At 42.5% G+C, this 144,179-nt stretch overlaps 1 pseudogene; it reads left to right on the forward strand.

Annotated features, from left to right (window-relative positions):
• Positions 1-110,699: 110,699 nt before the first annotated feature.
• On the forward strand, positions 110,700-113,119 carry LOC101942839 (zinc finger BED domain-containing protein 5-like; annotated as a pseudogene).
• The last annotated feature ends 31,060 nt before the right edge of the window (positions 113,120-144,179 follow it).

Genomic DNA, 144,179 nt, shown 5'->3' on the forward strand with positions numbered 1-144,179 from the left:
CTCCTGACTCATCTTAGTTCTTTAGCCACTATTATTTGTTCCGTGTCTCAGGAATAACTTTGTCCCACTCATCTGTACCGTAGTTATGACGGATTCCTGACCAAACCCAGCACTCTAACCAGTAAGTCCACTTCATGTAATTCGTGTCAGTTTAATACCGGCACTGGGGGCAATGGAGTTGCATTACAGAGTTGTACCATGAATTCCTTTAGCAGTTAGGACTTGGCTATATGGATTAGTTCATGGCAAACAGGGGGGTGAATCTATTCTGCACTCCCACAGACTAACTGTCCATATGGACCCTGCTGACGTGCATTAACCATTCTTAAATGTGCTTTGATCTAGTCCTCTTTGATATGGGATGAACTGCTAATGCACATCTGCAGGGTCCACCTGGGCAATTAATCCATGGCAATTAATCAATTGATTCACACCCCAGCTTGCTGTGAACTAAATGTTTGTGTACATAACCCCTTAATCTCAGGCTTTGGTTCTCCATATGTTTTGCCAGAATACACTCCACTGCCACCTGGACCTCTTGAAATGCTTGGCAACAAATTTATAGGACTGAGTCAGAAAATCATAAGATAAGAATGAGGTTTTTATTGTTCAGCCTGGCCTCCATTTTGTATGTATGTTGCAGAAATGACTACATTTCCCAGGAGGTCATGGAGATTTGACTCTTTATTTTCCTCAAAATTATCTTGGGCTTCAAAAAACTCATCCAAGATTTGATTTAACCTATCAATTTTCAAACATAGACTTACCATCTAGCTTCTGACTTCTGATATTCTACAGTCCTTCTACAGCTTTTCCTCCCTATGACTGACAAAGAAAGACTCCAGTCCTGCAATTCAATCTGCTACTGTGGTTCCTTATACCCTTGTGAAGACACATTGACTTCATGTAGTCACAGCGGTCTTTGCTAACAGATCACAATGCAGGTAGAGCTAGTCGGGATCTTTTCAACAAAACTTTTTTTTTTATGGAAAATTTTGGTTTGTTGAAACTTGTGGAAACGTACCAGTTTTCATGGAAGTATTGCTGAGAGAGTTTCTCAGGTCCAGACTGGAATATCTGGTCAGAGAGAGAGAGAGAGTGCGAGCCCAGCAGAGCCAATAGTTCAGTAGTTGGGGCATTCATGTGGGATGTGGCAGACTCAGCTTCAAGTCTGTGTTCTGCCTGATTCAGATAACCGACTTGATTGAGGTGTGTAGTCAGTCTCTCTTCTCCTGCTCTGGCCCAATGAATATTTAAATATTTATACACCATGGAACAATTCCAACAGGAGAGAATGAGAGAGAGACCGATTCTGCAGCCTGGTGGTTGGGGCACTCACTTGGGTTCTGGGAGCCAATGTTCAAATCTCTGGTCTGAAGTGGGCAAAGTGGGACTTGAAACTGACTTTTCCACATTCCGGGTGACTGCCCTAACCCTTGGGCTATTACTGTTCTGAGGCATGTGTGCTCTAGGGTTTTTTTTTTTTTTTCCTTCACAAAATTTTTCAAAATAAATGTTGAAACCTTGAAATTTTTGGCTAAATAAAATTCTTGTTTTCTGGCAAACCCTAGCTGCAGGATTGGACCTACACTTGTCTTAATTATAGAGCTACTTTATTAATACAGAGAAGCACATCTCTAAATGAGAATTTGTATAGGTTGTTTGCATTCTGGGAAATCCTTTAATGCTTTGAGGGATTGTACAGGTTAAACTATTACCTTTCCTAATGGAATTAGAAAATGCCATGCTGGGGAAAATCAAAATATTGGGTATTTATTATTTTAAAAGTATCATCTAAAGTTTTAAGCTTCTTGTCTATGTTTAATGAAGCTTGTAAATAATGAGTAGCAATAGTCAATTAGTATTTAAAACAGAAGCTCAGTAGGTGCACTGCAATCTGGTAATGGAATGCTTAGTTAGAAAAATACTTTTGTAGTCACATTCTTGTGAAGCAATGGCTAAATCCACGAAGAAGTTTGTTTTTTTGCAAGTTTGTATTCTCTAAGGATGTTCCAAAGGCTCTTCATAATTGTTTTTCCAATTAAGTGTCAGTTTGCATTTGCATAGGTATCAATATAACTTGTGTATGGAGACACTATGGATAAATTATGAGAAAATGACTGAGAAATTATGAGAGGCAGTGAGGAGGAATTATGAAAAGTTGGCTTGCGGAAAAATGAAGTTTCTTTTTAGCAGTTTTAGGCTTATTAAAACATGAAAAGTAAATGGATCTAAGTTTAATGTAGACTAGATTTTAAAGATGTTTTTCTAAGTTCCGCTACTAGTTATTAACCCCTTTTATTTGATATGCTGATGAAGTCATAAAGTTAGGCACATTATGATGATGGGTAAGTGTAAAGAGAAACACGACACCAGTAACTTTCTTGGCAACAGAATAAAGTGTTGTAAACCCCAGATTATGACCATAGTCCAGTGCATTATACAATTCCATGATCACAGAAAAAGCTAGTATGTTTTGCTCAGCAGAAACAGCAACCAGATAACGTCAGTGTGAAATTATTTTATTTTAGTATGAAGGAAATAGCAAAAGTAAAGTCTGCATGTGTGACCTTAACTTTAGCAATTCTTGATTTTGCAGTGCTTGATTTATGCAACCTTAATGTTTGCTTAAAGTAGCTTTTAGTGTGGAATGCACTATTTTTGTAATAGTTTTACATTAGACTGTGAACTCCTTGAGCCAGATGTTCAACCAGAGTAAATCAGCACAGCTGTAACAGTTTCAACACAATTATGCCAATTTACAGTTGCTAAGAATCTCGCCCCATGTCGTCTTCTAATAGTGGTAAGCATGCTATTAACACTCAAATATCATAATATCCACCACATTTTCTAGCTGTTCAAACAGCCTCTGGTCTTAGTGGTTGCTCAACATTATGTATAAGGAAACTATCATATACTACTTAAAGAAATGTGCATCCTTTGCAATTCTTACTTGAGTTAAGGTCAAGATCATTTAATTGTCCTCTGTTGAGCACTGTATCCATTCTGCAGTTAGAAAATGAAAAATAATGAATTATAATGATAATCAGTTATTTGTATTGGTGATTGTATACACATAGTTGCATATTCTGTTAAGATATAGAACTGTCTTTCTCACTGCATAGTTCTACAACAGGGGTAGGCAACCTCTGGCACACATGCCAAAGGTGGCAGACAAGCTGATTTTCAGTGGCACTCACACTACTCAGGTCCTGGCCACCGGTCCGGGGGCTCTGCATTTTAATTTAATTTTAAATTAAGCTTCTTAAACATTTTAAAAATCTTATTTACTTTACATACAACAATAGTTTAGTTATATATTATAGACTTATAGAAAGAAACCTTCTAAAAACGTTAAAATATATTATTGGCATGCAAAAGCTTAAATTAGAATGAATAAATGAAGCCTCGGCACACCACTTCTGAAAGGTTGCCGACCCCTGTTCTACAATGTATAATTACAATAAATGGGTGATTTCATTACTTCACCCATCATCAGCCATTGTTTATTTCAGTACTTTGAATGTCATTAGAGATTTGACTGGATGAGGCTAAGAATGGCTTATATGTATGCGCAGCAACTATGACCTCACCACTGTACAACCTACCTGTCAAGGAAGAGTGCAGATAGATCTAACCTTGGAAAAACTGTCCAAACCCAGGAGTTAAGAGCTTATTTTTTTTCATGGCTCAAAATAGAAAGTAGTCTATTAGTTTTGTTTTTTAAATAGTATTATGAGACCACATCCCTCACTTCAACTTGACTTGCATAACTATAAAATCGTATTTTAGAAAACGTTATTTCTCGCTTGTAACTTCCTATGAAATCTGACTCTCCTCATACTTCTCACACTAAAGATGTCTGTTTAGCCATGGAATACAGGTATCAAATGAGCAGAAGCAGTGCAATTATTCCACACGCTGCCCAACCAAATGTGTGACAATGCTACCCCTGTGAGGGTTGGTTTGTTTCTCTCTCTCCATATTCAATTCTTAGTCTGAGAAACTGCCAACAAGAATTTGGTCTAGCACCAAATGTCAATGACTAAACTATCCAAGGCTAAAGTGCCTGGCTAAACTGCTTCCAAAAATTAGATGGATCACAAATAGTTTGTACCTTGTGATGCTTTGTATCGTTGTGGCTCTTGCAACGAACTATTGTGACTTTGTAGGCACCGTGCTGTCTAATTCTTGTTAGCAGCTGGAACTGCATTCTGGCACACTTTAACATCTGGTAACATCTTCTGGTTTCTCCCATCATGGGTTGCATTCACTCCATTGAGCTATATATGCAAGACTCTGTAATATATTACTATTACAAGATTTTTTTGGATGCCTATCCAAACCAAACCAAACCTCCAGGTCTTGCCTATCACGGCTAGGAATTTGCCATGGATTGTAAAAGAAAGCTGGAATTAATTTTCTGATTTTCTACACATCATAGAATCATAGAATATCAGGGTTGGAAGGGACCTCAGGAGGTCATCTAGTCCAACCCCCTGCTCAAAGCAGGACCAATTCCCAACTAAATCATCCCAGCCAGGGCTTTGTCAAGCCGGGCCTTAAAAACCTCCAAGGAAGGAGATTCCACCACCTCCCTAGGTAACACATTCCAGTGCTTCACCACCCTCCTAGTGAAATAGTGTTTCCTAATATCCAACCTAGACCTCCCCCACTGCAACTTGAGACCACTGCTCCTTGTTCCGTCATCTGCCACCACTGAGAACAGCCTAGCTCCATCCTCTTTGGAACCCCCCTTCAGGTAGTTGAAAGCAGCTATCAAATCCCCCCTCATTCTTCTCTTCTGCAGACTAAATAAGCCCAGTTCCCTCAGCCTCTCCTCATAAGTCATGTGCTTCAGACCCCTCATATATAGAGTGAGTGAATAGAATTATTTTCAATTCCTCTGCACTATCCCATATACCCTCCAGACAAAGAACTAAGATAACAACGAAGATAGTTGTTCCCAAATATCACTGTTCACTTGTTTTCGGACTCTCCAGTACTTACGGACACTGACTCACTGTAAATGACTTTGTACTTAGAGATACTAGGTCATGTTCACTCTTTGCTCCAGAAGAAAGTTGTAATATCCTTGAGTACCATCTTGATTCAGCACAACCCCAGCCAACCTAATTACACTGTCTCCCCAGTCAGCAGCACTGCTTGTTTTTTTGGTGACATAAGATGACTGCAATCCTTTCCGGCAAGGGGAAGTTGCAGCTGTTTTGTGAACATCAGGTTTCCTCCTTGGAGCCCTGTGTCATGTTTTGGGGTGCAATTTAGAGCAGTGAGAGGTTGTCATTACCTGCCCGGTAATCCTGGGTACTGTAAATGCTCTTCTGCTGTGGCTTACAGCCTGGACACCATCAGCCAGAAGACAAGCATGTGGTTCTCTGAGTGTCTGTGTGCTGTGCAGCTCTGGTTCAGCACTCTGACCCATGCAACCTGCCTACAGCACAACAGCTCCACCCTGGTCTCCACCAGCCTTGGTTACTACTTGTAGGGTGATCCCACAATGCTGCCAGTACCAAATTTCCCCAAAACCATCTGCCCTGAAGTGTCCAGCCCTGTCCTGCAGTGCTCAGGGAATTAATAAAGTGTATTGTACATTAGAGAGAAAAAAAATTATTACTTTATCTGGAATTAATAATCTCTTCAATTCAAACACGGCACTGGGTTTGTTTAGATTAAAAGTAATACAAATTTATTAACAAGAAGAGAGTTTTAAATGAGTTCAAATAGTAGGGATCAAGACAAAATGGTGATGAGCAAATAAAAGTAAATATGCTTTCCAGTTTATAAGCCTTAAGAAGCTACAGCCTTGGTTCAAGGTAGACTTCTTTCCAGCTATTTCTGACTTTCTCTCAATCAAGACCTTTCACAGAAGTACAAGATGCTGGCCTCCCTTGTCTTCCTAGGTGAAAGATCTTTATCTAAGCAGGTTTCTTACCTATATTCAGTTCCCAGAGGCTTCAACTCTTGGTTGCAGAATCCATCTTTCTTGGCTTACAAGAGCTCTGGCCCCTTCTATCTATCCAATGAAGAATGTCAAAATGGCTTCTTATCTCTCTAATCTCTTCTCAAACTCATTGTTTTGTCCCCAGACTCAAGATAACCTCATACTGTTCTTCCCTTCCTGTGGATTTCCCATCCCCCTGCTGATTCATATATAAATGGGGCTTATCTTGTTTTTGACCACACCTTGCTTAATTTCATTGGATACAGGTAGATAGATGTCTTCCCTTCTGTCTGAAAGAAAACCTGTTTCTCCCTTTGTTTGGTCACAGACTTTAAAGCATAATGTCAGTGAGTATTCATAATTCCTCATGTAGTGTTAATACATATGTATTACAATTATACTAATCACCAGTGTGTCATTAGCTTTCATAAAAGACCTTACTTGATGCACTTTTATAATATAGTAATATTGTATACAATCAACTGACTCATTTACTTATCATTTGAGTTTCAGACCCTTTGTATTTATAGTCCAATAAACCATTGAAATAAATTCTCAGCTAAAGTTCCTTTTCATCTTCTAAGAAGAGATGCCATAGATCTGGTGGCAACTTCATGCTGGTCCTTCCTGCCCTGGAGATAATAACATTTTAGTTGTGACGGGTTCCCCCTGGGGTGCCACCTGGAACTGGGGTACCACTGAGCCCTCTGCCCCACTAGCCTGGGTCCCCTCTCACACTGTGCTGCTGTGACAAGCTGCAAAGCCCTCCAAGCTTGCACTTTCACCAGCATTCACACAGGTAGGGACACACCCAGCTGCAGTTACACACAGGCTCTCTAACCACCAGCTTCCCATCTTAGGACCCCAGAGCAATACCGTCCTGCCCTGGTCAAATCTGGCCAGTATATGGGTTTAGTACCTGGTCTGCCTCTCCCTCAATGTGAAGAGAACAATGCACACTTCTGGTAACCAAGCAGAGATTTTCCCCAAGCACTACAGTCAAAGCTCACTGGTTTGGATTAAAACATAAAATAAGTTTATTAACTAAAAAAGATAGATTTTAAGTGATTATAAATTATAGCAAACAGATCAACGGAGATTACCTAGTAAATAAACAAAATACAAAGGAAGTCTAAGATACTAGAAAGATAGGATATGAACTAGCAAATTCTCACCCTGGCTGATGAGACAGGCGGGCTGCAGATTCTTATGGGAAAAGCTGCATTTGCTTTACAGCTTGGAAATCCCCAGGTGTTTCATACACAGGCTAGAAATCCCTTTAGCCTGGGTCCAGCACTTCCCCCAGTTCTGTCTTTGTTCCTCAGGTGTTTCCAAATGTCTTCTTGTGTGGGGATTGAAGAACCACAGATGATGTCACTACCTGCCTTATATAGCTTTAGCATATGGCGGGAACCCTTTGTTTCAAAGCTTGGTTCCCAGACCAGTTTTTGGAAAAATACTGACATTCCAAGATGGAGTTCAGAATCATGTGGCCTGGTCACATGTCCTTGTAGAGTCATTACTTACAGGCAGTCTCCAGTGTTCTCAGGAAGGCTCACCAAGTGGGAGATAAGCTTCTCCTAAGCTATTGTTTTCCCTAATGGTTCATTGCCCTGAATAGGCCCTTCCCAACCAGCTATCTAGACTAAAAGCATCTTGTCCAGTGGGCGTTACCCAGGTGTAACTACATTTGAAGTACAGATACATAGTCAGTATTTATAACTTCAGATACAAAAATGATATATGCATACCAATAGGAAAATCATATTCAGCAAATCATAACTTTTTCAATTACACCTCACATGACTTATCTTGTACAAAATGCATCATAATTATGCCATAATCATATCATCATAATATTACTATGATGAATATGGGATGAAGTGTTAGTTATCTCCTCCCCTTGTTAGCTTGATGGCTTTGTTTATCTTTTATGTAAATGAACCTCCATTGTCTCTGCCTGATGACCAGACCAGTCAGACAAACAAGTACAGGTTCCTTTGTCTCAACAGACTGTGCTTATGCATTTTAAAAACATAATTATATCACATATCCATAACTCTTTGTAAGCACCTGTACATACAATTGTGCAAGAATATTTAATGATCGGTGAGTTTTTAGTTTTCCAATTATACATTACATGCCATCTTTTGGGTCTATATCATGACAACAGTGTTAGGTGTTGTGAATATTTCAGACCTGACAAGAATTGCTGACACAGCATAGTGAACAACCAATGGGCCAATGTGTCACACCCTGCACTTGTGACTATGCCACCTTCTTTTCTCCCTCTGTCCAAGAAGACAGTGGTGCTACTTGGCATTTCTATAGCACTTTTAATCTTTAAAAATATTTTAGACACTAATTAATCCTAATATGTTATGTAAGTAAGTCAATGAAATGATTGCTGGGCATTTACAGTTCTGAAACGCTTGTGAGGTGCTGAATTGACTTGCACTTCATTCACTAACATGAGCCTAAAATCTTTGTAGAGCTGGGCAAATAATGGATTTTTTGTTTTACTGGCAATTCCGAAAAATTGGAAAACAATTGGTTCAGGTTGGCCAAAACATTTCAACAAAATTGACCAAATGTTTTTTGTTTTGACTGTGACCATTTGTAAATATTCTTGATTTTTTTTTTTTACAAATAAAATTAAAGTCATTTTCAACAGAAAAATATAAATGTTTTACTTTGAAAATGTCAAAATGAAATGTGGTGATTTAAAAAAAAAATCGTTTTACCGAAACAATTTGTTGAAACTAGCATGAATTCATAAAACTTTTTGGTGTCACTGAAATCTGAATTTGTTGCTGAAAAAGTTTTGGCCCAAAAATTTAGCCTAGCTCTATTTCTTTTATGGCTTGGTTTTCCTTCCGCTGTTTTGGAGAGTTTATATGCAGAAAGGCATCTGTTGCCTGATGAATCTGTTAAAACACTTGCAAATTAGACACAGGCTTGAGTGAACCAAGTGGCATCATTGAATTGTTAAAGCAGGGGATTGTGAATCAGGAATCACAGGTTGTGTTCCTGAACTGCCAGGGAGTCATTGAAACCTTTTATGAGGCTCTTAGGGATAGATCTTCCACCCAGCCTTAACAGTGCCTCTGTTTCATGTCCACAATATATGTGCAGGCACAATTAAAGATACTTAGACAATTATCACTTTGATTGTGCCTATAATGTCAAGTGCAGAAATAGATGCCTTTGTTTACCAATCTCTTCTTTAAACTCTTTTTTTAACCCGTTCATACTCTGTCTCAATTTCTCCACACATAAGAGGAATATTGCAGTATGGCTAATGTTTTGTAACTACAGAAAACTATAGTACTTTTATTTAAAATTATGTGTATGGTGTGGGACAATGCCAACAATTCCCCTGCTCACTCATCCCACTTTGAGCACTGACCTCACATGGGTGCTGTTAGTTTTAATTTATCAACCTGAGGTCCTGCGATGAAGATGTTGAATAAGGCAAGTTTTATTTTCTTCTGAAAAGCCAACAGGCAGCATTTGCAGCAGTTACAAGCTATTGTGTTATGATTAAAATAGTATAAGGATTACGGCAATTAAATTCAAAGCCAGCCCACATAAAGTTATATTTATGTTCAGAAAATAAGAGTGGGAAAACACTTAAATTATGCTTCACATAATCTTTGTCATTCTTGGAAATATGACCTTCCAAAGGGTCTGGCAGTGCCTGCCGTACTCAGGTAAAACTATTAACTTCCAACAACTGAGTAAGAATGGCGGGACTGAGTCCTATGTCCAAGAATGATGTTACAACAATTGGTATTGCTTGATGATATTTCTGGAAGTACCAGATTGAGTCCTGGTGGCTTAAGAGATGGAGAACTCCTATCTGTGCAAAATAGTCAGGTAATCAGAGTGCTAGGGATGGGAGAACAGGTGCAGATAAAATAAGCAGTAAGAACTGAGATTAATCTTTGTGCTGAATTTGAGCTAAACTACATTTTATTTTTTTTTAGTATGAAAACATGGTCTGTGGGATTTTTAAAATTATGTTTCTACTCCCCATTTTCATGTGGCTTTTTAATAGGTGGTAATTGACAAAATAGAACAGGCCCCAAACAGGAACACAAATGGGTCAGAAAACTCCCTCCCAACCATTGTTGGCCAGATTATACCACCTTTCTCAGTACGTATTACAAGGAGTGATTAAGTCACAGAATCTGGCTCTGTGTTTTGTAGGTAGAATCCATTCAGCCAACTCTACCAAATGTCTATTGTTAAATTATGAAACAGCAACCTACGTCTACAAGTTTTGACTATCTGATAATTGGGAAATGTTTACTTTCAGTGCACATATGAATACTTAATTTTATGTACTTATGAAATTCTATTACAGTAGATTGCAACACAACAAAGCAACCATATGCTACAGAAAATAACTACCACCCCTCAATTAACATTAATTTATTGCAGACACATTAACCATTGCTGTGTTTAATTTTGAGTTGGGTAATGTAATATTCACAAATTGCACAGTTTGACATTTTTTATGAGTTCATATTGCTTCTAATGTGTTTTTATGGTTTAATGTGAATTTTAACTGCATGAAATTAGAAATGTATTCACATAGTTAACCCAAATGATCCAAGAGTAGATTTTTTTAAAAAGTTAAATAATGAATATGGTTGATAGCTAAAGCCCTGCCTGTAGTTCTGATGTATTGGTAACTTGTGTAGATCATTACAATTTTCATGGGTCATCAGTCTCAGAAATCTGGAGAATCAATCTGTGTTGACTTAATGTTGATCCTTCCAGTTTTACATTTATAAGAAACTCTGCTTAATGCTGTTTCTAATTTGATACTTCTTTGGTGTATTTTGACTGGATATGGAGCGAACACTGGCATTAGCAGAAATTGGGAAGTCTTTCATATAAAGTTAGAAAAGAGTGGTACCAAAAGTTAGTTCTTATCCTTTTAACTTTATGAATAGTAGAACAAGTGTCCTGGTAACAGTTTCCTATCAAATGTCTAGATATTTCAGGCACATTGCACTGAAGATACATATTCAGAGGATTTACCTGGTATATTAAATAATGTGAAAACTAATTAAAGAGGCAAATCCCTTGCATGCCAAACCTAAATTATTTGATTAGTCAGCCTTTTTTATTTACTGTCCCCTTATCCATATTCACTACTAGATAGCAATATGGCAACATACACTGTTGCAGTGTCTACTTATGCACATCTGAAGCACTGTATACATAATTTACTCTTGCCTTCTTAATTCAAAGGACAAACTGTTCACCAAAGTGACTAAGTTTGTTCTGTCTTTATCATGTTTACACTCTATGCATTTGACATTTAACATAATCTTTAAATATGGCTATAGCTACACTGTACAGTGGAATTATACTAGGGATAAAGTTGTGGCACAACAGTTGGACACCATGTTCTGAACAATTATTCAAGCAAAACATAGCACTTGCATTGCTGAGCCATTTATTAACAAAGTTTTTGAACCATAGACTGGTATTATTAGTGTTTAAAATGTTTATATTGTATTTATTGTGAGAAAGTAGTAAACTAGAATGTATTACCTTCCAACACCATATTATAGGTGACCAAGACTGAATAATTCAAATACTTACAGCAGAATTCTATTTCAGGACTTTCTCTTCCCCCCCCGGAATATATTTACAGCACTTATCTTCACTTGAACTATGCCCCAGCTTCATAATCTTGTATGGCTTTACTACTTTCTAGAATTCAGCACAGTGTTCATTACTAACCTTCAGTGGAGCTGTGCTTTCATCCAGCTTTCATCTCAGAATCTGTGCTATATCTGATTCGCCCTCTCCCCCCACCAGGTATTATATTATAATGAATGAAACTGCGGCCTTTATTGGTTGATAAATTACTCACTTGACCTGATCCTTAAGACTTTTCTCCTCTTTGTTCCCATTCACATTGAAGTCAATGGGAATTTTCCTTTCAACTTCAATAGTATCAGAATCATGCCCATAACATGGTGGGGTTATGAAAAGGGATGACACTTTTATTGCCATCTTGCTAAAATTTTACTTATTTACTAGATGGCTCTGAGCATTTGATGGTGGTGTGTAGCCACAATTGTGCATTGGGAGCAGTGTGGAAGCATGCTGACCAGTGGGAGCTCCAGAAGGCACTGCATATGGCATTGGAGCTACCATACTGGGGATTCAAAGAGGCATGTGTCAGCTTGCTGTACCCTTGAAGAAGATGGAACATCTATTCCTCTGTTCTGTTCTGAGGAGGGGAGAGGGCCATAGCCCAACATCTTGTCCTCCCCCCCTTCCTAAAATCTAAAGCTGACAGCTTCAGTAATCCTATTTGTGAACTTCAATGCCCTGTTCCTTCTCCCTTCATTACACAAACATGTAGAGGCCAGGACCAATAGGTCCCTTAACTTCTGTGCTGAATCACATACTCGACACCTCTAAACTCACACCTCCAGCAATGCCAGGCTTACCTTGCTATGTGCTGCTACTTAATTTATTTGGACTCCTGCTGGGATATATGCATATATAATAGCTGTGGAAGAATATAATACTCTTTTCCCCTGTAATTTATCTATGGTATATTATTTTTTACGGATGCATTCTTGTGTCACCATCTCTAAACCAACTTGTAGTGTTTGTTTTCTGTCCTTTAATAAACTCAAGACCATATGTGACATGTTGAAACACTTTTTGTTGTAGCACAAGTTATAAAATAGTCTATTAAATCAGAAAGGCAATTTTCATTGCCTTCTGAATAATCCTGAAACATGAGGGGAAACAATTCAAACTATTCAATTGAACTGCTTTTTACTGTAGAGCTCTCAGTGTTTGACAATAATAGAGCATTCTGAAGAGATGTAGATTACTTTAGAAGGGATTTTCAAAAGAGCAATCAATAGGAATTGTGTGCTGAATTCCCTGAAGTTCTTTTGAAATCCCAGCCTATTGTTATTTTCTCTTATGGTGGTGGAGTCAGATAGCTGAGTATTAGATGAAATGTAAAGTATGGTGGACTCACACCTTCCAGACAAGGAATTCGTAATCTTAGACAATCTGGAAGGAATTCATAGAGTTTTGTCATCTATTCCTTTCTTCCTGGGCTGTTATATTCCTCTCACATGTAGGTTGTAATGGGTCGGCTATCTAGTTACAGATATCTACTTTCCTGTTCAAGGTTATAAATTTGTGATTCAGTAGTTTTGAGGCATGTTGGTAACCATAAGAACCGAATGGTATCAAGGGTAATGATGTATAATGTTGGGGATCTGTGTTACTACTTTTTAAATAATTGTACCTGCTAAGATAGATGTTGAAAGGACAGTACAGTAAAGCTGTAGTCCTAGTTGTTGATTTTAGAATGCAGACTGATATCAGACTGTCAAATCAGCAGTATTGGCAGAAAAGAACATTCTAGAGCTTGCTAGGCTTAGGCAAACTCAGTAGCAGCTTGGCTGACTCTTGAATGGCATTGTAAAATATAGCTGATTAGTAGGGCTGCTGAGTTTCGGTTTTATTTAACAAACAGATAAAATGTCCCCTTTAACAGGGTTTGCGCCCCCTCTGGTTGGATGTGTCCACAGTCTTGAAATCAGTCCCAGCACTTCCATCGGGCCATACCCCCAGGGCTTCCTCCCTGGAGGCAATGGTTTTCCCCTCTTAGTCTGTTTTGGCCCTAGTCTTCAGCTGGGCCTTCTGACAGTTCAGTCCCCTTCTGGGGGTTTACTTATGTCCAATTGTAGGCCCCTTCCCAGTGGCCTATGGGGGGGACCCAGGCCTTCCCACTACTCAGGGTCCTAGCCCTGGAACCCTATGAATAGCAGCCATGCGCCACTATGTCCCTTTAGTAATACTGCCTTCAATTCCCTGGGCCACTTCCCCGAGGACCCAGCCTTCACCGCTGCCTTACCCTTAGCTCAGGGCTCTTCTAATCTCAGGCCCAGTAGCCAGCCAAGTCATTAATTGTCTTCCCCATTAAACTTTTTATTTAGGTTTAAAACTTCAGCAGCTGTTTATTGTTTTGGAGTGCTGAGAAATGTGCTCCATAGAGTTAGTCTACTGGTGTGAGTGAAGCTTGGTCCAGCTGAATATTTTCCAAGAACCAGGAAAGTATCAAAAACCTTTGAGATCCATGGAGACACTTTGTACTCAGCAAGTAACCATGGATATCAGCAGCAGAGTGGTAACATTAAATTATTCCTTGTGCATAATTCTGCAAAACCCTGGACTGGTATTTAGTCTTTTTTAATGCAAAGCAGAAAGATTGAATTGGAGGATAAATGTTAGTGGTCTACAGTTGTAATCATTATTGCGACAGTGTTCTGGTTCTGGTGCTAGTTACAGTAAACAGGAAAAACAACACCACAACTTCATGTAGCTTGTTTGAAAAAAAGAGAGTTTCCTTTATCTAAGTCTTAGGCTAATTGGGTATCAGCAAGGCCATTTTTTTTTATGGAAAATAAACAGATGCTGCAGTTGTGTAGTAAGGAGAGAGGGTAAGATTATATATTCCTGTTTTGATAGCAAGTCACTTTATGACCAAAATTCTAAGGGCTCATCTACATGGCAAATTAATCAAATTAACTAAAGGTGAGAATTAGTTAAAACACATTTAAACCCCTGTGTGGATGCTCTCATTCAGAAATAAAGGGGGCTTAGTGTGATGCTATGTATAAGAAAGGTGACCATTTATATCATAAATATAAATCCATAAATCTTATACAAAAATGTCATGTAAGTTGTCAATGGAAAAGTTATGTTTGCTAAGCATGATTATCCTGTTTATATCCATGTATCATCTTTGTGTTTGAAGTTATGAATATTGGTTATGTGCTTGTATCTTAAACCTGTGATCTAAATCTATGTGTTGATGGCCCATCAAGGGCACTCTAATTTCACAACAGGCCATAGAAGAAATTCATTCTGCCCAGATAGCAATTCCTGAGGATGCCTCATACAGCAAGAAGCCAGTGGCCACCCCCTGTGATTCAGCAAACCTGAGGCATGTTGCACATACACCGAATTTGCCTTCACTGAATTTGGTCTGCTGGTTGGATCATTAGCTTTCTCAACCTGGACTGGGTATAAGGACATGTGACATGCTCATGTGACCCTGGGCTCCATCTTGGGGTGGTAATTTTCCATGCATCTGGGCTGTGGGCTTTGTTTGAGACAGTAAATTTCCAGGCATATGTCAAAGGACATAAAAGACCCCAGAGATATCTCCATTTTGTTTCTTTCCTGCTCTGATTATCTGGACTGTGGATTTACAACTACAAGGAGCATCTTCAACTATGGACAGAGGACCTTCCAATCTTTTGGAAGTTACCAGAGAGACTTTACAAGCCAGCAGTCTATTCCACTATTGCTACAAACCTGATATAAGAATTTTGCAAGCATTTGTATGTATATCAGGGCCGGCTCTGGCTTTTTTGCCGCCGTAGGCAGAAAAGCCACCCGTCGCCGCCCCCCCCCCCAATGCGGCCGGGGCTCTCCGCTCTCCCTGGCGGCCAGAGCGCCGGGAGCAGGGCGGAGAACCCGGCCGGGGCTCTCCGCTCTCCCCGGCGGCCAGAGCGCTGGGGGGTAGGGCGGACAGCCCCCGGCGGCCAGAGCACCGGGAGCAGGGCGGAGAACCCGGCCGGGGCTCTCCGCTCTCCCCGGCGGCCAGAGCGCCAGGGGGAGGGCGGCGAGCCCCCGGCGGCTAGAGCACTGGGGGGAGGGTGGCAAGCCTGGCCGGGGCCCGCTCTCCCCGACCGGCCGGAGCGCCCGGGGGAGGGCGGCAAGCCCGCTGCGGCTCCGCTCTCCCCAGCGGCAGGAGCGCCGCGGGGAGGGCGGCGAGCCCAGTCGCGGCCCCGCTCTCGGGCCGGAGCGCCCCGCCGCGCCGCCTCCCTCCAGGCACTGCCCCAAGCACATGCTTGGTGGGCTGGTGCCTGGAGCCGGCCCTGATGTATATGATCTGTTAACCATTTATAACTATCTTCTTTTCTTTTATTAATAAATCTTTAGTTAGTTTTCTAAGGATTGGCTGACAATGCAGTATTTGGGTAAAATCCGAGATTCATATTGACCTGGGGATATGTTTCTGATCCTTTGGGATTAGAAAGAACTTCACATATGGTGAAATGGGTTTTCAATAACCTCTCACTGTATTAGATTGGGATACCTGGATGGAAACCAAGAGCTGGAATGCCTAAAGGAGACTGTGTTCAACTTCTAGTTAACCAGTGTGGTGCTGCAGAAACTCTTTTGTTACTGGTTTGGTGAATTTAATTATAGAGTATCCCCAGCTTTGGGGATTGCCTGCCCTGTTTCTTGAAGCCTGCCCTGAGTGTGGCATTATCAGTGTGGTCTATCTCAGGCACCTGGTCACACTTAGTTTGAGTTAGCTTAAATTCTGAGTGAAGGGAAGAAAGGATTAAGTGTAATTAAACTCTCAAGCAAATGATGTACAGGCTGCATTGCCCCTATAAAGGAGCAAAGTTTAAGAGTCTAAATTCTGGGTCAATAGGATGGTTCATCAGGAATTAGAGAATTGGAGCTTGTGGAGACAGACCAGATCATGGGAACATCATGAGGCCAAAGCTGTAATCCTTAGGGCAACCCCTGAGAACTGTCTAGTGGTCAGCTTTAGATCTTGTCTACATAGGAAGTTAAACCGCATTAACTCAAGATGTAAATTTAAAGTGCTTAAGCTAAAGCAAACTTTCACTTTGCTTCTGAATGAGAGTGTCCACACAGTGGTTTAATGCACTTTAAATTCACACCTTCTGTTAATTTGCTTAACTTCTCTAAGGAACTTCAGTGTAAATATATTCCCAAAAATCTGTTATAAACAACACCAGAAGTCAGAGAAACCCACAAGAGCCAGAGGTTCTGAGATATGAGAACTGCTTAAACTCACTTTGTTGTCAAGAGGCTTTGCAGTTCATGCAAGGTGAAATCAATCCCTGAGCAGAGTCTGTGCAATAGCTAAGGGCTGATTTTACATGACCAATTATTCCAGAATAGCTATGTGGATGTTCTTATTCTGGAATAAAAGTGCTTTATTCTGAATTTACATAATCCACTTCAAAGTGGATTAAACTAATTGAGTATAACAACGTCCATACTGGGAGTTCATCCAGAATAGCTATTCCACTTTAAATCACACCCTTCCTTCAATTGAATTAATTCCCCTATGTAAACAAGCCGTGTAAAACCCTTCTACTGGCTATCTACTGGGGTAATAACACTCACGGCTCTCTGTCAGGATTCCATCTTGCATAGTACACTATGTACTGTGCTAAAATAGTACAGGTAACTGTATGTGCAACATAGTGGTGACTTGAGATATTTTTGCTGTTATCACCTAATAATGCAACATAAATAATACATTTAATTTGGGTCAACACAGTTGTCATTTCCAACTGAAATAAGGCACTTGATATCATTATCTAGTACTATATCTCACATTGTATGATCAGTTTCTTGTATTACCACCACTGAATGTTGAAATGCTAACGCAGTGATGAGTCAAAGATGCCATGGGAACTGTAACATTATTTTATTGTTCAGGCATTATGTCTCAATGTTGTGTTACTGCCTTTTAAAAAAATATTTTATTTCCTCAGAGTTTCTTTACTGCTTCATAGAGCTGTCTTGCTGAAGCTTTTTGGCACAGTAATATACAGAAATATAGATACTTTAATAAGTGGAAGCAGCAGTTGGTGGCATGAGTAATTTTAGTGGTTTTAGCAAGTAATGTGTCTAAACAATTTAGATTTTTAAAGACATGGATTGTCAAGTCCTTGTCTAGTGAAGTTTCAGTCTGGAATGGGATCCATTGGCCGATAAGGCCAGAAGCCACCACTAAAGTGGAATTTTAGAAGTAGAAGTGTAGGACTGGAAGGGACCTCAAGAGGTCTTCCGGTCCAGTCCCCTGTACTCCAGGCAGGACTAAGTATTATCTAGACCTTCGCTGACAGGTGTTTGTCCAGCCTGCTCTTAAAAATCTCCAATGATGGAGCTTCCATAACCTCCTTAGTCAATTTAATGCAGTGCTTAACTACCATGACAGTTAGGAAGTTTTTCCTAATGTCCACCCTAAACCATCCTTGTTGCAATTTAAGCCCATTGCTTTTTGTCCCATCTTCAGAGTTTGAGAATAATTTTTCTTCCTCCTCCTTGTAACAACCTTTTATGTACTTGAAAACTGTTATCATGTCCCCTCTCAGTCTTCTCTTCTCCAGACTAAACAAACCCAATTTTTTTAATCTTCCGTTAGAGCTCATGTTTTCTAGACCTTCTTTAATCATTTTTGTTGCTCTTCTCTGGACTTTCTTGAATTCATCCACCTTTCCCAAAATGTGGTGCCCGGAACTGGACACAATACTCCAGTTAAGGCCTAATCAGTGCGGAGTAGAGGGGAAGAATTACTTCTCATGTCTTGCTTCCTCTATTGATCACTGCAGGGAAAAACAAAGTGCATTTTGAAGCATCTATAAAATACTAGAACAACCCAGTCCTCAGGCAGATGATTAAACAAGAGGTCATGGGGAGCCATTCTGTGCTGTGCTGGCAAGGTGGCTCATAGATCCTCCATTTGACAGCTGCTAGTCTATACTCTCATACCCAATACAACGCAGAGCAACAAAGGCTGGATTTTGTCCTTAATTGGGTAGTAGTTAGATGTAAACAAGGAGCACAGGGTACATGTTAGGGGAATACTAAAGGAAAGAACAGTGTGAATGCTCAGCACTGTAACCCTAAATGAAGAAGCAGCCTGACTTTACTTGTTTTTGTTTCTGTCTTTGTTACTTCCTGTTTGGAATACATGGTTTGTTAAAATAAACAATAGCTTAGAATGCTAAGAATGGGAGAAGGAGGGAGCCTATCCTGAATAACTAGCATATCAATTAGCATTAAAAAACAACAATACCAAAATGGATATTTAAAATATAACATGCTATGTCTTGTGGCCATTTAACCTGATACTAACCTTTTCCCCCTTCTTTGTTTTCCATCCTTCTCTTTCCCAACTCTTACCTCTGACTAGATCCTTGATTTTGATCCTATTAATTTACTCATCTCATCTTCCCCTTGATCTAGACTTCGTGTCACAAATTGGCTGGCCTTTTTAAGGATAGGTGGGCTCAGCCACACCTGTGCCAGATTAACTCTCCCAATAGTCCTGATCAGCTGGGTGATTTCTTTAAAAGAGCCAAGGAAGTTTAGTTTGAGAGAGGAAACACAGGGAGCAAGATGGGCTCATATTGGAAGGCCCTGAAGCAGGGTTTGGGAGGACTTCAGGGAGGCAGCCTGGAAGTCAGCGTTCTATCCTGGAGCGGAGAAACTCACAGGAAGTCCAGAAAGGGCTGGGACTGAGCCCAGAGAGTGGGCTGAAGAGTCCAAGTCCAGCAGAATAATCTTTTGTTTGTTTGGGACTTTCCTTTGGGCTTGTTACTCTGAAAGGGGATCAAACTTTGAGAGTGACTCGGCCGGAGGGCTGAGTCATGTGAAACCCCCAGGGGAGACAGAAAACCTTAAGGAGGAGGAAACAGTCAGGGAGTGCTTGCAGTGCTACATATGGCCATTGGGGGTGTGACAGAGCAGGCACCTTCTGTAACACTCAGCCATAGTATAAAACCCATATTCTGAACATATTAGCAAAACCAAAAGGTCTTTTTTTCCCCTCTCCTCCACTCAGCTAGCTGAGATATGGAAAGTAGAATATCCATATTATCCATGATTTTGAGGATTTGTCCTCTTTTACAGGTACTTTTATTAAAATACATCATTGAAAAAATAAGCCTGCTTAATTTTTCTATTCCTAAGTAAAGTCTGAGGAATTTTTTCAACTTTCTTTTTTACCTCAGATTACCTTTTATTTTGTAATATTGCAGAAAATTCTTTCTAACCACTAAATGTTTGATATTTTTTCCTCTTAATTTCTAAATAAAGGACAGTTCATGGCCTAGTACAGCAGAGAAATTAACTTTGGATCACTGGACTTCTTTCTCGCACGTCTGGATCAAAGAGTATTGAGAAGCAACTAGAAACTTAGACACACACAGATAAAACAGATTTATGTCAGCTTACCTACAAATTCCCTACCAAGTGTAACTGTTAATATAGTGACTGCTTTTGCTGGAATTTAACAGATTGTGGTAACTGATTGCATTCCTCCCAAAAGGAAACTCTGTGTCTTCTTTGTTAAATTAGAGAGGGAAAGGCAATGATGCTCAAGAATCGGTCAGTGACCTAATCGCCAGCTGCCAGGTGTGCTTTGTATAGTTGCAGAGCAATTTGTAACACACAGTGCCAACATATTTCCTTAGTGGTTTACCTTTATGCTATAAGTTCTGGTATTAAACAGTAATGTTGTGGAAAAACTTAGCTATTCCAGAAGAACAAAGATCAACTCAGTGGTGTTTTTGTTTGTTTGGGAGGGAAGGAAGCAGGAAGTGGGTGTGTGATTATATGGTTTTTCTGACTTTTTTTCCCCTTTTGATCTTTTGCATTACTCTACAATGTAACATTTTAATTTTTTTTTTAAATTAGAAACAGTAGGCTCTAATTTAAATCTGTGAATGGAAACAAACTATTCCAAAACATTAAAAGTAACATCAAGGGATTAGGAAATCAAAACTCTTCTTATACCCGTTATATTTATTAGGAAACAACAAAAGCTGTTCAGATGCCTAGAGAGAAAGGGAAGGGGTGGAATCATTGGTGACTGGAGAGCAGAGTGTGGCTAGTAAGTGGAATTGACTGACCCTGGATGTTGAAGAGAGGACAATGTGCGCAACCATGGACTATGGTGGGGTCATGGTGTGATGGGTTGGAAATCCCTGTGCTGGGATCCCACTGAGCCCACCTGTCCCAGCAACTCTCTGTGGGAGGACTCAGCTAGGGGATTGCCCAGCACTCACATGCTCACTTCCTTTGGGGTGTAAACCCAAAATAATATTGTCTTGCACTGTATATAGAGAGCTGCACAGCGCAAGCTCATAAAAATTGCCCCCTCCCTCAAGTGTAGGGAGATATGCACAGCTCTTTGTCTGGTTACCAATAGAAATTTCTCACCCTAAATGTTGTTTTAGGCAGGTTGCAGAGTTTCTGCAGCTTAGAGTTCCAGTTATTTCTCTTCGCAGGCTAGACCCCTGTACCAGCCTGGACTCAGCCCTTGCCTTTCCCCAGCTTAGTTCCTTTATTTCTTCAGGTGCTTTCAGCAGTCTTCCTTCTTGGGTGGGGAGACAATGGAGAAGAGCCCTGATTGATGCACTTCCCAGGCTTAAGTAGGATTTACATAAGGTGGGAATCCTTTGTTTCCAGTGGGAATATACCAGCAGTGTCCAAGGTGGTACTCCGTACCAGGTCAAAGCAACATCCCAGGAAGCTCCTCAGGAAGGTGGGAGATTAGTATCCTCAAAGTTTTATTGTCCTTAATTGGCTCATTCAGGCTGATTGCCTACTGTCTGGTGAGCGTTCCTCCAAGTACACACACAATTGTAATTGATACATAGTCAACAGTCCTAACTTCAGATACAGAAATGATAAATGTATACAAATTGGATAATCACATTCAGCAAATCATAACCTTTCCAATGATATCTTACATGACCCATCTTGCATAAAATATATCTTAGTTATGCCATATTCGTATCATAACAATATTTCTATGAAGAATATGGGGTGTAGCGTCACACATGGTTTACTAAAATCTAGAAACTTCTGGAAGGTTGGCAGAGCATCCAGTAATGTGGCTCTATATGAAGCTACCTAGCTTATCTGATTTATATGATTCTGGTCTTTATTTTGTCTAAAATTCCCTGGGAATTTTCATGTGTTCATTACAAAAATTAAAAATGGGAGAAAATCAGTGCAAAGACTTAATTTCACAGTTTTCTGGGTAAATATTGGGGGACAGGAGGACAGAAGAAAAGTAACAACTAGAAAAAAGGAAGAGTTTATGAAACCATTATCTCTAAATCCCCATTATAAAAATAAAACCTTTCTTTTTAAAAGTTCACTGTTGGTGACTTATGCTTTATATAACGGGTGGCAGTGCCCACTTTTCACAGAGGTGCAGAAAGTGTGCTGATCAATACTCAGATGGGTGATTTAAATGAGTGATTACCAAATATCAGTTTGTGAATGTAAATGATTCAACATGTCTAAAAGTTGAACAAATTGGCAGGCAAGAGGTGATTGAATAGACCAAAATAACGAAAACTACTTTTTCTAAAAAAAAATGTAAATATTGTCTAGATTTGTTAACAAGGTAGGAAGGATTGGTTTTCATTTCAGATTGCAGAAAAATCATTCTTTTTAAAACTCAAATGTACCACTGAATGAACCTTTCATTATTGAAATGTAAGAGTTGGTTATTGCTGAGTTTGATCTTGAAAGTCTCATATTTTGAGTGCCCAGTTCCCTGTTTCAGGCCTTTCAACATCAGTTTCATTAAGGAGCAATATCCATTCATCTTCCATACCCTAAAATGCCAAAGATCAGTCAGTGACTATGGCATAAAAACAACTGAAAGGCAAAGACTTGAAATTTAGTAGGAAAGCTGCAACATTCTTTTCTGCTACCATCACGTTTAATGTAGCACAAAATGAACAATGTAATGAAATGTCTGAAACACTCTGTCCTGGATATGCTCTTCCAGCCAGATCTAAATGCACAAGTCAGCTACTTGATACTCCAAATGAAAAATTAGAGTGAGAACCAATAGATTCAACACAGACACCAGTGCAGGAAGATTTGTCAGACCTGAAAGATGACACAATAATGGCTACAAATTTTCCTATAGGGAAATATGCATTCCTACTTCATTTTATTGATTCTACATCTGAAAATAAAATGCTATTGACAGTGTTCCAAATGAGACCAGACAAGGAGTTTTATATGGTGGAATCACCATCTTCCACAGTTTATAACCAGTTCTCTATTTGAGAATTATATTTACTGGGTACAGTACAAACACCTAGTAAGTTCCAGTCCAAAAGAATTTACAGTCTAAACTAAGATCCAGAGTACCAATTGATTTGGGATTGGGAATAACCCTAATGTGATGTGATTTTTTGTTTATGTAATCTTTTATCACAAAGTCCAGTTTGTCTGCGTGGCAAGATGGGCTGAGAGCCTCAGGGAACTGTCTGTGACTCCATGGCAGTACTGGTACAATGATCCAGGACTGCACATTTGTTACTGGCTTGGTGAAGTCTAATTATAGAATATGCCATCAGTTTGGGGTGTCTGCCCTATTTTCTGACAATCTGAGAATGGCACTCATAGTTGTGAACCACTCCAGACAGTGTGATACATAGATTCACTGCAAAAAATGTACACCTTAGTTCCAGTGTGAATTTGTCAACTTCCGACCATTGGATCTTGTTACACTCTTGTTTGCTAAAATGAAGGGCTCATTATCAAATATTTGTTCCCCATGTAGATAGTTATAGACTGTAATTAAGTCACCTTTAAACCTTCTCTTAATTAAGATAAATAAATTGATATAGGGAACTCATTAACCATAAGACAGACATGTTTTCTAATCCTTTAATCATTTTCCTGGATCTTCTCAGAACCCTCTCAAATTTACCAACATCCTTCTTGAATTGTGCACTCCAAAACTGGATCCAGTATTCCAGCAGCTGTTGCACCAATACCAAATACAGAGATAAAATAATCTCTCTACTCCTATTTGTGATTCCCCTATTTATACATCTCAGGATCACATTAAATCTTTTGGCCACAGTGTCACACTGGGAGCTCATGTTTAACTGATTATCCATCCATATTGACCCTCAAATCTTTTTCAGAATCACTTTTTCCCAGGATAGGGCCCCCCATCTTGTATGTATGACCTACATTCTTTGTTTCTAGATGTATGCATTTACATTTGACTGTATTAAAGTGCATATTGTTTGCTTGCACTCATTTTACCATGCAATCCAGATTGCTGTGTATCAGTGACCTGTACTCTTCATTATTTATCACCTGCCCAATCTTTCTCATCTGAAAATTTTATCAGTGATGATTTTATGTTTTTCTTCCAGGTCACTGATGATAATGTTAAATAGCATAGGGCCAAGAACTGATCCCACTAGAAACACCCCTGCTCAATGGTTATTTCCATGTTTACAGTTATATTTTGAGACCTATCAGTTAGCTAGTTTTTTAAATCCATTTAATGTGCACCCGGATGTGTTTATTTTGTATCGTTCTAGTTTTTTAATCAAAATGTGGTGAAGTACCAAGTCACAAGCCTTACAGAAGTCTAAGTATGTAACATCCACATTATTACCTTTATCATCCAAACTTGTAATCTCATCAAAAAAGGCATTGTTAGTTTAACAATAACTATTTTTTATGAACCTGTATTGATTGGCATTAATTGTATTACCCTCCTTAACTTCTTTAGTAATCCAGTTCCGGATCAACCACTACATTATCTTGCCTGGGATGGATGTCAAGCTGACAGGTCTATAATTACCCAGGTTGTCTTGATAATTACCTGGGTTAGTGAGGGGAAGGAAAGGCATGCCCAAAGAGCCTCTGAAGAGTCCTGAAGGGAGTGGATAAGAACACAGGAGAGAGATTCTTGAGGTGGTGGGATCTCTCCAAAATATGTTTGCCTCTTTGCTTCGTCTTACGAGTGTGGGTCTTCTTTGTCTCTCACACTGCACCAGCACTTGGGAAGAGAAGAGCTAGGAACCTTTTCTTTCCCCCATCAGGAGAAAATGTGTTTCTAGGAACACCATTGCATTCCTAGCTTGGGACTATTGCAGACACCACAAGCAACGAAACACAACATAAACTCTGTAGTGCATGTATTTACTGCATGCTTTCAAAACCACATTTTGAAAGGGTTCAAAACTGGAGAAAACTAGTGTGTCCATCCCTAATAATAATTGGATATTTAATGTATTTAATTCAGGATGAAGATTTGTTATGTAAAACATTATTAAAAGCAATAAGATCTAAGTACTTCAAATGACCTTTTTCAGTTCTCTACTTTCATCCTCACAAAGAATTTTCTGGTTATATCTGCTTCTCATAAACTTTTCCTGGCTACTGCTCCACCTACTTTGTGTAACTGAGAAGCTAAATGGTTCATTTAGAACAAGTGGTTCTAAAACTTTTCCTGGCACAGATGCTAGACTTACAAAGCCTATAGTTTTCTGCAGAAGTTCTGTTTTCCTTATTGAAACTGGCAAAGTATCGGCCTTCTTCCAGCATCATCCTAGTATGCAGTGCCAATTCTTACATATTTTGCTTAGTTTTCTAGAGATGTATTCTATGTGGTCTTGCTAATTTCTTTTCAGTCAAAATTAAATCTCTCTTAAAATGCTGTACAGCCAAAGACAGAGATGAAGCAAAGCTTTTCTAGACAAACATATCTAGTGAATTCAGTTATCCTGTCAAGGCATATTGCTTTAAATGAACATTTAAACAAAGTTGAAAATCCCTTATTTTTGTCTGTGAATCACTTTAGAGGTTAATTCTGATTTCATTGTTCAGCATATGAAGCACCAGAAATTGACATAATCTTTGCATTGGCAAGATCAGCTACAAATTCCATGTATGCATTTTCCACGGAGGTACTGTAGTTCCTCAAAAGCTTTCAGTTGGATATGTCTGGAATGCCCTGAAGATCCTGAAAATGGTGTGAGGTACAACCAAAATTTGTTAGCCGTACAAAATCAATCTTTTTTATAATCATTTCTGAAGATAGCATTTCATTTCATGCATATTTAAAAAACACAATGGACCAGATCCTGAAGTCCATGACGATATGCCAGTTTGCACAAGCTAAGGATGTGGCTGAATATTTTCCATATCCTTGCTGGAATAAACAAGACATAACAGCCTCTTAAATTGCATTATTTCAAATAGCAGTTAAATGTTGTCTGCCTACATGTGATTAAATGCCTGGCCCCCTCAGATATTCAAGTGCAAAATCCTTCACTTATAAGAATGTAACATATATTTGACACTTTCTGGGTTGGTAACTAAAGGTCTATAAAGCAGTAATTGGATTACACCAATCCATTTGTAGTTTTCTCACCTTGACAAATACTTTTTAAAGGAGTGATATAAAAACAAATACACGGTACTAATAACAGTTTAATGTATTTTGGTCAGCTGTTTCAGAACAGTGTGTATCAGAGCACAGCAGAAGGAAAATTGCTTATATAAAAAGTGAGACAGGCCTGCTGCATTTTGTGGCATCCTTCCCAGTGAAGTGAAAGACGTGTTACACTGTTCTTTTTGATTGAGTCATGCTCGCGTCTAGTGACATATCAGAGCCAAAAAGCCAGCTTGTGAGATGATTTTTATTTCATGAAGAGGCATGCTACAAAATATTTTAACTCTAATTGCAGAATACAGCAGTTCATACTAGAGGAATATATAATATTGCTGGGCTACAGGTAACTTTTGTTTGTGGCAATCACAAATAGGGTATAAATGTATTATCTCTGTTTCTTGTTATTTATATATATGAATTGCAGATGCACCGAGCAGGAACACAAACACATCTGGGACTAAAATTGTTTTATTTTTAAGAGATTCTCAAACATAGAGTCAGCAAACACTAGATAAGATCCATTATGAGATACTCATAATATAAATATGTCCGTTAAAGGCTAAGGGCTAGAATTCTGTCCTCATTTAACGCAGTTGAGGTAAATGAGATTGCACATGTGTAACTGAGGGGAGAAATTGGCTTAGGGGTTCCATTAACCACTTGAATAACTATAATTAGTGGCCCAAAGCAACAGAGATCCTGAGTCATTTGCTAGAGTAGTAAAAGAGCTCTCTGAACCCACTTGCAGCATTTCACTCATCCAGCCTCTAAAACATCTTGGCACTTAGCATTTTAAAAGAGCACCACTGTCACGACCCCAGATTTTCCTATGCCCTGGGCTCAGGCAACTGCTGCCACCACCAGGCTTTTCACTTGGAAATTTTGTGTCATCTCACCCTTCACTCTGCTCCCTTATTCCAGTGACCCTATCCCCTGGAGCAGGATCCTTGCTGAAAAATATGGTAGTTGCTTTTCAAAGGCACTGCAAACCCAGCCACCATTGCTCCACTCCAGAATTGCTTAGCAAATTCTTACTTTATAACTTACAAGAAAACCCATGAATGAACTCAGTTACTGTTCACCTAGACCGGGGTGGGCAAAATTTTTGGCCCAAGGGCCACATCTGGTTATGGAAATTGTATGGCGGGCCATGAATGCTCACGAAATTGAGGGTTGGGGTGCGGGACGGGGTGAGGGCTTGGGCTCTAGGGTGAGGCCAGAAATGAGGAGTCCAGGTTGTGGGAGGGGGCTCCAGGCTGGGGCAGGGGTTTGGGGTGTGTGGGACGGTGAAGTATCAGAGGGGTAGCCATGTTAGTCTGGATCTGTAAAAAGCGACAAAGAATCCTGTAGCCCCTTATAGACTAACAGACGTATTGGAGCATAAGCTTTCGTGGGTGAATACCCACTTTGTCAAAGGGCTCTGGCTGCGGCTGGGGATGAGGTGTTGGGGGTGCAGGAGGGTGCTTCGGGCTGGGACCGAGGGGTTCGGAGAGTGGGAGGGTGATCAGGGCTGGGTCAGGGGGTTGGGGTGCAGGAGGGGATCAGGGGTACAGGCTCCAGGCGGCGCTTACCTCAAGCAGCTCCCAGAAGCAGTGGCATGTCCCCCCCAGCTCCTACATGGAGGCACGGCCAGGTGGCTCTGCACACTGCCCTGTCCGCAGGCGCCGCCCGCACAGGTCCCATTGGCCGTGGTTCCCAGCCAATGGGAGCTGTGGGGCGGTGCTTGGTGTGGGGGCAGTTTGTGGAGCCCCTTGGCTGCCCCATGCATAGGAGCCAGAGGGGGGACATGCCTGACACTGCTTCTGGGAGCCGTGAGAAGCGGGGCAAGCCCCGATCCTGCTCCCGCCCCCCGGCTGAAATGCCGGAGTGGGGCAATCCCTGGACTCCACTCCCAAACAGGAGCTTGAGGACCAGATTAAAATATTTGGAGGGCCGGATGCAGCTCCCAGGCTGTAGTTTGCCCACCCCAATCTAGACTCTCAGCTTTACCCTCTCAACCACGGGAAAGTCTTATTACAGATCCCAGATCAGACTTCTTTCTCAGAAGGTGCTGGGTCCTATAACTTCCAAACTTGGTCTCGATGCCACCTTCCCAATAGCCCAGACTCCAACAGATCCTCATGGACTAGTCTCTGGTGTCCTGAGAGTACATTTCTGGCACCTTCACCCACATTCCAGAAAATTCCACCTCCAGCTGGCAAACTTCAACTCCATCAGTCCTTACCCAGGAGCTGGCATTTGAACAAACATTCCATGGTAGCTCCTAGCAACCAAATGGGCCTTCATACAGTCTTCAGATATCAAATCACTGTCTCACCTCCAACCACAGGTTTTACTCCCCACAATAAGTGACTCACCACATCACCTATCATTATCTACAACTACCACTACTGCATATTCTGAATGAGTGCAATCACAGTAAATCCTGGGAATGGGCACAAGGAGCCTTTCACAGTCTCTCCCTAAGACCCAATGGTAGAGAGAGCCATTTCCCCCCCCAATTAGGCTTACAAATGGACTTTCACAAAAAGTGTCCTGAAAGAGAGCAGTATCCGGCACTACTCCCAGCTCCACACTGAAATGCAGCCACAAACTTCGATTTATCTTGCATAAAAAGAGCCTGTTCTGAAGGTAAATCTGAAGGCTGTCCCAGAGCTTATGCCATTCTCATGTCATTAGTATCACAGTAGACTGTATCATATGCTATAGGGTTTGGTAACTTACATGGCTGTTAGGTCACGGCATAATATGTTTGCTATACTAATTTCCTCCATCCCCTCTGCTGTTTCTGCTCCAAATTAATTGTTTATTTCTGAATTCATTTGTACTAGCTGAGAAGATCTCCTATAACTTGATCGATCAATCGGTCCTTCAGCCCTCATATAGATTGCGCCGATCACAACACGTCTTCCATTCTTCTCGTATCCTGGCCTTCCTTCTCCATGTATGGTCATGTCTTTTCACGATAACATCTTCCCATCTCTTTGGAGGTCGGCTGAGTGGTCATTTTAGTTCCCGTTTTAGTTCACCACTCAGTGACAGCTGCAGTTCATCTATTATCAGTGAGCCGTGCTATATACTCGGCCCATCGCATTTTACTATGCCTGCTCTCAACAACAACGTCCTGCACTCCACTCTGCTGTCTGTCTCCTATAACTACCATGGGAAAACTAGGGTGTTGCAGGCACTGGTCGCTCAATATTGATTCAGTGCCCCCTGAATCAATAATGAACCAATTCCTCAGCATCGCAATGCTATGCTGGTGGGTGTGGTACCTTTTGGCTGCGATTTAACTGTTTAGAGGCAATCAGAATCTCTTGGCATTTTTTCCCAGTTTGTTACCCTTGGACTGTGCATAACCTCTCAGTTTCAGTCTGCATGACTTTTGGTGAAATCTACTGGCCAGCTCATTTGGTACTATTTTGTGATCCTTGAGTTTTGCTGTTTGTTTGATGCTGTGAGGTAGTTGGATGCTGCTTCAGTAATAAAACTCTCCTTTCCTGCTCTCTGCCTTCTTGGCTCACCTGTCATGGCCATAGCCTGGTCAGGCAATGATAAAGCAGCTGCACTGACCAACACCTCAGTGCAGATGCCTAGTGCTGGAAACAGATAGCTGTTTAGAGATTCACAGCAGCTGCAGCACCTGCTAACCACCTGGCAAAAGCTCAGCATGCCAAAGAAGGCCATAATAATGACATGCTTTGCAGGCCACTCTTTGTTTTCAGAAGTCCATCAAAAGGCACAGCCTGGGCTGTTACAAAAAAGTATAAATATACACTGATATCTAGGCACAGATTATATATTGACCATATTTATTAAAAGCACAGGTCTGAAAATTTTCTCACGCAGGTCTACAACAGAAATACATCAAAATGGAAGTTGTTTAACAGCACCCAGAAAAAAAACTACTTTGGTGAATAATTTGAGGATTGGATTCAAAGAAAGTTCAAAATCGAGTCCTAAGTGAAACTAATAGTTATGTAGACCCGTTATTTACAGAATGCTAGAGGTAAAGTACCTATTGCCAGAAAGGTTAACCCATTTGAATGTACATCCACATTTAAAAAAAAAAAGCTTTACCTTGCCTCTGGCCACAACAATATATGTCATGCTGCCTAAAGGATACGAAAGTAACTTTTTGACTCTGGTAAAATTATAGCCCTTCAAAAAGCTGTGCTGCTTGAATGTTGTCAAGTACATTCACATCTAACTAACTGACATGAACCTGGCAACAAGTTTTGAATCACTGCCTGTGTTCTCTGAAAAATGAAGTTTTAAAGCCATTTTTGTTAGAAAAGCAAATTGGACCTTCTGTTTAAAGTAACATATGAGGCAGTGGGAAAGAGGCAATGGTCATGACTTTTTTTAAACAATCTGCAGTTGCTAGTGGGCAGCAGTCTAAGAACCAGACCTCTTTATAAGCAGGAAGAAGCTCGGCTGTGCATCCTACTACCAAGTTTCTCAAAAGCTCTGAGTACCTGGTTGACATTCCTTCTACCAGGGCTGGCCTTAACCATGAGGCGGACTGAGGCGGACTGGTGCCAGACTGTGGGGGGTGGGGAGGCACAAGTAGGACCCAGAATGTAGAAAATTGTGTCTCCTGCTGGTGCATATGTATTCTCTCTGCTCTAGATGCACAGAGATGGTGGAGTGCTGTGCTGGAGGAAGGAGGGCACAAGAGACATAACAGGCAGGCAGGAGAAAAGGTGAGAGGGAATAACAAAAAGCAGCAGGAGCTGCAGGGAGAGAGGAGGAGGAGGAGCCTCTTATGTACCTCTCTAGCACCCCCAGGAGCCTGGACTGATTAACACCAGCTTCTCAGGGAGCTTCCTGTTTCCTGCTGCTTCCCTGAACCCACTTGAGGAGAACAGGCAGTCAACTGAAATAGTAGGAGCCAGCTAGGCCCTTAAGACGCTGATATCTTCCCTCACTCAAGCCCTGCTACCAGCCTGCTTATTTATTCCCTTCAATTGAGTGTTGAGAGTCACTATAGCTGGCACAGAACAGCAGTCATGAGTGAAAGAAGAAAACACCCCTCTGGGGCAGCATTCAGAAAAAGAAAGAAAGCAAAGGAAGCTTTTCTATCTAAGCAGGAAGGAGCTCTCCTGAGATACATAGACACAAATGTTCAAGGTGAGCCTTCCAGCCCCAATGAGGATGTGAGTGATGAGGAGATGCCTGATCTTCCAGTTAGAGTGCAGGTGATGTGGCAGCTACTGCAGCATCCATATCTCCATCTCAGATGGATGTAATCATGTACATTCCTGAAGAAAAGTGTAGATCAGAGACGAGTGTGGTGGAGGCACAAGAAACAGCTGCTGCTGAGTTTAGTTTCTTAAGTCTAGATGATCCAGGACTATGGACCCACTTGAACAGTAGCCTGAGGGACTTCCTTGTACTGCATGGGCCACAGCAAGTGAAAAATGTCATGTTCCCCAAAGACAATGAAAATAGAAGTTTCCATCCAACACATTACTGGCATGAAATCCCCAATGGCGACAAAGTGGAGATGCCATGGCTTATGTACTCAAAAACCCAGAATGCTGCATACTGTTTTTGTTGCAAACTTTTCCAGTCTAATGTTCCAGCCACATTGGGTTCTACAGCAACAAAGGACTGGAACAATCTGGCTAGAAATCTGGCATGCCATGAGAAGGCAACAAATCAACAGAGAGCATTCCATAAGTGGAAAAAGCTTGAGCTGAGATTAAAGTTAAAGGCTGCCATAGATGATTAGCATCAAGAGAAGATTGCATTAGAGTCTCTTTACTGGCAAAAACAACAAGGAGTCTGGTGGCACCTTAAAGACTAACAGATTTATTTGGGCATAAGCTTTCGTGAGTAAAAACCTCACTTTACTGGCAAAATGTTCTGAAAAGGCTTGTTGCCATTGTAGAATGTTTGCTACCCAAAACCTAACACTGCATGGCACTTCAGATCAGCTGTATGTGCCAAACAATGGAAACTTCCTTAAAATTGTGGAGCTGATGGCTGAGTTTGATGATGTACTCCAGGAGCATCTAAGAACAGTCACCATCCAAGAAATGTACACACACCACTAACTTAGAAAAACAATTCAAAATGAGATCATACAGTTACTGGCAACAAAAGTCAAACAGAAGATTGTGGCAGATCTGAAGTCAGCAAGATATTACTTTGTTATTCTGGACTGCATACCTGACATCAGCCATACAGAACAAATGACTTTAATGGTGCGTTTTGTAACAACAACAGAACCTAGTGAAAATTTCCCTGCAATGGTGACTGTCAGAGAGCATTTTCTAGAATTTATTGACATTGATGGTACTACAGGAGCTGGTATGACAAATGTGCTGCTTAAAAAGCTGGAAGATACAGGATTTGCGATAGCTGACATCAGAGGTCAGGGCTACGATAATGGTGCCAACATGAGAGGAAAGAACAGAGGAGTGCAGACATGGATCCGAGAGTTAAACCCTCGAGCTTTTTTTGTCTCATGCAGTTCTCATTCATTGAACTTGGTGGTCAGTGATGCAGCATCAGCTTCTAGTGAGGCTGCTGAATTTTTTAATGTAATTCAAAGCATTTATGTATTTTTCTCTGCATCAACTCATCAATGGCAAGTTTTGAAGCAACATCTGTGAACATCCTCTCTGACACTGAAACCACTGAGTGCCACACGATGGGAAAGTCGAGTGGAGGCAATAAAGCCTATCAAACACCAACTTGGGAAGATAGATGATGCCATAGTTGCCATTATGGAGGATAATGCTATGACAGGAACTGTTCATGGGAGAACAGTGGCAGAGGGAGATGGAATCACCAGAAACATACATAACTTCAAATTTCTGTATGGCTTAATGTTGTGGCATGACATAGTGTTTGAAATAAATGTTGTAAGCAAGTGATTCCAAGGTGTTGACCTTGATATATCTGGAGCAGTGGAACAACTGGATAAAGCAAAATCATACCTACAGTCTTACCGGTCAGATGAGGGATTTCAAAACCTTCTGAATGGTGCACAGAAGTTGGCAGAGGAAATTCACACTGAAGCTATTTTCCCACCCATTCAAGAATACAAGAGTCACCGAAGAAGAAGACATTTTGATTACGAGGCACGGGATAATCCCATAAGAGACCCCAAACAATAATTCAAAGTTGAATTCTTTAACCAGGTGCTCGATTGTGCAATAGAGTCAGTCAAAGAATGTTTCATGCAGCTCAAGGAACACAGCAGTATATTTGGGATGTTGTATGATATTCCCAAACTCCTCACTATACCTGAAGAAGACCTACACCAGCAATGCAGGGCACTAGAGATAGTGTTGACACATGATGACATGCGCGATATTGATGCGAGTGATTTAGGTGATGAACTGAAAGCCCTTTCAAGATACATTTCAGCAGGATCAACTCCAAAGGCTGTTCTGGAATATATGTTCACAAATAAGATGACAACCCTCTTTCCAAATGCTTTTGTTGCTCTGTGCATACTTCTAACACTTCCTGTAACAGTTGCCGGTGGAGAATGCAGCTTCTCCAAACTGAAGTTAATAAAAACACATCTACACTCCACAATGACACAGGAGAGGCTGGTTGGCCTTGCAACCATCTCAATAGAGCATGATCTGGCCCAGACTGTGGACCTTCAGGAAGCAGTTCAAATCTTTGCAACCAAGAAGGCACGGAAAGCACCACTTTGATTATTCAAACAGATAAAAATGCCAGTGTTTACTATGCAGACAAGAAAAGTTACATTTGCTGTTCAGGCATTTGAAAGTTAAGTGTTACTTAAAATTTTTGAACAAGACATTTTAAGTTGTTAGTTCTCCTTTATTGGGGTAGGTAGCAGAGCAGTACCATGAGAGGAGTAGAACAGGAAGAAGGCAAAATTGAAACCTTTCAAAGTTTTGGCCCAAGCGAGAGGACATGGGGGCGTCATTTGAGCTCCCCACCTCAGGTTTCAAAATTTTGTGGGCCGGCCCTGCCTTCTACTGATTAGATGTACTGGAGCCAGGAGCCCACTGTGATTTCAAGAGGGTTTGAGATTATAGTAACATTGTTCGTATGTCTGAGCTGGAATCAAGCCAGTGATTTATATATAAAAATGTCACTGTCCTAATCCCCTAAGCCATACAGTCTCTCTCGTGTAATTTTTAATGGTAGCATTAATGATCATGTATTTTAGTACAAATAAATTTGAGGCACACAAGAGATCATTAATAGTGGACTTGTAGAATATAGTGTAAGTGTCAATAAAATGTAAGCATAAATTTAGTGCAGAAGCCTGGTGTCAGATCATAGTCTCAACTGCTTAGAAAGAAATAAGAATCCATGGTCAGAGAAACAGAATCTTTTCATGTCTGTTATTCAGTTGATTTACTCTATAAATGAATGACCATAGGTGTTGGTGGTATTTTTCATTTGGAGACTAAAGATGGTGAATTCTACCAAACTCTGACTCCCTCTACTTCTATAGCTGTTCCTTGTTACATTTTCCATGTGTAAAGAGCAAATGTATTTTTCAGTCTGGTGACTTATTTCACATTAAGGAATACAAGGTATTTTTAGTTATATACTTTTAAAATGTGAAGTCTCTATGAGAGAGAAAAATCACAGTGACTAATTCTGTAATAGTCTCCACCTGAACCAAGAAACAAAATGTCAGCTGCCTCACAGCTGCCTCTGTACCAGGCAGGTAGACACCTCTGCATTTAAATGTGTGGAATATAGAGAACAGAATAACATCTCCTTGTTTACATAATTACATACTCCATAACACTCCTTCCTCCCCCATAACTCAGGTCCTCCCACCATGTATACATCACCACTAAGGTAAGAATTGCCATACTGGCTGAGACCAGTGGTCTATGTCATCCACTATCCTGTCTCCAGCAGTGACCAATTCCTACTACCTCATAAGAAGGTGCAAGAAATCTTGCAGTTGGCAGTTATGTAGTTGCCTGCTTTAAGGCAAATTTCTTTCAGAGGCCCTTATGGATGCTCTATTTCCTATTCCAACCATCACCCTGCCTGGGGACAGTCTGTATATTTATCTAACTTCCATGGGGTCTTCATTGGGATGCCAATAGGCACGTCTCACCTACAGATTCTTCAGGGAGCTATGCCCGGTAATGTGACTACCTCCTCTAATTCTAGAAAGGGTCTTTAGGAGGTCAGGTGGTTTAACACTTTCTTCAGTGGAAGTGAGAGCCAGGATGTAGTTCTCGTTGCCAGTGGGTGAGTAATGAACCAATGGTAGGCAGCACTTTGTTGTTCTTTATGTGGGGTACGGTGTGTTGGTCACAATATCATAGTTATCTGGTCATGGCTGGAATTTACCCTAAAATCAGGTAAAACTCAGTGGTTGGTTCTAAACTTTGTTGTGAGGTTTCAGTTCCTCTAATTTTGATTCTGGGAGCTTAATAAAGCTTTTCTGCATTTCATATACACAGGGTTGGATCCTTAAGTTTTGCTTCGAGTTTCAATCAAGTCTACTTAGCAATCATGATTATAGGTTCTTTTGGGCCAGCCACTAGAAAACAACATAATTAAACACACGAGTAAGAGTGAATTTATTTATTAGAGGGAAATGGTATACAGTACATACACTTGAACCAGTACATTAGACCGTGGAGTGGAAGTACAGTATTTCAGGTCAAATGGAGGCATTTAGGATCAGGCACCATATTCTGCTATATTTTGCTATGGCTGTTGAAAAATAGAATGTTATATGCCTTGTCTCTAGAAGCTGCTCTTACTATTCATCAAGTGACACGAGTAAGGTGCCTGTGGTATTTTATGTGGTATTCATGTATGTAAATATTGTTCTTCAATTACTTTTTAGGTAGAATTTTCAGTGATTGGTTGGGAAATAATATTAAAGAATTAAAAGTAGCAAATGATCATAAATTTATATAGATGGATTATTTGCCTGGTGCCTCTGAATCAAAATTAATAGCAAATTAAAATATTGCTTACTTTAATACCTTGATATGACAGTTTTGTTGCCATTTGGTCAATTGATGTTATATGTAATGTATTAGCTGGACTATGTAAGGAAGTGCAAAACAGCTAACTGTCCTGCAGCTATCAATATCAGCTCATTAAACTATTTTTATATTGATTTTTTCCTCTCTGATCTTGCTAATGCTTCTTGGCATACTTTTATGATGAAAGTCAGCAGTTTTAGAAAAATTATGAATTCCTGACCATATGTAGTCATCCAACGGAAACAGATTGTTTAAGTTCCATGGGTTCCAAGTACTAACAAATCAAGGCAAACAGGGTTTGGTCTGGATCTGGATTACATTGAAGTTAGATCTTAGAGTTTGGGTTTGAGGGTGAATAAGGGATAATGTATAAGTTTGGATCTGAGTGCCAGAGTGCCAAAACCTAATGTGATTTTGGGGGGGTGGGGGGAGATTGGTTCAAATGACGGAGAACTTATTAGGTATGTTCTCATGAGATTTCCAAAAATATTACCTAAATTCTTTAAAATGTACTTGAGATGCCAGTCAAGTCATAATGAGAAAATAAGCCTCTTCCCCATTTGGATGTGACAATAACCAAAACCAAAGTGGTGGGGTTAAACTTGGGTATTCTAATTTGTCTCTCTTCTCTTATCTCTGAAATCTGAAGGTGTTCAAATTCCGGTCTGTGTCTTTGGTTAATCTTGGTCTCAATCAGTCTGACTGAATTCTACTTAAGAGATTATAAAATACCCCCAAAGTGGCTGCTCCTATAATAGGAGGTATTGGTTGCTCTTCACCCAAGTATACTGGAGTATATCAAATGGAAAGAGAGTAGACTTAACATGCTAATAATAGAGCCATCTAATCATTTCTAATCTTAAAGTCAATAGCAAAACTGTTTCACGATGTACTGTTTAGGCACTTAAGCTTTAAACCTAACAAATGACACATTGTTTTCAGATCATTGCTGTTGCTGTAATAAAAGCTGAATACATTTAGTCTACTAGAGATCAAAGTTGTCTCAAGAGTTATATTCAGTGACCTACCAAATGAATTTGGCATTGTTCCTATTTGGTTCTCCAATGAAACTTAATTTAAACTTGTTAAATAAAAGTGTGGATGACTGGTTTCATTTATATCTGTGTATGTTATATGGTATGGATAAAGTGGAGGGCATCTCTATTGTTTATTACTGAAAGAGTAAATTGTACCCATAGGAGTATTTTATCATTGGATTTATTTACTATCATATTAATACACATGGTAGTACAAGAGTTCACTTTTATGTGGATAATTATATATGCATGTACAAAGTACATTTGAGAAACGGAAATCAGATTTTGATAAGGTGATAAACTAGCTTTTAAAAATCATCTTCCTATAAACATAACAAAAGTAATTATGTAAATATTGTATGTATATATAACACCTGGGCATTATAATGATAATACCTTTGAAATATCTTAGTCAGATTGTCCTTTATACCTTGAAAGAAACACTGACAATAATTTATAGGTGGAATCATTAACAAATCTATGTTTACTTCAAAGAACTTGAACTCCCATATAGTCTTCCCAACTACTGAGGTCACCTCCCCTCTGAGGAAGAGATCTGTGTAGCTCAAAAGCTTGTCTCTTTCACCAATAAAAGTTGGTCCAATAAAAGATATTGCCTCACCCACTTTGACTATCTGATTGTTAGTTGATCAACAACCTTGAGGTTCTTTTGGACTCCTTAGTGCTATTGGGTGTCCAACTAGTTATGGTGGCAAAAAACAAACAAACAACAATTTCTATCTTTGACTGATACTCCCACATACTGCAGTGACGGGGATCAAGATAGACTAATAGAAAATAGATGTTTGGACAAAATCATAAATATCCACTTTTGTTGTCTCAGATTGAATTTGGCAATGGACTGTAGCTGCAGACTCTCTCACTATAACAAAGTATGCATTTTTTTTCATTTGCAATTTATTTGGTCTATCATGAATTGTACACTATGTACACTGGCTTGGGATGCAGAATTTGCAACAACTCATTCATATTTTAAAAAAATTATCAATTACTTGGGAAAAACATCAAATTGTCACTGATAAAGTTTGCAGATGACACAAAGATTGGGGGAGTGGTAAATAATGAAGAGGATAGGTCACTGATTCAGAGTGATCTGGATATCTTGGTAAACTGAGCATAAACAAACAATATGCATTTTAATATGGCTAAATTCAAATGTATGCATCTAGGAACAAAGAATGTAGGCTATATTTTGCAGGATGGGGGACTTTATTCTGGAAAGCAGTGAGTCTGAAAAAAAATTGGGAGTCATGGTGGATAATCAGCTGAACATGAGCTCCCAGTGTGAGGCTGTGGCGAAAAGACCTACTGCAATCCTGGAATGCATAAACAGGGGAATCTTGAGCAGGAGTAGAGAGTTTATTTTATTTGGCACTGGTGGTAATACTATTCAGGGCATGATAATTGACACAGAGGCACAGTGCCCCATCTTTCTGTTTAAAAAACAGGATGCCCCCCTCCCCATCCCAAGGGATTTGGAGGGACGAATGAAGCCCTTGGCCAAATTCTCATGCAGGTAATCCCATAGGGCCTTGAGCTCAGGTTTTGGTATGACTGCTTCTGGAATACTATATCCTGTTCTGAAGCTGTCAAGGCTGTATCCCCACTTTGGACTTTAGGGTACAAATGTAGGGGCCTGCATGAAAACTTCTAAGCTTAACTACCAGCTTAGCTCTGGTCCGCTGCCACCATTTCCCAATGGATTCCCTCCCTGGGAAGCCTTGAGAAACCTTCACCAATTCCCTGGTGAATACAGATCCAAACCCCTTGGATCTTAAAACAAGGAGAAATTAATCATCCTCCCTTCTTTCTCCCACCAACTCCTGGTGAATACAGATCCAACCCCCTTGGATCTAAAACAAGGAGAAATTAACCATTCCCCCTCCTTCCTTTCACCAACTCCTGGTGAATACAGATCCAACCCCCTTGGATCTAAAACAAGGAGAAATTAACCATTCCCCTTCCTTCCTTTCACCAACTCCTGGTGAATCAAGATCCAAACCCCTTGGATCTTAAAACAAGGAAAAATCAATCAGGTTCTTAAAAAGAAGGCTTTTAATTACAGAAAAAGGTAAAAATCATCTCTGTAAAATCAGTATGGAAATTAACCTTACAGGGTAATCAAACTTAAAGAGCTCAGAGGACTCCGCTCTAGTCTTAGGTTCAAAGTACAGCAAACAAAGATAAACACTCTAGTAAAAGGTACATTTACAAGTTGAGAAAACAAAGGAAAACTAACACGCCTTGCCTGGCTTTTTACTTACAAGTTTGAAATAGGAGAGACTTGTTTAGAAAGATGTGGAGAACCTGGATTGATGTCTGGTCCCTTTCAGTCCCAAGAGTGAACGCCAAACCCAAACAAAGAACACAAACAAAAGCCTCCCCCCCCCAAGATTTGAAAGTATCTTGTCCCCTTATTGGTCCTTTAGGTCAGATGCCAGCCAGGTTACCTGAGCTTCTTAACCCTTTACAGGGAAAAGGATTTTGGAGTCTCTGGCCAGGAGGGATTTTATAGTACTGTACACAGGACAGCTGTTACCCTTCCCTTTATAGTTATGACAGGAGCCCACAATTCAAAAAGGATGTTGATAAATTGGAGAGAGTTCAGACAAGGGAATAATTAAAGGTTTAGAAAGACAAGTTAGGTAAAGTAATACCTTTTATGGAACCAAGCACTGTTGGTGGAAGGTACAGACATTCAAACTACACAAAGTTTTCTTCAGGTCTGGGGAAAGAAATCAGCGCATCTGAGGCAAACAGAAGTTTGTACAGACAGTTAAGCATAAGAGTTAACACGTTGTAGGAGGTCGTTTGAGATGGAGTGAACAGTAAGAGTTAGATAGCTATGCACAAGGGATTTGAAGTCGGCCATTAAGCGTTAGCAGGCAGGTGTATGTTACAGATTGTTGTAATGAGCCATGATACCAGTGTCCCTGTTAAATCAGTGATCCTTAGTGGCTAGCAGCATTATGAATTTACGTTCCCAGGTTTGACTTTTGAAGGTGTTGTGCAGGTTTCCCTTGAGGATGAATATTGACAGATGAGACATGGAGTGACCACTTTGTGAAAAGTGTTTACCCAATGGTGTGATGGTGTTTTAGTTTTTTATCATTTTTCTGTGAGAGTTCATTTGCGGATAGGAAAACATGCCGTATAGTGATAGACCTGAGGAGCTCAATCTATTTAGTTTAACAAACAGAAGAGTAAGGGATGACTTGATTAGATTCTACAACTATCTACACGGGGAACAAATATTTAGCAATGGGCTTCTCAATCTAGCAGAGAAAGGTATAACATGTTTCAATGTCTGGAAGTTAAAGCTAGACAAATTCACACTGGATATAAGGTGTAATTTTTTAACAATGAGAGTAATTAAGTATTGGAACAATTTACCAAGGATTCTGGTAGATGCTTCATCACTTACAATTTTTAAATCAAGATCAGGTGTTTTTCTAAAGGATTTGCTCTATGAATTCTTTTGGGGAAGTTCTGTGACCTGTATAATACAGGTATTGAACTAGATGATCACAATAGTTCCTTCTGGCTTTGGAATCTATGAATATTTTACTAAAATACCTGACTTGAAATTTCTTTAGAAATCCTCATTAATTTATTCTTTGAGGGAATCAGTTTTTTTTTAAATTCCAATACTTAAAGTTATTTCTGAAAGCTGTTTTTGTACATTGTGGCTCTAAAAGCTGGAACAAGCTCTCTCTCTCTCTCAATGGAAATGCTTACTTAACACTTTATATTTTCAAAGTACTATGCAAATATTCATAAATTAATCTTCATAACATCTCTGTGATTTTAATACATAGGGAAAACAGGCAAAGACATCAAGGTCTAAGACAAAGATTTTCAAAAATGTAATGGGAGCTGCAAAGTGCTTAGCTCTTTTGAAAATCAGGGAACTTTTTAAGTGCCTAAATAAGGATCTGGTCTTTGGTGGCAGACCCAAGATTAATGCTGAGGAGTTCTTGACTCCTAGCCCTGAGCTCAATTCACTAGTTTTAAAAGTTTGAATGAAATTATAAAATTGTTTAAAATATGTGCTGTATGCATAAGAATGTTACTATAATGTATAATTTCTGTTTGCCTTATAGTATGATTAACTGTTCTTTGTCTGAAAAATATTTTCTTTATTCTTGGTGTAATATTGACAAAGGATGATGGAATGTTCTATAGCTATGTTGTTTGGTTCTGGAATTTACTTCTCAGGGCAGGTCTACATGGGCACGCACAGGAAAGTTAAGGCAAATCAACTAACGATACAAGGTCACTGTGCACAAATTAAAGCATGTTAAGTTTTTAATAAAAAAATGGAGTTTCTGCAAATTAAATTTTTCACAAAAATTGCTTGACAAGAGTATTCAGGTTTTCATAGGAAAAAATAAAAAATAGAGGGTTTCTAAAAATAAATCTGCATTTTTTTGCAGAAAATTGGACAAAAGAGAATTTTCATTGTCATCAATTTTTCATGGAGGAGGGGGGAAATTCCAACCAGCTCTATCTCTAGCTTTACTGGGAAGGATGCTATATTGATGCATGTTGTTCTCAACTACCCAGGGACACTCCTTGTACAGAGATATTTGATATAACTCATGGTGAGTTCCTCATTCTTGCTCCAGCCCATTTACTCTGAGGAAGAAGGCTGGAACAGTGTAAAGGTACCCTAAAAATGATTTGGGTGCAAGAGATTCCTGTGGTGCAGGCTCTGTATAAGACAGGTAAATCTGTCCTCCAAGGACCCCTGGAAAGCTCTGGGGTACAGGGAGGGAGAAGCCCATCAAGGGTTGGGCCACAGCATGCAGCACTTCAGATTCCAGGCAGCACTGAGGCCCATAGAGCAACCTGAGGATACAGTACTGTAATTTAGGCCTGATCTACACTACAGCATTAGGTCGACATAAAGCAGCTTATGTCGACCTAATTATGTCAGTGTACACACTACAGCCTTGCTCCAGCCGATGTAATTGCCCCACTGCACCGACATAATAACTCCACCTCCACAAGAGGTGTAAGGCTTATATAGGTGTAGTTAGGGTGACGCAGTGTCCCTGTGGACACTGTTACTTACAGCTACTGTCTGTCATTCTTATTAATTTCATGGCTCCACTGTCGTGCTCCTGGTGGGGAGGGGGGAGCTGAGAATCCAGTGGGGCAGCTGGGCTCCCGGCAGGGAGCTATGTGTGGAGCTGAGAACCCTGGCTCTCAGCCCCCCCAGACTGTCCCTTTTAAGTCGGTGGAAGCGCTCTTGGTTAGGACGCGCACCACCAACAGAAGAAGGGCAGTGTGTTGGCTGTAGGTCAACTTAAGTTTGTAGTATAGACATGCCTTTAGACAGCCCCCCAGGGGTGTCTGTGTTACACTGGAGACCTCTGAGCTATGCCAGCCCTGTCTTTGCCTTGCAGGTTAACATATATAACATATATCTCCTTCCTTAGAGGTTTTTAAGGTCAGGATTGCCAAAGCCCTGGCTGGGATGATTTAGTTGGGGATTGATCCTGCTTTTTGAGCAGGGGGTTGGACTAGATGACCTCCTGAGGTCCCTTCCAACCCTGATATTCTATGATTCTATGAAGAGGTGCACCCTGACCCCAGCCCCTGACACTGGCTACTCACAGAAATCCCAGAAAGCAGCAGTATACCCCATTTTACCAGTTTTATCTTGACCCGTCTCTCCCGTATAAAGCACAACACCAGTAATGAAACAAAAGAAGGTTTATTTAAGAAAAAATAGAGATTCCACTAGAAAGAAGAGAGTGTGCTGGAAACAAACGGATACAATAAAAACCAAAATCATAAAACACAACTGTAGGGCCTACATTTATTAATAGTTACCTTTCCCATCTAATAAAGTAGATTTCCCATATCCCGAAAGTTCAGTCCGTGGCTTCACAGGAAACAGGATCCAATTTTTCATGAAATAGCTCTGCTCAACAAGATTTCTCCTGTGAAAGGATCCAGAGTGACTCTCTCCACTTCACAGACAGAGCGATCCCTTTTCTGGTATAATGGTCCCTTTTTACCTCCAAGTGGTTTTGATTGTTTGCAATTGTCTTTCAGAATTTTCCAGACTGTTCTGTGGTGGGGCAGTGGAAGACAATTGAACCTTGCATTACATCACCAGCTAGCCAGGGAAAGATGGCAACTCCCTCCTGCATGAATAGGTTGTCACTGAGTAATATTATTCCCTAGTGACTCTTTTGAACTTTAAGACCATACGGGCACAAACTTAAGAATAGTTATGTTATTCCTTCAATATTACCTGTACACACATCATGCTATAATTATAAACATCAGTAAACTGCAAGTTATCAGCAGAGACCTTACATGTTACCCTTTATAGACAAATGCCCTTTAAGCAATCTATTTGATATAGTGAGTTTGTCAGGTCTGAGATGAGAGTTATTTGCAAAGAACAGGGAGCCCAGTTGCCAAGGGGAAAACTGCTATTTATCACAGCTGTCCGCCTGTCAATTTTCAAGTCCTTGCTCCAATGCATGGGGAATGCTAATACTTTTCAAGACCTTTGAAATGAAGCCTCTTTGGAAATAACTCAACTTTTTTGGCTGAAACTTTCCAGGAACAGTCAGCCTGAGGCTGAAAATGTTCATAGAAAATTTCAGCCCAAATGGTAAAAGTTAAGCAACTTCTTCTTAGCGTATGCACAATGTGCCTCAGGTGGCACATGACCCGGATTCATCACCGAATTTGGTCTGCTAGTTGGATCATTAGCTTCCCAAGCTTGGAAGTACAAGAAGAACGCTGATCCATGCCCCCCTGTTCACTGAAAAAGAGTCTTTAATGGGAAGTGTTGGGCAGCCTTAATAATAAGCAGTGCTACCAGCCTTCCTATACTATGTATAGGGCAATTGACAATGACAGTTTCAATCTGGCTGCTTTGTGCTGCTTCAGTGATGCAAAGCAGCCATAAGCTCATTTTAACCATCTACTTGGCCAGTTTACAGTGGCCACAGCATGCAAATACACAAGGAGTCCTGCAGGAAATAGAGTAGATACTATTTTGATAAGCACTATATGAATGCTAACAAAAAATCAGTAAGTTTATACTATAATGTATCTGGACATGATGCAGATACATCACAGTATAAGATTTCAGGAAATACGTTTTCACAATTTCCTGCACTGTTTGAACACTGTGACAGGAAACAAACCATGGCAAAAAAGTGTCTTAATGAAAACCTTCAAGCTGCCAGGACATATTGTAATAGAAAATGGGGCATAAAAAATAGATCTGTACTGCAGGTCCCAGGCAAATGAGGACATCAGTGTGGCTGGAGCATATCAAGTGAAACAGCTGTTTTTGTTGTAATTAAGACGTAGGGCTTGTCAGCGTAGCCCAGCAGTTCAGACTATATGGGTGTAAATTGTAGCAGGTGCTGGGCATGCTGCGCTGTAACTCCCCTTCGTGGACATTGCAGGCGTGAACAAAAAGGGGAGTTACAGCACAGCATGCTAGCACATGTTGCAATTTACACCCCTATAGTCTGAACTGCTGGGCTATGTTGACAAGCCCTAGGTCTTAATTACAACTAATTATTCCTAGAGCAGAGCTTTCAGAAAAAATCCAATCTTGATTTAAAAATTGTCAGAGATGGAGAATTGACCATGACCCTTGGTACCGTAGAGAAGCCTCAGTATATTAGATCAATACTATTATCTTTATCAACTAAATTTGTAATCTCATCAAAAAAAGATGTCATTAATTTGGCAGGATCTATTTTTCACAAACCCACATTGATTATCATTAATTATATTACCTTCCTTTAATGCTTTATTAATCAAGTCCTATATCGGCCATTCCATTCTCTTGACCAGGATCAATGTCAGGCTGACAGGCCAATGATCATCCTGGTTGATCTGTTTACCCTTTTTAAAAATTGGCAAGCAGTTAGTTTTCTTCCAGCCTTCTGGAACTTCCCCTTTCCTCCAAGACTTATTGAAAATTAAAATTAATGGTCCAACCAGCTCATCAGCCAGCCCCTATAAAACTCTTAGATGCGAATTATCTGAACCTGCTGATTTAAAAATATCTAACTTTAGTAGCTTCTGTTTAACATCTTCCAGAGTTACCAGTGGAATGGAAAGAGTGTTATCATTATCATGACTTCATCATCTGTTTTTTTTCCCCAACTGTTGAACAGAAGTATTTATTGAACACTTCCGTCTTTTCTCCATTATTATTAATAAGTCTACCACTTCCATCTAGTAATGGATCAATACGGTTGTCAGGATTCTTTTTGTTCCTAATATATTTTAAAATCTCTTATTGTTCTTAACTCTGTGGGCCATAGATTTCTCCTTGTGTCCTTTGCTTCCTTTATCAATTTTCTACAATTCCTAACTTCTCATTTATATTCATTACTATCAGTTTCCCCTTTCTTCCATTTATTATATATAATTTTTAAAAATTTTATAACCGCCTTTACTTCCCCTCTAAACCAGGTCAGTATTTTAACCAATATGGCCTTCTTCCTTGATTGTTGGATTGTGACTTTTTGGGCATCTAGTAAGTTGTCCTTACATGATTCCCAATTATCATTCACATTTTTCTGTTTAAATTCTTCATCCCAGCTGATTTAGCTCATCATTGTTTTCAGCTTTGTGAAACTGGCCCTATTAAAACAGCAAGTTACTGGTCTGGACTTTATTCTACTTGTATGTTACAAATGTAATCAAGTCACAATCACTTGTACCTAAGCTACCATTAATTTTTTGTTCTGTGATCAGTTCCTATTTATCTCTTAGACAAGGTCTAATAAATTGGCTGCAACACTTTCTGAATTAGGAAATTGTCATCTGTAATATTTAGAAATGCCACGTATGTTTTAGTACTGGGAGCATGAGACCTCCAGCATATCTGAGAGACAAGTTGGGTGAGGTAATATCTTTTACAAGAACAACTTGGTCCAGTAAAAGATATTACCTCACCCATCTTGTCTCTCTAATATCCTGAGAGAATCATTGGCCACAACAACACTGCAAATCTGCGTCATATGTCACTCAAATTGAAGTCCCCCATGCTCATGCAGGTTTTTTCCACTACACGTTATAGACAGGTGCATAAGAAGTCATCCTGTTCCCTGTTGTGATTTGGTGGTTTCTAGCAGTGTGACGTTACCCAGGATACAATCTGGATGGATGGACGGACAGCTGTTCCCCCTCAATTCTCCAACCTAAGGTGCCTTTTACACTGCTTCGCTGTGACAGCAACCACTCCTGGTCTGCTCACACAAAGCCTCCAGCACGTAAATCACTCTGTTATACTGTATGAGTGCTCTAGACAGCCACTCACGAATTACACTGCAGGGCAGCACTAGCAAACTCCTAGTCCCAGCTTTTCCCCCAGAAATGTGCATCTTGTACTGCCCAGCACCTTTGTGACTGCCCTCCAGAACAAGGTGGAACATGCCTTGGAAATATTATACCTTTTATATCTTTACATACAATGTGGCCACATGTATTTTACCAGGACAATAATGATCAGCAAATCGTAAGTGTTCAAATGAACAGTAAGATTTGTCCAAAATTTAACATAGACTTGTAAAAGAGATGAACGTAGGGGTACAGACAATCACTAGTAGACACCAGATAATAAGTCCTCTTGTGCTTTATCTGTTAGGACATTGATCCATAAGCTTTCAATATAATTTTTTTCTGAGTTATCAATGACTCATAAACAGGTAATGTCTTTTTTGACATAGAGTGCCACCCCCCCCCCCCGCCCTCTCAATCCTTCCTAAATAGATTATAACCATTGATTTTAACATTCCAGTTGTGCAAATCATCCCACCAGGTTTCAGTAATATCAATTAGATGGAATTGCTTATTTATGAATATAAATTCAAACTCCTCTTGTTTGTTACCCAGGCTCCTACCATAGGTCTATAAACAGTTCAAGATCTTTTCTCTTTCTGTACTTTGGTTCCTTGATTAATTTTGTTCTCAACATGTCAATTTTGTGCTGAGTGTGCATATCTTCCATCTTTTTACCCCTTCACCTTTTGCTATTAGTTTAACCTCCTTCTGGCCACTTTAGCTAGCCTGTCCCCAAGGAGATTGGGGAGAGGCCATCCAAACGATACGCCCCCCTTTCCCCATAGAATGTGGACCAGTATTCCACAAAACAAAAACCAAACCCTACATCACTTATCTTGCCAGCGGTTTATTTCAAGAATCTTCAGCCTTCTGTCTTCCTTTACTCGTGGTACAGGAAACATCTCAGAGCAGATTGCATGGACATTCTTCTTCAGAATACTTCTGAGTTCCATGAAGTCGTATAGTGTCAGAATTCTGTTTCTGACTCTGCAGGTGATTTGATGGATGCACAGCAACTATGGTTCTGGACTGAATGCCCTACTATCCCATAGGCAGGGCTGGCCTGAGGGAAAATGGTACCCTGGGCAAACTTGCAATTTGGCATCCTTGGGCCCTGTGGGCATGGTGCCCCCCCATTGCCTCTGGCCCCCATGGGCTCCCCACCCCCCCTTACCCTGCACCTCCCTCCTGCACCCACAACCCCTGCACCTTCCTCCTGCACCACCAACCCCCACCCTTTCCCCCTGCCCCTCTTCTGTGTCCCTAACCCTTCCCCTCTCCAGCGCCCCTAGCCACTGCACTGTGTCCCCTGCACCCCAAACCCCTGCACTGTGCCCCCTTCACCCATAACCCCTGCATGCCCTCCTGCACCCGCATGGGAAAACTGACCTGGATGCATGGAGCATCTGGCATTGCTACTCACTCCTCTCTCAAAAGCTGCTCCTCTGAGCTGAAGGGGGGAGCCAGGAGCAAAGTCAGGGCTTCTTGCATCCAGGTCATTTTCCCTCACAGCACAACACAGGTGGGGAAAGTGACCTAGCTATGCAAGGGTCAAATGTCAGATGCGGCATGGGTCACCTCCCTTTGGAGGTGTGACAGCCCACTGCCTTTGGAGCATTGGAAGCTCCCTAGAAGTGGGGGGGGGGCTCTGATGCCTGGCCCATGCCCTGCCTGTACTCTGACCCTGCTCCGCCCTGAGGCACCACGCCCACTCGGCCTCTTCTCCTGAGGCTCTGCCCTTGCTCCACCTCTTCCTGCTCCCGCTCGGTCTCTTCCCTTGACGCCCCTGCTGCTGACTCTTCTCTACCTCTTCCCCGCGTTGCTCACACTTAAGGCAGGAAAAAGGTGACGGAGCCATGGTTTCCTGTCCCTCAACCCCTGTTCTGGCACCCCTGACAAGGAAGTATTGTCTCTGTGAGTCGAGAACATGGATATTCGGGGGCGGGGGAATTGACACAAGCTCTAGAAAACCCAGTTTGGAGAAATTTGTTTGTAGAAATTATACTTACATTGGAAATAAATGTAAAGATTACAATGATATTCCAGGCAAGGAAATAAGTGATTGAGATTCAGTCTTCATTGGCTGCCTGCAGTGACATACTGAGCCCTGATCGGTGGGAAGAGCGCTTGTTAAAGCAACCTAAGAGTACTGTGGTTTCTGACAGCAACAGTCTTACTAAATCTCCTGTTCCAGACCTTGGTACAACTGCAAGAGGACCGTTACAACCTCATATACCTGAGTTGCCAAAAGCTGCTTTTGGTAAGCAAAATTGTTCATTTACAAGGGAATATTACAAGACATTTTCATTTTTAGAGTACAGTAAGCAGGCAGATGCAGTTTTCTGTTTTCCTTGCAGACAGTTTCCCAGTGGTTCAAAAGACCCAGCATTCATTGAAAACGGAGTAAGGGACTGGAAAAGTATAGGACAAAAGCTTCAGAAACATGTACAATCTGCCATACACAAGCAGTGTTCTGAAAAGTGACATTTTTTCAAAGTTGAAAGAAGTAGGCTCTGTGAGTGGCACAGCAATCAAATTCTCACAAGATGGCGTTACATGAAATCACAGAGTATGCTGCAAAAATCACCAATTTAGTGTTTTACCTGTGTGTGTGTGTGGGGGGGGGGAATCTTCTTCCAGTCCTTGATACACACCACAGTGCTGCTGCTGTTGCTTTCCCTAACCCATGGTCTCCAGTGATTTCCTCCTCTCTTGCGCCACCACCATCTTCTGACTCTTCACATCAATTACTGTTAAGCAAATTGTTGTTCTCTCTTTTATTTTAGGGCACGGGTGACAGCATTTTGTAGAACCATGTTGGTCAAACAACTCGTTTTGCATAGTCACACCTTTTCTGTCTTCTGGTACTTCTGTGAGACAGATGATGAGCTGCAGTGACTGTAACAGGATAAAACTCCATGGAGGAAAGGGGGACTGCATTAGAGATCTCAGGTGTTTGCTGGTCTGTTCCCCAGTGCTGGGGGTTTTGTCTTTTGCACTTCTTTCAATTATTTGAATGCACATTTTCAAAGGAATTTGTGTGTTTCTTGGGGAAATGGACACTCAGAGAAAGAGAGAATGTGTGTGGAAAGGGAGGGGGAGGGTTAGGAGAATAAACATGTAAGAAGAAGTAATAGATTTATTTCTGAATAGGGACTTGTCACTTGCTGCTTAGTGATTGTTAAAATGTAGTGTCACCTACCTGGGTAAGTAAGAAATTAACTTATTAAGAAAGACCGAGACACAACTTTGCTTATTCTGCCATCCCTAGTTCACTTTCTCCTTCTTTTGACTTTCTGTCACTTAATCACCCATGGAATTTGCATGCCTCTGCTCTTTTGGTTCATGTCTGGCTTCTGTACCTGTCCTTTCCATTCACATTCAACAGAACAGCGAGGAAGACTCAGAGTCAGGCTGGTGGGAGAGGACAGATCAGGGCATGAATCAGGCTGAGGGGAATCCTGTTTTCTCAGTCACTCTGACCTGCACACGTGCTCAGGAGAACAAACCCCGGAGGGTTTTATTTTTAAATAAAAACACAAAGACAAATATGCCTGAGTGTCTTTCTTTATACTGATGACACATTTGTGCTAAAGCAGCCGGATGTGCTCAGATGATTCAGACCGCTGATCACAATGAGTCTGAGTTGGCTGCCTGTTTCATTGGGGAGGAGGTGAGAAGGAGAGGTTTCCACCTCTTTGCTGCAGGAACTGTAGACACACACAGGGGGGCAGTATGTGTATATGTGGAGAGTGTGGGCTAGGGAATGAGCGACTGAGTGTTCCCCAGTCCCGCCTTGACAGGGCTAGAGAGGACTCTTTCTCCTGTGGTGGTAGATGCTACAGATTCTACTTCTCACTTGCTGGCACAGCTGTGGGACGACTCCGCCTGCTATGCTGATGCCAGAGCAACTCAGCTAAGGGGTGCCAGAACGGGGGGGCCAACGGGCCATGGCCCCTTCACTTTTCCCTGCCTTAAGAGAGAGTGATGAGGGGGAGGGGACAGAGAGGAGCAAATAGCGGGTGGCGGGAAGGCTCAGGGATATAGGCAGAATGGGGGCGGAAAGAGGTGGAGCGAGGATGGGACCTCAGGGGGGAAAAGACCAAGCATGGGTGGAGCACAGGTGGGACCACCGTCTGGGTGTTGATGCCCCCCTCACTTCTAGGGAACTTCTGGCACTCGCATGGCCTCCCCAAACGAAAGACTTACATGCCGCCTATGGATTTATATTCTTTTAAAACCTAAACCTTAGAGCATTTTCAATCCAAAATTGAAAATATATAGATGGAGACAAAGTTAAACTGTGAGAGTATGAGTGTCTCAACTCTGGAAGACTGTGTTTGAATATTTTATTTATGATCTAATTCAAACTCAGCTGTCTCAGATGAGTTATTGCTCATCACTAACCCTGTTTCGCCATGATTTGTGGTTTCAACCCACAAAAGCTCCAAGTCTGGAATATTAGCAGTTTTGCAGATCAGCACAGAGATTTATAGACAAAACTTCGTAGAAGAATTTGTGTAGTACATAGCTACACCATAGAGTACTTAGCTTTAGCTGGTATTATCAGCTCGCTTTTATAATCAGTAACCTTCACCCCATAACGCTAGAAAAAGTGGACAAAAGTAGTGACCCTCCAGAATATATTAATTTTACACTCTACCCGTGTAATCAGGGTTACTAGAACTGCTTGTGAAAAATATATCTTCTTGATTCTTTTTTTAACTTATTTTTAGACTCCTGTATTGCTAGGAAACTGAAGATGGTAATATCAGGTTCTGTCTGATAACCTTGATAGCTTTGGACTCCAGATGGATCAGCTGTCTTATCTCAGTCATTCTTTCTTTTTCACAGACTATTAACTTGTTGTTTCAGGACCAGAAATCTGTAGCTAAATGAATAGATAACCACATGTGCCAGGATTTGGATTTTATCCCTCGGGTTCAACATAATATTTACCATCCCTTGGGAAATATTTCCTCTTTAAAGTGTATCTGATTTTTGATGGGAGTTTGTGACTGAAAGCACCCCTGAAAACACACACTATTGTAATAATCTTTGTACAAAATATGCCTTGTGAGGAAACATTTGAAAACTAATAACTTGCTGGTCAATAATAGCATGGTGAAATGCATGTAGCAACATTATATGTAAAGTTATGAATTCCCACAGTAGGATGATGTTAGTATGTTCAAACCCACCCAGCCCTGCCTAGACAAAAGTTGTTAAACAGATCTATCCTAAACAAAGAAATGTGTGTTTCCCTCAACTTACATATAAGTAGTAAACAGGGTCCTTGAGACAGCAAGAGGGGGAAATGGCAGGAGATGAGGCAAATCTGCATTTCAGCATGCACGGGGAGAAGAGAGAACAGAGCCACCTTCACCACCAGACTCCATGTTGCCACCTTTACTGTTTGACTAAACTTTGTTTTGAGTGGTAATCCTCACAAGAATCCATTTCACAGGGTGATTGGCACTATAAAAGTGAGGGGCAAAAACACCCAAGCTATCTCTCTCCCTATCTATCTCTCTCCTCTTTTCTCTCAAAAGACAAAAGAAACAGTCCTGTGACTTTGGGGAAGATCATGACCTGAGAATTTGGTCAGCAATGTTGCTGGGAACCTGTGGATTTTACCTTGAACAAAGTCTACCTTAAGTTTTAGCTAGAAAGTGTTTTATCTTTATTTTTCTTGTAACCATTTCTGACTTCAATGCCTTATACTTGTACTATTTAAAATCGATCTCTGTAGATAAATAAACTTGTTTTATTTTAATCTAAACGAATCCAGTATTCAGTTTAAACTGAACTGTTGGATAACTCCAGTAAAAGTAGCAAACTGTTGAATAATAATCCCTTAGAGGGGCAATGGACTTCTAATATCTCAACTGCCCCAGAGAGGGCTGGACAGTGCAGAAGTCAAGTTTTGGGGAAAATTTGGGAATGGGAGTGTGTTGGGGTCACCCTACAGGTAGTATCCGAGCCAGAGTGTGGCTGGCGTGTTGCTGACAGACTGCTGGGGTCAGACTTGCTGGACCAGGAGTGTAGCTATACACTGACACTCACAGTGTGACTTGCATGTTGTTTGGCTGTTTGTGAGCAGCCCAGGTTGGGACCTCCAACAGCAAAGCGTTGTAAGGCACCCTAGTTTGCAAGGCAAGTGGTGACACAACTCCTCCCTAGTCTGAATTTCACTCTGAAATGTGACAGAGTGGGATTTCATGGGTTTAATATCAAGTTTTTCATTATGAACCTTGGTTCTTCTAAGGTTATGCTTTGTTTCCTTCCATTTATTGGCTTGCTCTGAACGCAAAATCTTACTTTATTTCTTTCTGTGCCTTTCCTAGCTGTCACTGTTTAAATTAATTTAGCTTTCAGTTATTTAAGATAGTGTAATTAACTATGCAGTTGCACTCTAAGACAGAACAAAAAGTCAATACACATATAGCTCCTATTCATTTTATTATGCTATATCTGTATGAGGAACGCACATTATGGAAGCAGAAATGACAGGATATGAGAAGTAAAACTGCAAACTTTGTGCTTATTCTGGTGCATATCGAATCACAGGTACCAGAAATCTCAGAGGAGGCAATTTCTGTGTGGTTGATTCTTGTATGATTTCCAGCCTGTAACATAACCAGTGGAACTAAAGTCAGAGAGCCCATGGTCCCTGGAGAGACTGTTATGGACTGGAAAGAAGAGGAACAGGGAATGCTGGTACTTAGGCTGGAAGCAACTCAGCCACATGGAGAGAACAGTGCAGAGGGTTTAATAAAATTCCACTTATGCATTCAGCTTCACTCTTTGCTAATGAAACTGTCCAGTTTTTATAGGTTCAAAAAGTGTTCTAATAATTGGATACAATCCAAATAAGTATCAAGTCTGCTAAGTATTAACTGAACAATTCTGACCAGCTTGAGGTTCATCCATTATTAACATTCTGAAGCTCTTTGTAAACGGTATTCTACCATTATAAGTAACAAAACACTTTAGTAATACTGGACCAAATCCTGCAATTTTTATTCAAGCAAAACTCCCATTGACTTGAATGGGAACCTTCCTAAAGAGAAGTGAAGGATTTGACCAACAACACACTTTCAGTTTATACATTCAAGGTAATGGAATTAGAAGCACATTATTTTTAGTCTTTTCAAATGCTGGTGCAAACCTGGCACCAAAAAGCTTATTTAAATAAAGCCTTGTTGGCTTATAATACAACATTGGGAAAATGTTTTATTCTTGAATTCTTAATTCCTGTCTGAATCCATCACTAGCATGCTTTGAAATTAAAACTACAGGGAGTCAGTCTGTTTGGAAAGTCATTTAATAACACCAGTGTTTGTCTTCAGTTAAAGTATTTTGGTTGAAAAGATTTCTTTGACGATCAGATATCTCCCTGGTATAAGTAATAGATATTCTGTGTGGGAAGGAAGCCTGTCTCTATTGATACTCTGCTTTATTTGGCTTTTGATGCACATCTGAAAGGTAATGAAATTGTATGGAAATAATTAAATGTTACAGTATTAGTTAATGTATTCACTCTATCCTGAAGGACTCAAAGCTGAAATATCTATTCCCTTTTATATTTAATGCAGAAAGGTTTATCAGTTCTTATAGTCATAATGATTTGAGGCACAACATGTAAACAATGTTTTGAAAGGTAGCACTTATCACATCATTAATAAAACATACAACAGGAGGCTTGGGACTCCTTTAAAGTGATATCCTAGGATTTTGCTAAACGTGAACTCCAGTTAGCCTTAGTGGGAGTTGTGCAATTAAATCTCCCTTCACTACTTTGAAGATATATTGCTAACTATTAAAGAGCTCAAAATCAAATGTTTTCTTAAATGCAATGCAACCATTTTGAGGCTAAAATGTGAATAGTGGAAGTGATCAAGGATTCACAAAGGGCCTGATTCAAAGCCTGTGGAAGTCAATGGGAATCTGTCTGACTTCCATAGGCTTTGGATCAGGCCAAGGGTAATGTAAGGGAAATTGATGATTGAATTCAAAGCCTGATCCTAGTCCCATTTAAAACAGTGACATTACTCCTACTGACCTCTGTGTGGCAGGATTATGCCCAATTTGTGTGAAAGTAGAAATCCTGATTTCTAATAGAAATATTATCCATTTAGGGCTATTAGACACACCAAAATCCCACTTGTCCAAAATCTGTTAGTGTCATCAAAAATAAGTGGATAAATGGGGCTTCATATAATCTTGCACCCGCCTGCATCTGTTGCTTTCTCTCTCTGTCTGCCCCTACTTTTCCTTTCATTGCCTTTTCCTACCCTCTACTTTGTAGTGTTGCAGTAAGTATTGACAAAAAGGATTTAAGAATAAGTACATCATTACACAAGCACTTATAAATACAACTATAAGTATTCCATGGAAATAGAACTTATTTATTTGTATTTATAAGTACAAATGCAAGTACTTTCAACTCCCATATTTCCTGCAATTGTCTGATCAATACATGGACAACTAACTAAATAATATAAGCACATGGTGGAAGAGAAAGAAGAGAAAGGAAAAGAGCAACAATGAAATTTTAGTCATATACACAAATTAGCATGGAATAGCAATGAATGTATCGCCTATAAATGTAATAGATTTATAATTTTTCTTTCCATTATATATATATAGTGTGTGTGTGTGTGTGTGTGTGTGTGTGTGTGTGTGTGTGTGTGATGATGATAGATAATTTAGAGTGCAGGGAACTGGACAAGATGACGTCTCAAGGTCCCTTCCAGTTCTATGATTATGTACAGGCAGAATATCATTCCATGAAATTGGCATTTTTCTTTAGAATATGTTCAAGGTTATGCTGTTATTAAAGATGGTTCCTTCTTGGCAATAGAATTTGTCCAGCACTATTGAACAGACTTTCCACAGTAGCGGGGCTTGGCAGTGTGATATTAAATTTGATAGAAAGCTTAGCAACAGGTGGATATCTTTTCAGCTGATCCAGTTCATGTGCTGGCTCATAGAGGAATTGCATCCCAGAGTCAGATGCAGATGCCCCCTAACATAAAAAGCCATAGAAATTAGTAGCAGCTTTGGATATTGTAGATTGATCTATAGGCTTTGGCAGGGCATCACAACAACCAGATCTTAAAAAAAAAAAAGTTCCTCTCCAATTTTTCTCTGATCCTGATTCTACAGCCAGTGCAACTTAGGCTTAGGTCTACACTACCCGCCTGAATCGGATTCTACCCTGAATCGGCGGGTAGAAATCGATCTCTCGGGGATCGAATTATTGCGTCTCGTCAGGACGCAACAATCGATCCCCGAATCGACGCTCTTACTCCACCAGCGGAGGTGGAAGTAAGTGCCGTCGACGGGGAGCCGCGGAGGTCGATTTTGCCGCCATCCTCATAGCGGGGTAAGTTGGCTCCGATAGGTCGAATTTAGCTACGCTATTTGCGTAGCTGAATTTGCGTATATTAAATTGACCCCCCCCCGTAGTGAAGACCTGCCCTTAAAAGGGTTTGACACAGAAGCAACAACAAATGACTGCATTTTTGTTACTCAGAGCAGCCTCAAATGTCAAAATATGCCCCAAACATTTTCTAAGTCCCTCCTTCAAATTATCTACTAAGCAAGAATTGTATTTTGGAGAAAATGAGTCAAGTCTGAATTTTAGCACAAGCACAGTAGGTAGAATTGCACCACAGAAACACTCTATTTTCTCCTCCTCATGAAGTATGTCAAGTGCAGTGGCAATTGGGAACATCAGTTACAACCACTCACCTAGAAATTCCAGCATCCTGAAAATGCTCCAACACAATATTGATCCTATCACGCGTATTGTAAATGCAGCAAAAGAAATCGAACTCTGAATTCCATCTCATAGAGGCAGATTCAGGGATTGTTTTTCCAAGTGTGTCATTGACTATCTCAGCACTCTTTTACCTTTGGTGTGCAATGTTGCTTAAAGCAGAGCAGTAGGTGCGCCCAAATTCAGTGTGTGTGAAAAACAGGTCATATGTGGCGGCAAGTAAAATATACACAGTCAGTCAGCAGTATCACTTGACAAAACTTCAGCAATACTCACATGGCTGCATCTATGAATCTGGCATGTCCATTTGCTTACCAGCATCACCCTCCACTTGCTTACTAGCATCATCCTCCAGCATTTCAGTCCTGAGAACAGCTGGAAGGCTTTGACAAAATTGCTACCATTGTCTATAACCACATGTTATTTTTGTTGAGTCCAATCAAACTGTGGCTGGACAGAGAAGCAATCTTGTTGTACAAATGTGTTCCAACAAAGTATCGGAAGCCTAAAGACTGCTGACTCTTTCGTTAGGTTAGCTGAGTCAATCCACTGATAGGTAACACCCATGTAGCTTCTTGCTTGACTTGTGCAGACATATGGCACAGATGCCAATTTGTTTTTAACTCTTTCAAGAACCAAGTTGTGCTGTCCCACAAATGGATTTTTTTACATTTCTGTACACATAACAGTGGCATTGGGAATAATTCCATTGGGTAAAGTGTGAAAGCCACTCCCTTCAATAATCCACAGGGGTAGCATGTCACTAACAGTAAAAACTGAGCATTAGTTTATCTATTTTTAAGATGGTCACTGGTTCATCAGAGTCATTGCTGCAGAAAAGTATCCAAGCAGGGGGCCTTATACTTTGGGTAATCCCAGACGCTGTGAACAAGTCATCACCAACTTGCATCCCAAATCCTTCCTTTGATGCATAATCTTCAAATATTTTTCTCCACTGCTTCTCTAAAAAACAAAGAAAAACTATTTTAGTCAGAACTATGTGTATATATTAATTTTTAATTCTTGTTCTGATAAAATCCAAAAGAAAAAACAAATGCTAAAGTCATGTATCAGACATACCTAGGGTTGCCAACTTTCTAGTCGCACAAAACCGAACATCCTAGCCCTGCCCCTTCCCGAGGCCCTGTCCCTTCCCCAAAGACCCCGCTCACTACATTCCCCCTCCTTCAGTGGCTCGATCTCCCCACCCTGACTCACTTTCACTGGGATGGGGCAGGAGGTGGGGGTGAGGGCTCTAACTGGGGATGCGGGCTCCAGAGTGGGGTCAGAAATGAGGGGTTCAGGATGCTGGAGGGGGCTCTGGGATGGGGCAGGGAGTTGGAGTGTGGGAGGTGGTGAGGGCTCCAGCTGGGGGCACAGACTCTGGGGTGGGGCTGGGGATGAGGGGTTTGGGATGCAGGTTGAGGGGGCTCCAGGTTGAGGCAGGGGGTTGGGGTGCAGGAGGGAGTCAGGGCTCTGGGATGCGGAAGCAGGCTTTGGGGTGGGCCTGGGGATGAGGGGTTTGGGGCTCGGTTGTAGGGCACGGGCTTACCTCCGGCGGCTCCCGGTTACCGGTGCAGCGGAGGAGCTAAGGCAGGCTATTTGCCTGTTCTGGCACCATGCTGCGCGCGCCTGGAAACAACCAGAAGCAGGTCCGACTCCTAGGCGGGGGGTCAGGAGGCTCCACCCACCATTCTCATTGGTCAATTCCTTGCCAATGGGAGTGCTGAACCAATGCTCAGGGTGGGGGCAGCACGTGGAGCCCAATGGCCCCCCTGCCTAGGAGATGGACCTGCTGGCCACTTTCGGGGTGCAGCACGGTGCCATCCACGACAGGTAGGGACTAGCCTGCCTTTGCATCGCAGCACCACCGACCGGACTTTTAACGGCCCGGTTGGCGGTGCTGACTGGAGACACCAGGGTCCCTATTCGACTGGGTGTTCTGGTCAAAAACCGGACACCTGGTCACCCTAAACATACCTTAATACTAGTTTTGTCAGTGTTTTACAAACTGAATTAGAGTAAATGAGACATTTTTAGCCTTTTCCAGCCTAGTAGACCCCAATTTCAGCAAGCATATCAAAACAGCTTTTGAAGAAATAATAAATATGTCCAATTGAGGGGAAAATATAGCTATCAAATAACTGAATGAACCATCTTTAATTAATAATACATAATTATTTACCTTCACATGTTTGGTGAAATTTGATGGCACTCTATGTTGGCTGTGAATTGTCTTCCTTTTTTGGTTTGCACGAGCTACAAACTTTTTCAATAAAATTCACATCCTTTTCAACAACATCTGAGAAGTAAGTTCTCACTACAATTGGCAACATTTTATTTTCAGACTCCATTACTGACTGAAGAGATATTACAGGATTAAAGACGGCCAATAAACTATTTACAACTCAACCGGAAATGAAACAGGAAATACAATCAATGATATAAGGACTGCAGTGGTGACGGTAGACAGACATAGACTAAGCAATTGTTTAGGCTCTTGTTTCCCAACAGCCCCTTCAGCATTGGCACGTGCCCAGTGGCTGGTAGGTGTTTCCTATCCCGTCCTGCAGAGGATGCACTACTGGGTTCATTCTCTCAATGCAGGACACTGAGAGATATGTATCTGCTTGCTCTGCACTCCTCAAACTCCCCTCCCCCATTGACTTATCCCTCCACAGGGCTGGGCCGGGGAGTGAGTTTCCCCTTACCGGTTGCAGTGACCATTCAGAAATGAAGGGGACAGGACCTTCTTGGTTGATCCAACAGCAGGCCAACAGAAAAAAACCCATGGCAGTCAGAACTCAGGGCCTAAAACACCCAGGATGGGAGAGTGGGCTCTGGGGGCCAGCCAGAATCCAGGACAGTTGGGAGGGATGTGATTGTTTAATAAAACTATTTTGAAAAAGTACTTGCAGATAAAAAACTTACTTAAACTTTGAGTACCTTTAAAATGTACTTAAATACACCTGCTAAGTACAAAATATTTAAGGCATTTAATACAAGCACACAGAGTACTTCAAAATACTTAGATATGTACTTAAGTACATGGGAACACTGCTACTTTGCGGCCTCTTCATGCTCCCCATGTTTGAACAATGCAGATCTGGAGATCCCTCCTTGAACTATATCTGTATTGCAGGTTGTGAAGAGTTGCTTTCTACTGGCCCAATCACAAGAAGCGAACCATAGTCAAGCATGTGAATATCAGATTATAAAAAAACCCATGCTGTCCAAAAGGACTCAAATAAAGGCTTTAATTAGGGTTAAATAATTAAGATTGTCTCTTCGGAATTAACAATAAATAACTGCTAATTTGGACTACTGTGAAATTGTGAATGATTTTGAGGAAGATTCCAAGGTTTATGACAGACCGTATTTTGTGGTAAAATATAAGAAAAATACAGCAGACATGTAATGTGACTACCTAAAGTTTGCACTGTTTTCTTAAATACTTGTAGTGTAAATAAGTAACCTTTGGAAGCTGAATGTACCCTCTCCAAGACATTCATATGTCAAACCAGCCCCTGTGCCATTGTTCTCGTGATTTATTTTATTATTATTCCTTTATGGTGTCAAATTAATAGCCGAAGTTCTTTATTTATCCACAGAGCAAGTACAGACACAATCAATGCCAGAATGAATTCCCTATACTTCTCCACTATTTGTCTTAACTTAAACTTGACTGGAATAGCCAGCTCTAGGGGTCCGAGAAAAATTTAGGCTCCATGCCCATACACTTCTTGGCATCTCTGTTGAGAATACCAGTATGCCTGTTAGTGCCAAGTGTGATGGTGAGTTGTAATTAAGCCACCAATATATTCCACTGTACAGCTGTTAGACTGCTGCTCAGGGCTCTACTAGATCTCAGGTTGATGAGTCCATTGTCCCATTACCAATTATTTCACCCATCCAGTTGCCCAAAACATTGTCAGTATTTGTAGGGTCAACCAAAAGGAATAATTGAGAAACCTTTAATATTTTAATATGCAACTCTCATCCCTTTTCCTTCCCAGCCTATTCCCTCATCTCTTTCTCCAGCTTTCTTCCTATGTCTCTTTTTCTTAATTCCTTCAGTGTGTCAGTTTCAGAACAGACCCAGTATATCTCTGTAGAAATAACTGAACTTGGGAAATTTCGCCTCTGGAGTTTTAAGAGCATCTATTAAGTTTTATATGTGGGATATTATAGATATACAAAGGATTTATACAGAACTCAATAGGTATCCAGCAAATATTCTGTTTAAACTGTGGCTTTTATGAAGTCAGAAATATGCAGTACACAAGGGCTGAAATCCTGGCCCTACGGGAATCAATGCCAAAGCTCCGATTGATTTTGTGCAGCTAGGATTTCATCCAAGGCATACCTACATTTACAGATTAATGATACTGTGTCAAAAATTAGGTATAAAAAATGCAAAAGATTAACCAAGATGTCTGTTATAGAATTTCAAGTCCTGAAGGTGAACCTCAAAAATTTGAGTCTGGTTTACAAAATCAACCAACATTTCTGATGCATTATTCAAACTTCACCAAATTCTAGACCCTGCAAAAGTGGACTGGAGAGCTCATGGGCAAAAGCTTTTGTATAACCCTGTACTCTGTAGGGTATATCTGTTCATATGGCCCTGTAGCGAGGCGGTGGGATACCCCACAGCCCCGCTGAGGGATGAATCTCCCCTAACACCAACATGGGCAGAGCCACTGGGTCCTGCACCCACCCCTCAGAGGTCACGGCGCAGACCCGGAAGTATAAAAGCCTGTCTGCAGAGCTCAGTTGAGAACCAGCCGCCGGAGAGACCAGACGTCTGTGACCGAGCTCCCTCTTGGGAGATGGCAGCAGGCCGCGGCCGGCCTGAGGTCGCACTGGGCCAGCTGAGCCTACCCCGAGGACTGGCCGAGCCTGCCCCTTTCCAGCTACCCCGAGGAGGAGTCGAGCCTGCCCTTTTCCAGCTACCCCGATGAGGAGCCGAGCCTGCCCCTTGCTGACTACCCCGAGGAGCAGCCCAGCCTACCCTTCGCTGCCTACCTGGAGGAACCGATGCTGTTCGAGACCACCGAGGACACTAGCACGACCCAGGTACCCTACGAGGGGGAGTGTGGAAGTAGCCCGGGAGTAGCCGACCCCAGTCTGGCTGCAGCACTGCCAGAGCCTATGTCGGTGTGTTGCGGCCAGGATCCCCACTGACAACAGCGAGTTTCCGCCGCTGCTGGGCCCCGGGCTGGGACACAGTGGAGTGGGAGGGCCTGCATCTAGGGTGACCAGACGTCCCGATTTTATCGGAACTGTCCCGATATTTCCTTGTTTGTCCCGCATCCCGACCGACGTGCGGTCGGGACACTGGACAAGCAAGGAAATGCGCCGGAGCCTGGAGCCCGGAAGTGCTCGCACCCGCCCCCCGCCCCGACTCCACCCCCTCCTCACCCGATTGGCTCCCTCCCCGAATCCCCGCCTCTTCCCCGGGCTCACCATTCCCCCTCCCTCCACAAGCGCTGGAAGGAGGCCCGGGAGACTCAGGGGAAGCGCGGGGCCAGGGGCCGGGGTGAGTAAGAGTCCGGCCTGGCCCAGTGCAGGCAGGACTCAGTTGGGTGGTAGGGAGAGGAGGGGGGCAGCCCATGGGGCCAGGCGGCAGCTGTTGTTCTCCCCCCCGGGCAGCGGGACACGGGAGCAGCCGCTGCTGCAGCTCCCACTGCCGCGGGGGAGGAAGCGGCCATGGCGCTCCGCGGCTGCGGCGCCTCCGAACCCCCCCGAGCCAGGGCCTGCTGCGGGGACCCAGCAGCGCGCACGCTGCGCCCAGCCCCTGGCCAGTCGCGTCTGGGCTGCTGCCCAGCTGGTGCTATCCCGCGGCGGCCCCGGGGCGGAGGCATCGGCAGCCCAGCCCCGTTCGTTCCCCTGCGGGACCCGAGCGGGACGGGGGGGCTGGGGCCTGCTGCCCCCACTCCGGGGCCGCCGCGGGATAGCACCAGCTGGGCAGCAGCCCAGACGCGACTGGCCAGGGGCTGGGCCCAGCGTGCGCGCTGCTGGGTCCCCGCAGCAGGCCCCGGCTCGGGGGGTTCGGGCCTGAGTGCCAGAGCCACAGCCGCCGAGCACCATGGCCGCTTCCTCCCCCCGCGGCAGTGGGAGCTGCAGCAGCGGCTGCTCCCGAGTCCCGCTGCCCGGGGGTGAGAACAGCCGCCGCCTGGCCCGTGGGCCGCCCCCCTCCTCGCCCTACCACCCAACTGAGTCCTGCCTGCTCGGGGCCAGGCCGGACTCTTACTCACCCCGGCCCCGCGCTTCCCCTGAGTCTCCCGGGCCTCCCTCCAGCGCTTGCGGAGGAAGGGTTGGTTTTTTTTTTTTTTTTGCCCCCCCCGCCACGCCCCCACCCCCCGCGTCACCCTCCCCCCGTGTCCCGATATTTGTCTTGGGTGATCTGATCACCCTACCTGCATCCCCCCTGCCACCCACTCCTTGGGTGGCAGACTCCCCCTTTCCCTGGCCTGGAGAGGCTAGGACCTCTTGCATATTGACTCAGCCCCTGCTTAAGGGCCTGCGTCCCTGACTGTTTGGCTGTTGCCCCGCCCTAACCTTGGGCCTGGGTGTCTGTATAGAACTATTGGCTCAGCCCTGGCCTAAACGGCCTGAGCCCCTAACAGAGTGTTTGCTGTCCCACACTACCGCAGGGCCAGGACTGACAGCGAACTAGAGCGAGGCGGTGGGATACCCCACAGCCCTGCTGAGGGACAAACCTCGGCCAAGCCCCTTTACAGGCCCCTAACACTGCAATATCAGAATTACTCCCATGTATTTATCTTCACAATATCCATATGAGATAGGAAGGTGTTATCTCCATTTACCTTTGAGAAACTGAAGGACAGAGAGATTGTGACTTGTCCAGTGCTAAACAGGATGTTTGTGACAGACCTAGGAACTGAGCCCAGCTCTTCTTAGTCCAACTGCAACCCCTTGACCACAAGATCACCTCACGCCTCCCACCCAGAAATATGACGAACACCTCCTTTTCCATAGCATTTCAGCACTTTTGATTAGAGACCCATCTGGAAGCTGAGGTGCAAAGGTATTTAAAAATATTTCAAGCGAAAGAAGCAACAGAGGGTCCCGTGGCACCTTTGAGACTAACAGAAGTACTGGGAGCATAAGCTTTCGTGGGTAAGAACCTCACTTCTTCAGATGCAAGCGAAAGAGTACATCTGAACCTTAAAGTTTTGGTTGTATTTTGATTCTAGAAATGGACAAAATGTTAGAGACATTCTTTTTTCTATCAATTGTTTCATCCCTAATTTCCATATCTATTCATTTCTTAGCTAAACAGCTACACCGCTTCAGTTAAATAGGGTAGAAACAATTTTCCCTGTCATAATAATCTCTATTTAGATTTAGTAGGAAACCTTGAAGACCTCAGTTGGTGACAGTTGAATTGCCAGCAGCTAAATTCCACTTAATGAATTTTCTCTGGCATAAACAGCTAAATTTCTTCCTCCTTTTGACCTGGAGATTTCTTTTTTCATTGTTATATGAAGATAGAAATACTTACTGTGTACAGTAAGTGGAATCAAAGGCAAGACTCAATTTTGAAATTTACTGGACTTAAAGTAGAGTTAAAACAAATTAATAATACAAAGAACAAGAACATCCAATCCCAGTCTAGTCTCCTATTCTTTCCCCAAATTTTTTTAATAAAGTGTATAACAGTGAAAATAGTCTGTGATTACAAAAATATGGGAGTGATAGCCATAGACTTTACCATACAGGTATGATGAAGACTTAAGAATACAATAATATTTAATTGAGGACTTATTACCTAAACAAGCATGTACAGAATGATCGGCATATTTATAACTGGTAACTAAATATTTAAGTGTGCAGAACGTGTGTCCTTTAGGAGGATGGTCAGCTTTTCTGTGGCTATGTGCCAGGCATTTTCAAAATAAAAGTCAAATCTTAACTCTTTAATGGGGTATGGTATGAAGCTAGACAACTTATTGTGGGAATGGTCTTGTTCTTATAACAGAGTGGACAAAAATGCCAGTATTTGAAACAGCTAACTATTTGATTGTGCCTGCAGATCACATAGACAGATGTCAAAATGATAATTTGTGCCCACTAATAACTGAGTGCAAATGTTGCTGGTTGAGGCCTCTAAACTTGCATCCAGATATCGTTACCTGCTATAAAGAGAGCAGGTTTTTAGGATTAAAGCTATAACATGGAAATAATTAATGTAATGTGACTAATGTAAATAAAACCAAGTGAATTTTCTGATTCACTTCACTCTTTGAAGCCATGAATTTACCTTTTCACTCCTTGAACAAAACTATACTTCCTTGTAAACTGATTATTTCCACCCTTGAATTCCAATTTTCCATGTTCCATTTCAAATTTGTATTTGGCCCCATTTCATCAACTCACATAAAAACTGACCTTTGTTTTTACTACAATAGGTTGAATTCCTGGGGGATGGGCCTGGAAAGACAACTGTAAATATTTCATTCAGAAAATATGGCTCAACTTGACTGAATTCAAGCCCATTAGTTTTTGTGAATTTGCAAACCTTGAGACCAGCTGTGGCTTTTTCAGTCACACAATGAATATATTAGACCTGTATTCAGGCCAGCTCCAGCCCAAGACTGTACGTACACTGGGACTTTGTCACAGAGCATCGTGGCAGTAGGAGAGTTAGACAGACCATTGTGTGTGAGGACAAAGTTCTAAGCTCAGATACCAAATGTCACCGTCTGACACTTCAGAAATTATTAGAATTGTTAGTTCACTTGTGATAGTCGTTGGAAGCATATGACTACTAAATACATTTGCAAAAACTAGAACCAGATCATCAGTGATTTTGCAAAGCCAAACCATCCCCAAATTTGCAAAGCGTATCCAGCTAAAACTATTTGACTTAGCTTTAGTTTCTATGAAGCCCTTGTTTTGAAAATAGTTTTGATCTCTCTGAAAACTGCACAAGATTGGTGTTTCCTGTGTGTATATAGTGTCTACTGCATATGTTTCTATTGATGCAGAATCAAATTCAGGTGGTCTGAAATACTCAAATTTAAAAGCGTTTGATTTGACCAACATGCTGTCTGGGCCCAGTGTATTCTGCAATTCTCTGACTGCACTCTGATTCACTTCTTGATGCAGAAACGAATGCTTCCATTTAAAAAAAAGGAAAGAAAAATGATGTCCTAGTGCCAGTGAAGTAAATGGCAAAACGCCAGTTGATTTTCTAGGTCTTTCTAGGGCTGCAAAGAAAACTTTAAAAAATACAAATGAAGTTTAAACTGATGTATTGCTATATTTTTGCAGCCAGCCAGCAGAAGTGTAAACTGCCTGCATTCATCAGAGTGTTAAGCAAAACTGAATAAAATAGTTTTAAAGGCAACATTATTGACTATTCAGCTGATGATTTTAGCAGAAACATCAAGCTAATATGCTAATACCAAACAGTTCCCTTTTTCTACCATCTCCTCAGCTGCCAAAATTGACAGACACCTCCCAACAGCTTTTATGATACAGTTAGCCATTGTCAGTATACAAATCTGCAGCTTTATTGAAAGCTAAAATGGTGGGGACAGCATGAAATGAATTGAATGAATATCAATATAAATAACAGGGCTACTGTACTGAAGTTATTTTACATTTTGATATTTAATTACATGAAAAAAATTGTGTATCTGTAGTTGTCACAGATTTTCCTCCAGAGTGCTGCAGAATCCAGGGACCTTTCTACAGAGTTTAGATCCAGTTTGCCATGCATACCTGGGCCTTGCATACAGTATACCATACCAATGGCTGTACCCTACAAACAAAAGGCATTTTCAACCAAGGAATGAAGTGATTTAAAGAGAAATTTTGTTTCTCTCTACAATACTTTGCATGCCTTGTTTTCTGTAATACTAAATAGCATCTGCTTTATTTTAACCAATTAATTTCAATTTGTTGTTTTGGATGTATATGTATCCAACAGCCAGTATGCTGAATAAATACATTTTAATTCAATGCAACCATTAATAAATAACCACACTCTTTTCAGTGTAACAATTGTTAAACAGTCTTACTTTCCCTGTTCTAAACCATGCAGTGTGAGTGTGCATTTATTTAACTCAAGCCTCAGATTGTGACTCTGAAATATTTTTCTTTTCACTTCAGAACTATATACACTTAAGAATTTGTAATTGTAATTCCATATCTTAGATATGAAATATTATGTCTTGAAAAAGAAGTTCTGTAACCAGACACTCATTTAGACTGGTTTCCATGGAAACAAGGAAGGGAAACTTTAGTTTTATCCCATGTGTCTATTATTTTATTTGCACTGAAGAGAGATTACCTACTATAACAGTCACACTGTGGTTGGTTAAGCTTTTTTCCTATATATGCTTAGTTTATTAAACCATATCTGTAAAGGTGAAATTCATCCCTGTGCAGAGGTCCAGGCTTGTGTACTACCTAAGGCCACAAAATACAGCTAATGGGGCATTAAGAGGGGAGGGATAGCTCAGTGGTTTGAGCATTGGCCTGCTAAACCCAGGGTGGTGAGTTTAATCCTTGAGGGGGCCACTTAGGAATCTGGGGCAAAATTGGTCCTGCTAGTGAAGGCAGGGGGCTGGACTCAATGACCTTTCGGGGTCCCTTCCAGCTCTATGAGATAGGTATATCTCCAATCGCTAATTAATGCAAAGTCTTGGAACTGGCCATCTACATAGGGATACATTTCACCCTATTAGAATACATGTGCAGACTTAAAATTAACAAACACATGTAAAAACAATGTAATTTGAAAAGGTGTTTTCTCTATTTACCTACCAAGATGCGAGTTCAGGTTTCAGTATTTCTCCTGCCGCAATTGCTATCACTGTCATGGTGACAGGCCTAGCGGCACCTCTGCAGCAGTCCCTTTTCTGGTCTCTGAGAGTATGTCTACACTTCAATTAAATACCTGCGACTGGCCCGTGTCAGATGACTCAAGCTTGTGGGGCTTGGGCTACAGGGCTGGGACTCCATGAGGAGGGAGGGTCCCAGAGCCTGGACTCCAGCCAAACATCTACACAGCAATTTTTAGCCCCGCTATCCGAGCCCCAGGAGCCCAAATGAGCTAACCCAGGCCAGCCACAGCAATGCCACAAGTCTTTTATTCCAGTATAGATGTACCCTGACTGCACCCCCTCAGATCTTAGGGCTCATGCTCTTACCTATCCCAGGCTGGAATTCTGCAATTCTCTCACTCTTAGATTTGGCCCTGGGTCACAGTACTCTGTGTATCATTTGTTCTTACTCTGCTGGTCCAGCCAAGTTCAAGCACCTGCAGTTCTTCCCTTTGGGCAATCAGACAGCCTTCTTAAAACCAAAACATTGCTTATTTTAACAATAGGAACAAAACATGGTGTATGTGGTGTTGTGGGGGGGGGGGGGAGATTTTAAAACAGCCTACACACATCTTAAAGGCTTACCATCCCCTGATGGTGATCAAGGCAGGCCCAACTTCTTCAAATACCCCACTGTCTCAGTCTGGATCCCCCAGATAACTACCCCTCCCTTGAGAGAATGTTCCTTTTTAAACCTCCCACAGTTCTTTTGATTTCTTGTGTTCCCAGGTCTTTCCCTGTCCTGGCATTGTCTCTTAACTCTCCAGTGTTCACTGAGAAGTGACCAGGGCTGGTGTAACCACTAGGCGAACTAGGCGGCCGCCGAGGGCACCAAGATTTGGGGGCGCCAAAAAGCGGTGCCCCCAAAAGATTTTTTACACTACAGTGGAGTCACATCTTACGTGGGGGTTAGGTTCTAAGATCAGCGCGTAAGAGGAAAATCGCATACAGTGAAAATTACCATAAGTACAGTACACACTGTATACACTAGAACAGGAGTTCTCAACCTACGGCACGTGTGCCAAAGGTGGCACATGAGCCAATTTTTTTTTAATGACAGGCTGCAGGTCCCGGCCGCCACTGAGCCTGCTGCTGGCCTGGGGTTCCATTCACTCATCGAGCTGAGCGGGGCTGGCAGCGGGCTGAGTGGGCTAGCGGCCGGGACCCCAGCTGGCAGGAGCCGGCGGACAGAACCCCAGCTGGGGTCCCAGACACTGGCCCCGCTCAGCCCATTTAGCCCGCTGCCAGCTGGGGTCCCAGCCAGCGGCTCTGCCCAGCCTCCTGCTGGTCTGGGGTCCCGGCCGCCGGCCCTGTTCAGCCCGCTGACTGTCTGGGGTTCCGTCCACCAGTTCCTGGCACCCAGGATCCCGGCCGCCGGCCCTGCTCAGCCCGCTGACTGTCTGGGGTTCCGTCCACCAGTTCCTGGCACCCAGGATCCCGGCCGCCGGCCCTGCTCAGCCCGCTGCGGGCCTGGGGTTCCGTTCACCCAGGCCGGCAGGAGGCTGAGTGGAGCCGCCGGCTGGGACCCCGGCTGGCAGGAGCCGGCAGACAGAACCCCAGACGGGCAACGGGGTCCCGGCCGCCAGCCCGCTGCCAGCCCTGCTCAGCCCACTGCTGGCTGAGTGAACGGAACTCCAGGCCGGCAGCAGGCTCAGTGGCAGCCGGGACCCGCAGCTGCTATTAAAAAAAAATCGGCATGTGTGCCACCTTTGGCACACGTGCCGTAGGTTGAGGACCCCTGTTCTAGTGTATACAGTGTATACTGTGTGTACTGTACTTTATGGTAATTTTCACTATACGCGATTTTCCTCTTACGCACTGACCTTAGAACCTAACCCCCGCATAAGATGTGACTCCACTGTATTCATTTTTGAAAGTTTATAATAAGCGATGTTCTGGGGGGGAAAGGATGGGGGCGCAAGGTGGAAGTTTCGCCTAGGGTGCAAATTATCCTTGCACCGGCCCTGGAAGTGACTTCTCTTGAGCCATGCTTTTTCCTTCCTGCTTGTGTTTGCCTGACAGCCCCCTATTAAACTGCCTCAATACAATAAATAGCTCCAAATTACATTATTCATCAATTGTTACAGAGCAACTCCAAATCTATCACAATCACATAGGGTGACCAGACAGCAAGTGTGAAAAATCAGGACGGGGGTGGGGGGTAATTGGAGCCTATATAAGAAAAAGACCCAAAAATCGGGACTGTCCCTATAAAATCGGGACATCTGGTCACCCTACAATCACAAATCAATAAAGTGCAGAGGCTATTTCTTAGGAAAACCTCAATTTTAGGTCTCGTCCGAAACATTGTAACATTAGCACCAGAGTAGGACTTAACACCACTGGTTCTGTGTGGTGTCTAATGGAAGATTGTTGTCTATTTAATCATCATAATTAGAGATAGGTAAAAAACTTCCTGTGAAAGCGTTTTGAAATTTCAAAGTTGTTTCCATTTTGTACGGTTCGAAATGGACTTTTTTAAAAACAACTTTTTGGTTACTGGAAAACTTTTAGTAAATAAGATTTCAATAAAGATTGGTTTAAAATTTTACAGGGAATGGAAAAGTATCAAGTTTTGTATATATATATATTTTTTTATAAAAGAGGCCATTTTTTAAAGAAAAAAACCCTTTGTTTTAAAAAGCAATCCAGTTCTAAAAAACATCATTTCTTGCAGCACCTACATTTTTCTTGGAGGTCTTGTATAACACTAAGTGCTGATCAAGCCTGGCACCACTTAGAGATTTAAAGTAATCACAGGTAAAGATAGTATAGCTGCAAGGACCTGCAACCACTGCCTGAGCGTGTGTTCACCTCTACTCCAGCCTTGAAAGGGTTAATGAGAATGGGACCAATTAACTTCATAGGCCATACCTGAGGGGAACCAGCCTGGATAAGCGACCACTGATTGGGAATAGAACCCAGCTGAGAAGGAACAGGCAGGGCTATGATAAAACCAGGAAGTGGGCAGCAGAAAGGGGGCTGTGATGTGGAGGCCTGTAGTAACTCTCTAACTATAGTGAGGAACAGGAGTAGGGTTACCATTCGTCCGGATTTACCCGGACATGTCCTCCTTTTCCTGCTAAAAATAGCGTCCGGGGGGAATTTGTAAAGCACTCAAAATGTCCGGGATTTCCCCCCTCCCCTGGCAGAGCAGAGCTGGGAGGGCTGCAGGAAAGTCCCGGGCTGGACTCCGGAGCAGCTTCCTCCTCTCTGCATTCTGAGCCGGCCGGCAGCTCCTCCTCCTGCAGCCCGGTCCGGCAGCCCTGTGCAGGGCCAGGGACCGGGTTTTGTTGTGCTGGGGAGCTCAGCCACGTGTCCGGCTGGCACAGAGCCCAACACCCTGTTCTGAGCAGCAGGGTAAGGGGGCCAGGGAGGTTCTGGAGGGGGCAGTCAAGAAACGGGGGGGGGGCTTTTTGGGGGGAGTGGAAAAAGTTTTGGGCAGTCAGGGTACAGGTAGGGGGTAGGGTCCTGGGGGGCAGTTGGGGGGAGTCTTAGGAGGGGGCAGTTAGGGGACAAGGAACAGGGAGTCTTAGGTAGGGGGTGGGGTTCTGGGGAGCAGTTAGGAGCAGGGGTCCCAGGAGGGGGCAGTCAGGGGACAAGGAGCGGGGGGGTAGGGGGCTGGGAGTTCTGGGGGGGAGCTGTCAGGGGGTAGAAGTGGGGAGAGGGATCGCAGCAGTCAGGGGACAGGGAGCAGAGGGGTTTAGATGGGTTGGGAGTTCTGGGGGGGGGCTGTCAGGGGGTGGGGAGTGGTTGGATGGGGCGTGGGAGTCCCAGGGGACTGTCTGGGGGTGGGGGTGTGGATAAGGGTTGGGGCAGTCAGGGGACAAGAGGCAAGGAGGCTTAGATAGGGAGTGGAGTCCTGGGGGGAAGTTAGGGGCAGGGGTCCCAGGAGGGAGCAGTCAGGGGACAAGGAACGGGGGGAGGGTTGGGGGTTCTGGGGGGGCGGGAAGTGGGAGGGGCAGGGGCGGGGCTAGGGCGGGGCTCCTCCTGTCCTCTTTTTTGCTTGTTGAAATATGGTAACCCTAAACAGGAGGAAACCACAAGGAAAATAGAAGTGATGTGGCCCTAGCCCTGAGGGAAGAGTGTACCCAGAGGAGGTTGGAGAAAGGGTCTGATAAAGGCAGAGTAGGAGCAGCCCAGGAAAACAGTAGCAAGGTTTGGGACTGTGCACACGTTGGCTGTAGCGTCCCAGGGCTGAAATCCAGAGTAGTGGGTGGGGCCAGGTTCCCTTACCAGCCCCTGGGGAAGTGGCACAGCCCAGACAGTGGAGGAGAAGACTGCCCAGGATAGTCCTTCAGGGGGACTTTGTTCCCTTGAGAGGGGAAAAACAAACAGTAACCTGGCTGACAGGCCAAGCCACGAGGGGACAGCACCCTGAGTTGCACAGAAAGAAGGAGGTGGCAGATCTTGCAAATGTCCAACATCCCCTTCTGCTGCTCCTGTAAAAAGCTAATCCCCAGAGCAGCCAGGAGGAGGTGCCCAATGGGAGTGAACCCCGTGACACACTACTGAAGAATATTAATGCAGAATTTTTCAACACCACTTATATCCTTTACACAGTCAACTGATCAAGAGTTTTTCAGACCTTCCAAGTTCAATTTAAATGGGTTAGTGAATTTTTAATTTCATCTACTTTCCCAAGACTTGAAGTTTTAAAAAAAACTTTAGAATTTAAATGAACTATCTTAAATGTTACTGTGAACTTGCAGATCAACTTGTGTAAATGCACCTGAACTTGCACAGGATTCGCTGGTTCACAACAAAGAAAAAAAATGGTAACAGGACTACTTTACTTGCTGGAAATACCAGATGACTGGTTTGCTCCATGTAATGTTTAACATCAAGTACTATTTCAAGTGCTAAATTCACCAGCAAGCAGAAGGGCTGATATTTTTTCTTAAATACACTTGAGGTCAGTGTGCAGCAAATGCATGTGGAGTTGTATACCTACACTTACATAAGCAATTATGATTATACAAGCAAATTTCTAGTTAAGTAGTCAGTCATGTGACTTGCATATGTAATTTTAGTAATCGCATAAGCAAATTAAGGCAGGCAGTTTTGTCACCAGCAAAATGTATAAGTTTTGGTTCAAAATGTTTGCAGGAAAAGTAATGAAATATGCGTAAAGCTTTGGAACTTTCATAGTCATGAAAAAGGTAATAACCCAGTGGTTACTCTTAGCTAAAGACTGAACCTGAACTGAAGTTGTTTTTGAATTGGGGTGGGACTCAGTCAAGGAATCTTGATTTGCATTTGGATACAAGCTTGCCAAAATTTGGAAGAACATTTGATTGAGTGGTATAGTTAAGGTCCATTTCTAATTTTCATAGAATTTTTGCAGTTTGAGTTAAAAAGTTTAACATGTCAGCTGTTCTCTTACATACAAACAAAAAAATACCCCATGAAACATAAGTTCAGGTGAATTATCATCTAATATCTTTTTCAAAGAAATAACTAGTCTGTCAAGGATAACTCACAAAGGAATATTGCATTCCAAATCTCGGGAACACTACTACTACTTTTAACAAAATGGTTTACATCTTTTTCTCCTTTTCTTTATCCTCCAGCACCCTCAGGTGCACAGGGTGTCCACCAATTTCTGCATTTTTTTCTATTTTATGCTGGTCTGTTCAGGCTTTTGAGTGTCATGATGGATTTAGCTTATTTTTCTATTCTATGTAGTATTTCTGTAGGTCACCCTCTTTTTAGCTGGTGTAAATGTTATCATTTGATGTGGCAGTTGTGTTTGTGGCATCCTTACAACATGTCCTAAGCATGTCCATCATCATCATTCTTTTGCCATGTGTGCTGCTTTAAGTTGGTATACTCCACTTAGAATTTCTTATGTTATAATAAACTCTTTCCAATGGACTGTGAAAATCTTCCTCAGGTATTTAGTTTGCAATGAGTTATCAATGGCTGTTATGTGTTTCAGTGATTCTAATCCATAGAGGACAGACATGATTCTGGTATTAAAAATTCATAGTTTATTATCAGTGCTGGTCATGCTATTTTCCCAAGTCTTTTCAAGTCTATGAAAATTGTTTGTTGCTGTTGATATTCGCTGCTTGCCATGTAACATGGTGTCACCATCATGGCATGTCTTGCTCCCCAGATAAGTAAAATGACTGACTTCTTCTAGTGATTCTCTGTCTATTCCGATGACTGCTTTTGGAACACTGATAGCCATATACAGTATTTTGTCTTCCCTTTGTTGATGGGGGAGGGATAGCTCAGTGGTTTGCGCATTGGCCTGCTAAACACAGGGTTGTGAGTTCAATCCTTGAGGGGGCCACTTAGGGATCTGGGGCAAAATCAGTACTTGGTCCTGCTAGTGAAGGCAGGGGACTGGACTCAATGACCAAGGTCCCTTCCAGTTCCAGGAGCTAGGATATTTCCATTACTAAAAAAATTAAAAAAGGATGAACAAACCAACTTTTTTTGCTGTGTCGGCCAAAAGCTGAGTCTTTCTCCCATTACATGGTTTACATAGCTAAGTGAGTGTGGGGAGAGGGGGAGTGACCTACAATATATTATTTCAGTGAAACTGGACAGAAATTGAGAACTAGAATGAATTTCAATATAGATTCACTGTATGGCTAACCTAGACCCTTCCTCCTTTAAGAAGACAAGTCCTATTGACTTCATATCTCAAACCCCGATGAAAGAATGTATCCTGGTTGAAATATTTCAGCTTTCTTGGCTTCTGAAAGTTCACTGTAGTAGAAGGTGGTTCTGGTTGCAAATGTAGATATGGACTGTATGCTTGTCAATGCCATGTTTGAGCTTGTAGTGCTCACAGTAAGCATAATAATAAGCCCTGGACTTGTCTCTTTCAGCGTAGATGAATGTGGAGTATAAAACTTCTAATAGAATAATATCTATCTAAAATCTGAAATGCTAACAACAATTAGGTAACTAATCAGGGAAGCAAATACAAAACAGTTCATTTCAGCAATTTAGCACTATAAATGGAAAGAGAGTCAAGAACTAGCAATGTGTAAATAAAATCTGATTTAAATAATAAAAATCTTAAAAGTAACCTCCTTACCCTCCCCTCAAATCCATGATCTATATCTACCCTGGTTCTACAACCCAAGGCATGGATGCGGAGAGGTTCACTGCCTCTATGTTGCATAGCTCAATTCTGCAAGACAGTTTGGCCCAGGCTAGCAAAGTGCTGCTACCCAGTTCTTCCTTTCCTTCCCCTTAAGTCATTGGGCTACACAGTGGTTCTATTGCCTGATTGCAGCCCTGTAGGCAATTGCCCCCCATCATGCATCTACCCTGTGTCCAGGTTGGCCTTGCAGGCGAGGTACTGGCCTCTGCATTAGGGCTGTTGGGATAAGGACATACTCATACTGCTCCACCTCTTACTTGTGTGTTTTTTATTTAAAAACCTGTCTTAAATCCACTCAGGAACAACAGATATTTTACCTCTGCATGATCTAATGTTTAATTTTGGTGGATGAATCTGACTTTGATTTTCTAACACATTGAAGTTACTGCATAATTGCAAAAGGAAAAAGTATCCTGCTGGGTCTAATTAATGGAAGTGTATGCAGAAGTGGGGTGTTAAACTATCCCACTGCTTGGAACAGCCTTTCACTTTCCATGCACTAACCCACTCTTCCACTCCTCATGCCGATCCCCTCTTTAAAATCCTTTGCTTTGCAAGCCTTTCTACATTAATCTCCTCACCCACGATGTAGCTGCACCTTCTTGGGTTTGAGTCAATGTTCCATGTATTCTATTTGGCTGACTTAGATTAAGCTCTTCTGGGGCAGGGACTTTTCCTTCGTGTGTTGTCAATCTTTAAATGGCATGCACATTTGTGGGCTCAGTAAATAATGGTAATTCTGATAGCTTTGCATTTTTACAGTGCATTAGACTCTTTCCCACTGACAGTAGGAAAAAAAAAAAAAACTTAAGAGACAAGAGAGTGCATTCCCCAAACATGCTGTCCCAGTTTCTCTGTGTATTAAAAGTGTAAAGACTTTTTGTAACTTTTTAAAATGTCACTAGAACCGTGACAGCCTTCTGTTCATTTCCCTCTGCAGAAGAAAACACCTAAGCCACTGTCTAATAACATCCAAGGACCCAGCAGCAGCTCTATGGCACAATGAACAGTGATGCCTGGAGACATATCATGGGTAAGTAATATTCCAATGGTGGAATAGTCTTCACAATACACGTTCTTTCCCATATGATAGATGTGTCCTGAGGGCATCTACTCGTGACTATTCTTGAATGCCTCTGCTTCTGGTTCCTTATATGCCATCAGAAAATGGCACAGATATTCTCCTCTGCAAAAGGAGCAGCTACAGCAATATTTTAAAGAGTTAAAAAATCCAATGACAGTCAATAGGAAATACTTTCAATCAGTTTCATAAACTGGCACAGTGACCAGGGGCAGTACTCATCAAACATGTCTGCTTTTTAAGTAGAAAACTTCCAATCCAGGCTTCTGCTAGGTTCTTCTTTTTACATCTTTCTACAGAGTTAAACTTTGGTGTTTGTATTTCTGAATTTAACTGTGAAGTTTGAATTTATAGCCTGCTTCTCCATCCACTTACCCATGACCCTGGGTTGATACCCTAGAGTAATTAAGAGTAACTCTTAATCTTAATTCTTATCACCTGTGTTTTTCCTATTAATGGATTAATAATTACTACTCCTACAGCTCATGTTAAGCCTACACACAAATTCTGTGTGGTCCAATCTTGTTCTCATTGTGAATCAAAGTAAATGGTTGGTCATGGACTATCTCAACTAAAGCTTGGGAGGAACACTCCAACACCAAGTAGTGAATGATTCAGTTTCATTGGTACTACAGTCGTCCTGTGGTTTCATTAGCCTGCTCCCTCAGTCTGTAAAGAGAAATAGTGTATCTACCAGCCCGACGCACAATCCCCTGGCCAGCAGCAGGTCTCTGCAGAGCTAGGCTCCAAGACTCTGCATCCAACGAAAGGCTGTCCTGGTTTTACTGAGGAGGGGGTTTCTCTCCCTCCATAGTGGAGGGCCAAATATTGTTCTTTTAATAATTTAGTACAGGAGTGGCCAACCTGTGGCTCTGGAGCCACATGCAGCTCTTCAGAAGTTAATATGTGGCTCCTATAGGCACCGACTCCAGGGCTAGAGCTACAGGAGCAACTTTCCAATGTGCTGGGGGGTGCTCACTGCTCAACCCCCTGCTCTGCCCCCACTCCACCCCTTCCTGCCCCCTCCCCTGAGCCTGCCATGCCCTCGCTTCCCCACAGAGCCTCCTGCACACCACAAAACAGCTGATCGGGAGCAGCAGGGAGGGAGAGGGAGGCGCTGATCGGCAGGGCTGCCGGTGCGTGGGAGCTGTTGGGAGCGGGGAGGGGAGCTGATGGAGGGCTGCTGATGTATTACTGTGGCTCTTTTACATTGGTAAATTCTGGCTCTTTCTCAGGCTCAGGTTGGCCACCCCTGGTTTAATATCATCGTGATTTTTAAAAAATGGTTGTTCATCTTTCAGTATTTACAATGAGGTATCCAAAGATTTCTTCTTAGTTAAAGCTCAAGGAAATTCTTTACCATTCAGTTGTTGGATTACAATAGAACTGGGTTTCCAAATATGTTTTTGCAACTTCCCCTTCTTGACGATGTCTGAATGATCACTCTGGGCCTTATCCGGCACCCATTGATGACAAAGGAAACACTCGTATTGACTTTAATCAGTGCCAGATCAGGCCTCAGAATATTGTTGTTAATATTTTTATTAAATAGTGGATTTCCTAAGGAAGAGGCTAGGAATGATTTGTGTCAAATGAGTTACACTTTTTAAAATGATTTGTTTGTTAGTTTTTTGTGAATTGCAAGCGAAAAACTTACATAGAAAAATGTGGGTTTTTTTTAAATAACTCATTAAATCAACAATCAACTAATGCAACAAAGCACTTAAGCATATGATTAGTCCCATTGATTTCAAGGGGGACTTCTCATACTGAAATTAAGCATGTGCTCAAGTGCTTACTGGAAAGGGGTTTGTGTGTGCAAAGTGAGAGAAAATAAAGTACATGCAAAACTTTGAAGAATTTTCAGTTTGCTTGAGTATTCTTGAGAGCTACCGTAGTACAAAGAAATTGCAGATGCTGCTTAGAACTGGCAAACACATTTCATAGCTGCAGCTCATCAACATTTATAGTAGGTTCTGCAAGATGCACAACCAATTACTTTGTTTTCAGAAAATCAAATCCTACAGAACACTGACACGAAAGCATTAAGCATATCAGTGTAAATTCCAGCTTACAGTACATAGACCAAATATTAGAGATCAGCAAAATTATTAATTTGACAAGTGGACAAGTTGAGAATAGAAATCTTACAAGGCAGCAGCAGGAACAGCACATTCCTGTTGGCTTATTTTCTTACCCCAGCTGTGTAAATCAAGTATAAGCCTAGTGAAGTCAATGAGGCAGATAATCCTCTTACTTACACTAGTGTAACACCTTTGAACTCAGTGAATGCACTCCTGATTTACACCTGGATAAATTAACGGAATCATGCCCTTTACACTTGTAGGAGAAACACAGTAAGAGAGAGACACCCATCAGTCACACAATGTACAATACCAGCTGGGATGGCAGAAAGGATTTTTGTAATTTTGTCATGTTCACAGGAGCGCTGTACTATTCAATGGAGTTTACTCTACAAGCCAGGCAAAGGAGGAATTATAAGTGGAGAGGGCTGTACAATGAAATCGCTTACATAAAACTAAGGATAACTGCAGTGTGCTCTTCATGGGTCTAGGCACTAAATCCAAGCAGAGGATGAACTAATGAAGAATGCAATGACTCACCTGTTAAATAGAGCATCTTGCTTTGAGCATGTTTTAGGAACTGCAGTGTTATTTATGGGTGAGCTTTTTCCAAAGCATTCTGCAGTGGCCTAATTCTGCTCCCATTGGGGGAAAAAGCACTTTCTGCCACACAGACTTCAAAGATCTTACATTCTAAATAGAAAAGACAGAAAAAGGAGGTGGGTTTTCCAATGTCCAGTGGCTTCTGAGTGGAGCTCAAGGTATCATTCTTGACCTATAGAGGCTTAAATGATCTGGGACCTGTTTACCTGGGAAACTGCCTCTTATCAGGCTATCCTGTCACAGCTGAGTTTGGATGATATGCTCAAATCGGTGCCCCCTGGCTATATGAGAGGGAGCTGCCAGCAAGTTATTCTTTGAGGATCCTTTCTCTGTAGAATTCACAACCTATACCAAAACAATCTGAGCATGACCTTCCACACGTGCCACAAACCCCATTTTAGTGGCCACGTGGTGAGGGTAAAATTTTTGATTTTGCTTGAATGTGAGGGGTGGGAGGTTTAAGTTGTACAGTGTGTGCTGACATTTGAGTATGTGGTAAGAAATGGGAGAAATATGATACTGCTTTGACTTTGTAATTAATTCAGAACACAATATAAAAAGACCATTGAGTGCCCAGAGCTTCAAACAAATGTTTGTGTTGTATTTAAAACCAAATAAAATGTATTTAAATTAGGAAATAAATTAACATTTATCATATGGAGGATTCTGATCTACATACAGGTAAAAAAAATATTGTACAAGTGTGTTTGTTTATTTAGAGTTACCATGAAAAATTCAATGCAAGAAAGGCATCAAAATTCCAACTAAATTTGCTTTGGTCATTTGTTTTCCCTGTTAATAACTTTTTTGGTATCTTTCTATCTGCTTTGGGAGCAATTTTTGTTGCAACAAATGTTTCATGAGCAAATATAGTTGTATTGCACTAATATATCAATTGCCAGGATATGAACTGCTAATGTAATCTGGTGCACAATGCTGTATTATGGGTTGTGGATGGGCAAGTTGATGTGGGGACTATGTGGAAAAAATGCTGGTATGAAAGGCATAGAGAAATATAGGTCTTAAAGGAACGTGGAAGCTTGAATGGGAAGGGGTTATGTAGTGGTGGGGTACAGATTGAGAATGTAGAGCTGGTAGAAAAAAATCTTTTTTGAATGGTTTTCCCAACAGAAAATACTCTTTTCACAAAACTGAAATTTTCCATGCAATTTTTTTTATTTTTACATCAAGATGATTGAAATAACTTCTCACAGCTTGCCTGGAAGGCTCCTGCCAGTTTCGCGATCTACCAGTGAAATTGATAAAAGTTTTCCCGGGGGACTGCTGAGGCCCAGTGCCCTGACTCTCTGCCTCCCGGCCATCTCTGGGAATCAGAAAGATAGAGAGCTCAGGAGCTCAGCCTCCCTGTCTCCCCTCTCCAGCTTCTGGAGCTAGTGAGGTGGCTGAGTGGCTGGGATCTCAGCCTTTCCAAATGAGCTTCTGTCAGGTTTTTTTTCATGGGAAAAGATTTTCATTTTCTAGTCAGCTCTAGAATGCAGCTGCATGCTGTTATGTATCATTATGAAAGTCATACAGTATGTGGGCAGTTTGGATGCTCGGGTTTCCTTAATTCGTTTTCATAAATTTTTAAGGCCAGAAGGTTCTGTGATAATCTAATCTTTCTTCCTGTAAAACACAGGCAATAGAATTTAATCACTTGATTCTTGCATTGAGGTAATTTCCTAGGGACAGATCGGCAGCTGACCTAAGTGGCCACGTCAGAGCATAATGGGGAGTTATACAGCATCTCCCTCCAATGGCCCTGGATGAGTCTCCCTGTATCTTCTGTATAGGCATGGCAGGGCATTCAGGAGGAAGAAAGTAGAGGATATGCAAGTAGGAGAGTGAGTGCCAAGTGTTGAGGAATGAGTGGAGATTTGGCTCCACCCCTTGGTGTGCTGGCCAACACAACTGAGTCAATGTGAAAAGGGCCATTAGCAGTTACTACCCTGTGGGAGCAAGGGGTCATAGTTGCTGTGCCCTCAGCTGCTCCTGAGTCAATGCAGCAATGACACCCTTTTCCTTGCACTAAAGATAAAAGAAGAATGTAGGTTTTAATCATGGAGCTGATAGGAAAAGGAATTTGAGCAACATTATCTGTACATTAACATAACATTTTGTATATGGGTATAATTGTAAATCCTGCTATCTTTATAGCAGGAAGAGAACCAGGGCTTGTCAACATGGATGCGGGGGTGGGATTTAAGTCAGATTCACTTACTTAATCCAGTTAGAAAATTCTTGCCTACACCTGGCGCAATTCATTATAGTGCATTAACTCTGCATTTATCACCAACTCTGGAATCCTCTTTCAATGCTAAGCAGATGTCCACAAGCTGTCAAAACTGGAATGCTGACCAGTGCTGGATAGAGAAGCTCGGGGGAACTTACTTTAAACCCAAGGATGCCAGGAAAAGGTCCAGCAGTATCATTTTTTTTAGGAGGAGCTGGACAGGATTTTGAGCAAATACACCGCTACTGAACCCGAGGAGGTGGTGGAACCTGCTGCCCCCACTCCTGTGCCTTCCCTGTCCACCTCCCAAGGACAAGCAGCCAAAGTCAGAGGAGGAACATAAGGAGGCCAGTGAAGAGCTGTCTCCAGAAAGCCAGGCTCTCTGCAGGACTCAGCACCCTAACGCCATTCAGGAAGCAAGCCCGATCCCTGCTGTGTAGGAACTGAGCCTGATTAGCAGCCAGAAACCCAGTCTGCGAGGGAGAAGACAAATTCTTTGGTGGGAACCTCCACATGTATCTATCTATCTTTTCAATGTATTGTGCTGTACTTCACTATGTGAAGCAGCCCCAGGAACAGCTCCTGTGGTAGAAGTTGCTTGGTATCATCTTTGTCATCCTCCTTTACTGCTGCAGCCACATCATGTACGTGGTGGTGCAGCTGGTGAAGGCCCAAACCAAAGCCACCTAGCTTCAAGAGCTAAAACACGGCCCAAGCAGCCTCTGCGTATTCGGGGTTGCCAGCATAAGAAGCAAAGCACTGGGTCCCTGCTGGCTGACTGCAATTTGAAAATGGTGCTGGCCTGCCCAGAAAGGAAGCTTGGGAGGGAGATAGAAGAATCATGGGATTTAAAAAAAAATAATTGAACCCACCTGGCTTCTGTTATGCATCCCCGTCACAGGGTGCACTCAATGCTAGGGTGCCTCCTCTTGGCAGCTCTGGGGATTAGTTCCTTCCAGGTGATGTGCCCTCCTCTAGCAGTCTCTTCACCTGTGGCTTCTCTCACTCCAGCAGCTGCAGCTTCCTTTTTATGAATTAGTCCTCCAGCCCGGTCACTGTGGTGTTCTCCTTTTGGTGGCAAACTGTCCCAGGCAGTCTGTTCTCCACTGACTGGTCTGTGCCACATCCCCAGTGGCTGGTAGGGGAACCTAGGCCCACCCACTATTCCAGGTTCCAACTCGGGCCCTCTCTTCAGCAGCCAAGGTCTGCACTCATATTCCTTGCTGCTTTTCCCCTGAGCCTTTCCTACCTCTCTGGCTCTCCTTGCTCTCTGGGTTTGCCAGCTGCATATCTCCCTTCTCCCAGGAAGTGACTGCAGACTATTTCCCTGCAGCCTTCACCTGCTCTCAGCTACTGGGCTTTATACAGGCCCCTTTCCAGCTTAATTTCATCTAATTAATTCCTGCTCTATGGCTCTTCCTGGCCACCTTAACCCTTTCAGGACTTGTGTTGGTGGACACTCCATCTCAGTCCCATAAGGCACAGTGAGACAAATCCCTGAACACATAATACTCATCAGCAAAGCAAAGGACAGAGGGATACCCTGTGAGAACGCTATGTGTTTAGTACACAGCAAGCCCCTGCCAAGTGTGTACAATGATGTGAATTGAAAGAGAACACAGCTATCCTATGTGCCTGCTATTAGTATAACTTGCATGTTGCGTGTCAACTAACATGTCAACTCAATGGAGATTATGCTTAAGCCCTGTATATAGACAAATTCCAGGGGCTATGTTGAGTGATGCAGAATATTTCCTTTTGTTAAAACAAAACAAAATACTGCAGATAATTTAACAACTAAATATACTTGGCTGAAGTTACAAAAGGGGTGTGTGTGTGTGTGTGTGATGGAAATTCTGTATCACTCAACGTTTTTCTGGTGCTATTCATTACTTGTAAATTAGGATTCTGCTGTTTACAGCTTCTGGGCTTCTCACTACAAACCTTCATTGCTACCAGATGGTGTGAGCTATACTTTGACAATCTGTACGCACTGTACTGCACTGGCAGACCTAAATTGTTATTACACAGATCCTAGTAAAACATGAAGAAAATGCAAATAATTCTTTTGCCTTTAATGTTATTTTGCCTAATTTCCAAGAATACAAAATAACGAATATGTGTGTATTTTAAGTTGAAGCACAAAATGGGTGAGTATTATGCCATTCTATGTGCTATTACATCCTGAATACTGTTAGGAAATGTCAGCCTTAGTTCAGCCCCCTTGTGCGTATGCATTATGATACTGTCTTTAATTATCTGATCCCATACTATCTTTTCCACAGAACCCCTGCCTTATTCAGTGCACAGAATACACACTATTTTTTGGGAAAAAAATAGAAAAAAATTAATCCTGTGGCCCCATATTGACCCCCCACATTGGTCATAAGCAGGGTTTTGTTCTTTAGACCCACTGCACAGTGCTGCTGTTACCGTGGTTCTAAAACCCCAAAGATCTTGGTAACTATTACTTTTGGTGAGGCAGCGGCAGGAAATAAATCAATGGAGATGTGGCCATCCGACCAATAGGTGGCTGGCACAAACAGTACACTATAAGAGTGCTTTCACTTAAAGCTGTATTTTATTTTAATCTCAAGCACTTACACATTTCTGCAACAGGTTAGTAAAATACCCAAAAATCAATGACCAAAGTCGGGAGTGGTTTTCGAGTGGTACAATGACAGCTGTCCGACTGGCCAGTCTTTCAGCTGTCGTAGGGGACTCTAAGATGTGTCCACAAAATGTTCCTGAAGAGTCCACCTACCCCATCCTTTCTCTCCTTATTTATTTGGGTTAGTGTAACAAAAACATGTGAATAAAAAGCTTGTTAAGCAAACAATTTGAAAGTTTAAGCAAGAAGTTTCTTCAAACCATTAATTAGACAGATATATTTTTGTAGAGTCTGCATGTCTTGAGGGCCTGGACAAACACATCCCAAAGGGCAGATATAGATAAGCTTCCTGTTTTTTCTAAAACACATACCTCAATAAATTCAGCAGGGATCTTATCAGGAAGGACACAGGGTCGGCTCCCCCCTTGACTCCCTCCCCTCCTGGCTTCTTGCTAAGGCTGTTGTCCAGGCCCTCTAAAGCAGGGGTTCTCAAACTGGGGGTCGTGACCTCTCAGGGGCTCGCGAGGTTATTACATGGGGGGTCGTGAGCTATCAGCCTCCATCCCCAAACTCTGCTTTGTCTCCAGTATTTATAATAGTGTTAAATACCAAAAAAAAGTGTTTTTAATTGATAAGGGGGGTGCACTCATAGGTTTGCTGTGTGAAAGGGGTCACCAATACAAAAGTTTGAGAAACACTGCACTAAAGGCTTACTGACTTTGGCTGCTTTTGGCCATAAATATGATAATTGATATTCCAGTTATTGATAGTGCTCCAGGCATTTTGTTGGTCCACCAAGATCTCCCCTGTACACTGCAGCACATGAGTTAACGGAGCAACAAGTGGTAGTAGAAGGTTGTTACCTCCTCTATGGATCTGCCACTAAAGAGCGGTAGAGAAACACACCTTACTAATGGGTTTCTGTGAACCAGTGGATTATCACCCCCTCCCCCCAGAGAGTTCAGCAGCAGTGGCTAAGTCCCAAATCCCACAGCTCCAAACCAAGTATCACCAAGGTATTGCTTGGCAACCAGAATGACCTGACCACCACAGAAGCGGGGGGGGCGGGGGGGGGAATAGAGAACGCAGTAGTACTTATAAAAGGGGAGTATCAGTATTCAATTTATCATCATCTATACCCAAAATCTTTAGCCCCATTTCCCCATAGTGCTTTTACAGCTCCGGCAAGTTCAAAGTGTCTTAGGGAACCAGGCCCCAGCCTGTACCCTATTTTCCCCAAACTCAATGCCTTTTCCCCCCCAAGGTGCTTGGCTCTCCTCCTGCTCCTTTCTGGAGCTGTTCTGTTACTTGGCACTCCTTCAGCCTACAGTCGTCTTGGGTGTCCCACTGCTCCTCTTTTTCTGGGAATGAGCTGGGTCTGGCTAATATAGACCCCTCCCACTCCCAGCAGTCTCTGAGAGGAGTGATTAATTGGAGTTAGCTGCTTGGGGTGTTTTTTTCTCCCTCTCCCCCTCTATCCCCCCAACACCACATGACAGCAAAGGACTGTTGTGACCCAGGAATAATGGGTTCAATTCCAGGTTCTGTAGGGTGTGTGCTCTACCAGTCACATACTTTTCTGCTCCACCCATCAGCTTCTTCTTGTTCCCTCCTACTCCTGTGCTTTCTCTCTGCTCCTAGCCTCTTTCATTCCCCCAGGCTCTTGTCCCCAGTCCTGCATTGAGATCACAGGACTCACAATCTCCCTGCTTTTAGTGCCTGCGCCCAGCACCACAGTGGATCCTGAGAACCAGGAGGAGCAATTGCAGGGAAAATCCCACTCAGCCCCTGAATCCTGAGATGGAGCATGGTCAGTTCACACAGTGGGGATTGTCCAGGCAGCACACAGGAGCTGTGAGGGGATGGAGCGTGCAGATGAACTCGTTGGAGAATTTAGCTGCAAAATTCGAACAAGTCTCTATGGAACATGTGCAAACTGAAGTTTTTCAAGGGCTTATCACTTTACCAATTTTGGAAGAATTTTCACAGGCTGGACAAGATACATCAGGGTGACCAGGTTGCCAAATTTTAAGCCAAAACATTGAGAAGCTAGATCTCAATAAAATGCTTGCGAGAATCTGTTTTTTGTTTTGTTTTTTGCCTGGGCAAAACAATGTACATTTCCCTAATCTTGTTCTCGGGAACTTTCCCAATTCATTCAGTCTGAGGAAACATCCAGCATGGAAAATTGCAGATTGGCTTGCTTGTTTGGCAAATATTATAAGCAACTGGAAACAAAGTCTTATAATGGTAAGTGCTTAACCATAGGCATCACTATCTGTGCTGCCTATAATAAGATTAAAATATCAACTAAATACAAGCATTACTTGTTACGTTGTTCGAAGTTTTATGTGATGGTTTAATTTCTGCAGGTATAGAATACTGATTTTTTTAAGGATTCTAATTTTGGATTGAATATGATCTTGTATTTAGTTATTCTGAGTCGCTCCTGCTGCAGTGAGGACTCATTTTTGTGTACTGGAGGCATCAAAGAAACATTAGAATATGAAGAGCATTTAATTCTTTGGTACGGTATGTGAAAAAGAATCTATTGGTAATAGATAATAGGAGTAATTTGAAGTGGAAGCTATGATGCTGAAAGATCGGAGTGGTGAGGGAAAGTGACATGGTAGATGCTTCCTGGACAGCATCTGGCAAAAGAGAGCTAAAGCACATCCCACAGGATATGGCCAGGTGCCTCTCAAGACATTGTAGACAAAACATTGAATGTAGGAGGAGGCAGCTATCTGACTACATCACACTCCTCTTTGAATCTTTCAATTGACTTCCTGTCCCTTACTGAATAATATGCAAGTTCATCATTAAGTTTACTTAATCTTGCCCCAATTTACATCCCTGATCTCATTTCCCACTAATCCATCTCTTGCTTTGTATCCACTTTAGCCCTTTGCTTTTTCCCTGCTCTTGGCTTTATCCGTTCTGTCATGCCACCTCCTGCACCCAGAAAAGTCATCCTGTCCTCCACAAAGCACACTGTCTCCTTTTTTCAAATCCTGACATTAAAACCCACTCTTTCAAGCAATATCTTAAATTTAGACTACAAGCACCCAATCTACTGAGAAAAGGGAACATAAACATAAGTAGATAATGGGTTGAAGAGGACAAATCTGCCTCCCCCTCTAGCCCTCAAATGCCTTATTTCCTTTTATTGTGTCAATTTTTGCATATTTTAGTTGGTACAAAGAATATAAAATGGACTTACAGAACTTGGGTTGTGGTCACTATCTCTTCTGTCTATTGGTTTTTATACCATGCTCATCATTGTAATATCTTGAGCACCTTCCAGTAGTGAATTAAGAAACGTGAGTACACATCTGTCATGTGTTGTTTATTTTCTTCTCTTCTCCCCAGGGGCAGAAGCATGTGCAGTGGAGTGTGCTGTTTTGGTAGTGTTGGGTTTATTTTTGTTTTTAAATTAAAGTACCTGTTGCTGTGTATTTGTTAGAGAAGGCAAGGTCAAAGAAATGTGCTTTGCACTTGTAGTGGAAAGAGGTGAGGTTTGTGATGGACTTTAGCTCCTGGGAGAGTTCATTCTACAGTCTTGGAGCGGCCCCTTAGGAAGTAGTCTCCCTCTTTACTTTTATTGTTAAGAGTTTCGTTGTGCCAGAGGAGTGAAGTTGTTGATCATAGGCCTGGTCAACAGTAGGAGGTTATGTCGAATTTAGCAGCATTAAATCGAATTAACCCTGCACCCGTCCACACAACAAAGCTATTTAGTTCGACATAGAGGTCTCTTAAATTCGATTTCTGTACTCCTCCCCAATGAGGGGAGTAGCGCTAAATTCGACGTGGCCATGTCGAATTAGGGTAGGCGTGGATGGAAATCGACGCTAATAGCTCCAGGAGCTATCCCGCAGTGCACCACTCTGTTGACGCTCTGGACAGCAGTCCGAGCTCAGATGCTCTGACCAGCCACACAGGAAAAGCCCCGGGAAAATTTGAATTCCTTTTCCTGTCTGGGCAGTTTGAATCTCATTTCCTGTTGGGACGTCGTGGCGAGCTCAGCAGCACTGGCAACGATGCAGAGTTCTCCAGCAGAGGTGACCATGCAATCTAAGAATAGAAAGAGGGCCCCAGCATGGACTGATCGGGAAGTCTTGGATCTGATCGCTGTGTGGGGTGATGAGTCCGTGCTTTCGGAGCAGCGATCGAAAAGACGGAATGCAAAGATCTACGAGAAGATCTCAAAAGCCATGACAGAGAGGATACAGCCGGGATGCAACGCAGTGCTGCGTGAAAATCAAGGAGCTGAGACAAGCGTACCAGAAGACCAAAGAGTTAAATGGACACTCCGGATCCCAGCCCCAGACATGCCGTTTCTACGAGGCACTGCATTCCATTCTAGGTGCGGCCGCCACCACTACCCCACCACTGACCGTGGACTCTGAGGATGGGATATTGTCAACGGCCGCTTCCTCGGAGATGTTAGTGGATGGGGAAGATGAGGAAGGTGATGAGGAGGACGAGGCAGTTGACAGCACTTACAACGCTGATTTCCCCGACAGCCAGGATCTCTTCATCACCCTCACAGAGATCCCCTACCAACCGTCCCCAGGCGTTAACCCGGACCCTGAATCAGGGGAAGGATCAGTCGGCAAGTGTTTTAAACATGTAAACATTTATTTTGAACAGAACAGGAATATTAACAATGGGTTTATCATGATTACTTTGCCCTAGGCGCTCTACTTTTTAGTCCTTGCCAGTGCAGCTACTGGAAAAGAAGGTCTATATGTCCGGGGATAGAGCTGAAATCCTCATGGGACATCTCCACTAAGCTCTCCTGGAGGTAATTGGAAAGTCTTTGCATGAGGTTCCTGGGAGAGCGGCCTTATTGTGTCCTCCGTGGTAGGAAACTTTTCCTCGCCAGGCTATCATCAAGTACTCTGGGATCGTTGCCTTGCAGAGCATGGCGGCATACGGCCCTGGTTTTTGCTGGCTTTCACGCAGCATGCATTCTTTCTCGGTCTCAGAAATTCTCAGCAGGGTGATGTCACTCATAGTGACCTGCTTAGAATTAGGGGAATGTTACTATTGGGACTGCTTGCCTGTTCCTTTACAGAACTGTCACCGGCGGTTTACAGCCACGCGGTGGAGGTGGGAGAGGGGCAGCATACAGGGATCTTTCCCGGGGACAGCCGCGAGGGGGTGGGACAGGGGCAGAGTTCATGCTTGCCGGATTGCCGGCAGCAGGAACTGGCCAACGCTAGGAGCATTGCTTTGAACGTGAAAGGAGGGCACTGCTATAATTTAAGGTTTAAGCAGCCAAAAGTCTACGGCTTACCATGTCAGCCTGCTACCCGAATTCCGCTGTCCTGCCCCGCTTGTTTGATCTCCACTGCAAGACCCCAGGCACTGAATGCGAAGGCCGAAAATTCGACCTTGTCCTGAGTGCGCATGTGATAGGTGCTGTGCATGGTCTTGTTCACAGAGAAAGACTATGTTCGTTGTTCACAAAAAATTATCTTTGTGAGGAATTCACTCCCTTTTTCCCATCCCACTGCTGCGACTGTCTCCCGACCTACCCTGGCATCCCCCTCCCAGAGGCTGGCACAGATTAGGCAGAGAAAGAAAAGGACACGGGACGATATGTTCTCAGAACTTATGGGCTGCTCCCGAGCCGATGCGGCCCAACAGACCCAGTGGAGGGAGAACATGTCACAATACCAACGAGCACACAGCGACCGGGAGGAGAGGTGGTGGCAGGAAGACCAGCAGGCAACTCAAACGCTGCTTGGACTAACGAGGGAGCAAATGGACACGCTCCGGCACCTTGAGGATGTTCTGCAGGACCGGAGGCAGGAGGACAGAGCCCCACTGCAGTCTATCTCTAACCGCCCTCCCCCGCCACAAACTCCCATACCCCCCTCACCCAAAGTCCCAAGAAGGAGGGGCGGCAGGGGCCGTGAAAACTGTCACTCCACCCCTGCAGACTGCTCAAGTACCAGAAGATGCTCATTCCCAAAAATTTGATAAGTCCTTTCCTTCCCGCCTCACCCAAGCCCCCGTCCCAGTTTCATCCCCTAACTGTGTAGTTGCTAATAAAAGATACGTTTCTGTTAATTACTGTTTCCATCATGTTCTTTTAGGGGAGAGTGTGTTTGAAGGAGAGGAAGGGGGTTGGTAATTGGAGAGGACAGTCACCTTTACCAGGGTACAGACACGGGGGCAGGTTCAACAGAAGGTCACACACACAGTGCAGTCACTAGGCACTGGGAGGTGGTTTTCATGTTCTGGGGGGGGGGGGGGGGGGGCATGTGACTTTGTGGCGGGGGAGGGCGGATAGAGATCTTATGCAGCGGTCCTTATCCTGGATCACAGAGCCACGCAGCAGGGGATCTGTAACCGTCCTCCCCCGCCACAAAGTCACATAGCCCCCAGACACAGAGTCCCGAAAAGGAGGGGTGGCAGGCTCCGTTGAAACAACCAGTCCACCACTGCGGACCACTCTAGGAGCAGGAGCCTGTCATTCCTCAAGTTTAGAAGCGTTCTTTCCATCACTACGCCCGCTCCCCACCACAGTCTGCGTCCCAGTTTCAACACTTTACCGCGAAATCCGTAATAAAGAAAACAGTGTTCATTAACAAAGTTCCATTTCTTTTATTTTTAAACGTGTTGGAAGGGGGGGGAGACGGGGTGAATGGGATATGTAGCTGGAGAGGATAGTCAACAGTAAGTGGGTAAAGAAATGGGGGCAGGTTCAGCTTCTCTTTAAACAAACTTAATAGTCACAGGTTACCCTGCTCACTGAGGAACCTAGCTTTCAAAGCCTCCCGGATGCACAGCGCGTCCCGCTGGGCTCTTCTAATCGCACGGCTGTCTGGCTGGGCGTAATCAGCAGCCAGGCTATTCGCCTCAACCTCTCACCCTGCCATAAAGGTCTCCCCCTTGCTCTCACAGAGATTGTGGAGCACACAGCAAGCTGCTATAACAATGGGGATATTGGTTTAGCTGAGATCAGAGCAAGTCAGTAAGCTTCTCCTTCTCCCCTTGAGATGTCCAAAAGCACACTCCACCACCATTCTGCACTTGCTCAGACGGTAGTTGAAAAGTTCTTTTTCAGTGTCCAGGGTGCCTGTATAGGGCTTCATGAGCCAGGGCATTAGCGGGTAGGCTGAGTCCCCGAGGATCACTATAGGCATCTCCACATCCCCAACAGTTATTTTCTGGTCGGGGAAGTAAATACCTTCCTGCAGCTGTCTAAACAGACCAGAGTTCCTGAAAACACGAGCGTCATGAAACTTGCCCGGCCATCCTACGTTGATGTTTGTAAAATGTCCCCTATGGTCCACCAGTGCTTGCAGCACCATTGAAAAGTAGCCCTTTCGGTTAATGTACTGGCTGGCCTGGTGGTCCAGTCCCAGGATAGGGATGTGAGTTCCATCTATAGCCCCACCGCAGTTTGGGAATCCCATCGCGGCGAAGCCATCTATGATGACCTGGACGTTTTCAAGGGTCACTACCTTTGACAGCAGTAGCTCAACGATTGCGTTGGCTACTTGCATCACAGCAACCCCCACGGTAGATTTGCCGACGCCAAAGTGATTCGCGACTGACCGGTAGCTGTCTGGCGTTGCAAGCTTCCAGAGGGCTATGGCCACTCGCTTCGGGACAGTCAGGGCTGCTCGCATCCGGGTGTCCTTGCGCTTCAGGGCAGGGGACAGCAACTCACAAAGTTCCAGGAAAGTTCCCTTCCGCATACGAAAGTTTCGCAGCCACTGTGATTCATCCCAGACCTGCAGCACTATGCGGTCCCACCAGTCCATGCTTGTTTCCTGGGCCCAGAATCGCCGTTCCACAGCATCAACATGACCCATTGCCACCATGATGTTCACGGCGCGGAGTCCCGTGCTTTGTGAGAGGTCTGTGCCACTCTCAGACTTCATGTCCTCACCGCGCTGCCATAGCCTCCTCGCTCGATTTCTCAGCATCTGCCTCTGGAAAAGGTGGATGATAAGGTGCGAGGTGTTGACAACGGCCATAACTGCAGCGATGGTCGCAGCGGGCTCCATGCTCGGAGTGCTGTGGCGTCTGCACTGTCGCTCACCAGAATAGTGCACTAACTGATTGCCCGCTGGCGTTTTCAGGGAGGGAGGGCGGGAGTGACGGTTGGATGACGACAGCTACCCAAAACCACCCTCGACACATTTTTTCCCCCAGCAGGCATTGGGGGCTCGACCCAGAATTCCAATGGGCAGCGGGGACTGCAGGAACTGTGGGATAGCTGCCCACAGTGCACCGCTTCCAATGTCGATGCTTGCCCCGTTAGTGTGGATTCTCAAAGTCGAATTATGTGGATACACACGTTTGACTTTGTAATATCGATTCCACATATTCGATTTAAGTACAATCGAACTACTCTCGTGGTGTAGACATACCCATAGTCTTCATCCTGGAGCTTTAAGTGATCATTTAGATATCCTGGGCCCAGACTGTGGAGCACTTTAAAGATAAGGGCTGAGACCTAGGACTTGATTCAAATTTTTTAAGAAATAATTGTAAAGACTGGTCTGAACATAGTTTTAGAACATACAGTGCCTCGTTAGAGCAAATTCCATTTTTGATTTGTTTTGTTTTCCACCTCTTAATACTACTTGGAATTCCATGTATATGTGAAACTCTTCAATAACTACCTTATTTTACTTTTATTGATTCAATTTCTATATTCAATGTTTGGCATAAGTAACCAGACCTACTTCATAAGTCTTTTGTCACAGTTCATATATATGTTCAAGGGTGCTTTTCTTATCTGGATTTATTTCCATATGCTATTAATTAGAAAAGGAAATTGTATCCCTTGTCCCTTAAAGAGTAATAATTAGTTTTAACAATGACAATTCAGAACACTGATAAGGAAATCAATCCTCATTAAGTAAATTGAACAAGAGTGTAATTACTGTTCTATAGGCTAAACACATGATCATTCGTATAAACTTATTTTGGTTCAAGAGTAAAAGCCATTTAGTAATTTCTTTTAACAATACAGGACTTTAAAAAAAAAATAAAAAACATATTCCAGAGTACCCCACTCTGTAAGTGGTCGCACTGAAACCAACAGGAGTATGATAAAACTGTGTAATTAAAGGGGGCAAAAATATTGACCCTAGAAAGGAGGCACTGGTTCATATTAATTATTATTATTATTTTATTTTATTAATCAGAGGACTGATAACAAGTATGAACGTTACGACAATATTTTTCTATCAGTGTCATGGTAACATTGTGACTTGTCACTACTTTGAATTGGCAGACAGATTCTTGACACTTCTAAAACACCTTTCATCTTGAGGACTTGTAGTTTGCAGTTGTTAACTAACTAAGCCTGACAATATCCTTGTAAGGTAGGTTAGTAAAATAAGCCACATTTTAGAGAAGGGGAAACTGAGACCAGGAATAGCTAAGTGATATGCCCAGATTTACATGGCAAATTTAAAATAATTTAAGGTACAATACAATACTGCTCACTGTCAAAAATAGTATATATATACAACACAGGAGCAGGATCATGCAAGTTTGCCATTTTAATCTGCAGCTTTTCAGCAGCTGGAGTAATTATGTTATTTTTCATACGCAAATCTGACAATTTTATATTTGTGCCTAAATCAGCGATGTTAAGTGTACAAGTTTGTTACAACTGGATTTCCCCTTCTATATTGGTTAAGCCTCACACAAGGATGTGGTTCAGTGTACTAGCTTTCCTTGATATGTAATTAACTGCTAGCTTTCTCTGTTCAGAGGATAAATAACATTTTAAAAACATTAATTATAATGCAAATATTTATCTTCAAAACCTCTTCTCTAACTGGAGTTGTAGCAAATTGTTGTAGTCCAAAAATAGAAGCTTAATGAGAGTATCAGGATGGCAGATGGAATTCAACATAGACAACCTCATAATTACCATGGGGAGGAGAACAATAAAATCCACAATGTTGCAGGCATCTCTGGTATATTAGTTATGACCCAGCATTCCCTCAAGCCTCCCTTTCATAGATAAGAGTATCAGTGATACAGTACATGGCTTCCTCTCCAGTGCAAAAATGTCAAGTGTCAGGCCTCAGATGAAGGGAGAAACCTAGTGTTCACTCTTCAGCCTAATAGAAATGCTAGTGCCATCAGAGAGAGGGAATGGAAGGCTAAACGACTGATTTGCATTTTTGTTAAAACAAGGACTAAGTCTGCATAAAAATGAAGATAACGCCTTTAACACAAAAAGGGCATGGAAATGGATTAAGATACAGCTGAGTGCTCAGTATAGACAGAGTGCTATAGAGAATTTATATGAAATTGATTAAAACTTGTTCGGAACTCATGACAATCTGTGACTGTACAATCAAAAGTAGTCATTATGTAGCTAAAAAGCAAAATGACTTTCATACCTGTTGTCAGCCATTCAAAAATAAAAAAGGAAAAGAATCTGCACAAAGCGCCTGAATTATTGGTATTTATGTCCTTTTACTCCCCTAAAAACGAGACATTACTATCGTATTACCTATCCAGTATGCAAAGCAGTAAATGATCCAGAGAGAGGTCTAGCCCATCGAGTGCATGCAGCTGATGAAAAGCTTTTTTCTTCCCAATTGCACATAGCTTATGTGAACTTGCTGGTTAAATTCTTTGCAAAACTGGCACTTAATGTTCAAATTGCTGCCACTTCAACATTGATTAAAGACACACATGCGATTCTATGAATGATTTAGAAACAATGCACATGAGCAAAGGAGCAGACATTGGCTACTATGTTAACAAAGGGTTCCCTAATAACTCGCAACTCATGTTCTAAAATGATTGTTCAGAAATTCTTAACAAAGTTCTGCAAAAATAAGACCTCAGGGTTTCTAAACACTTAGAAGTAATACACACACACACGTATTTATTTGTGTTCAGCTACTGTATAATTTATCCTCTGAATTTTGAAAAGAAAATGGTAAAACGTAAGTGAGTGGTATGGGAGAGGGACTAATTTACATTTTGATTTCTGCTAATCAAACAATGGATTCATAAACTGATTTAATTTAAAGTCCTTGCATATTTATCCATTTGAAAATCTGCTCATTTTCTAGCTATTGCATCTGCTTTGTTACAACAGTGACAATTTCAAGTGAACAACTGAAGATATTCAGATACAGCAAACATACCATTTTACAATCTCCATTCCTAATACATACTGAATTGTATGACATTTTGTTCAGTCATTTTCATTACACAGGGGAATTACACAGGAGTAATCTGGAAACTAATTTGATGTTTGTGGTAGCCTGTGCCAGCAAACTGAAAAAGAAAATGGTTCTTCAAAGACATAGGAAGCTCAGAAGGGGCAATTCAATAAAAGATATTGAGCTTCCACAATCTTGTATCTGATCTTATCCCAGGTGTCAGACCTGAACTTCAATATATTTTATAAAGGGCATTAACTTTCTTTTGTGTGTATAAAAAGGAAATAGATAACAAACATGGCAGATCTGAAAAGCAATCCTCTGTGTAGCCAGTAGTGCTGCAATCTACCTTGGCTGCTGCCTCTTAACACCAGCAGCATCCCAAACATTGTCAGTATGGGTAACAGAGGCAGTGACAGCAACTGATGGGCCTTCTCCATCTGACTGGGACTTACGTCAGCCACTCCATTCATAAAAGAATGAGTTTTTGGAGAGGAGTGTTCTCAAGCTTTCATTGTATAGACCTCATATTACTGAGAGTGTCTTGTAGACCACCTACTCTCCCATTTGCAATGGCGTTAATCATTCTATCTTTTGGTGTGCTTCTAATTTCCCCTTCCGCTCTGTGTAAAACTATGGAACTCACCAATTTCTCCACGATGTGAGAATCACGGCTGTCCGGTGGCCTTTACACTTTACTGAGGGTCACTGATTGAGCTTTCAGATCTGGCACCTGCCTCCCTTTGAAGGCCACATATGTATGATGGCCAAGAAGGTAAAACAGTTGGGAACTGTGCATAGGTGAGTGATATGGATTCTGAGATTCTGCATCCTTCAGCCTCTGTTACAGTAAATATCAGGTGACAGCCATGATGAGAACAGTATTTGTTCTGTCCTATTGATTTAGTGGTACTCAAGGTAGTAAACTTAAGCATGCGTGTAAGGGTTTAGAGGATTGGGACCTAAGAACTTCCATGGGAGCAGAATAAGCCTGTTACTGAGTACTGTTGAAATCCTACCCTCTATCTCCCATCACAAGAGATAACAGGTGTAAATCCTGTAAACTGCTATATTTGGAGAACACCAAATTGAAGTGATTAATAAAAAGGAAAAGCAGAGTTGTTTAGTGTGAGAAAATTCCAAAAAATACATTTTCTTTGTCAAAACAAAGGTGAAATTGCTACAGAAGCATAGAACAAAAGAAGGCAATATCATGTAGCAAATGATGAATATAAAATCAAAGATACTCTAGGCTCTAATAGTCACTAGATATTCAGGCATGTTATCATCTGTAAGCTCAAGAAGCTGCCCCTCCTTTTCAGATGTTTGAATAGGTCTCTTACCAAACAGATGGGATAACCCAGCTGCCCTCTGAGTCATTAAAAGTCTTCCTAATTAGTCCAAAAGCATAAGAAGTAGTTAGCTTATTTTAGAAACACTTCCCAAGTCATTCTTTCATTCTCCTTCACTCTTGAATTTAAGAGTATTCTGAAAAAGCCCTGGATCTCATGACTGATTCTCCATTGAACCAGGTTTTATCTATGAATAATGACTGACAATGAAATAACCTCCTTACTTGGTAACCAGCTGCTACCAAAAGTATCACACATAATCAGGTTAGCAGATCTACTGAGACCTAGAAAAATGTGACTCGGAATTTACCCAAAAAATAATTGCCTATGTTTATACCCAGTGTGACTGAGGGCTGTGTATCCCAGAGTTCTAGAAAAATCATTTGCTATACAAATGATAACAAACATGCACTAATCACACTGTAATAAATTACAAACAGTTGAGGTATAGCCTGGTGCTTTACTAAACTCAACTCAGAGTTTAATCACTGAAATCAGAGTGCTCATATATTTTGAGGCCAGAAGGGACCATGCTGGGATCATCTGGTCTGACCTCCTGCATCATGAAATAGGTCTTCCCTGGATTAATTTCTGCTTCAAGTCTAATCATTGTGGTTGAACTAGAGCAAGAAAAATATCCATTCTTGATTTAAAGATATCCAGTGATAGGGAATCCATAATAAATTGCTCTAATGGTTAATTACCCTTGCTGTTTAAAAAAAAAAAAAGTGCCTTAATTCTTCCAGCCACCGAATCATGTTATATATTTGTCTGCTAGAATAAATAGCCCTCTGTCCCAGTTCCAGAGGTAAATGCATCTCTGACTCCTTCTTGGCCTCCTTGATGGCGCCCCCTTTACGTCTCAGGCCACAGGCGCCAGCTTCCTCCGGGCCCTGGGGGTGCTCAACCCCCTGCTCCACCCAGGCCCCACCCCTTTCCCCACCTCCACCTCTTCTTGCCCCTCCCCACCCAGTTCTGCCCCCTCCTCTGAGTGTGCCCCGTCCCCACTCCTCCCCCTTCCCCCAGTACCTCCTGCATGCTGCAAAACAGCTGATCACGGTGGGTGGGAGGCACTGGGCAGGAATGGGAGGGGGATGCTGGCAGATCATAGAATCATAGAATATCAGAGTTGGAAGGGACCTCAAGAGGTCATCTAGTCCAACCCCCTGCTCAAAGCAGGACCAATTCCCAGCTAAATCATCCCAGCCAGGGCTTTGTCAAGCCGGGCCTTAAAAACCTCCAAGGAAGGAGACTCCACCACCTCCCTAGGCAACGCATTCCAGTGTTTCACCACCCTCCTAGTGAAATAGTTTTTCCTGATATCCAACCTGGACTTCCCCCACCGCAACTTGAGACCATTGCTCCTTGTTCTGTCATCTGCCACCACTGAGAACAGCCGAGCTCCATCCTCTTTGGAACCCCCCTTCAGGTAGTTGAAGGCTGCTATCAAATCCCCCCTCATTCTTCTCTTCTGGAGACTAAACAATCCCAGTTCTCTCAGCCTCTCCTCATAAGTCGTATGCTCCAGACCCCTAATCATTTTTGTTGCCCTCCGCTGGACTCTTTCCAATTTTTCCACATCCTTCTTGTAGTGTGGGGCCCAAAACTGGACACAGTATTCCAGATGAGGCCTCACCAATGTCGAATAAAGGGGAACGATCACGTTCCTCGATCTGCTGGCAATGCCCCTACTTATACAGCCCAAAATGCCGTTAGCCTTCTTGGCAACAAGAGCACACTGTTGACTCATATCCAGCTTCTCGTCCACTGTGACCCCTAGGTCCTTTTCAGCAGAACTGCTACCTAGCCATTCGGTCCCTAGTCTGTAGCAGTGCATGGGATTCTTCCGTCCTAAGTGCAGGACTCTGCACTTGTCCTTGTTGAACCTCATCAGGTTTTTTTCTGCCCAATCCTCTAATTTGTCTAGGTCCCTCTGTATCCGATCCCTACCCTCTAGTGTATCTACCACGCCTCCTAGTTTAGTGTCATCTGCAAACTTGCTGAGAGTGCAGTCCACACCATCCTCCAGATCATTAATAAAGATATTAAACAAAACCGGCCCCAGGACCGACCCTTGGGGCACTCCACTTGAAACCGGCTGCCAACTAGACATGGAGCCATTGATCACTACCCGTTGAGCCCGACGATCTAGCCAGCTTTCTATCCACCTTACAGTCCATTCATCCAGCCCATACTTCTTTAACTTGGTGGCAAGAATACTGTGGGAGACAGTATCAAAAGCTTTGCTAAAGTCAAGAAATAACACATCCACTGCTTTCCCCTCATCCACAGAGCCAGTTATCTCATCATAGAAGGCAATTAGGTTAGTCAGGCACGACTTCCCCTTCGTGAATCCATGCTGACTGTTCCTGATCACTTTCCTTTCCTCTAAATGTTTCATAATTGATTCCTTGAGGACCTGCTCCATAATTTTTCCAGGGACTGAGGTGAGGCTGACTGGCCTGTAGTTCCCCGGATCCTCCTTCTTCCCTTTTTTAAAGATGGGCACTACATTAGCCTTTTTCCAGTCATCTGGGACCTCCCCCGATCGCCATGAGTTTTCAAAAATAATGGCTAATGGCTCTGCAATCTCACCCGCCAACTCCTTTAGCACCCTCGGATGCAGCGCATCCGGCCCCATGGACTTGTGCACGTCCAGCTTTTCTAAATAGTCCCGAACCACTTCTTTCTCCACAGAGGGCTGGTCACCTTCTCCCCATGCTGTACTGCCCAGTGCAGCAATCTGGGAGCTGACCTTGTGCGTGAAGACAGAGGCAAAAAAATCATTGAGTACATTAGCTTTTTCCACATCCTCGGTCACTAGGTTGCCTCCCTCATTCAGTAAGGGGCCCACACTTTCCTTGATTTTCTTCTTGTTGCTAACATACCTGAAGAAACCCTTCTTGTTACTCTTAACATCTCTTGCTAACTGCAACTCCAAGTGTGATTTGGCCTTCCTGATTTCACTCCTGCACGCCTGAGCAATATTTTTATACTCCTCCCTGGTCATTTGTCCAATCTTCCACTTCTTATAAGCCTCTTTTTTGCGTTTAAGATCAGCAAGGATTTCACTGTTTAGCCAAGCTGGTCGCCTGCCATATTTACTATTCTTTCTACACATCGGGATGGTTTGTTCCTGCAACCTCAATAAGGATTCTTTAAAATACAGCCAGCTCTCCTGGACCCCTTTGCCCTTCATGTTATTCTCCCAGGGGATCCTGCCCATCTGTTCCCTGAGGGAGTCAAAGTCTGCTTTTCTGAAGTCCAGGGTCCATATTCTGCTGCTCTCCTTTCTTCCTTGTGATGGGAGATGCTCGGGGGGAGTTGTCTGCCAGTGGATGCTTAGCACCCACTAATTTTTTTCCCGTGGGTGCTCCATCCCTGGAGTACCCACTGAGTCAGCACATATGTCTCAGGCCTCAAGCCATCACCGCCTTGGGGCAGAGTTCTGCAACTCTCTTCCTCTTGTCCTCGGTCTTAGGCTGCAGAATTCTGGACCTTATTGTGATTATCTCAGCAGGTCTGACTCCAGTTCAGCACCTGCAGTCCTACCTTCTCAGGGTCAATGTCAGTGTATCTAGTGACCAGCCAATGTTGAACAAGCAAGGAACTGTTTTTTTCACCATTACAGAGAAAACATACCTTTAAAAACAATAAATATTTGCAAGGCTAGCTTACCAGACAGTCGCTCATCTTCCACATGGGGGCCCTGATAGCGTTAAAATACCTCAGGTTCTTCCTGCAAGGCCTACCTCTCTTGGTCACAGATTCATGTCAATTCTTGGATTTTGTGTGTGTGTGTGAGAGAGAGAGAAAGAGAGCCTCCTCTCCCAAATCTGGGCTGTCGCTTTATATAGTTTTATAGATCTTTGTTTGTCAGGCCTATTGAACCAGGTCAGACCAGAATATGCTATTTTCCTGAGGTGAAACTTCAACAGACTTGTTACCTGCATTAGGTATTTGCATTAATTTCACCTCAGTAATGTTAGTTCCTACAGGAAGCATCTCTTAGCTCACCCATTTAGCCAGGGATACAATCACTAGTTTCCCATAAAGATACACGTAATACTATAAAGTTGATACAGTAGTGTCTAAATGTTCCATGTGCCCATAGCATCTGTCACATCTCAATATAATTGTCTTGGAATATTCCATGTTTCCACAGTAGTGGGTGTGACGGATGAAATGCTATCAAATTCCTGGTCCTTGTATAGGTACATATAGATTGTGATCAAGTCCCCACTTTAACCTTCTCTTTGGTAAGTTAAATAAATTGAGCCTTTTGAGTATCTCTCACTATTCTGGTCTGCTTCTTCTACAACTTCCAAATGGTTGGGAAAGACTAAACTCTAGGTGTCGTAAGTCTATTTTATTGACAGGAACCATTGTGATGTTTACTAGATGAAGTTTTCCAGAGCCACATTTGGGATGCGTCTACACTACAGCTGAGACATGTAATTCCCAGCCCAGATAGATGTACACACACCAGCTCTGTTCAAGCTAGTGTGCTAAAAATAGCAGTGTGGCTACAGGGCCATGGGCAGTAGCTCAGACTAGCGGCCTATGTACTTAGGACCTTGGGTGGGATTGTACTCAGGTGACTGGACTCCAAGCTGCCACATTGCTATTATTAGTGTTCTAACTTGAGCAGAGCTAGCGCCTGTATATCTTCCTGACCTGAGAATTATACCTCACACCCAAAGTGTGTACCCATGAATGCGTAGGTATCATCATCCTTGTCTTCCAGATGTTGAAATAACGATGGTTTAAGTGATTTACACGATAGTTACTGTAATCTAATGGATTAGTCATGGTCCATGAAGTCAGGAGATCTGTTTTCTAGTCCTTAGTCTGACATTCACTGTGTCATCTGGACCAAGTTATTTGACATCTTTGTGCCTTACTTTCCTCAACTGTAAAATAGGGATAATTATATTATCTCATAGAGAAGTGGTTGGATCAAGCTAAATAATAGTTAAGAAATGTTTGTACGCTGTGTGGAAATGTAATAAAGAATGTGTTTGAAAATGAAATAGATTCACAAAATGCTTCAGTGGCTCTAGTTTCCAGTCATACATTCATCTGAATAATCAAATACCAAGCTGACTGAGAGACATTCTCGGAGAGTCAAAAGCTTGCCTGAATTGATTATTTTTATGTTAATCCAACTGAAGACATAATTTCACTGAAAAGCAAATCATTGCTGACTGTGGACACAAGCAACCTCATCAGCCATTCCAGTATCACAGAGAGGCATAATAGACATGTTTGAATTTATTGATATAGGTTAAACCTATCAATAGCGGCAAGTAAAGTAAATTAATGCCTTGCAAATATGACTTCCTGCTCCAAGCAGCCCTCAAGAAACCACATGTGAACTCTTCATTAATAATGTGTGCAGTTACCAAGATGTGTCTCTTCCATTTTAGGATGTTTTATCTAAAAATCTGGGGGGAAATTCTGCCAGGTTCACAAAGAATACAAATTGTGTATGTTGCCCAAATTTTTTTCTCTTAGAAAAGACAGGTTGGTTTTTTCCAGGTAAAAATCCTTTTTCCCTTAAACAATATATGATGCTTGAGCCCAGTAGGTACAAGCCAGAAGAAAACACATAAAATAGCTGAGTTAACTGGTGTTCTTTTACCTTTACTAGAGGCTCTTATACTCTCTTAAAAACAACAACGAGGAGTCTGGTGGCACCTTAAAGACTAAGAGATTTATTTGGCATAAGCTTTCATGGGTACAAAACCCACTTTTTCAGATGCATGGAGTGAAAATTACAGATACAGGCATAAATATACTGGTACATGAAGAGGCAGGAGTTACCTTACAAGTGGAGAAACAGTGACAACAAGGCCAATTCAATCAGGGAGATGTGGTACAGCCCCTAGCTAAAACCTCTCCAGCACATCATCAATGATCTACAAAAATGTAGAAAATGATCCCTCACTCTCACAGATCTTGGGAGGCAGGCCAGTCCTCGCTTACAGACAGCCCCCCAACCTGAAGCAAATACTCACCAGCAACTACACACCACACCACAGAAATACTAAACCAGGAACCAATCCCTGTAACAAGCCCCATTGTCTATTCTGTCCCCATATCTACTCCAGCGACACCATCATAGGACCCAACCACATCAGCCACACCATCATTCACCTGCACATCTATTAATGTGATATATGCCATCATGTGCCAGCAATGCCCCTCTGCCATGTACATTGGCCAAACCGGACAGTCTCTACATAAAAGAATAAATGGACATAAATTGGACATCAAGGAATTCTAACATAGAAAAGCCAGTAGGAGAACACTTCAATCTCTCTGGACGTTCAATAACAGATTTAAAAGTAGGCATCTTTCAACAAAAAAACTTAAAAAATATACTTCAAAGAGAAATTGCAGAGCTACAATTCATTTGCAAATTTAACACCATTAATTTGGGCTTGAATAGGGACTGGGAGTGGCTGGCTCACTACAAAAGCACTTTTCCCTCTCTTGGTATTGACACCTCCTCATCAATTATTGGAAGTGGACCACATCCACCCTGACTGAATTGGCCTTGTCAGCACTGGTTCTCCACTTGTAAGGTAACTCCCTCCTGTTTGTGTTCCAGTATATTTATGCCTGTATCTGTAATTTTCACTCCATGCATCTGAAGAAGTGGGTTTTTACCCATGAAAGCTTTATGCCCAAATAAATCTGTTAGTCTTTAAGGTGCCACCGGACTCCTTATTGTTTTTGTGGATACAGACTAATACGGCTACCCCCTGATATTTATACTCTCTGGTGGAGTAGTATGGGCCTTCTACCTAGTGGACTGCATGACACAGTTGATTTTTCTGAACTACAACTCCTAATAGATTAGCAGAAGCTTTAATTAGTTTTGTTCAGACAAGAAGTTTAGCTCCTTAACTCTTTCATATTTTAAAACAATTTTTTGCGGGAGTCTGGATCATCCAGTTTAATTTTTTACTGTAAGCAGAATAGTTGAGACACATATTTTGAATGTTAAAATACAATTTTACCTGACTGTTCATTACCACCTTGGGTCACATTTATTATTATTGTTGCATCTTTTTGACCCCATGGCTAGTCAATGTGGAGGCCCTGGAATTGTTGAAGTTGGGAGTAGAAATTTGTGACAGTCAGGCATTTTTTTGATGCAGTTTTGTCATGCAGTCCACAGTTTTGTTTATTAACAAGGAAAGTACAGAGGCCCGTGTCTCTGAATGCAGAAGGAATAAAAGAGTAGGAAACAGCTTCTTTTGCTCCCAGCACCAAGAAAATTATTTTCTGTCTGCAACCCTGATCCAAAAACTTCTTCTCAGGTTCTTCCATGGTCAAATACCATGAGAAGCAGAGCTGCTGCTTCTGTCTGTCTGTGTCTCCCCCAGTTTGTCTATTCTACCTTCCTCTCTCTCTCTCTTTCTCTCACATGTCCATAGCCAAAATACTCAGCGAAACCCCTCTGCCCATTCAATCCAAAATCCTGGGTGGGGTGTTCTGATTAACTCATCCTGACAGTTATGTTAATTGAAGGGTGTGTTCACACCCAGTCTCAAAGAGGTTTGTGAGCAAAGCAGTCAGATTCACCAGTACCTCTCAGCATAACATTATTATTTATAGGTTTCAGAGTAGCAGCCGTGTTAGTCTGTATCCGCAAAAAGAACAGGAGTACTTGTGGCACCTTAGAGACTAACAAATTTATTTGAGCATAAGCTTTCGTGGGCTACATCCCACTTCTTTGGATGCATCTTTATTTATTTATTTTTATTATTTTTTTTATTATTTTTATTATTTATATTACTCTATTTGTATCATGACTGAAATATAAAAGTCTCCTTGACCATCCCATAACCCAATAAGCAGTATGTATTACATGTGCACATGCATGATCACAAGCACTAACCCTTGTTGTCAGCTTCTAAGACTTTCCAAGACTTTCTAAGTCAATTTTAAACTGACATTGCTCTTGGTTTAAACCTGCTGCTCAAAATTCCAGCTGACGCTGAAGGTTTGGAAGTAAATGAAATTTAGGAAGCTAAAAAGGTTCAGACTCATTTAATGATCAGTATTTTTGTTGCTTGCTGGATTTAATAGAAGCAACAAATATAAAATTATGGTACAAATGTTAAAATAACACATATGGGTATGGCTGGCACAATACCAGACTTGTCCACTACTCAGAGGTTATCTGACTCAAACCTCTTATTTGTTTGATGTTTGCCCATCGCTCTCAGGGTAGGTCTACACTTACCTCCGGGTCCGGCGGTAAGCAATCGATCTTCTGGGATCGATTTATCGTGTCTTGTCTAGATGCGATAAATCGATCCCGGATCGATCCCAGAAGTGCTCGCCGTCGACGCCGGTACTCCAGCTCGGCGAGAGGAGTACGCGGCATCGACAGGGGAGCCTGCCTGCTGCGTCTGTACCCGCGGTAAGTTCGAACTAAGGTACTTCGAATTCAGCTACGTTATTAATGTAGATGAATTTGCGTACCTTAGTTCGAAATGGGGGATTAGTGTGGACCAGGCCTCAGAAGTAGGTCTGATTGCAGCAGCAAAAGCAACTGTCGCTGAATTGAAATAAGCATGGTTGACAGGGCTCAGTTGCAGAGGTGGATTTACAGTGAAACACAGGGTGCCCTGGCACGGGGCCCCCCAATGATGGGGGGCCCCAGGGCTGGGCAGCTGCGGGGGCAGAAGCTTGGTCCTGCCGGCTCCTGGGGCTTCTGCTGCAGGTTCCGCATCCACCAGCAGCCAAGCTCCCCTCTTCCCTGCCTCCTCCCCCTCCCAGCACTTCCCCTGCCACCAAACAGCTGTTTGGCGGTGCTCAGGTTGCTCCGGGAGGGAGGGGGAGGAGCGGGGCCACAGCGTGCTTGGGGGAGGAAGCCGAGAAGAGGCAGGGGTGGGACCTTGGGGAAGGGAGTGGAATCAGGGCAGGGCGGAGCAAAGGCGGGGCCCCCACACTCCCCCTGCACATACCCCCCAGCTCCCTTCCATGAGCCACACAGGGCAGGGGACTGGGTGGGGCAGGGGGCTGGGAGTACCCCCATGACCCCAGCCCACACCCCTGGCCCTGACTCCTGCCCCTCCCTCACACACCTCCAGCCCCCTGCCCTCCCTGACACCTGCACCCCCGCACACATCCCCACCCCCACCCTGAGCAGCAAACGGGAGCTCCTGCACACCCCCTCCACATTTGTACCTGTACCCCTCGCACCAAACAGGAGCTGCCCCAGGTAAGCGCTCCACACCCCAACCTCCAGCCCCAACCCTGAGCCCCCTCCTGCATCCTAACTCCTGGCCAGACCCTGCACCCCAACCCCCAGCTCGCTCCTGCACCTTAACTTCCTCCCAGACCCCAAACCCCAACCCTGACTCCTGCACCCCCTCACACACCTCCAGCCCTGACTCCTGCACCCCCCCACACCCCTCCAGTCCCCTGCCCTTTCTGACTCCTGCACCCCCTCACCACCTCCAGCCCTGACTCCTGCACCCCTCCCCCCCACATCCCCACCTGCACCCCTCGCACCAAATGGGAGCTGCCCCAGGTAAGCGCGCCATACCCCAACCCCCAGCCCTGAGCCCCCCTCCTGCACCCTAACTCCTGGCCAGACCCTGCATCCCAACCCCCAGCCTGCTCCTGCACCCTTTCTCCCAGACCCTGCACCCCCAGCCCCGAGCCCCCCTCCTGCACAATAAGTCCTGGCCAGACCCCGCACCACAACATTTTTTTACATTTTTTTTTTATAAAGCGCTCTTATCCAAAGCACTTTACAATAGTTAGCTAACAGTACAAACAATATTTGGAAAGATCATTAAGTGGTCTGCCGAGACCCTCAGCGATTTTCAAGTGGTCTGTGGAAAAATAAGTTAGACTACATAAACAATCAAGGTACCTTACTTTATTTTCATTTACTTCCTATTACTTATAGGAGGAGGATAAAGAAAAAAAGAATGAAAAACGGCAGTGGGGGAGGAGATAAGAGAGAATGTTCTTTTCTTGGCTGGGTCCCGAGGAGAGGCCCCAAAAATGAAGCTGAGCACAGTGCCCCACTAACTCTAAATCCACCACTGCTCAGTTGATTTGAGCAAGTCAAGCAGTTCTTTCAGTGACCATGTATTCCATATATATTTGCATTTATTGATTTTTTCCAATGTTTAACATTGCAGAAGTTGAACATAGGAAATACAGGAGCCTTCGCAGAGGAAATGCTTGACAGACTCCACAAGCGAGCCCTAGCCTCTGACATCAATGCACATCTCATTACAGAACTCAGGAACAAGGGAGGGAGAGACCAATTAAGAGCAGGCTTGAGAAGCAGCTACAAGCTCATCTAATTAAAGATAATATGCTAGATCCGGCACAATCTGGATTCAGGCCATGATGTGGGGTGGAAACAGCTTCAGTGACACTGATAGATGATCTTCTGCTGGCAGTACATGGTGGGCAGGCATCATCCATTTTTCATCATCCTGGCCTTCTCTGCAGCATTTGACACAGTCAGCCATGAGATAATAATAATACCTACCCCTTAATTAGCACTTTTTCATCCATCACATTGCTTTGAAAAGATGATCAATGTCATTAACTCCCTTTACAGATGGGGAAAGTGAGGCACAGAGAGACAAAAATGGCATGCCCAAGATCACTCAGTATACTAATGGCAGAGCCAGGAATAGAATCATAGAAGATTAGGGTTGGAAGAGACCTCAGGAGGTCATCTAGTCATATCATATAACACTCTTTCCATTCTCTTAGTATCTCAGGAAGATGTTAAACAGCAGCTACTAAAGTTACACATTTTAAAATCAATTTTAAATATAATTTGCACCAATGATTTTTTAAAAGATCTGACTGGGGAACTTGCTGGACCATTAATGCTGATTTTCCAATGTGTCTTGGAACATCAGGGAAGTTCCAGAAGACAGGGAAAAAGTTCAATTTGTGCCAATATTTAAAAAGGATTAATGAGATGACCTGGGTAATTATAGGACTGTCAATCTGACCTTGATCCTGGGAAATTTAATAGTGCAGCTGATATGGGACTTGATTAACAACGAATCAAAGGAGAATAATATAATTAATGCCAATCTACCGGGGGTTTGTGGAAAATAGATCCTATCAAACTAACTTGGGGTTGTTGTTTTTTTTGGATGAGCCTAAAAGTTTGATAAAGTTATTAGTGTTGATGTTTATACTTAGACTTCTGTAAGGCAATGAATGGTACATTCATGACTTGGTACCACATGACATTTTGATTAAAAAACTAGAAAGCTGTACAATTAACACATTAAATGGATTGAAAGTTAGCTATGTGATAGGTCTCAAAATGTTATTGTAAACAGGGACTCGTCACTTAAAGGGTATGTTCTGGTGGGATCCCCCAAGAATCAATTCTTACTATACACTATTTAACATTTTTATTAATGACCTGGAAGAAAACACAAATTCATACTTGATAGTTTGCAGATGATACAGAAATTGGAGGAGAGGTTAAATAATGAAGGGGACAGATCACTGATACAGAGTGATCTGGATCGCTTGGTAGGCTGGCCGCAAGCAAATAAAATATGCTTGAATATGGCTAAATGTGTACATCAAGGAACAAAGAATATAGGCCATATTTACAGAATGGGGGACTATATCCTGGGAAGCAGTGACTCTGAAAAGCACTGGGGAATCATGGTGGATAATTAGCTGAAATGACCTCAGTGTGACACTGTGGCCAAGAGGGTTAATGTGATCCTTGAGTGCATAAACAGGGGAATCTTGAGTAGGAGTAGAGAGGTTATTTTACCTTTGTATTTGCAACCACTGCTGGAATACAGTGTTCAGTTCTGGTGCCCACTATTTAGGAAGGATGTTGATAAATTGAAGAAGGTTCAGCAGAGAGCCACGAGAATGCTCAAAGGATTAGAAAACATGCCATATAGATAAACCCAAGGAGCTCAATCTATTTAGTTTAACAAAGAGAAGATTAAGGGGTGACTTGATTACAGTCTGTAAGTATTACCTGTGGAACAAATATTTATAATGAGCTCTTCAATCTATCAGAGAAAGATACAACACAATCCAATAGCTGGAAGTTGTATCTATACAAATTCAGACTGGAAATAAGGCATACATTTTTAATGATGAGAGTAATTGACCATTGGAACAATTTACTAAGGGTCCTGGTGGAGTCTCTGTCACTGACCATTTTAAAATCAAGCTTGGGTTTTTTTCTAAAAGCTATGTTCTAGGGGAAGTTCCATGCATGTATTATACAGGAGATCAGACTAGATGATCACAGTGGTCCCTTCTGGCCTTGGAATCTATGTATCCATGAATCAATCTAGCATCTCATTGTAAGAGATAAATGAATATGACATGCTGATAATTGCAAGTGCTGATCAAGTGCCTAAAAGAACTGTAGATTGTCATGCTGAACTATAACTGCCTAACTAAACTGGATACTGGAGTAAATTAAATTCTAGTTTATATTTTAATAAATTATGTGGCCATTTCCTTTGAAAAAGCATAGAACATACATTGTCAAGTCCACCTGGAGCTAGGGCTGGGTGCTCTTTTATTGCTCCGTACAGAAATTGAAATGAATTAATAAATAAGGTGAAGCACAATTTAATTTACTAGCATCTATATCTAATTTAATTTTTCATTGAAATAAATTTCTTGTTCAAGTAAGGAGATACTATATTTATCAAGACAAAATATTTTTTAAAATCCCCACAGCTTGGAAAGATACCTCTGACATCATAGGATTGGACTAAAATAAATGACAGGGACACAATATAACCCTGATTCTGCACATCAGGACTGATGTGGCTTTAGGGAGCACCACTGACTTTAATGGACACAGTATTCCACTTGTACAAACCACAATGCAGGATCAGGGTTTTAGCATCTATATGACAAAGATTGCCTTATCCTCTTACTTTACACTGATGTAAAAGTGCTGTAGCTCCATTGACTATAGTGGAGTTACTCCTGATTTATACCAGCATCAGTGAGTGGAGAACCAGGACCCATAAGTGTGCTACCAATGTGTGTGTTCAAGTAGTGTAATAAATCTTTCTCTGCAAAAGTGGAAAAGAATCACTTGAATCGTATGCGTTAGCCACCTTCACTTGTCAGTTATGACGAAAATTGAAATGTGCTACAGTAATTTTGCTAATTACCTCTTTGGATGAAGCAATCAAATTATATGAACCTGCTACAGTTCCTGGCTTGATGTCTGTAATAGACAATTCTTGCTAATTAAGAAGTAGCTTCAATTCCTCAGTCCTGTCTTAAACATTTATTGGAAAATGCATCAAATATTTATGTGAAGCTCATTGAAAAATAGGTTATCTGCTGCAACACCACCAACAAAAATGAACAAATTGGTATGTAAAAAATTAATTTCTTGTCACCTATCAAATTAAAAAATAAAGAAATGCCCCCTCTTCTCTAATGGCCTCTGAAACCTCTTGCTTCATCCTCCCCAGGTCTGTCCTTCATTCCATTAGATCTTTTAGTTTGCACCCAAATAAAATATGTTAAAAAATAAAATAGAATCTTCTATCTTATGTACTTTCATGGATCTGTCAGAGGGTGACTGGCCCTTTAAGGGGAGACGGGTCCAACCCCACTTTGGACGCACTTAGCTTGTCTACCCAGATGGAGAAAATGAGCAACGTCATGACAGGCAGATGAGGTCATGTGGCTAGATCAGGCTCTCTGGGATGGAGATAAGACATCTTTGGAGAGTGAAGGAATGACTCCAGCTAAGAAGCCCTGGGAATTGCTGCTTGATAGAGAGCAGGGAGAGACTCAAAGGAGCAGGAGGGCTGCATGAGTTGTTCTACGCAGAGTGACTCTCCCTAGCTCTCAAGCAGAGGGGGTGTAAGCCTGCAGGGAGCAGGAGCCAGTGAGGAAGACTGAAGTGTGGAGAGCAAGTCTGCTTGAGGAAAGCCTCAGTGGGGACTAGGCTAAGAAACCTGCACCAACAGCCGGGAGCCCATTAGGAAGACGGGGTGGGAGTTCTTGAGTTTTCTTGTGAATTTTATTAATACACCTGGACCCCCAAAAGGGGTGTTACTTGACACATGAAAGCCTATGGGAAAGGTATTGGGGAGCCCAAGGTGGGGGGGGGGGGAATGAGACAGTGGCTAACTTGAAAACAGACCATGTAGGTGGCACTGTGACTGTCCTCATCACCATAGCTAAGGCTACAATTTTGGCCTGCACATTTTTAGTAAATTTCAGAGCTGAGGTGCAGGAGAAAACAGGGTAAGTCACAGAAAGGTCACCAAATAATGTAGTTTTCTCTACATGAACATGCACAACAGCGGGGGTGCTGAAAGGTGAGTCCTGGGGGTGGTGTTGGACAACAAGCTCACCCCACACTCACTGCATGTGGTGGCTCCAGTCTTGCAGGTCTGGGCCTGGCTCCCTGCTCTGTGCATCTTAACTGGGTACACAGGGTCATAGTGTCACTCAGGTTTGCTCCATTCACCCCTCAATCTCCATCTGTAGAGGGGCAGAGGAGTCAAACACGAGTGGCGTTGGACCTCACGAGCCAGTTCACAAAGCCACTTGGTTGGGGGGCCAAAAAAAAATGTGTTTTTACAGCCATTTCCAAGATTTCATGTATTTATTCAAATTAACAATTTCCATGATCTCCATGGCTAACTCATAGTCTGGAGTATTCTCTGAATACCTCACAGTCTCTTTTATAGTTATCCTCATGATGACACCCATTTGAGGTAGATACATGCTGTTATCACCACTTTACAGATTATTTCTCTGTGCCTCTATATCCTAAGGGCCAGATTTTCATAGATATTTAGGCACCTAAAGATGCAGATAGGTGCTTAGTTGGTTTTTCAAAATTGGGCTTATCAAAATCCCACAAGGCTGCAGATAGGCACTTAAGGTGCTTAAATACCTTTAAAATTCTGGCCTTTAGTGACTTGCCCTGGGTCCCACAGAATGTTTCTGGTGGAGCAGAAATTGAACCTGGGTCTCTTGCCACCTAGGGCGGTGTTTTCCAAACTGTGTTCCGTGGAACACTGGTGTTCCGTACGATGTGAATAGGTGTTCCGTGAAAGAATCATAATTTTAAAAAAGGATCTTTAAAATTTTTTTTATTTTAAATTTGGCAAATTTGAAGCATAGTTGACAACTCTTTTTGAATGACTATAATTTAACATAAAACTCTTTTTCCAGTTATTGATAGATCTCGTATTGAATATCATGGCGTAAAGAGAATGTGACACGCAAGCATGTTGACGTCTACCCCTTTGGGGCACATTTCAGTTAGTGACATCATACCCCTTCTGCTCGAGGCTGCACGAACTGCAGTGGTATGCACACACCATTCTCTTTACGACACGTTGAATATAACATATTCACGCAACACGCTCAAACCTGTGGGTCTTTACCGTGTGTGCGATAAGCACAACTAAACTAGCTTCGCTCGAAACAATATAAATATTTGTGATAAACAAAATTTGACAAAAATCAGTATTTCTAAATATTGTTACTAAACCTAATCACCATGGATTTGTGGCTAAAAGAAGGAACTTTGAAACAAAAAGCAAGTTCTTCTGGTACTCCAACTGTGGCCAAAATAAACGAGCAAAATATTGTGACACTTCAAAGTGAGGATGAACAATCGCAGTCTTTTGTTACCGAAAAATCTGTTAGTACTAGGAGTTAACCAAGGTGAAAGAATTTCCACTGAATTATATCAAAAAACAAGATGAAGCAGGTGTTAAAAGACCGAAACGAAAGTATGATGAAAGTTATTTGTCTTTGGGTTTTACGTGTGCTGGAAATAAAGATGTTCCTGATGCACAGTGTGTCGTGTGCAACAAAATACTGGCAAACAGTTCATTGGTTCCTGCTAAACTTCGTAAGCATTTGGAAATCAAGCATGCTGAATACAATGACAAAGATATACATTTTTTCAAGAGGAAGCGTGACTCACTTGGAAATTGTAAACTTTCAATGACTAAAATTGCTAAAACAGACAACAAAAGTGCAACAGAGGCATCTTATCAAGTAAGTTACCGTATAGCACTTGCCAGAGAAGCTCACACTATTGGAGGAACGCTTATGAAGCCTTGCGCGAAAGATATTGTAACGTGCATGTTGAGCGAGCAGTCTGGTAAAAAAATTGATGCTGTACAGTTGTCAAATAATATCGTTGCACGCCGTATTAAAGATCTTGCCGATGACATAGAAAAAGAGCTAGTTTGCTGACTGAAAATTTGCCATGAGTATTCATTGCAGCTAGATGAGTCCACTGACGTTTCAGGACTTGCTGTGCTACTAGTATTTGTCCGATATAGCTTTAATAATATTATTGAAGAGGACCTGCTCTTATGTGAATCTCTGCAAAGCAACACAACTGGAGAAGAAATATTCAACTGCATCAACAATTTTATCAGAAAGCATGAAATTAGTTGGGGAAAATGTATTGATGTATGTACTGACGGTGCTCAGGCAATGCTCGGGAAGATGAAAGGAGCTGTAACATGAATCATAAGTGTGGCACCAGAAAGCACTAGAGCCATTGTGTTCTACACAGACAAGCACTTGCAGTTTAAAAAATACCAGCATATCTGAAAATTGTGCTTGATGAAGCAGTACAAATTATCAATTTTGTCAAATCTCGACCACTTCAATCCAGGTTATTTAAAATTTTGTGTGAGAAAATGGGTAGTCAGCACAAAGTGCTTCTTTTACATATGGAAGTGAGGTGGCTATCCAGAGGAAAAGTGCTTGTGAGGCTTTTTGAGCTTCGTAGTGAACTACTGGTATTCTTCACTTCAGATAATTCAGGATGAAAATGTAATGACTGTCTGACAAATTCCTCATGGCTAATGAGACTTGCATATCTTGCAGATATTTTTGCAAAATTAAATGAAATTAATCTGTTGCTGCAAGGAAAGAATGTGACCATTTTTACTATAATGGATAAAATTTCATAGTTAAAAAAGAAACTGGAATTCTGGGCATCTTCTGTAGAACAGAATAACTTCGACTGCTTCCCTACAGTACATGAATTTCTGACTGAAATAAATTCTACAGTCCATGAAGAAATTTCCAGCACCATTTTCCAGCACTTACGTGACTTGCAGGCCTCTTTATTAGAATATTTTCCTACAACTACTGATGATAATGCTTGGGTTCGAAATCCGTTTGTAATTACAGCCAAACCAGTCGGCTTTACTACGCATGATTATGAAAGCCTAATTGACTTAATTTCTGACTCTGATTTGAAACAAAAGTTTAAGGATCTTCCGCTGAATAATTTTTGGAGCAGCCTAATAGAAGTGTACCCTAATGTGGTTAAACGTGCAGTTCGAGTGCTCCTTCCTTTTGCTACAATTTATTTGTGAGAGATGGGATTGTCGTATTATACTGCAACAAAAACCAAATATAGGAGTAGACTTGATGCTGCACCTGACATGAGGATTCAACTTTCCAGTATTATTCCTAATATTAAGCGAATTTGTGATAGAAAAATGCAGAAACACCAATCCCATTAAATCCAAATTTGTATTTCTGTTTATAAAAATAGATTTTCCTAGTAAAAATCTAATTTGTTTGGTGTTTGTGTATATATAAAAACAGGTTTTTTTAAGTAGAACACTGTTTTTAATTTTGACTCTTGCACTTGATTTTTGTACTACTTTACACGGGCTTTCTGGTTAGAAATTGTTAGTTCAAGTTATTTTAAATTTGTATTTTTGCTTTGTTTTATAAAATAAAATATATTTGAGCATAAAATAATGCAATTTTTTATTTGAAAACCAAACGACTACAAAATAATATTATACGTGTTCCGTAATAGGCTAAAAAGTGTTCCATGGCTAAAAAATTTTGGGAAATGCTGACCTAGGGGAATGGAGGTTGCTATACTTATTGTATAAGTATACTACTATACTATAACAAATCCTTCTTCTCATGTGTACAGATAAATGAACTCACATGTAGCTAGGGGAACAGAACTCAAGATTTTCTTTTCCAAAAAGGCAGGTCTCTAGGACTTGTATTAAAGCCCTGATTCAGCAAAGCACTTAAGCACATGCTTGATTTTAGCCATATGTGTAAGAACAATTGAAGTCAATAGGTGATATTTTCAAAAGGATCTGAATGAAAAGGTCCCACTTGAAGCCAATAGACTTGGACTACCTCTCCACCCTCAACGAACTTTCTAACATGCAGCTTGTTCAGGCTGAAGTACCTGCTCTTAGTTGTAGTGCCACTGACTCTACAGTAAACTACATCTACACTGCAATAAAACACCCGCAGCTGGCACAGGTCAGCTGACTCAGGCTCGTGGAGCTGGAAAATTGCAGTGTAGATGTTTGGGTTCAAACTGGAGCCTGGGCTCTGAGACCTTGCAAGTGGGAGAGGGTTCCAGAGCTTGGACTCCACCCTGAGTCTGAATGTCTGCACTACAATTTTACAGCCCTGCAGCCCAATTCCTGCAAGACTGAGTCAGCTGACCCAGGCCAGCCATGGGTGTTTTGTTGCAGTGTAGACATTGTGGCATTATGCCCTATATTCTTCATAGAGATATTGTTATGATGTGATTATGGCATAACTAAGATGTGTTTTATGCAAGATGGGTCATATGAGATATCATTGGAGAGCTTATGATTACTGAATATGATTATCCTATTTGTATGCATGTATCATTTTTGTATCTGAAGTTAGCAATATTGCCTATGCATCTATTACAAACACGTTTACATCTGGGGAATGCTAATAGACAGAATGCAATCAGTCTAGATTGCTGGCTGGAAAGGGCCATTAGGAAGAACAATAGGTCTTAGAAGTTGCTAATCTCTCACCAGGGAGCCTTCCTGGGAAAGCACTGCTGGGGACACTGCAAACAATCTTTGAGTTATGGCTGCAGGGTCATGTGATCAAGTCACCTGATACCGGACACCATGATAATACTAGTATTTTTCCATTGACCAGGGGTGGAGATCACACTGGAAGATAAAGGATTCCCATGATATGTAAAACCTATTTAAGGCAGGGGAGTGACATAATCAGGGTTTCCTCCTCACTGCATTCCTCCCAAGACGACTATAAACATCTAAGAAACAAAGACTGAATGAGGGGAGAAGGACTGAGCCAGGCTGGAAGGCTGTCTAGCCTGTGAATGAAATATCTGAAGTTTTAAGTTGCAGGCAACTACAGCTGGCCTTCAAGAATCTCTGCAATCTGCCTAAAACAACATTTAGGGTGAGAAATTACTGGTTGGAATCAGTTTCTCTAGTATCTTAAACTTAGATTGCATTTTTTGTTTAATTTGTTGGGTAATCTGCTTTGATCTGTTTGCTATCCCTTTTAATCACTTAAAATCTATCTTTTATAGTTGTTAAACTTGTTTTTGTTTTGTCTAAAACCCAGTGTGTGGAATTCATAACTGGGGGGCAAAAAGCTGTTGCATATCTCTCTCCACATGGGGGGGGGCAAATATCATGAGCTTATCCTGTACAATTCTCTGTGCAGTGCAAGACGGTACAATTTTGGGTCTAGTAGAGAGGGGCATGCACTTGAGTACTGGGTAATTCCTTAGCTGAATCTTCCCATGCAGAGCTGATCTCAGCATCTGTGTGTAAAGCTGCAGCTGGGTGTGTCCCTACCTGTATGTGTGTTGGCAAAGTGCAGTCTGAAGCCTGAGGCTGGCTTGCCTCAGCAATACAGGGTATGTCTACATAGCCGATGATAAAGCGCTGCTCTCCCAGCGCTGTAATAAAACCACCTCCGCGAGGGGAATAGCTACCCCTTTACAGAACTGAAACTTGCATCGCTCAGGGGGGTGTTTTTTCAAACCCCTGAGCGAAGAAAGTTTCAGTGCTGTAAGTGGCAGTATAGACAAGGCCACAGTGTGAAGAGAGCCCAGGCTGACAGTTCAGGAAGCTCAGTGGTACCCCAGTTCCAAGTGGCACCCCAAAGGGGGGGAATCCATCGCAGACATATCCTTTGGGTTAATATAACTCAAGTTAGCAGACCCTGGGTTTGTTAAGCTAGGGTGTGAGCATATAGACTCATTTGTAACCCCAGGTTAGGAATTGTTGAAGCCTGGGTCCCAACACAGGGCTCCAGCATCTACACTGCATTATGCACCCATGTCCCAGATTTCCTAGAACCTTCCCAAAATGTGGCTGCTCTAGCCCTTTGTTCATGGTGCAATGTGGGAAAACTTGACTGTCCAGAGGACAAAGAAAATAGGCCCATGGGATTGTGGGATACTTTTGGCAGACTCCCAGAGCATGAGTCCAGTGAGGCTGTGTCTATATTGCAAAGTAATAGGGCTTGAACCCTAGGTTCCACCTGGCGGGAGGGAGTGGCAAAGACACTGCCAGAACAGATTTGAATATCTTGTTTTCAATGGATGTTCGCTAAAAGACTACCTAAATTTATGAAGCTACAGGAACCTGGTCCTGAATTGGATACACATGGATGGATCCCTCTAGAAGTCAGTGGAGTGCTGCACATGGGTTAGCCCACATGGATCCAATCGTAGGACTGGTGCACTAGCCTTTATCGAAGGTGCCTTGTATCTTGCAGCTAACTGATGTGGAAGTGTTTCTTCCTGGAGCGCCACAATAATACCTCCACCCTCCACAACTAATCCACGCTATTTGTCTTTGATCAATCCACTGTATTCTAGTGTCTGACTCAGAGTTATGGTTGCCCTGTCTCTCTGTAAAGTGACTATAGAATCTCAACATATTTTCTTGTTCCTTTGCAAAAAATATTGCTGTCAATTTAGTTTCTCTCCAGGCGGTAGGCAGCTCTTCTGTTTCAAGTGTTATATTTTGAACTGACTTCTTGATGTTCCTTTATTGGTTTGCCATCTCCTTGTTGATTTTCCAGATGAACACCCATATATTTTTAAACATAAAATATGTGTGGTTTTTTTTGTAAAATTAATAAATGTATGGGGGCTGTACATTTACTTGGAACAGATTTAAACTTTGGTCTTTAGAAAACTTCTGCTTTTGATGGAGCACCTTGACTAACAAAACTAGGGAAGTTCATCATTAAGATGATGCATCAAGTAAATCGCTAGAGAAGACATTTGTTTAAAAAAGCCACTTCGGAAAAAATTGCCTAATTCCAAGTGAAAAATTGAAATGACTAATACCAAAATTGCAGCTGTGCAAAAAAACCTGTTGGGTTGTTGAAATAACATTTGTCGTTTGACATTATTCATTACTTTTCAGCACATTTTCAGGTTTCTAGTGTCTGTAGTTCTCTAGGGATTGTATCCAGGTGAAAAGGGGAATTGCACACCAGCTGAAAAACTGTTAATTCCTATAAATGCAACACACCCAAAGCAAACAACTCATACTTCCCTAAGGTTGGTCAGGTATGCAATATGTAATCAAATTTCTATGCATATCACCAGTCCTTCTGCCTGATTAATATGATATATCCTGTTTAGATGGTTGGGAATTTTTCATCAAAATGATTTTTTCGGTGGCCAGTGGGGTTTCTGCAAAATCAGGACTTGAATTCAAGTGCTGGAAGCCTGCACTTTTGGAGAAGAAAATCTTGAGTTCTGTTCCCCCTGCTACATGCATATTGTTTAGCTGAATTCATTGCATCTATATGTATGTGAAGGATTTGTTACAGTAGGAAATGTACAATGACTATAGTAACCCTCTCTCGCAACACCAGCACTTTTGAAAATCATACTTTGTGCCTCGCTGCATCTTTAGGTGTCTAAATTTTTGTGTGTCTTAATCTCCTGAGCCCAGATTGACAAGGTATTTAGGCTCCTACTGTTCCTTAATTTCAATAGAAGTTAGAAGCCTGAATTTTTTTGTGGATCTGGGCCTCTGTCCCGGAGTTCCCATCTGTAAAATAGGGATAACAGCACTTCTCTACCTCACAGGGTTGTTGTGATGAAAAATAAAATAAAGATTATGAGACTTCAGATACCACAAATGGGGGCGGGGGCACCAGTATCTTAGATAAACAGCAGTTTAGTTTGAGTGCCTCATGCCCCCATTCTCTCCTATGGGTTAGGCTCCCAGGCAGGACTGCATTTCTCACAATGCATTATAGTCTGACCTATCATTGAACTGCTGTGGTGCATCATGGGAGTCACGTTACTGGTGCATCATAGAAGAGGTGCAAAATCCCTAGCCTTCAGTAATTTAGCATTGGCTGAATGCTGGGTCAAATCTATTCAGGATATTCAGTCAGTATTTATATCAGTCCAGTACACAGGGTCTGACACACAGGGAAGGCAGAAGAGGGAACTGTCAGACACTTTCAGATGTCATTTCTCTCCTCCACAGCCTCCCTCTATCGACCTTTTGGAAGGAGCTGGGCAAGCTGGTATCTTCTTTTTCTATCTTATTTATTATTTGTGTTGCTCATAGCATCTAGGAGCTCCAGTCATGGACTGTGACTCCATTGTGCTAGGTACTGTACAAATACAAAACAAAAAGACAGCTCCTGCCGCAAAGAGCTGACAATCTAAGCATGAGACAGACAGACAGATGGAGGAGTGCAAAGAAAGAATGACATAATATTGTCTAGCATGTTGGGCAGTGATCTCAGCACACCAGCAGCCTAACCACTGTTGAGTTTTTGTAGGCATTACAAGAGAGGAGAGTTTTAAGAAGAAAGTTGAAGGAGGCCAGTGAGATACTTTGGTGCATGTTTATGGGGAGCTCCTCCCAAGCAGGAGGGGCAGCTCAAAGAGGTGTTTGTTTGAAAAGATAACATTGCTTAAAATGCTGGACAGTGGAGGCTGGCATCATGGACAGATCAGAGGCAGGAGTGGATTTTTTGATACTGAATGAAAAATGATAGGTTGGGTGGGGTTAGGTTATGAAAGGCCTCGAAAGTGAAGACAAGTGGCTGTCCTTCCCTGGCAAAGAGGCCTTCTCTCCCTTCTCCCAACTGTGACAAGGGGAGGAAAAGCATCCTCTGAGGGAATCTTCTTCTCACTTCCCCAAAACCAGCCTCCTAACAGGGATGGGGAGGAGAGCTATGATGATTGCTGATACAATGGAATGCAGTTGTTATGGGCTGGGTTAAACCTCTCTGAAACTGCGTTGGGGTGTAACCACCCCCATTCATTTCAGATAGTTGTAAGAAGCCACTAAGCTCCTTTAAGTCACCAGGTAGCTGCAAAAATAGCAGCCCCCCACCCCCAACACAGGTGCATGTCATCACTCAAAACAAGGGCATGTGTTATGTTTGTCTGGGGATATGTCTACACTGCAATGTCAGCTGACTCGTGCTCACAGGGCTTGGGTTGTGGGCCTATGAAATTGCAGTGCAGACGTTTGGTCTTGGCCCAGAGGGTCCCAGAGTCTGGGCTCCAGCCTGAGCCTGAATGGCCACACTGCAATGTTATAGCCCCGCAGCCTGAGCCCTAGGATCCTGAGTCAGCTGACACATGGGCCAGCCAGGAGCATTGTGTTGCAGTGTAGACATACCCCCTGGGTCTGTGAGAGAAACATCAGAAAGACCAGAGACACTGAGAGGGAAGCAGTGAGGTCACAACAGACACTGCCTGAACAAACAGTAGGAGCAAGGCCTGAGAGAAACCCTGGGAGGGCTTTGGGGTGAGAACTGACTGACAGAGGCTTGGAGCTGTGAGCAAAGAAAGTGTCTCTTGTTGTTTGATTTCTTCTGTGTTCAGGGATACCTGGTTCTGTACATTCTCTGTAAATAAACAGGCTTGCACCAGGGATACATGTCTCCATCATTAATTTCCTCTCTCAATGGAAACCACCCGCAGGGACCTGAACGTTGACTAACTGCATCGTTCAAAAAGGGGCATCATTTTTGTATGGCCATGCGTGTTACTCAGAACTTTGTGGGCTGATATTAACACCGTCCATATCCTTCAGTGAAATATAGTCATGAAATATAGTCATCACAGGATACGTGAGTGAAGCTCTCAACAACTCAATAAAGTGTGCTTTGTGTTAACATTTCTGTTCACTGTACTTGAACCCCTCGGAGTCCAGATGGAATTTCAGATGGTTTGATGTAGGGCAAGACTCCACTTTGCAATGGGAGCACAACACTAATGAAATGGAGCCTATGTGGGTAAGTCAGTCACATTTTTTTAATAGGAGTTAAATATTGTTTCTGAGATGTTAACATAGTAAGTATTGACCTAGCGTATGTCAGTCAAGTTACATTACTTTCTCTTTTAATTGTACAAGAATAAACTGTATTTAGGCTAACCTACTCATGGAATTATAATTTAGTGTCTTTCCTGAAAAGGTTAAATTGGCTATTAACTGAGGTCACAGAAAAGGGATTAAACACTGTATTAAGGATGGATAATAATTTTCACTCTAGTCCCTCCTGTGACTTGATGCAGCGCTCAAAGACTGAAAGCAGCATGTGCTGCCTATCAGTCACTGGAGTTTTTGCCCAGCTTGAGCAAGAAAATAGCTGCACTTTAACCACCATATTTCTTTCCTCCTCTCCCCAAGGAGTTTTCTAAACATTTCACACTAGAGTGATGGACCAACTGTAAACTTTCCACTACAAAGAATTCTCACATTAAAGCACATTAAAGTTCTAGGCCTCCTTACTGGTACATTAGGGCTTTAACCTGAAAAGAGCGAGAGCTTAGTTCGTCTCATTAAAATCGAGTAATTAGCTTAATATATGTAAGAATCAATCAAGAGGTAAAGAGTTTTCTGCTTAAATGTTAACCATTTTATTTCAGAATTCAGGTAATAAACTGAAGTACTGTATATCTCTATTATTTTTCTCCATGGGTATCAGGACCATATCAGCAGGCCAGGAAAATCTTTTTTCTCAGTCCTCAGATTTTTTTTCTTAAATGAACCACTTGAAAGATGTTTCATATGCCCATTTACGCTGATTGGTATTTCCCCACACATTACTGCGACCCACACAGAAATCAGTCTGCTTTTAGCTAGCTCCATTGTAGGGGTGTCATGTCAAAAAAAATGGGGCTGCAGCAGGGGAAGTTGTGTCAGCATATAAAATATATGTGATTATATTGTAGCCTGCAAAGTCAGGGGGGTGCAAAAAGTGGAAGACATAATGGAACATATAGACCTATGAAAAAAATGGGGGAGGGTGCAACTGCACCCCCACCCCATAGCAAATGATGCCCCTGCTTCAAACCCAGTTACTTCCAGCCACTACACAAAAATTCCACGTGCTTCAGTTCCCCCCACCCAATCCAACAGCTCTCCTCACCATGTCTGATTTCCTCTGCAGCCCCATTTGAGCTCCAGGCCTATGGATCTCTATGGCAATTGCAGCAGGAGTCTAGGCAATCAGAGGACTAAAGCAGACTACGTCTGCAGTGGTGGCTACTTCACCCCTGGAAATCCCTTTGTGGTGAATCACAGAGCAGTAGTGATATTTGGTGCCAACGCTGTTTCTCTGGGTGAGCTATCTGAGGCAATCAGTAGATGGGAGTGGGGGTTGAGTGGAGCTCTGGAGAGCAAGCACTAAACCTGAATGCACAGAGGCCTAGGGACCAGCAGTCCACTCTGAGTCTGATATGCATATCAACCACAGGTAAAATTTCTTTTAAAAACCCACTATGTTGGGGAAAAAAAACCACCCATACTTCGCTTGCTTGACTTTGACCTTAATTTGGCCCTGTTGTGCATATGCATTATGATACAGTCTTTAATGCCAAATTCATATACTATTTTTACCAGAGGACCCTGGCCTCGTTCAATGCAATTTACATCAGTGCAAAGTGGAAATAAAATGCTACTCCCAGTGTAAGTGCAGAACTATAATATATTAGGGCCCTACCAAATTCACAGTCCATTTTGGTCAATTTCACGGTCACAGAATTTTAAAAATCATAAATTTCATGATGTCTGCTATTTAACTCTGAAATTTCATGGAGTTGTAATTGTAGGGGTCCTGACCGAAAAAGGAGTTGGGGCAGGGGGTCACAAGGTTATGGCAGGGGGGCTTGTGGTACAAATACCCTTACTTCTGTGCTGCTGGAGAGTGGTGGCTGCTGGCCAGGAGCCCAGCTCTGAAGACAGAGCTGCCACTAGCAGCAGCACAGAAGTAAGCATGGCATGCTATGGTATTGCCACCCTTTCTTCTGTGCTGCTGCCTGCAGACCTGGGCCCTCAGTCAGCAGCTGCCACTCTGCGGCTGCCCAGCTCTGAAGGCAGCACAGAAGTAAGGGTGGTGATACCACAAGTCCCCTAAAATAACTTTGCCACCCCCCGTAACTCCATTTTGAATCAGGACTCTCAATTAGAGAAACGCTGGTGTCCCCCTCCCCCGTGAAATCTGTATAGTATAGAGTAAAAGCACACAAAAGACCAGATTTCACAGTGGGGAGACCAGATTTCACGGTCTGTGATGCGTTTTTCATGGCCGTGAATTTAGTAGGACCCTAAATATGATGGTGCTGTATGCTAGATTTGCACAGGTATAAATGAGTGCATAAAATGCCAAGTAGTGGAGAACCTGGCCAATTATTTTGAAAACTCTCAAGTTTCTACTAAAAAGGAAAATAACCAAGAGCCTGATCCAAAACTCATTGAAATCAATGGGTGTCTTTCCTATGACTTCAATGGGATATGGATCAGGCCCAGAGAAAATAATTACTAATGCATAAAAATGTTCTGTTGTCATCTTTGAGGACTCGTTATAGGAGAGTAATGTTCTATTCCTTTTGAAAAAATGAGCCGTCCTCTATAGTAAAGTGAAGCAGGTCTCTCCCTTTGGGATTATTGGGGAGAAATCAATCCCAGACTCAGCTCAAAGGCTTTTCTTCTTATCTTTCTCAGTAATTAACAGTAATTTACAATAATTGCTGGGATTTCCTTGCGTCAATGGTGGCAGCATACAACCGATATCACCTGGGAGCCACTGTTGTTATCCTCTATCAGAGATGTTTTCATTTTTAGTCTATATGACTTTAAACGGATATCATATCTTTAATATCTATTGTAGTTAAGCTATGGTGAAACAGACTAGAAACAAGTGTATTGTATTTGAAACATTTCTAGGAAGAAATGTATGTCCTGCAAAGAACTCTCAGAACAGGGATCTGTCCAAGTGCTTGTAGATCAGGATATTATTGTGTTAAAAATAATGTATAGGTATCTTTAAGGTCCTGAAAGCTAGATGAGTAGGAATAATACTTGAGGTCTGCATTCAACAAAGTGGGAAGCTGTACTTAATAATATCTCTTTTTCTTTTAGTTCAAATAAGCAGACTGCTTGTTTACTCTGGAAAAAGAAAAAAAAGGTCCCAATCCCCATAGTTGTTTGCCTGCAAAAATCCCACAGACAATGGGATGTTACCTATTTTAGTTCTGCAGGATAAGGCCCCATCTTCCCTCCAAGCATTTGTTTTTCGCTATTCAAAATGAAAAATGGAGTATTTTGCTTTTTTTCCACCCCACCCATGGTAACAGGGTCAGGAGGAATCATGCTGCCATTGTCTGGGTCATCTTTAAGGCTGCTCAGTGGCAACCACAAAGGAGACTGCATACAGAATATAATAGTTTTAGCATTTTAAAAAATGGGTTACTTCAAAAACAATTCCATCTTTTCTTATTACAATCCCTGTGTGCCAGTGGCGAGGGACTGGGAAATCTCTTCATTTTTCCCATTTGAACAAAAATGCATTCTCCTGGCTACTTGGCAAACAAAGTTAGTTTAGGCTGCATTTTGCAGGAAATATTTATACTCTGCTCCTGAAAAACAACTAAGTATTCTGATAACACACTCCAGTGATCAGCTGGTGTCATTTAGAACAGGAGGGGGGAATTCAGGCACTTTTAGGGGAACCTGAGAATATTTTCCCCCAAGAGTTGTTTTTAAATACACCATCCATTTGGTGCCACTTTGGTCTCTTACAAAGGTTAAAAAAAAATTGCTTTTCAGAAAACATTTTTATGAGCTTAGGGAGCTGGTCCAGCCCACCTGTGCCTCATTAACAGCTTGTCCTGGGGCCTGGTAGAGGGCAGCTGGTCCCTATAAAGAGACAGCGGGGAAGAGGAATCTGTGGTAAAGGGAAGCTGTAGAGAATTAGAAAGTTCCTGCTGGCTGCAGGAAAGTCCTCAGAGAGTAAAGGATTCTAGCCAGGTAGGAGTGGCTTCTACAAGCAAGGGAAGACTGTAGGAAGGAAGGCCTGGGAATGGCCAATGGGAGAGGAGAATTCTCTTTTGGGAGAAGTGCTGGGCCCCAGGACTGCAACTTGTTTCCAACTGTATAGAAATAACTTAGATCTAGATGGGAGATGCTGTGAGAACTCTGGTCTGCTGGAGTTTATTTAAGGAGCACTGAAGAAGAGAAAGTCAAACAAGGTTCTGTAGAGTCACCCCAGGTGAGGGTGGGCTTGGGTGACAGCTGCTCTGTTACAGAGCTTCATCCAGCCCATTGGTGTCCTGGTGTCTGCATGGAATTTCAGAGGATGGTTTGTGGCTCCATGTTCTTCCACCTTGTCCTTACTTCAAAATCTGTGAAGGGAAGACCCTATAGAGAGGCAACCATAAAGTCCTAGAAGAGGAACTGTGCTAGAGAGATGCCTCCCTCTCCTCCCCATACATCCTTTTTACTGAGCTTGGGGGAATTTCACCTGCATAGAGCCTGCTTTCTCAGCCTGGGGATGGTCAAAACTTGTCTATTGATAGTAAATACCTAGTTATGAAGATGGGCAGAAAATGTTAGTGACTTGAAACCAGGCAGTAGCAGGTGGAAATGAGCTTGCAGTGAAGGCCAGGGAGTGTGTGGATGGGTTCTTTCAACCATTTGCATGAACACACTGTATGCTCCATGGGGAATATAAAATAGTCAGACTGCAAGGGCAAAATTATGGGTTTTAAATTTACAGCGATGTAAGGGTGGAACTACAGATTCAAAGAGTCTCATTCGCCTCTTCCTTGCACCTTGTGTAGTCATTTACACCTGTGCAAAGTGGGTGTAAAATGCAGTGTATGAAACTAGCAGAGAATTTTAATTTAGGAGCATTTACTGCCCTGTTTGCACCTGCATTAATGACTACATAAGGTGCAAGGCATTGGTGACTCAGGCCCTAATTGCTTGACTGGAGTGAGTTGAGAAGTGGCTCTTTGTGTTGGCAAGAGAGTCTAAAGTACAAAAAATGGACACTCTTTCAGGCCTCCTTTTATTTGCTCACTTCCATTGTTCTGTATAGATTCCTCCCCTCCCCTATTGTTCTGCTCCCTTCCACTCAATAATTCCATTGGCCTTAATGAAGCTCTATTTGAATCAAAAGCCTGAAACATTTAATTTTGGCACTGTGCAGGCAAAACCCTCAGATGTCAAAATCCTCTCATGTTGCACTTAAGTGCCCCTGTGGCTGATGCCTAGAATGTGTTGATGGCTCAGGTGAGAGTTGCATCCAGCTGCTTCTCAAAGGAAGCATTACAGTAATGTGGACCCTCTAAGCCCAGTGCTAGAGAGATCCTGCGGGATCTCCTTGCCCCAAAATAATACAATCAAAGGAGGTTTGCTCAGCAGGCGGTTTTTGCCAAGCTCTCTCAGCTTTGCTAAATGCATAACCACTCTGCAGGAGGTGTGCTGTTTACTCTGATTCCATTCACCAGATTTATTTTAGTTACACAAATCCCCAGACATAGCCAGACCTTAGAAACAATAGGATTTCTCCTAAGGAGCTCCTGCTAACAAGTGAAAATGCCACCGAAGCTTTGTTGTTACCACTATGAAGAAATATGAGGGAAGAACAGCTCATTTTTAACTAAAAAGGAGAAAATAATTAATGTATCTGAAATGGGGACATTTTCCAAACTATGTAAAATAGGATCTTAAAAATAAAGTTTACCAGAAAAATGCTGTGTACAAAACCCTATTATATATAAATATAACTGGAGGGGTGCATGTTTTTAGAGAAGCCCTCTGATTTCAGTTACCATCCTATAAAGAATAGGAAGGAGTGGTTAGAGCACCGTAGAGGAGGTGAGGACATAGGGTGCCCAATTCATTATTGCTCTTGACTCCTTTATTCCACCAAGGACAGTAGGGCAGAGCTAAGTACCCGTTTCTGGAGAATACCCCTATTGCTGAGAGCCCTTGTGCCTGGCTCAGAGCTGCCTCTACAGCAGCCCCAGGCCTAGGAGGCATACCGGTGCAAGCCAAGGACAGAGCAAGATGGGCTGGAAGTGGGAGGAGGCATATCTAGGGCAGGCCTTGTGCGTTTCCTTATAGGACCCACTGAAATGGGGGCAGAATTTAGGGCAGCCATTAGAAATGCCTGCACTGGGGACCAAACAGATTATGGGAGGTGCAAGCTGTCTCCCTTGTGTCCCTGCACCAGTGATCTGTCCTCTGGATTCTCTTGCTCACTCTCACTTCTTCCTTTTGTGACCTGGGTCAATCAGCTAATGCCTCACTTTCTGTGTTTGCCCATCTGTAAATGGGGATAATGCTGCTTATCTGCTGTACCTCCTGCTGAGGAGAGAATATGGTTAGAGGCGCTCGCATCAGGTCCAAAGTATTGTTAAGGAAACTATAAAAGACATATTTACATAAAACGGTCACCCAAAAGAGGATATGATATGTGACAAAGAACAAAGCATCTACTATGATTTGTCAAAGCAAACAAGTCCTACGGTCCAAGAAGTATTATCCAAACTAGCTGAACTTCTTGAATCTACTAGATTAGGGTGGAAGTCTCGGGATGACAGACAGATATCTGGTACTTCATGCTTCTGGTCAGGCCTGAAATATCATGGGACTTGCTAAACTCCAAGGGGTAAGTTTGGATCCAAGGATTCAATACTGAACCCTTTAATCCCCCAAATTCAAAGGGGTTCAGATCTGAGATCTATTAAATACCAATGATTAAAGGGGAAAACAGAATTCAGCTCAATCTGGCACTTGTTTTAATTTTAACACAAAATACACTTCTACAAGTTAGCCAAGTTATGTAAAAGTGAAGACATGCTTACACTGCAGTTTAATTTCCAGTAACAATATTGGTTCTAGTGCTTCAGACCAGGAAAGGATTTCAGTGCCAATTAAACACACCCTGCGTTTTTTCAAATATAAGACATTTAAACAGATTCCAAGGTTTGGGGGTAGAACTTTTTTCAAACCTGATTTTTTTTTTAAAGCTTCTGGGCTAAGACTTTATATTCCAAATCAGCTAAAAGGAAATGTGTATGGATGGACCCTAAAGTGTAGGAGTTTACAAAGGAAATGCTGACCCAAGTTTAAATATAGTGGTGTGAATAATGCTACCCTGATATAGCATTACCATATGTATTATAACTGTGCAGCCATACATTTTCTTGGGGGTGGGGGAGGGGAACCAGCTGCAGTACTAAAACTTTTAATCTTCTGAAAATTACAAGCCAGAAAAATACTTAAGCCTCAGACTCTGGGTATCACAACAGGAATGCTTATTGAGACTGTCATAATCATAAACTATTAACTCCTTTTTGCCAAGCAGAGCTTTTAAACCAAAGGCTTGGTTTTAACCTCCACTATGTAATTATGCATTTCTTTGTGTATTCGAAGTTCAACCAATCCCCTTATACACGCTAGCAAATTTTCTAAGGTATGCAGTGATAGGAGATAGTGCTGCTCACTCGTTGAGGGGGAGAGGCAGTCTCTTAGAGTATGTCTACACTGCAATTAGAAACCTGCAGCTGGCCCGTGTGGGCTCATGGTGCTTGGGTTAAGAGGCTGTTTAATCTAGGCATAGATGTTTGAGCTTGGGCTGGAGCCTGGGCTGTAGGACCCTGCCAGGTGGGAGGGTCCCAGAGCTCAGGCTGCAGCCTGAGCCTGAATGTCTACACCTTAGCCTGTGCCAAAGTCATTTGGCAAGGGCCAGCTGCAGGTTTTTAATTGCAGTGTAGAAATACCCTTGCTGCTCAACAGTGACCCATTTTGGTATGAGTGAGCTACAAGGATAAAAAGGTTGTATAAGGGAGAAACCCAAAAAACCCAATAGTGGCTGGCCTTGCACAGATCTGCATTGATTGGGAAAGAGTGGGGGAAATAACCTTTTCCCTCATCTTGTGTTCCTGCTCATGGCCAGCCACAGTCTTAATGGGGAGTGCTGGGTAGGGCCGCTGGAAGAGCTGACTTTCCTAAAGATGGCAGGAATGGGGAGAGATGTGGCCTTGCCATCAGATGGCACCAGCCAATAGAGATGGTTCAGTGTTTGAAAAGAACATGCTATACCCTTTCATCAGGAGGGTATACAGCTGGTATGTAATGCCAGGAGTGCTGCCAGCTTTTCTGCCACCCTAGGCGGTGGAAGGTCCCGCCCTGAAATGCCGCCCCCCACAGAGGCGGCGGAAGGTCCCGCCGCCGAAATACCACCGCGGTCGCCGCCCCCCAAATTGTAGCGCCCTAGGTGACTGCCTAGGTTGCCTAATGGGTTGTGCCGGCCCTGTGTAATGCCTCCAAAGTCCCGTACTGCCATGTCCAAAAATCATGAGCTTCTTTAAATCTCATGATTTTGAGCCAAAGTTTCGGGTTAGTTTCCTTTGCCTTCAGATTTTTGAGCCTTCAGGGTGCACTCTGGTCACACTGTCAGGCTTTTCTCTACCACCATGAGGGTAGAAAGTTAGGGCTTGTTTTGTTTTAAACAAAAGCTGAAATTCGCACATAATCAATTGTCTTCAAGATCTGGGCTTTAAGTAAGACATCAAATATTACAAGATTTGTGCTATAATTTTCAAATCTGGCAATCTTCAAAGTCCCTAACACACTGAAGACAATGGGAGTTTTGCTTGCGTAAGGACTGAGGCTTTATCTATATCGAAAAGTGCATTGGATTAACTAAATTGATTTTAAAATCCATCTCTTTAAGGCAGTGAAAGCCCATAATATACACATACTTAAACTGGTTTAACTCCTGCTTTGTGGGTTTGCACAAGTTTAATAAGATCAATTTTTAAATATTTAGTTAAACTGGTGAATGTTTCTAGTATAGATAAGACCTGAGTTAAAAATGAGTGAGAAGCTCAGAATTTGACCCCGTAAGACTATATTTGCTAACTTCTTTTAGTTAAACCCATTACCTTATCCATGATAACTTGTACCCCACTAAAGCAGTGCAGAAAACATTCAGAACATCAGTTTTGAACAATCTGTACCCCAGGGCAGACACAGCTGTAACAGCTGCACTGAAATGCAGTTATATTGCAGTTGCATACACTTTTGTGTTCAATTTTCAATTCTTTATTGTTTGTGCTGTTCTAGACTTACTAGCTTTTACATCTTCAAAGCACTGTAAACTAATTAATCCTCCCAGACAGCACCCCCATGTGAGATAGGGCAGTATGTGTTATCCTCACTTTACAGATTGGGAATTTGAGGTAGGTAAAAATGATTTGTTCAGTGATAGCAGAGCTAGTCAATGGCTGGGATTATTAGAATTTCAGGTGTTCTTGGCTTCCAGTCCCTTTTTATAACCGTTAGGCTTCTTACCTGTGTACGAAAGTAATGTAATGAGAATATTGAAGACTATTAATCCCACTGATTGTTCTAGTCCCTGTAGGATAATTTTAGTAGAATGAAAATACTTAGCACAAATAGCACTTCACTGGCCTGTTTCTTCTCCTCTCATTTACCCTGGTGTGAATCAGGAGTAACTATTGATGTTAATTGAGTTACACTGGTGAAAAACTGATGCAAGTGAGGAAATGGACCCCTATATTTCAAAGCTCTTTGCAACACTTTGCCAGCTCCACCAGTACATTCTGACTGCTTTCTTCTGCTCCAGCGATGCATGTAGTTGTAAACCCAGCCTATCTGACCAGTTAAATAATGTCTATTGCTAATTTGCATTGTAGAACTGCACAGAGCAACCAGGGTGTACTTGTGAGCCTAGTCCATTAATTGTGTGACAATAATTAATTAAGATGATGCAATCGATTCATGAACAGGACACTGTCGCTGCCATACTTACATTTTATGCTTGTCAATCTTGGCACCTTTTTACAGGCTCCAAATTGACCTGGAAATAAACCTCAAACTCTCAATAATCTTGTTCTCGTCATGAAATCTCGCCACAGGCATATTACATGTTAAAATGGCCATAGCTTGTTTGAAAAATCTCACAGAAGATATGTAATTGACCCGTACCAACACTGTAATATCTAGTTTGCCAAAAATAAAACCTTGATGGATAAGTATAATTTACTGCTGACAAAAAGACTTTTTTGAGGGTTTTCAACTGGTAGATTCCATTAATTCTTATTCCCTTTTATATGCACATTTCTATCCTTTCAATGCCAACAGCGAAAGCCATTGGCAGTGATTATCAATGACAGCACTGCAGGAAAAATGTCCTGTATTTCATTAACTGGCAACCTGATGGGCTTGAATGCATAACGGAAAGACCTTCACACACTATCCTCTGTTTATTTCTTCTGCCTGGTGGCATCTCTTCTGAAAGTGATACCCTGTTTATTAGGTGTTGAGACCCTAACATTGACTGTTTTTAACAATATTCCTCTCTGTCCTAGTATTTGCTGAACTCATTTAGCTTTAAACCTCATGTAAGACCGAGAGGCTTATTGTCAGTGCAGTGCATGGGAAATAATTGGTTACTCCAAACTTTATTGACATTATAAGGAGTGGCATGGCTAATTCCCATCATACAGCACAGAAACTCTTATTGTTTCACACTAGTTGCAGTGTTATATTTGCTCCTCAGGAGAATTTTGATGAAGAGGCTTATGAGTTTTTAGAATGGAAACTTACTGCTATTTGAATAATATGATAACTCGCTTCACTAGAACATGCCCTTTGGATGTCTGCTAATGAAAGATCAAAATACATGGACCAGTAAAGGCCTGGGTGAAAATGAGGCTCAATATGTAACAATTTCAAATTGGATTATAGGGTCGTCATCTCATTTTTGAATTACTTATTTTGTAAAGGGGCATATGGGTGTTGAGTTGACCATGACTGAGAACAGTTTTGCCATAGAGATTGATAGAGGAAGACTTCTCTCAAAGGTGAGACAAATATCCTGCATGAAGATACAGGAGCAGGGGGAAGGAGGAGGAAGGAAAACACCAAGTAGAAAGCTTAAGGTTGTAAAATAGTTTTTACTATTGCTCATTTATAGACTTTTAGGCCTGATTCTCCTCCTACATCAGGCTGATGTTATTGGAACTCCTCTGACTTCAGTGATTTACATTGGTGTCAATGAGAGCAGAATGAGATCCAAAGTTTCTAACAAACTGCAGTCACGTGAACGAATACACAATATAGTGGAGACTGAGACGAAAACGTCAAAATTAGTACATGTGCTTTAGTGCATGGGTTTCTTTTGCTCCCTAGACTGAGGGGTTCCGGAGCTGAACAGCATGAAGGGTGAGAGATGGGACTCACAGAACTGTAGCTAGAGTGTTCACTGGAGAACCAGGGATACTTGTCGGGAGTTAATCATAATGGAGAGTTTGGGGAAAAAGCCTCGGTTAGGGGTGCACAAGGGTAGTGTGCCTCACTGTTTAAACCCTGGCAACCCCACTGAGAGAGCCACACTGAGTATGAAAATTCAGGAAGGGGAGGGGGTTTAACAATCAGCCTAGGTCAGTTCTACCACTGCTGTTTATTTTAGCAATTGATTATTCTTTAAAACTGCCAGTTCTGACTGTTAACTTCATGATTGCACTAGTGGTGAAATTGTTCAGCTGGATGATAGTTTTCATCCAAGAAGGACTTCATTTCCTCTGATTTTATAAGTAGTAATATATACCCCCTTTGGGTTACTCACATCTCACAGGGTAGAACATCTGCAATTTCTGCTCCAATATTGCAAACTTTAGGTTTTAACAAATCAAGCATAGTGGCTCTACTGTCTGCTAGTGGCTGCTACTGTCTACTGTCATATATACCGTATAATACAGGCACATTAACTACCTTGTAGTTAAACTGTAATTACCGTACAGATGTAATTTTTGTTGCATGTCATTACTACTAATTCATATATCTGGAAACTGTATTTGATACCTGAATTATACATTGTAACTATACTGTAGTCAATATAGCAGCATCGCTTACTGTATCCGTAATGCCCTCTGCCACTACAAACCATCATGGTACAAGGCCTCCAGGAGTAGCTGTGAAACACTGTTGCACAAAGACTTCCAAGAGAGAAGTTGTGGCTATGGAAAGTAGCTGCTACCTCCACACTGCTGAGGGGCCTGTAGCATTCTAGTGCATTAGTGGCTGAGATGGGGTTGTGGTCAGGGGAGCTGTGCTGATTTAGCACAGCTGCCTTTGGTAGAACTCTTGTGGATCTTTTACTGTGGAGTGGAAAAACAAGTTCCAAAAAAGCCAAGAAGGGTGGTAGTGCAACAGTGCCCCTTGGAGTGATACTGATCTGGGGCACTGTGAGCCTCATAGATGCAGAGATAGGTGGTTTGCATTGAACCCTATGTTGAATAGCACAAAGCATGTCCAACATAGGAACATGTGCCTCTTTCACAGGAAACTGACTCTCTTAATTAGTACCCTTTTGTTTCTAGGAGATGAAGATCTCTTTGAGGGAGATGGGTGGGGGGAAGATTGGAGTGCTTTAATAACCCAATAAAACAGTGCGTAAAAGGCAAACCCTGGGATCAGATTCTCCATTTGTGCCACTTTTACACGGGTGTGGTCAGAATTAAGTACCCTGATAAGAACAGAACATAAGAACAGCCATACTGGGTCAGACCAAAGGTCCATCCAGCCCCGTATCCTGTCTGCCAACAGTGGCCAATGCCAGGTGCCTCAGAGGGAGTGAACCTAACAGGTAATGATCAAGTGATCTCTCTCCTGCTATCCATCTCCACCCTCTGATAAACAGAGGCTAGGGACACCATTCCTTACCCATCCTGGCTAATAGCCATTAATGGACTTAACCTCCATGAATTTATCTAGTTCTCTTTTAAACCCTGTTATAGTCCTAGCCTTCACAACCTCCTCAGGCAAAGAGTTCAACAGGTTGACTGTGCACTGTGTGAAGAAGAACTTCTTTGTATTTGTTTTAAACCTGCTGCCCATTAATTTAATTTGGTGGCCTCTAATTCTTATATTATGGGAACAAGTAAATAATTTTTGCTTATTCACATTCTCCGCACCACTCGTGATTTTATATACCTCTATCATATCCCCCCTTAGTCTCCTCTTTTCCAAGCTGAAAAGTCCTAGCCTCTTTAATCTCTCCTCATATGGGACCCATTCCAAACCCCTAATCATTTTAGTTGCCCTTCTCTGAACCTTTTCTAATGCCAGTATATCTTTTTTGAGATGAGGAGACCACGTCTGTATGCAGTATTCAAGATGTGGGCGTACTATGGATTTATATAAGGATATTCTCTGTCTTATTCTCTATCCCTTTTTTTAATGATTCCTAACATCCTGTTTGCTTTTTTGACTGCCCCTGCACAGTGCGTGGACATCTTCAGAGAACTATCCATGATGACTCCAAGATCTCTTTCCTGATTAGTTATAGCTAAATTAGCCCCCATCATATTGTATGTATAGTTGGGGTTATTTTTTTCAATGTGCATTACTTTACATTTATCCACATTAAATTTAATTTGCCATTTTATGCCCAAACACTTAGTTTTGTGAGATCTTTTTGAAGTTCTTCACAGTCTGCTTTGGTCTGAACCAGGGCCATCCATACCCATACGCAAAGTACGCAGCTGCATAGGGCACCAGGAAATTTGGGGTGCTGCATGCTGCTCCAGCCCCTGCTCTGGCTGTTCCCTATGGACCGTTCCTTCCCTGCCCCACATTCTAGGGCCACCAAAAATTTGTTATGAGAACCTCTGACCTAGACAAGGAAGCCTGATGATCTTAGTGGAGTTCTTTAAAACTCTTTTAATCTCTGCTTCTTTTCCCAGAGCTGAAGAAGATCTCTGTGTAAGCGCAAAGGCTTGTACCTTCCACCAACAGAAATAGGTCCAATAAAAGATATTACCTCATTCACCTTGTTTCTTCTTTAAAACTGCCAGTTCTGACTGTTAACTTCATGATTTGCAGTGGTGGTGAAATTGTTAATGTCTGTTCAGAATAATGGTGCATAATAGTTTATTAAATTGTCAAACAGTACATCCAGAATTCCCTTATGTCTCATTTAAATGTAGCCTCCAGATGGTTCTAAAACACAGACCTGCACTTCAATAAAGAATCTAATTTACTATGTGTCTCTTAAGCCCTCTAATTTTGGTTCATTAATTATGACTATGATTTGGAGTATATATAAGCAATGCATTTTGACTTGATCTTGAAGATATTACGACTTGTGTCAGTGTGCAGTGAAAGCCTAGTTCATCCACTCAGTCATATTGGTCTGTTTACACTGTGTGGAAATGTTTTTCTTTTCTCAAGGTTACTGAAAACTGTTTGCAGCCACCTCCTTGGAGAAAAAAAAAATCAAATACAAAGTTAGAAAAAACATCTCTAACTCTTTAGTTTAATGTCCTAGTTAGTGTTTTACTTTTGTGATTGAATGTGCTCACAAAAGTAAAGATCAAATAGCAGGCTTGAAATGCCCAGTGCAACCACAGCTCTGTAGGCTCAAGCCAACTTTGTTTTCTTATCTTCATTGCCCCATTATTGTAGTCCTGGGCCTCTTCTGAGTCTACTTAAACTTAAATCTGGGTAATGAAGAAAATTTCTCCCCAAACATTTAATGGAATTCTAAGTTTAATTATATTTGACCATGTTCTCAGCCTGTTATGTCTTTTCCACAAAGATTTGTTTGAATGCAGACATAATCTCTTGAACTCTAGATATATCTAGTGCTTATATCTAGTGCAGAACAGGGATGTTTAGATGACCCTAACTGGTATAGGTCCAGTTTACCTGAGGGATCATCTTGTGACGTTGCACTCCATATGCTAATAAGTGTGAATATAATGTAACTGGAATATGCTTCATGCAAAAGGTCTCTTGTAAGGTATCATTACAAAGCTTGTAATTTACTGAGTGTGTTCATCCTATTTGTATGAATGTATCATTCTTGTATCTGAAACTAGAAATATGAAATATAACTCTGAGGTCCTATTGTAATTATGCAACTGTGGGCCATTAGTGGTGGTTTGAAATCTTGATGGCTCCCATTAACCAGGACATTTGACTGTAATTGGCTCTATTTACTTGCAAGCCTTTCTGTGAGTCAGGCTGGGAAGAATGAAGGCTTGGGATCTCAGAGGACATGTGACCATGTCACCTGGTACTGGAATCCATCTTAAACTTGTTCCTCCTTCCATTTAGAAGGAGGTGTGTGGACCCAGAGAGACAAAAGATTCCCTCCTTGTGCCAAAGCTATAAAAGTGGGTGGAACAGAACAAAGGAAGCTGCAGTCATGAGAAATCCCCTAGCTACCACCTGGAACAAGGACTGTACTAGGGGAAAGGATTGGGCCCACACTAGAAAGAAGTCTAGTCTGTGAAAGAAGCTTATTGGAACATCTCTGAGGGTGAGATTTCATCTGTATTCCTACTGTATTAGGCTTAGACTTGCATATTTTATTTTATTTTGCTTGGTAACTTACTTTGCTTTGTCTGTTATTACTTGGAACCACTTAAATTCCACTTTTTATATTTAATAAAATCACTTTTTTGCTTATTAACCCAGAGCAAGTATTAATACCTGGGGGAGCAAACAGCTGTGCATCTCTCTCTATCAGTGTTATAGAGAGCAAACAATTTATGAGTTTACCCTGTATAAGCTTTATACAGAGTAAAATGTATTTATTTGGGGTTTGGACTCCATTGGGAACTGGGTGTCTGGGTGCTGGAGACAGGAGCACTTCTTAAGCTGTTTTCAGTTAAGCCTGCAGCTTTTGGGGGATGTGGTTCAGACCTGGGTCTGTGTTTGCAGCAGGCTAGCATGTCTGGCTGAACAAGACAGGTTACTGAAGTCCCAAGCTGCCAGGGAAAATGGGCTCTGAGGTAGTCTCAACACATCAGGTGGCAGTCCCAAAGGGGTTTCTGTGACCCAACCCATCACACATCTCTTCTGCCCCTTCCCCCCCCCACCCCGTGCCATACTGCCATAGCTGTGAACAGAGAGAGTATTCAAGCTGGATCCCCTCACTATAAAAGGCAGGAGGTTCTTAGCTTCCTGTGAGGGCTCCAGGACTGTGGAACTTGTTCCAGCCCACCCTGTCCAAAATAGTCTGAATTTGGTGACTTTCCAGGCATGCTGCCTATATGTTTGAGAGGATTTTTGGAGAAGGCTGGGGATGTGTGTGACCTCTTGGTGCTAAGTGGCAGAGGGAACAGGGGGTACATAGAGTTTTACAGAGATCCCCTCAGTCAGATACATGCATAATCGTTCACTGAAGGGTGGCATGTGAGCTCTCTACCAAGAGCCAGTAGCCCTCTGGTCATTTTCATACTTATGAAATGAATGTAATGGATAATATTTAAGGAGTTATGTATTTATACTAAGAATTATGTTCTTGGAATTAAGGCAGGATACCAGAAAGTGACATACTTGTTCCCAGAAAGGAACATTCCTGAGGTAACAGACACTTATTTCCCTATCTGGCCACTTATGTATTGAATGGCTCATAATGTAGACCTATTTCCATACTGAGCCACAGGCTAAATAAGATTGAAAAAGCTACAAAAGAGGAACTCTATGGGGGGGATGTTCTGCTTTTGAAAAAAGACAAAGGCTTGTTTGGGTATATGTAGGGGTATAAAGAAATACATGGAATCCTACATACTCACCTCTGAGGCAAGCTAACAACAGCCTGTCCATCTCATGAAAGGAGGATTATAGCTAGCCTGGCTGTAAAATGCTACAAGGATTTGGGGTGAGCAATATTCTACAAGACATGAGTATCTTGTAAGTCTAGGGCATGCTATGATTTCGTTTTATATGTAACCATTTGTTTCCAGTACTACTTCTCACTTGAATCTCTATGATTTGTCAAATAACCATATACTTGTTTTCACTATAAACATATCTGAGTGCTGTGTGTTAAGCAGGGCAGTCATCTGAGATGGACGTGGTAAGCTGGGGTGTATTGTTTCTTTGGAGGCTGCAAATCTGTGACTACTGTGAGTGCCCAGTGGGCCAGGGGCTGGACACTCCAGGTAGAAATGGGGAAGCTGCTAACCTGTAGAGCAGGAGTTCTCAAACTTCATTGCACTGCAACCTCCTTCTGATAACAAAAATTACTTCATGACCCCAGGAGGGGGGACCGAAGACTGAGCCCGCCCAAGCCCCAGGTATGTGTCGGGGGAAGCTCAAGCCCCACTGCTCTGGGCAGGGATGCCAAAGCTGAAGCTCAAGGGCTTCAGCCTTAGGCAGGGGGCGTACAACCTGAGCCCTGTTGCTCAGGGCTGAAGCCCTCGGGCTTTGGCTTTGGCCCTGGGCAGTGGGGCTTGGGCTTCAGCCCATCTAAGCCAGTCCTGCCGACCCCATTCAAAGAGGGTCCCCACCCACAGTTTGATAATTGCTGCTGTAGAGAGACAACAGGGGCCTAGTGGGGAATGCTTGTGTTTCCCGGGGCCAGTGGAGTTGGAAAGCTGACCCCGTGGCAGGCACAGATAAGACTTCCTCACACTAAGGGTAGGTGATAGCGAGGTGCCTCGCAAGCCTGGACACCCTTGGGAAGCATCACCATCAGCTGCTTAGCTGATGAAGTGGTGGATAGCTGAGTTCCTGTTGAGTTGACCAGCAGAAGGCTGCTAAGATTGAATTGTTTTGGGAATGTGTTTTCTGGCATCTAGTTCCTTGGATAGGTGTCTTTAGTTATTGAAATAAATGGTTATTTAGTGGCTGCAGTCAGGGGCTCTCAGCCCTGCTTCCATCGGGTGGAAAGAAGGGGACAGGCAAGCAGAGGAGATCAGTCACAGTAGCAGCAAGCCCCTCGTGCAGCATCAGCCAATGTTTGCTGCTGAGCAGTCATTTCAGTGGCTGCTAATGAAGGATTAATTTTGTTAATGAAATACAATCTTTTTAATAACCTCAGTTTGGTTAGGAAAGAGCAAACGTTTTCAGCGGGTCATTGGCTCTTGAGGCACTGGGAGAAGCAGCAGCAACTATGAAGGGAGCAGGATCAGCTGGAGGAGGGCTAGTCACACTGAGACAATTAACCAAACAAGTTTTGATCAAATGATGACTAACTTTGCCTTTATGCTGTCTATTTTTGGACGTGGTCTGATTTTTAGAGGCCAACTTTAGATGCCCATTCTTATCTGAGGCTATGTGCACCCTTTGAGCGGGAGGGCTAATTTCCAGCTGGAGGATATACCTGCGTTGCGGCTGATTGAGCTAGAGTGCTAAAACTAGAAGCGTAGCTGCAGCAGCGAGAAGGGCTAATTGCCCCAGGTATGTTCCCATGCAAGATGCTAGGTGCGAACTCAGGCTGCTGGCCTCTCCCACTGCTCATGCAGCCATGGCTACACTTCTAGTTTTAGTGTGCTAGCTCAATTAGAACTATCCTGGGTTTGTCTCCTCAGGGTGGAAATCCTGCCTTCCAGCTCTGTTGCACGCATACCCTAAGTCAGTGGTTTTCAAATGTTTTTTTCTGGGGACCCAGTTGAAAAAAATTGTTGATACCCGCGACCCAACGGAGCTGGGGATGAGGGGCTTGGGGTGGGGAGGGGTTCAGGGTTTGGGGGGGCTCAGGGCTGGGGATAGGAGTATGGGGTTGGGGCATGGACTTACCTCCGGCAGCTCCCGGTCAGCGGCACAGCCAGGGTGCAGAAGCAGCCTTCCCACCTGTCCTGGCACCGTGGACCACGCTGCGTCTTGGAAGCAGCCAGCAGCAGGTCCGGCTCCTAGGCAGAGGTGCGCAAGCGGCTCTGTGTGGCTCTTGCCCGCAGGCACTGCCCCCCGCCTCTGCTCCCATTGGCCGGGAGTGTGGAGCTGCTTCCAGGGCGCTGTGCAGTGTCGGAACAGGTAGGCACTAGCCTGCCTTAGCTGGGCAGCACCACCGATGGGACTTTTAACGTCCCGGTCAGTGGTGCTGACCAGAGCCGCTAGGGTCCCTGGGTGCTGAGACAGGCAACCCAATATCTTCCATACCGTGACCCAGTACTGGGTGGCGAGCTGAACTTTGAACAAGCTGCCCAAAGTGTCTAAGGCCCCGATCCTGCAAACCCTCACATGTCCTTAAGTTTGTGCGTGAGTAGTTTCATTGACCACAATGTAGTATGAGCACCTGTGTAAGTGTTTGACACCCTAATATGAATTTGGATCTTTAGGAATCTAGGTATTTTGGGCCAAAACGCTTATTTTCTGTTTGTTTTACCAAGAAGTAGTTAATACCAGCATGCCTCATGGGGAAACCAGACAAAAACAAATCCAGGGAATACTTACTAAAGAGGAATTATATTTCACTGTTAAGTTTCCAATAAATTATTGTAAATGGTGAGAAATTATTTTCTAAAATGAGAAAAATACCATGTACTTCCATCTGAATTTTCCTGTAGCTGAGCACTAGTGTTGGGGTGTGAAGTTTCTGATCCACGGTGTGAATTGCAATATTTAGTCCTTGTATTGTGTGAAAGCTCCACTGGCGGGAATTCGGCAAGTGCAGTGCTCTGAGGAAAATGTAATAGCAATCCATGCTGTGGAGCAGAAAGCATAATTTTTCCAAAGGTTTTACCCCTTAGGCTTCACATTTTCAAGGCTTCTTCCGCAACTATGGAGAAAGCTTTTTTTTTTTTTTTTTTTTTTTAAAGGAAAGCTGAGATTCACATAACATGACCACAGGAGATAGAGCTTTAAGAAAAACACCATGTAGTGTGAAATTCAAGAGAGTTGGAAACAAACTATTGCTGATTTAATTTCTATTTTTCTTTTAAACAAAAGAATTGTGTATTATTGATAAGGGCAGAAGCTGAGTTATTTAAACAAGGAACCCTGTCAATAGCTCTTTAGGTCCTGAGCTTTGTTTTACATTAATTCCCACACAAAAACTACAGCTTCAGTTTGCCTATGAAAGTGGGCCAGAGCTCAGTAATCTTTGGCACAGTGACTAAAATAGGTCAGAGGTGTTGTATGTGTATAACTGAAAGCAGAATTTGGCCCTTTGTTTTTCCATTTAATACTGGACCTACTAGTCAAGGATTTTCTTCTTGGCATTAGCAGACTTTGGCTACAGAGTAATTGGCAGAGGCTTTTACCTATTTTTTTAGTATAAATTCTTAATATTTGTTATTTTGCAACTTTTATTTCAATAGCACTGTAAAGACACATAGTGCTGAATAAGAAATAAACTCTGCAAATCTAACAGTAGTCTTTGCCCTAAAGTTTTTTTATAAGTGACAGGCTTGAATGGATACAATTCAAATAAAAACAAGCTGAGTGGTGCTCTTTAAATGTATGCTCATTTCAAACCCATAGAAGCTACTTTCCTTTTCCTTAAGAAAGTGGAAAGTTGAACACACATCTATTTGGCAAGCATTTTTTTTATCATCAAGTGCATCAGGATAACCATCTGTCAGCCAAAATTACCAGGAACCAACTTCATCGGCAAACACAGCAACACCTGTGGGAAGCTTTCAGTACCTGCTGTTGAAAATAATGCTGCCCCTAGGCTAGAAATCAGGGTTAAGCACCTGTGGAATCTGTGCAAACAGTACAAGTAAAACATAGAATAGTTTTCTGAGGCATAAAAGTGGCTCTGTGCCTGTCAAGAGCAAATACATTTACTGAGGTGTGTGGAACATGGTATACCAAGTGATAAAACAGAAGGTGTTAGCATTGTGCCTTGGGCAGAGAACAAGTAGAACCACAGAGTGCATCTCTGCAGTATTTTATTACATTAACTAAAGCTGCAGAAAAAACAAAGGGAGCAAGATACCTGGAATACAAGTATGAGGAACAAGGAAACACTGGTGTTTGGTGCATAAGTTCAACACTGACTGAAAAGCTACAGGAAGTGAATAAAGGGCTAAACTAATTAATAGCCATAGTGTAGCTAAAGCTGTATCTGCTTAAAGTACCAGATCCAGTAATGTCTGTTGTTTATGCAGATTCTGGTTTCTGAATGTTAATTTCAGCAACTTTTCTGATTTAGGGGACAAGGTGTACATTGGCTTCAAGTGGATTGCAAGTATAACTTGGAGCAAAATTTGAGCATACCGTTGTCACTCAAGTTTATTTCTTTGTCCTCAGTAAGTGCTTATATTTTACAGATTTTGCCCAGAGCTATAAGGGATGCGTATTTCAGTGGTACTCTTCAGCAGGAGCTTTGCTGCAGGGAATTTTCTGTACATCCTGCTAAAGATTCCTGTAATTTGCAATTGCATGTGACATAAATATATTTAATTTACAGAATATATCTAATCTTATAGTTAGGGCAACGGTTCTCAAACTGTGGGTCAGGACCTCAAAGTGGGTCACAACCCCATTTTAATGGGGTCGCCAGAGCTGATTTAGACTTGCTGGGGCCTGGGGCCAAACCCGAAGCCTGAGCCCCACCAATGGGGCCAAAGCTGAAGCCTGAGGGCTTCAGCCCTGGCTGGTAGAACTCATAAGAATGTAAGAGTGGCTATACTGGGTCACACCATAGGATACTGGGCTAGATGGACCTGTCTTCTGACAGTGGTCAATGCCAGGTGTCCCAGAGGGAATGAACAGAACAGGTAATCATCAAGTGATCCATTCCCTGTCTTCTCTGACAAACAGAGGCTAGGGACACCATCCCTGCCCTTTCTGGCTAATAGGTTCATCAATGGCTATCTTCCATGAATTTATCTAGTTCTTTTTTGAACCCTGTTATAGTCTTGGCTTTCACAATATCCTCTGGCAAAGAGTTCCACAGGTTTACTGTGCGTTGTGTGAAGAAATGCTTCCTTTTGTTAGTTTTAAACCTGCTGCCTATTAATTTCATTTGGTGACCCCTAGTACTTGTGTTATGAGAAGAAGTAACTAACACTTCCTTATTTACTTTCTCCACACCAGTCATGCTTTTATAGACCTCAATCATATCCCCCATTAGTCATCTCTTTTCCAAGCTGAAAAGTCAGTCTTATTAATCTCTCCTTATACAGAAGCCGTTCCATACCCCTAATCATTTGCGTTGCCCACTTCTAAACCTTTTCCAATTCCAATGTAACTTTTTTGAGATGGGGCAACCACATCTGCACACAGTATTCAAGATGTGGGTGTACCATGGATTTATACAGAGGCAATATGATATTTTTTGTCTTATTATCTATCCCTTTCTTAATGATGCCCAACATTCTGTTTGCTTTTTTGAGTGCCGCTGCACATTGAGTGGATGTTTTCAGAGAACTATCCACAATGACTCCAAGATCTTTCTTGAGTGGTAACAGCTAATTTAGACCCCATCATTTTATATGTATAGTTGGGATTATGTTTTCTAATGCACATTACTTTTCATTTATCAACATTGAATTTCATCTGCCATTTTGTTCCTCAGTCACCTAGTTTTGAGAGATCCTTTTATAGCTCTTCGCAGTCTGCCTGGGACTTAACTATCCTGAGTAGTTTTGTATTGTCTGCAAATTTTGCCACCTCGCTGTTACCCCTTTTTCCAGATCACGTATGAATATGTTGAATAGGACTAGTCCCAGTACAGACCTCTGGGGGACACCACTAATTTGCCAGAGTTTATGCTCCTTTCTATTTTCCTCACTAGGATTTATCTTCCACTTTTTAAAGGATGCCTTTTTTCCTCTCACTGCTTCTTTTACTTTGTTGTTTAGCCATGGTGGCACTTTTTTTTGTTCTCTTACTATGTTTTTTAATTTGGGCTATACATTTAAGTTGAGGCTCTATTATGGTGGCTTTAAAGTGTTTCCATGCAGTTTGCAGGCATTTCACTTTTGGCACTGTACCTTTTAATTTCTGTTTCACTAATGTCCTCATTATTGTGTAGTCCCCTTTCTGAAATTAAATGCTACAATGTTGGGCTGCTGTGGTGTTTTCCCTGCCACAGGGATGTTAAATTTAATTATATTATGGTCACTATTTCCAAGCGGTCCAGCTATATTCACCTCTTGGACCAGATCCTGTGCTCCACTTAGGACTGAATCAAGAATTGCCTCTCCTCTTGTGGGTTCCAGGACTAGTTGATCCAAGAAGCAGTCATTTAAGGTGTCAAGTAACTATATCTCTGCATCCCGTCCTGAGGTGAAATGTACCCAGTCGATATGGGGATAGTTGAAATCCCCCATTATTATTGAGTTTTTATTTTATTTTAATAACCTCTCTAATCTCCCTGAGCATTTCACAATCACTATCACCATCCTAGTCAGGTGGTTGGTAATATATCCCTACTGCTATATTCTTATTAATAGACCACGGAATTACTATCTGTAGAGATTCTATGGTACAGTTCAGTTCATTTAAGATTTTTACTTCATTTGATTCTACTTTCTTTCACATATACTGCCATTCTTCCACCAGCACGGCCTGTTCTGTCCTTCTGGTATTATTGTGTCCCATTGTTTATCCTCATTCCACCAAGTTTATGTGATGCCTAGTATATCAATATCCTCATTTAATATGAGGCACTCTAATTCACCCATCTTATTGTTTAGACTTCTAGCATTGGTATATAAGCCCTTTTTAGCTGTCTGCCATTACATGCTGTAATTGAATGGGACTTTGTTTCATTTGACTGTTTCTCATCAGATCCTACCTGTATTTTATCATCTTCCATCCTCTCCTTCTTACGAGGACATAGAAAATCTCCATTAATAGATCCTCCCCTACGGCATATTCCTGTCCAAACCACATGCTCCTCCGCACCTGTCAGCTTTCTCCCAGCCCCTAGTTAAAAAACTTCTCAATGACTTTTTTAATTTTAAGTGCCAGCAGTCTGGTTTCATTTTGGTTTGGGTGGAGCCCTTCCTTCCTGTATAGGCTCCCCCTTTCCCAAACATTTCCCTAGATTCCTAATAAAATCTAAGTCCCTCCTCCCTACACCATCATCTCATCCATGAATTGAGACCCTGCAGTTCTGCCTGTCTTAACAGGCCCTGCATATGGAAGTGGAAGCATTTCAGAGACTGCTACCATAGAATCATAGAAGATTAGGGTTGGAAGATACCTCAGGAGGTCATCTAGTCCAACCCCTTGCTCAAAGCAGGGCCAACACCAACTAAATCATCCCAGCCAGGGCTTTGTCAAGCTGGGCCTTAAAAACCTCTAAGGATGGAGATTCCACCACCTCCCTAGGTAACCCATTCCAGTGCTTAAACACCCTCTGTGACAGGGTTGGGACTCACCACCGCGGCACCTCCTACTGGTTGTCTCGGGGAATTGGTTCGATCCAGTAGAGCAACCCCTTCTGGTGGCTTCCCATCTGTCATCTCACCTTTGGTTGGCGTGCAGACTCACGTTGCTCCCAACGCACAGCATCCTCTTCTGGAACACTGTCCTCCGACTGTGTCCCTTTGTCCATTCACACCCCCTTCCGGGGGCTGGATGACCCACAGTCCTACACCCTCAAGTCCAATCCCTACAGTCCAGGATCTGATGTAGTTTCGCTCCCTGCGGCCAATGGCTGTGTGTACTGCCAAGGGGAACAAAGGGGGGGGGAGGACCCAGGCCCACCCACTACTCTGAGTCCCGGTCCAGAGGCCCTCTAGCAACAGCCTCGCTGTCCTCCTTCTCCTTCCTCCTCTGTCTGTTCCTCTGGACTGCTTCCACAACGGCCCTTCTCCCCGCTAGGCCCTTTCCTACAAGGCCTGCCGCCTGGCAGGCTACGGAGTAGGACCTTCTCCCGCTGTCCCAGGCTGGCCTGGCCTGGCCTGGCCTGGCCTGGCCTGCGCTGCGCTGTCCAGGGTGCTGGCCTCCCAGCTCTAGAGACAGACCTTCCTCTCTGAAGGCCTGGGACAGACTGAGTGCTCTCTCCCTGAGCAGTCTTT

This window comes from Chrysemys picta, chromosome 6, assembly GCF_011386835.1.
Source record: "Chrysemys picta bellii isolate R12L10 chromosome 6, ASM1138683v2, whole genome shotgun sequence".
Lineage (NCBI taxonomy): Eukaryota > Metazoa > Chordata > Testudines > Emydidae > Chrysemys > Chrysemys picta.